The sequence below is a fragment of the Dromiciops gliroides genome, chromosome 6, assembly GCF_019393635.1.
Source record: "Dromiciops gliroides isolate mDroGli1 chromosome 6, mDroGli1.pri, whole genome shotgun sequence".
Taxonomy (NCBI): Eukaryota; Metazoa; Chordata; class Mammalia; order Microbiotheria; family Microbiotheriidae; genus Dromiciops; species Dromiciops gliroides.
In genome coordinates, this window is record NC_057866.1 from 139,877,385 (window position 1) to 140,021,563 (window position 144,179).

At 38.2% G+C, this 144,179-nt stretch overlaps 1 protein-coding gene across 1 annotated transcript; it reads right to left on the reverse strand.

The window, feature by feature from the left end:
- Nucleotides 1–9,198: 9,198 nt before the first annotated feature.
- Nucleotides 9,199–76,950, reverse strand: LOC122732573 (transmembrane protease serine 11E-like). The gene is given in 11 exon segments (XM_043972805.1): nt 9,199–9,360; nt 10,877–11,019; nt 16,083–16,342; nt 19,968–20,136; nt 21,726–21,764; nt 26,260–26,423; nt 28,362–28,429; nt 35,538–35,659; nt 43,098–43,222; nt 76,797–76,837; nt 76,840–76,950. Coding segments are annotated over 11 exon segments (1,404 nt in total).
- Between the last annotated feature and the right edge of the window lie 67,229 nt (nt 76,951–144,179).

Sequence of the window (144,179 nt, forward strand, 5' to 3'; positions counted from 1 at the left end):
TTTATCCTTCCCTCCCTACCTCCCTCACCCCTCTCACAGGTGGCAAGCAATCAGGTATGGGTTATACATGTATGATTATACAAATTATTACCATATTTGTCATTTTGTACAAGAAAACTTAATTAAAGAAAAAAATGAAAGTGAAAAATTGCATGCTTCAATCTGTTTCATCAATATCAGTTAATTCTTTAGAGGTACACAGTATGTTTCATCAATAGTCCTTTGTGATTATCTTGGATCAGTGTATTGTTGAGAATAGTTAAGTCTTTCCCAGTTCTTCATCAAACAATATTGTCGTCTCTGTGCACAATGTTCTCTTTGTTCTGCTTACTTCACAATACATCATTTCATACATGTCTTTCCAGGCTTTTCTGAAATCATCCTGCTTGTCATTTCTTATAGCACAATAATATTCCATCACCATCATATATCACAGTTTGTTTAGCCATTCCCCAACTGATGAGCATTCCTTCAATTTCCAATTCTTAGCCACCATAAAAAGAGCTTCTATAAATATTTTTATACAAATAGGCCTTTTCTCTTTTTGTGGATGTCTTTGGGATATAAGCCCAGCAGTGGTATTGTTAGATCAAAGGGTGTGCACAGTTCTATAGCCCTTTGGGCATAGTTTCAAATCACTCTCCAGAATGGCTGGATCTTTTCACAATTCCACCAACAGTAGATTAATGTCCCAGCTTTCCCACATCCCCATCAACATCCAATATTTTCCATTGTTATATTTGCCACTCTGATATGTGTGAGATGATATATACCATAGAAATGTTTTAATTTGCATTTCTGTGATCAATAGTGATCTAGAGCATTTTTTCATATGATTATAGATAGCTTTGATTTCTTTGTCTGAAAATGGCCTATTCATATTCTTTGACCATTTATCAATTGGGGAATGACTTGTATTTTTATAAATTTGACTTGGTTCTCTATATATTTGAGAAATCAGGCCTTTATCAGAGATATTAATTTCAAAAATTCTTTTCCAGTTTTCTGCTTCCCTTGTAAACTTGGCTACATTGACTTTGTTTGTGGAAAAGCTTTTTTTGTGAGTAAATTGGGGTTAAGTGACTTGCCCAGGGTCACACAGCTATTAAGTTTCAAGTGTCTGAGGCTGGATTTGAACTCAGGTCCTCCTGAATCCAGGGTTGGTGCTTTATCCACAGCACTACCTAGCTACCCTTGTGCAAAAGCTTTTTAATTTTATATAATCAAAATGATCTATTTTGCATTTTATTTTACTTTCTATATCTTCTTTGGTCCTAAATTCTTCCTCTGTCCATAAATCTGACAGATAAATGATTCCATACTCTCTTAATTTGCTTATGGTATCATCCTTTACATGTAAATCACATACCCATTTTGACCTTATTTTAGTATATGGTGTGAGATGTTGGTCTATACCTAGCTTCTGCCATACCGTTTTCCAGTTTTTCCAGCAGTTTTTGTCAAATAATGAGTTTTTTCCAAAAGCTTGGATCTTTGGGTTTATCATATACTAGATTACTATAGTCATTAACTATAGTGTAATTTCTATTTATTCTATTCCACTGACCTACCTCTCTGTTTCTTACCTAGTACCAGATTGTTTTGATAATTACCACTTTATAATACAGTTTGAGATCTGGCACTGCTAGATCACCTTCTTTTGTATTTTTTCTTCACTGATTCCCATGATATCCTTGAACTTTTGTTTTTCCAGATAAATTTTGTTATTATTTTTTCTAGCTCTATAAAATATTTTTGATAGTTTGATTGGTATAGCACTAAATAAATAAATTAATTTAGGATTGTAATTTTTATTATATTGACTCTGCCTACTCATGAGCAATTAATATTTTTCCAATTGTTTAGATCTGATTTTATTTCTATGAAAAGTGTTTTGTAGTTCTAGTCATATGGTTGCTGTGTTTGTCTTGGCAGGTAGAAGCCCAAACATTTCATATTGGCCACAGTTATTTTAAATAGAATTTCTCTTTCTATCTGCTGTTGCTGGACTTTATTGGTAATATATAGAAATGCTGATGCTTTATGTGTGTTTATTTTTGTATCCTGCAACACTGATAAAGTTGTTAATAATTTCAAGTAACTTTTCAGTTGCTTCTCTAGGATTTTCTAAGTGTAACATCATATCATCTGTAAAGAGTGATAATTTTGTTTCCTCATTAACTATTCTAATTCCTTTAATTTTTTTCTTCTCTTATTGCTATAGCTAACATTTCTAGTATAATATTAAATAATAGAGGTGATAATGGGCATCTTTGCTTCACCCCTGATTGTATTTGGAAGGCTTTTAGCTTATCACCATTACAGATAATGCTTGCTGATGATAAATAGTACCACTTTATCATTTCAAAGCAAATTTTTAAAAATTAAAATCGTTTTTAAATAGAAAAATAAAGTGATTCTATCATTCATCTGCAAATCACTTTCACCAGCTTCCTCCTGATTCAATTCAATTCAACGAACACATATTACGTGTCAACTATGTGCATGCACTAATTTTCAGGGGCAAGTAAAACCAGACTTGGTACCTACTTGTGGAGTCAGTTTTATTGTAGCCCTATTATTCATCAGGCTCTCTACTATTTCTTATAAAGCATGAGCTGCCCTTGTCATCTTGCCCTGACTAGGAACTATGATTCCCTAAATGGGCAGAGCCTCCCTCTTAACCACTTGTCACCCTTCTTCAACCTCCTCTTGCCACAACTCCTGTCAGAGAAGGAATTAAAAAACTCCACCCAGGTTTTTCTGAATCAAGCTTATGGGGTGCTCCAGGAGTGCTGTCTAATCAAATTAAATGGCATCACCAAAGTTACTTCTTGAGTCACTTTATGATCCATTCAACTGATCCTTCCATGTGACCTGCCCTGACTTATTTGCATACCTTTGCACTGGCTGTTCTCTAAGCCTGGAATTCTTTCCCAGAGCAAATGCTTATTTTGCTTTTCTTGGATTCTGATTCCACCTCGATTGGCTTTCCTTCTCCTCCAGCTACTTGTGCCTTCCCCTCTGAGATTACCTTCCATCTACTCTGTTGATATGTAAGGTACACTGCCTTTAAGGTTCTTTTCATAATGAATAATCTAATGATAAAAAACAGCAAAAAAAAGTAATTTGTATAAATGAAAATATTTATACTAATACTCAAATAATGAAAGATAGTACTGAAATTTCTCCTTGATAGTAATTTTTCTTTTAATTCACTACACAAAGAATTCTCCAATTGACATATGTCAGAAATATTCTTTCAATCTGGGAACCTAACCTTCCTGAGCAATATGCTACCAGATTTGATATTAGCAGTAGTAATGGTGGCATTGATTGTGATGATGGGTTCATTGTTAAAGGAACATGTTTATTAAGAGAAATTGCTTTCTTTTGACTTATCATGATCCTAATATAATTATTGTGCTCCAACAATAACAGAAACATCACCAGAACATCTTAGATGTTCCCTTTGGATTGGGGCCTAGAAGATTAAAAATACCATCTAGAGTCTTACTCTAATGTTTAGCATAGTTCCTGGAACATAGCAGGTATTTAATCAATGTTTATTGACTGATTATACTTACTGACTTATTAATGAAATGTACACCATAGTACTTACTATAATATGTTTAATGATATCATGGGAATGATTCATTTAATATGGTGCTTATGTTTGAGGTATTTTTTTCCAGATACTTTTATAAGCAAAGTAGAAATTTATATAAGAGATTTATACTAATTATTGAAAGAATCTGGAGAGATACCTTTCCAATATTCTGGTTTTCTCCCTGTGGTCACCCACAGTATTCCAATAAAACTTAGGAAACTGAGTCACTGAGTCTTGTAATTCTTTTGGGAAGACTCACAATCAATTTGACCCAAAATTCCAGAACACATCATTTGGTGCCCCGTGTGACTTCTAGTCCCAGACTCAGAGGGGTGAGATCTTGGTAAGGGTTACAGGAATTGGAAGAGTGCTTTAACTCTCTGGCAAATGTGGTCCTGGACTGAGGTAGAGTCAATATGATTCAGAATACCTCCTGGAGTTTGAGCTGCCGTGCAGAGATTACCTGGATGGCTGAAACTGTTCACAACTGCTTGCTTTGTCCAGTTTTTCATGGAACTCTTAGATTTATTCTGTATTAGGTCCCTGTTGCCCCTTGGTCTGTTTGTAAATCATTTGTGTTTTGTGTTGTGGTTCTTGCATTTCTAACACTAGTTCCTACATCTCCCTCAATTCATAAACCCCCTGTGGGCCCCTACTTTGCCCCCACTCATTAGGAAGCAGTAACAGAAGAGATGACCTTCATCCTTTTTCCTGGGGTATATGAAAAGGGGGGAATGATGTAGGAGGCAAAAAGGGGTTAATAGAAAAACCTAAGACCCAAGCTCTAGTACAGATATTAGCTCTAAAAGGGAGTCAGATCCCAGTTAATGGATAACTTATGTTAGGTTCTCATCCCCATAGTGATCAACATCCATAACGGACCAGAACAGGTCAGGTCAAAATAACAATAAAGGAAAAAGACAACCTATAGAAATTCTAATGAAAAATGATTCTATTTTGAAACTAGCCATGGGAATCAGAAAGAGACATGCACAGAAAAGGCCACATTTGTCCCCAGATTCACCTTATGATGTGTAAACCCCCAAAACACACCTCCATTGAAAAAGGTACCCGCCTTGGGGGTTGGCTTAAGACCCCCAGGAACGCCAAGTTAGGATAAGCCCTCCCCTGTAACACCCCTAGGTGGAGAATATTATAATGAGTAGGGCAGGCCCTCCCCTGTACGTCCCCAAGGTAGAGATTATTATAATGAGACTGATAATCAATTTATCCATACTATAAATAAAACTGTCTTTCCTTTCCATATTTGAGAGATACCTTTCCAATATTCTGGTTCTCTTCCTGTGGTCACCCACAGTATTGCAATAAAACTTAGGAAACTGAAAAAAAAAAATAAAGAATCTAATATCTGTCATCTTGCTTTTTGAAGATAGTGAATCCATCATAATTCCTAAATTTATCAAGGAATGCAGATATATCTAATTGGTATGGGTCAAATAATAAAAATAGCTAAGATTTACATAGTGGCTTAAGGTTTTCAAAGGACTTTAGATATATTATCTCATTTGATTCACCCAACCTATTATTATTCCCATTTGAGAGTTGAGGAAATTGAGACAAACAGAGGTTAAGTGATTTGTCCAGGGTCAGACAGCTAGCAAATATCTGAGGCATGATTTAAATTCAGGTGTTCCTGACTTAGCCCCTCTAATGAAGGACTGATCCAATGAAGGACTTAGATGCCAAAAGAGGGGCAAATTTAGGTTCCTTCACTGAAATATCCCCCATATTATCATCTTCCATTCTAAAATCCAGGCCCTGTTTAAATTGACAATTTCAAAAATGAAAGAGCAAAAGATATTTTGGTGTCTGTTAAAGATATAAATTAGTGATTATACCCACATGCCATGTCACTAGCACTAATAGCAGAATTATTCATCTTATGTCAATATTATAAATACTATAAAATAGAGATCACTGTAAGTGATTGCTTTTAAATACTGGACTTTAAAAAACAAGAACAACAAGAGCCACTAACGTCGTGCTTTCCTGACAACAATGAGAATAGTGAATGAACATATATTCTTTCCTCAAAGAAGCTTTAACAACCAAGCAACTCTACTCTCCTTTTTGCTCTTTCTCTTTCCCTCAGGTGTTCATACATCTTCTAATTCTAATTGCACAGCTAGAAAAAATGACAGTTGGCTGGCCAAGGAGGACCATTTCCTCATTCTCACTCTTATTAAGGACTGCCAGGTGCAACATGCAGTAAAAGTTGCTTCTTAATTAATATTTTAAAATACATTATTGGTCCAGTCAACATTATTGGGGTATATATGAGTGTGTATACCCCAATGTGTGTATATATATGTATATATATATATATGTATGTGTGTATATGTATGTATGCATATATACATACACATACACAGATATATATGTCTATAAGCATATATATATGTATATATACACATACATATATGTATCTGTTGGGTACATATTTATTTATTTTTTAATATAAAGGGGTGTGTATTTATACATATAGAGAGAGAGACAGAGACAGAGAGAGAGTATAATTGGGCAGGGACAGATCTGGTTTTATCAATTTAGAGAGTTCTCTTTATGGAAACTCCCTTCCAGGAACCGACCAGAACTTAAGGTCTTAGAGGGCTGTCTGGAGCAATGAGAAATTAAGTGACTTTCCCAGAGTATGAGTCAGATATAAAACATGAACCCAGTTATGCCTAATGTCAAGAACATTCCTCTATCCATTAGGCAAAACTTTTTCTTCACAGTTATAATATTTTCAACTGACTTTAAGAACTATTTAATTTCATAGCATACATCTAATTAAATGTGTGTATATGTATATGTGCATGGGCATGGGCATGTGTATATGTATAGTTTTAGCATATAAATAAGAATCCTATTCTTGCTATGCATGTACATATAGCTGTATGCATCCATGCACATGAAGGAAGATCTTACAATTTTTAATGAAAATTAATTTCATAAGTCTTTAAGGTTTTTTATACTCAGTGTCTATTATGCCTATGAGAAAATATTTCCCTGGAAGAATTTTAAAAATCTCTTTAAACTAAGTAAACATAATGGATCCTGACATTCAATGATTGTAATACATCTGCATAGAGGAAACAAATAGTATGTGTACCTGACCCAAAAGTCTTACTGTAGTTTTTAGTTTTAATAATTTCAGAATCATAAAGTCTATAAACTTGTAAAAAACATGATTTGAAAACTTAATATTTTAAATCTATTTCATACATTTCATTATGTGAATTTTTAATAATCAAAAGTTGATGTCATTTTTCTTCAGTTCATCTGACTGAAGATGACAAACATTGGAGAAAAAGTCTACTGTTTTCTCTGGTAAACTGAACTCAAGGCTACATTAGACTTTTCCTTATGGAATTACATCAAAATTGTCAAGTATTCATCAAACCTCATTCTCTGGATGTTCGTAAGGTAAGGATTACAAATGCTATTCTTTCAGTGACTGAGCAGCAGCTGATGAAAGATTTACAAAGCTTAAAAAACAACCAGAGTAACATATAGCATAAAATGTGGTTATATTGAAATTTAATAAGAAATATATGAATAGGGGGCAGCTAAGTAGTGCAGTGGATAAAGCATTGGACCTGGATTCAGGAGGACCTGAGTTCAAATCTGACCTCAGACACTTGACACTTACTAGCCATGTGACCCTGGGCAAGTCATTTAACCCTCATTGCCCTGCAAAGAAGAAGAAGAAGAAGAAGAAGAAGAAGAAGAAGAAGAAGAAGAAGAAGAAGAAGAAGAAGAAGAAGAAGAAGAAATATATGAATATTTTCAAAATTCAAATAATCTTCCAAATGTTTTTTATAAGCTTGTAGCTTTTAAATTTTTGAAGTTATTAAAGCTTAAAACTATACTAACGGGGGCAGCTATGTGGCGCAGTGGATAGAGCACTGGCCCTGGAGTCAAGAGGACCTGAGTTCAAATCCGGCCTCAGGCATTTGACACTTACTAGCTGTGTGACCCTGGGCAAGTCACTTAACCCCAATTGCCTCACCAAAAAAAAATAAAATAAAATAAAAAATAAAAAATAAAAAAAAGGAGCTTGCTAAAAAAAACTATACTAACACTTTTGGGACATTGTATCCATTTCTATTTAAACATCTATCTCCATACACAAGGTTTATGGCATGTATTCTTGTACATATACAATGTTGCATTATAAATACACACGTGTATATATGTGTATAAATATATATGTGTGTGTGTGTGTGCGTGTTTATTTTTATACGCGTTCACACATATAGGACTAGGCCTGTGATTTCACTATTTTGAAAAATCCTGGTCATTCCTCTATCAATGGAGATTGGTACCTTCTCTGCAATTTATAGTTTTAGAAAGCTGCCTGGGACACTGAGAGGTCAAATGAATTTCCCAGGGTATCACAATTAATATGTGCCAGAGGGAGGACATGCACCCTCATCTTCCTGACTCAGAAGCCAATTATGAATCCATCATCATGCTCCTCTTGCAAAAGAAGTTATCATCCAACATATGTGCAATTGTAGGAGAAACTTGGCCAGTTACATAGAAAGAGAATGAAATTACATATCCAGAGTCTGAGTGCTTTCTTGAGCCCCACAGAATGTTAAAAGACTAAGAGAGGATTCAGGGTGGGGTTAGGAGGACAGATTCTCTTAGAATGGGTTGCAATCTCTACACACTGGAAGGATTGTCTACATTGATGAGACAGCAGACCTACTGAAGTATAAATACTTAAGCTTACTTACATATTGCTTTTATTATCTCCTATGTTTTCTCCCCTACCAATAAATCCATGATTTTATGCTATTTTTAAAAATTAATTTTATTTGCAATTAACAAACATTTTTTTTCTTTCCCTCCCACCTCCCTTTCCCCACTGGAAAGAAAAAAGGAAAAAGACAATCATAACAAATATGGCTAGTCAAGCAAAACAAATTCCTCCATTGGCCTTGTCCAAAAATGTATTTCTTTCTGTATATTCAATTCATCACATCTCTGTCATGAGATAGATGTACTCTTCCTCATCAGTCCTCTAGAATTGTAGTTGGTCATTGTGTTTATCAGAGTTCTTAAGTCTTTCAAAACTATTGTTTTTACAATGTTGTTGTTATATTATAAATTGTTCTGATTCTTCTCACTTCTCTCTGTATCAATTCATATAAGTCTTCCTGGGCTTCTCTACAATTGTCCCTTTCATCATTTATTATGACACAATAATATTCCTCATGGTACCTTTTGCAACAACCTCAATCAGATAGGAAAAAGAAAATTCTATAGCACATACTACTGTGTTTATATAAATTTATTTTTAAAGCAAAAAAAAATTTTGGTTTATTTTGCATTTTCTAATTGTTCACTACCTTTACAAAGGAAGTAAATGCAATAATCTGTGAGAATGGGTAGAAATAATTTCTTCACACTGTTGAAATTCACCTGAGATTCCTGGCCTTAAGTCAAAATCTCAAAGACAGAAACTTTATAGTGAAAGCATAATTAATACATATGGGTTGGTTGGGGTGAGTATGGTCCATAGGTAACTGCATTTCACTTTACAAATTACTTCTCTTTTAGATACCAGTTTGGGTTTCAATCCAATCACGAAAAAAAGTCACTCGAGTATAGACACCTGGCTTATTTGGTTGTGCACATTCATCACCCCAGCTGACTATGCCATAAAGATACCAGATTTCTCTAGAATTTGAACTGACCATAGGTCCACCAGAGTCACCCTAGGGAAAAAATGGAAGAACTGTAATTAGTAATTCTGTTTACAGAAAGGAATTTTGTCAGAAATTTTTTATCATGTATCCATTTCAAAGCATTTAGTATGGCTCATCTCATGAGATGCTCTCTCTGACAATTACTGATGGAGGTTGGGAGAAGAGGGATTTGTTCTTTTTTCTTTTTAAAAGTTGATCTTTATAAAAGGTGGGTCTCTGGAAGGCATGGTAAAAAGGTATGAAGTGGGAAATGTTGATGATTTTTTTTCAAAAGATATATCAATAAAATTTTTAAAAGAATGTCATGGCATAAGAAAATGGGGATGAGGGGAAGGAGGCACCTGTATTTTTCTGAGATATTTGCCAAGGATTTGCACTAATGTAGAAAGATGGCAAATGAAGATGAGCATAGATGAAGGGGCTTAGAGAAGTCAGCCTAAATATAAGTTCATAGGAGAGTTGATCTATTGAAAATTAACATGAGGAGAAGAGAATTGAAAGGAGAAAAAAATTTTAGAAATAGCTTGCATGATGAAAGTCTTGCAGTGCTCAAGAGATTAATCAAAGCATTGCCAAGTAGACATGAAAGTTAAGTGAAAAATCAGTATAAATTTGTTTAAGTTAGCACAGCATTTCCCCCCACTAAGAGCACTCAAAAACCCAAGGAGCAGGAGCAGAGAAAGCAGCGAGATGGTGACAGTAGTCTACTAGTCAGGGTCTGTACAGTGAGCTCGACAGAGTCGATATATACAGAGCCACAAAGAGGCTAACCCCTGGGGCCAAGGGTCTGAATGGAATCTATTGAAGCTAGAAGAGAGCTAATAGCTCCAGCAAAGTGGGAAAGTTTGAGAGAGAGTAGGTAAAGAAAGTTGTGATCAGAGGAGGGAGGTATTGACTTTTAAATCTCCAAAAGGTATCATATTCTAGTGTAACAGTGGAGGGCACAGGGGCAGCTAGGAGGCACAGTGGATAGAGCACTGGCCTTGGAGTCAGAAAAACCTGAGTTCAAATCTGGTCTCAGATACTTGACACGCACTAGCTGTGTGACCTTGGGCAAGTCACTTAACCCCAATTGCCTCACCAAAAAATAAAAATAATAAAAGAATGTATAAGATTCCTTTATATATACCACCAGAGAGATAATTATGATTCTATCCAATGATCCTTAAAAAACAAAACAAAACAAAACAAAACAAAACAGTGGAGGACACAGACCTTAGAGAATGTTTATATCTTTCTTTTCATGTGTGTTTTAAGAGGAGTTTGTAATATATCTTTACTCATTCCAATTCAATTCATGGAGACTTGGTGAACTTGTTTCCATCTATGTATGACAGAGGGTTCCTTACTCCCCACTATACTTGTTTTCTATACTACATTTTGTATGATATTGAAATACAAGAGATTAATGAGGTGTTTTCAAATAATTATGCATATTCAAGCATGCACTAGTTATTTAACCCCTATCAATTACAAAATATCTATGGTCCCTAAAGATAGCATGCAAAAAAACACTTTGGTTTACCTGACAAGCATCTTTTCCTCCTTCTAAATAGCCAGCACATATCATTCCAGGGCTAATAGCATTGTTGTAAACTTGTGGCTGGTTGCAAGTTTGAGTATCTATGATATTCACTTGTACTTGCTGAAGATGGTTTACACTAGTACCTAAAGTCAAGGGAAGGGTAGAATGGTGTTAGTCTTTAAATATACATACATACATATATACACACTATAAGGGGCTAAAATTCTAGCTAGTCTGTCTAAAATATCTAATGAGTGGTTGCCAATAAATTATAAGCTTTAGCAAGAGTTAGACTTTTAAGCATTTATTAAGGAGAATAAGAATTTGGTGGAGAGAAAGAGGCCTAGATTCAGCTATCTATCTCAGGAAGCCCACATTTCTGCTCCACTCTCCACAAGAGTCCTGATGAAAGAGCCCGAGAGAGCCAGCCTCACCCCTTCTTCCTCCCACAAGCTTCCTGTGAAACTGGGAACATACCGTCCACAAACACACACACACACACACACACACACACACACACACACACACACACAGCTCCAAGCTAATTGGCTGGTAGCTTTGATAGACAGTACCCACAAGCAAACGTCACTTCCCGATGCCAAGGAAAAGCCACATGGCTTGCCCGCAGATGCCTTCTCCTCATGGGGGAGCTTTTCTACAGTAACTCTCCAGCAGGTAGCATCACTCCAATCATTACAATACACACACACACACACATATATATGTATGTATATATAAATGTATAACTTAAATACATGCCCTGTATGACCATAGATCAAAAAGGTGATAGCACCATCAAATTTCAATATATTCTAAACAAAATAGCTAGATGCCTAGGAAAGAACTCTCATATTAATTAAGCCCAGCTGGATAATGCAATTGCAGTAGGATATGTGTTGATCATGTTATGTTGTCATCTAGATATCCTAATGGAATATCTATTTCACCCCCTCCTTCTAAACTTAATCACTTGTAAAAAGTTAATGGTTTGGTGCTGTGAGAAAATAATGAGATTTGGCAGATACTCAAAGGCTCACCTGGAGATTAATCTAAAGTGATTGAATTAAGTGAGAGTAATTGACTTTGCTAATTAGCCTACTTCAAGTTAATTAGATTGTAATCACATCTGGCTGGCCCTTAAGGAGGCATTGTTCTCAGAAGCTAAGGACTTTGAACTCAAATCGACCACCTTCAAGTCCAGTGAACCAATGGATTTGGATGACACCTACCAATCAGCTTGAAGCAGTGTGTAAGGACCACCTCTGCTCCAGACCTATAAAAAGCTTCCTCACTCAATTTGGTAGTTCATGGTTGAAGCAGGCTCATGGCAGAGGACTTGAGAAAGAACCAGATCAAGCTGGAACTCTAGGCTAGATAGGCCTTTTCTTAACTCTACATGTTCTTTTTTTTCTAATACCTAGTATGCTTTAATAAATGCTTAATGCCCAAAGACTGGTGCTAAAGCTCCTAATTTAAGGCTCATTAGATTTTAGACACCATAGATAGAATTTTAGGCCCTTACAGTGCCCTCTGACCAGAAATTATTTTGTATGTATTTCATATATAATTTTCTATGTATATGTTGTCCCTTTCCTCTTCCCAAAGAATGTAAGTTTTCTGTATCTTCCTCTTCCTACTTTCTTTCTGTATCTTCCTGTCCTACTTTTGTCCTGTCTATCATTGAAGTTGCCCTCCTTTTGGCCAAATTTATAGTCTAGTAGGGTCAATGACATGGATGAAAATAAGTGTGCTATAGGTAAAATGGGTTATGAACAAAGGAAATATCTAGACAAAGAAATATGAAATATGAAGGAGGTGGAAAGTATCATTTTCATTGAGTAGCATAAGAGAAGGTTTTGAGGAAGAGATAGTGCCTCAGCCACAGAATTGCAGTGAGGTCTTCCAGTTCAAACTTTATCTTAGAAAGAATCCCCTTGAGGCCATACCTGACATGTTTATTCAGCCTTTGCTTGAAGACTTTTAGTGAGGGGAACATGACCTCCAGAGAGAGCCCCTGTTCACCCTCTGGACAGCTCTAATTGTTAGGAAGTTTCTAAAACTCACTCACTCTCTGTAGCATCTACCCATTGCTCCTAGTTCTGCCCTTTGGGTCCAAGAGGAATATCTAAACCTCAGCCCTGTGAGTACATAAGGTTTCCTGCCAAGTGCCTCCTAAGTCTTTTCCAAGATAAAATCCTCAGTTCTTCAACCAAGAAAGAGAATTTCAACAGGTAGCATTATGAAAGACAGTCCATAAGACACTTTTTCTGCAATGTAGAGTACATGAAGGCAGAATAAAATAAGGCTAGAAAGGTTGGTTAGAGTCAGAATATGCAAGGCCTTAAAGGCCAGACAGAGGAGCCTACATTTTATCCTACAGATAATGGAGAGCCCTGAACCTTTTTGAGCAAGGAAATGACATAGTGAGAACTATATATTAGAAACTTTTAAATCAATATTGTGGGCAACTAGATGGTACAGTAGATAGAGCTCTGACCCCAAAACCAGGAAAACCTGAGTTCAAATTTGCCTTACTATCTGTGTGACCCTATGCAAGTCACTTGACCTTGTTTGTCTCAGTTCCTCATCTGTAAATGAACTGGAAGAGGAAATGGCAAACCACTCCAGTATCTTTGCTAAGAAAATACCAAATGGGGTCATGAAGAGTCAGACAAAACTGAAAAGACTGAACAGTAATAAAAACCAACATTCTATCATTTGACATTCCAGCTTGATGTCACATACAATTTTGATCATTGATATCATCTGTGCCTTCATCTCAAGTTATTGACAAAAATATTAAATAAAATAGGGTAAAGAACAGAGGAATGTGGCATTCTACTAGAGAGTTTCCTCCAGATTAAGAGTCATCCATTAGTCAAAATTCTTAAGGTCTAATTGGGAAATGTGTTGATTTCTTGATGCAATTATACTTCTTTGTTATAGGGGTGGGGTATGTGAGAAAGGATCCCTGGGAAGTAACAGCAATATTTTGTTAAGCATCAATAATATTTTAATTTATTTGGGCCCAGTCATTCTATCATCATCCAATTCTGTCTACCTCTCCATTTTTTCTTGCTGTAATCTAGGCTATGTTGCTCACATTCTGCTGATCTACCAGTCTGGTAACCCTGTCAAAAAAGACAAGGTATTTCTTGTGTGATTTCTTATGAACAAGCAAGAGTATCCAGTGTTTCTCTCTCTAAATGCTCACAAATCACACCTAGAATAATCTGTTCTAATATTTTTCCAGGAATTCATGTCAAAGTCACCAGCCTTGAGTATACAGTTGGCTTCTGTGACACCATAATTTCCTCATTTTCTTCCTACTTCTCATGATTTTCACTACCTCGATTATAGTTTTGACCCTCCTTACCTTTTGCTTAATTGTCACAAGCATTTCCTAATAGCCATACCTCCCTTAAACTCTTCTTTCACTTCAGTTTATACCACATGGCCAGATTGGACTTCTTGATGCATAGGTATAATCAATTCAATCCATTGCTCAAAAATCTATAGAAAAACTTACTGAACCCCTTCCTGATATTTAAGTATCTCCAAAATCTACCTACCAATCACCTCTCTCTCCAGTTTAGTCTTTGCTCCAAATAATCAAGATCATTCAGTTTTACCTAAACACATCCCATTATTTACCACCTCTGTGTTTTTCCTGACATGACTTCTTTCAAATGGAATGCCCTCTATCCTGTTCTGCCTGGTGATGTACCCTGAAATGTTACTTCTTAAATGAAGTATTCTCTACCTTCCACAAATATTATTTATTTCTCCCTTATCTGATTTCATAAGACTTGAAACTCCTCTTGCCTATTTGTACTCTTCTTGTTGTTCAGTCATTTTCAGTGGTGTCCAACTTTTCGTGACCCCATCTGGAGTTTTCTTGGCAAAGAAACTAGAGTGGTTTGCCATTTCCTTCTCCAGCTCATTTTGCAGATGAGTAAACTGAGGTAAACAAGGTTAAGTGACTTGCCCAGGGTTTTAGTGCTGGTAAGTTTTCTGAAGCCAGATTGGAACTCAAGAAAAAAAATCTTCCTGACTCAGCCCAGGCACTCTATCCACTGTACCACCAGCTGCCATACTTGTGTTCTACTTGTGTTTTATTTCTGTACATCATTTTCCCTTTAGAGTTTGCAAGTCTTATTTGTCTGTATACTTTCCAGCATTCAGCATAGTTAACAACAGGTACTCAAATACACAATAGGTGAGTTATGTCAATATCATGGGTAATTCCCAGTGTAGGAATTCCCTCTTCCAGTACAAATTGCAGCCTATCTCTAACTTAGTAGATCTAAGTCCCAGGAAACTGTTTGAAATACATAGAGGTAAAGTTTCTTGATCAGGATTATACAGCTAGCAAGTGTCTTCCTGACATGAAGTCCAGCACTCAATTCATGACTCTAATGTTATTGCTAACAGGAATCATACATAGTAGACTGGTGGTTAATAAATGTTCACTGAATAGATGTCTACCACCACAGCAACATGGTATCATAGTGATGGAAAAGTTTATGGATATTCATCCCTAATTACCCAACTTACTGCCAAGCCTGATTTTAGCCTTATCTACTGGCTGACCAGCAAAGTGTGGCATCACATGGAGTCAACAGACACTTATTAAGTGCTTACTATGGAATAATACCTATGTTCTATACTATGGTACTTAAGCGCTTACTTATTAAGTGCTGAAGATACAAATAAAGGTTAAAAAATAGCCCCTGCCCTTAAGAAGCTTGCATTCTAATGGGGAAGACAACATGAAAACAATTATATGAATATAAGATATATATATATATATAATAAATGGGAGGTCATCTCAGAGGAAAGGCACTAGCATGAGGCATTGGGAAAAATCTTCAGAAGAAGATGGGATTTTAGTTGAGTCTTGGAAGGAAGCTAAGGAAACAGGAAGATAGAAAGCATATCAGGCATAGGCTAAAAGGCAATGTGAAAACAGAGTTAGGAGATGGAGTGTTGTGTAGAAAGAGCAGCAAGAAGGGTAATGTCACTAGATCATCAAGGACATGGAAAAGAATAAAAGAAAAAAACTGGAATGGAAGAAAGGTGCCAGCTTGAAAAGGGCTCTAAAAGCCAAACAGATTTTATATTTGTTCCATTATATTCTAGCCTATCAGTGACTTAAAGTATTAGGGTCTACTACTGCACATTTAGTTTCTGTTCAAGTGCTCACCATCATTTCTCTGTGCTCCGAATCCTGTGACATATGCCAGAGAACCTGGGTTGATTTTATGAGATGCATCTGGGAGGCACACTCGATGCACAGCGTTTGTGTAAGGAACAGGTTTAGAAAGCTCCAGGACAGCAATGTCATTGTCATGGGATGGATACTTGTAGTTTTCATGAACAATAATCCTCTTGATGCCTTGCCTCTCTTTGGGGGGATTTATTGTCAAACCAAAAGAAGCAGTCCATCTGGATGGGTCCTTATAACTGAAAAGGGGAATGAAAAGCACTTTCCATGAGCTGCCACTACATTATCATAACCAATTTCACTTCATAGGTATTCAAATAACTTGTTCTTTTATTGAAGGTCTAAATTTCAACACACAAAAACAAACACTTCCCTCAGACTACATTGGTTAGGGAGAAATTAGGGGAAGGACGTATGATTATAGAGTCAAGGTAGGGTGTAATTCCAACAATATGCTTCCCAGAACTTGATTCTCTGCTAATCTGAACCATCAGGCTTCCTTCATCTTCATACAACACTATGTGGCTTCAAAAACATCTGGTCAGAGCATATGTTGTATATTCAAAAAGGGAGAAATTGATCCTTTCTGTCTTTAACCCTACTGTCCTGATCTTCTGCTTTCTAATGTAACCCCTTGCAGACAAGGATAATCTTGCTACTTGTATTTGTACCTCCATCATTTATCATAGTTCCTAGCACATAATGAACACTTAATAAATTGCTTTTTGTTCATTGATTCATAAGTGTAGGTAGTCTGATTATGCTGGGAACCATGGGATCCTTGGCATTACATTGAGGAATCTTTAGGAATTATGTATTTCAGGGAAAAAATGAGTTAGAACAACCCATTTTATTCACTTCAACACAACCACCAAATTTCACTTACTTAATCTGGGGTTTCTAAAATATTGCATTGAATTATCTTTCCTTCACCATACTTACTGCAGGGATTCATTACAGCATCAATATAGACATTTTCTCTAACAATATAGATGAAAATCCTTCCATACCTTAGGAGATGGTTTTTCTGTATTGTGGCTACTTTGATGAGCCTTCCCTGCTTAACTAGTTAGGGTCATTCTTAAACAATATACACACAGTCTATTCCTGGTCCCATACTCCATAAAATTATAAGAATTGTCATAATAATGGCCAAGTAGAACATAAACCAGCTGAAACTGTGCCTGATTCAAATTCAGTCAGGGGGTTGGATGTAGTACAAAATTGGGAAGGAAGGAAGGAGGGAAGGAAGGAAGGAAGGAAGGAAGGAAGGAAGGAAGGAAGGAAGGAAGGAAGGAAGGAAGGAAGGAAGGAAGAAAGAAAGAAAGAAAGAAAGAAAGAAAGAAAGAAAGAAAGAAAGAAAGAAAGAAAGAAAGAAAGAAAGTGGGGAGGAAGAAAGGGAGGGAGGAAGGAAGGAAGGAAGGAAGGAAGAAAGAAAGAAAGAAAGAAAGAAAGAAAGAAAGAAAGAAAGAAAGAAAGAAAGAAAGAAAGAAAGAAAGAAAGAAAGAAAGAAAAAGAAAGTAGGGAGGAAGAAAGGGAGGGAGGAAGGAGGAAGGAAGGAAGGAAGGAAGGAAGGAAGGAAGGAAGGAAGGAAGGAAGGAAGGAAGGAAGGAAGAAAGGAAGGAAGGAATGAAGAAAAAGAAAGAAAGAAAGAAAGAAAGAAAGAAAGAAAGAAAGAAAGAAAGAAAGTGGGGAGGAAGAAAGGGAGGGAGGAAGGAAGGAAGGAAGAAAGAAAGAAAGAAAGAAAGAAAGAAAGAAAGAAAGAAAGAAAGAAAGAAAGAAAGAAAGAAAAAGAAAGTAGGGAGGAAGAAAGGGAGGGAGGAAGGAGGAAGGAAGGAAGGAAGGAAGGAAGGAAGAAAGAAAGAAAGAAAGAAAGAAAGAAAGAAAGAAAGAAAGAAAGAAAGAAAGAAAGAAAGAAAGAAAGAAAGAAAGAAAGAAAGAAAGAAAGAAAGAAAGAAAGAAAGAAAAAGAAAGTAGGGAGGAAGAAAGGGAGGGAGGAAGGAGGAAGGAAGGAAGGAAGGAAGGAAGGAAGGAAGGAAGGAAGGAAGGAAGGAAGGAAGGAAGGAAGGAAGGAAGGAAGAAAAAGAAAGAAAGAAAGAAAGAAAGAAAGAAAGAAAGAAAGAAAGAAAGAAAGAAAGAAAGAAAGAGGGGAGGAAGAAAAGGAGGGAGGAAGGAAGGAAGGAAGGAAGGAAGGAAGGAAGAAAGAAAGAAAGAAAGAAAGAAAGAAAGAAAGAAAGAAAGAAAGAAAGAAAGAAAGAAAGTGGGGAGGAAGAAAGGGAGGGAGGAAGGAAGGAAGGAAGGAAGAAAAAGAAAGAAAGAAAGAAAGAAAGAAAGAAAGAAAGAAAGAAAGAAAGAAAGAAAGAAAGAAAGAAAGAAAGAAAGAAAGAAAGAAAGAAAGTGGGGAGGAAGAAAGGGAGGGAGGAAGGAAGGAAGGAAGAAAGAAAGAAAGAAAGAAAGAAAGAAAGAAAGAAAGAAAGAAAGAAAGAAAGAAAGAAAGAAAGAAAGAAAGAAAGAAAGAAAGAAAGAAAGAAAAAGAAAGTAGGGAGGAAGAAAGGGAGGGAGGAAGGAGGAAGGAAGGAAGGAAGGAAGGAAGGAAGGAAGGAAGGAAGGAAGGAAGGAAGGAAGGAAGAAAGAAAGAAAGAAAGAAAGAAAGAAAGAAAGAAAGAAAGAAAGAAAGAAAGAAAGAAAGAAAGAAAGAAAGAAAGAAAGAAAGAAAGAAAGAAAGAAAGAAAGAGGGGAGGAAGAAAGGGAGGGAGGAAGGAAGGAAGAAAGAAAGAAAGAAAGAAAGAAAGAAAGAAAGAAAGAAAGAAAGAAAGAAAGAAAGAAAGAAAGAAAGAAAGAAAGAAAGAAAGAAAGAAAGAAAGAAAGAAAGAAAAAGAAAGTAGGGAGGAAGAAAGGGAGGGAGGAAGGAGGAAGGAAGGAAGGAAGGAAGGAAGGAAGGAAGGAAGGAAGGAAGGAAGGAAGGAAGGAAGGAAGGAAGGAAGGAAGGAAGGAAGGAAGGAAGGAAGGAAGGAAGGAAGGAAGGAAGGAAGGAAGGAAGGAAGGAAGGAAGGAAAGAAGGAAGCATTTATCAATCATCTACTATGCACCAGACATGGTGCTAACCACTTTACAAATATCTTATTTGATCCTCACAATAATACTAGAAGAGAGGTAATACTGTTATCACCATTTTATAGCTAAGAAACTGAAACAGACAAAAGTTAAGTGACTTGTCCAGGGTCACACAGCTAGTATCTTAAGGCTAAATCTGAACTCAGGTCTTGATTCCTTACCCAGCATTCTACCTACTGTACCACCTGGTTGTCAGAGAAAAATATGACAGAAAGTAGTGAGCCCAGCAACACAGTGTGAGTACAGTCATACTGGGAAAAGGTAAACCATCCACCAGAGAGTGTTTCTAGGGTTGTTGAACCCTAAAACTCCAGAGTACTAGAAAGTAAGGCACGGAGTTGAAGGAAGCATGCCTTCCCCCCACCCCATGCAAGATTCTAAAGCAAAGCCCTTTTTGCTTTATACCAGTTACCAGCTTTGAATCCATACTCCATTCAACCATCTGTTTCTTCTTATGGTACCAAGAGACCTAGAGAAGCATAGGTATGCCTCTTCCATTAACATCAGTGTTTAAGAACGTCCCCAAATATCCTAGTTTCAATTAATAAGCCATTGGCAGTTTATCATCCCTGAATTTGGATCAAATCTATTTTTATTTCCATCCTACACTCCCTCATCAGATAAAGAAGTGCTTTTAAAAAATGCATCTAACTTTAATTCATCCAGATTCAAATGCCCTCCCCTCTTCTCAGGGGCCAAACCCCAGTCCTTTCTCACTCACCCAACTCCAAGGGGAGTCTCTGGACTTACTTTCTGAAGCAGTGAGCAGCACTGACAAGCCACGTGGCATTGATCAAGGTTGCCCCACAACGATGAGATCCATCCCACTGCAAACTGGCCTGCCAGGGCCATTCACCTTCTTGTTCTACTGCATTTCCCCCAACTATCCTGTCACTTGTGCTAGTCCGTGTCCCACAGCCTGTCACAAAGAGAAGGGGCTGTTAGTTTTCCTTCATTTCCTTAGTAGCATTCGTGTGCTACTGTCTAGGAATTTATTTTGGTTTTGGTTCTTTGTTGTTTTGTTTGGAGGGGGCAGAATAGGTTGTTGGAATTTGTTTGCTTCCCATACACACACACACCCTTAGATATAGCATGATAGTATTACCAAGCAGCCAATATGCCCCCCTGCTAATCCAACACAAAAAGATCTTGCCCACACGCCCTATCTCCCTGACTCTAGCACTTAGGATGACAAATGGAGGAATGACAGCTTTCAGGCCAGGATGTGTTAATGAGCTATAGTTCCTCACCTATGAAACACAGTTTCTGAATAACTGAACTAAAGTCATAGGGACACTGAAGTGGGAAAGATGTGTAGATCTTGAATTTTATGACAAATACAAGGATTTCTGCAAGGCCTTTAGTAACTCAATTACAAGCATTTTAACTAGTACCAGCTATGGGAGTATGGGATTAAGTCCCAGCATGGGAACTATGTATTTGTGGGGGCAAAAGCAGCCCAGAAATAGAACAAGTATATCAGTTTATAGTCCCACTGTTAAATCATTTTTAGAGAACATTTGCCACAACATACAATAGAGTTTCTTGTTCCATAGTTTACCTACCTCACCCACCCTCCCAGGAATAGTAAGGCATGGTGCTTGCCACTGATATAGGGGCTAAACTCTCAATTGGGGATGTGGCATAGTGAATAGAGAACTAGCCTCAAAACTAGGAAAAACTGGCTCTAAGTCCCATCTCAGGCAAATGCTACCCATATGATTTGGGTCAAGTTGTTTAACCTTTCAGTGCTCTAAGCAACTCTCTGAAACTATAAATCGCAGAGAAGGTGTCAACTTGCATCTCCCACAGAGAGGAAAAATGAATTTCCCTCCTCTGTGCCAATGAAATTATAGAACTTATCCCTGTCCCTATTAATGATAAGACCTGATGCTATGTTCTCTCCAAAGATACTCCTAAAAATAACTCTTTAGGAGCAAGGAAACATACAATCCACACAGTTGAGCAAAGATGTTGAATCCAGCATTCATTTCAAATTCCATAGACTCACAATAATTGTGGAGAGGATAATTAGCTGAAATGGAAGTCATATCAGCCAACTCAATCATAGTCTAGATCTTTACAGCATTTCCTAGTAGGTGAAGTCACTCCATGATGTCAATATGTGCTCTGATGACCTCCCACATGCACATAGCTCTTTCTAGTGACACTATATTCCTAAACCAGATTGTTTCTGGTTACTCACTAGAAGTGCAACAAACCAGAGCAACTACCTATTCTCTATCCAAGATGACATCCCAAAGCTAGGCCTAATTCAAAAAGAGAAATGCATGTCTTAAATTTTTTTTTGGTGGGGCAATGAGGATTAAGTGACTTGCCCAGGGTCACACAGCTAGTAAGTGTCCAGTGTCTGAGGCTGGATTTGAACTCAGGTCCTCCTGAATTCAGGCCAGTGTTTCTTCCATTGTGCCATCTAGCTGCCCCTTAAATTTTGTTTTATGTTAAGACAATTCTATTGCCTTATTTTAATAAATAAGTTGAACTTACAGTTATTCAGATAGTTATCCGTTTCTGTCTTGTTGATATCTGAAACACACAGAAATAGAGGTCAAGATGATCTCAACACACATCAGACTTATATTGTGTCACATTTGGTCACTCTGGGTTTCCTCGAAAATGTTCGATACCTAATGGGTCTCTCATTGCAAGTCAAATGCCAAGTGATTAAAAAAAACTGTCTGGAATCTGTTATGTGGAAGGCAACTGTGTATTTCCTTTATTTTTTTCTGGTCAACGAACATAAACTTCATAACTTACTAAATTAAATTAACTGCCTTTAAAAATACTTATGTAAAAATTGAAGAAATAAAATTGTAAATCAACAAATCAACAAGAATTTATTCACCCACTACAAGCAAAACATTATGATAGGTGCTGTGTGAGGATATAATCATGTACAAAGAATGAAACAATTACTACCTGCAAGGAGCTTGCATCCAAATGAAGGAGACAGCAAGCACATATATAAATAAATACAGAATAAATACAAATATATTAAAAGTATTTAAATGACCAATGTGAAGGCACGGAGCTGGGAGATGGAGGGTACTTTTTTGTGGGAGGCAGAGAAGGCCAGTCTGGCTAGATGCCCAAATGTGAAAGTGGGAGAAATGGCAAAAGAATCTAAAAAGATAGGTTGGATCCAGGTGGCACAGAGCTTTAAAAGCTAAACACAGGAGTTTATATTTTATCCTAGAGGCAATGGGAAGCCAATGGAATTTGTTGTGTAAGAGAGTCACCCCCTGAGATCTCCACTTAAGGAAGATTACTTAGGCAACAGAGTATATAGGGTAGGCTGGAGTGGCAAGAGCCTTGAGGCAGAGAGAACCATTAGAAGGCTGTTGCAGTAATTTAGGTGAGAGATGATAAGAGCCTGTACTAAGGTGGCAGCTGTGTGAAAAGAAGGGTTTGGATGTAAGAACTGTTGTGTAGGTAGCATATTATAGCATAGTCTTACAATATTATTCCCTATAGGGATCCTGAAAAAAAAACGGGCTCCTCAAAATGCCTTTAAATGTTATTTCATAGCTGCTGATTACTTGACAGAGAAGCTACAGATCAGAAAAACTTAAAGCTAAATTGATAACAAGCCACTAGCGAATGAAGTTCACACAGAAATTAAAAAGGCAACATATACCCGGAACTATCATGTAAGTTATGAATAAAATTGATAATAGACAGTTGCTGAAGGCATAACACTGACTGATGGATTAATTTACATTTCTAAGTGACATTAGCTGTTCATAGCAGTATTCACATGTACTAGTGAAAGGCTATAATTTAATTTAATTCAGGAACACAGCGGTTTTTTTGTGTGGTTTTTTTTTTTTTTGGTGACTTGTCCAGGGTCACACAGCTAGTAAGTGTTAAGTGTCTGAGGTCACATTTGAACTCAGGTCCTCCTGAATCCAGGGCCAGTGCTCTATCCACTGCGCCATCTAGCTGCCCCCCAGGGCTTCTTTCTAAAGTTATTATGCCTATCCTGTACCTGGGAAGACCTAGCCACAGTGTTTCAAATATCATTTCAGCAAAAGGAATGGCAAGTAGGCATTTTATTTCTGGTCCCAGTATATTTTCAACATCCCTGTGATATGCTGGCTCAGGGTCCCCATGGGTGGAAGAACTAACCACTGCTTTAGATAAAGAGGGAGGGAAAACATCTGTGGGAAATCTTACAAACCCTTTGAAATCAATTACCTCTTGGTTTCTGTGACTATAAATCAGGGTCCCCTGATCTACTTTAGGACTTAGGGAGATGTAAAATGAAAGAGCTAAGCCCAGGTTTCTCTAGATACCTGGAATTTGGGTTTAGGGAATCTGCTTTTATGGATCTCCCGTCATCAGTAAGATCACAAATATGCTGACCTGCAAACTCAAGTCCCCTTTCATGATCATAAGGGTATGTGTGGAGAGTAATGTTTTCTGAACAGGGACTCAGACTCTGGTGAAGAAAACTCCTTTTTACAAAACTTGATTAAAAGCACACTTTATTTTCTTGAGATTGGTCCTTTCCCACAGAACTACAACCTTCAGTCAATATAACTGCATAATAAGTTATAAGAAATCTTTAGAAAAGTACCCATGGGTGCAGGTTGCTTTTAATCAGAGGCAAAAATGTTTACTCCGTCCTTACCAGAATTGCTTATTTAAATGACCTCCTTGTGAAGACTGACTCACTATGTAGTTCATAGGGTTCCAATGAAGGTCAAATGAAATAATATAGATGAATATTTTGTAAACTGGAAGGTAATCTCTCAATGTAAGCTGTTAGTGCAAGAAGCAGCATGACATAGCATGGTACTAAGGGAAAAGCACTTCATTTAGAGTCAGAGAATCTATATTTGAATCCCACACTAAATATTTAGCATCTGTTTGACACTGGGCAAGTAAATAAATGTCCCTCTCAGTTTCCTAAGATGTACAAAAGGGGGTGGTGGGTGGGAATGAAACGATTTATAAGACTGTATGGTTCCATCCAGGTTTAAATCCCATGACATTATATAATATAAGAAGCCTACATTTGTTTAGTGAATTTAACTTCTGTATTATAGAAAGGGTTTTCCATCAGAACTTTTTAATGGTACTAGCCTGGCAAGCCATGTGATTATTCAATATTTCACACAAAGGAATAAATCATTTCCCCAAACTGCACACTAATTGCAACAAAAATTATAGAACTAAAAGCAGTTTTACAATACTCAGTCCAAACTTATCCATCTTATAGATAAAAAAGAAATCTGAGGTCCAGATGAGTTCAAGTGACTTTCCCAAGCCACACAGCTAATTAATGTCAGAGTTAGGACTAGAACCTATATTCCCTGTCTCCCTGGAAGTTCTGTTTCTACAACAATATGACTAATGAAGTAGTGACTTCCTCAATTTGGTCTTTCCTTAATCCAAAATAATTGAAGATCCATCATATTTAAAAGAATTTCAAACATTCCATATGAACATTGTAAGCTCCTTCAGGGAAGAAACATTCTTTCTGCTTGAATTTGCATTCCCAGTGCTTACCATGGTACCTGGCACATAGCCATAGGTGCTTGTTGACTGACAGGCAGACTATGATCAAGGGAACTTGGCATATCAATACTGCATTTCAAATATACACATGCATACAAATGAAAAGGGAAAGGAAGGAAGGAAGGAGAAAGGAGGGGCGGAGAGAGACAGAGACAGAGAGACAGAGAAGGAGGAAGAGAAAGGAGGAGGGCAGTATGGTATAGTGAATGGCTAGAGAGCTAGCTTGGAAGCCAGGAAGACATGGATTTAAGTTTTGTTTTTGACATGAAAGTCCCTGGGTAAGTCACTTAACTTGTCAGTGATCTAGGTAACTTTTTTGTAAAGAATTTTAGAGAGGTTAAAACTTTCTTACCTGGAAGTTCTCTATACCAATGAAATCACAAGTCCAGTCCCTACTCCCTATCCATATATGTGTATGTATATATACATATGTAATACCTTGTATATTAATACTACATTTATTTGAGAAGGGAGGTGGATAGGATGAAGTACTTTTCACATACTATAACCTCAGAAGAACTCATAGTAGCCTGAAAGAAGACAGAATCATGGTAAAGAGAAATGATTTCCCTCTCCTATTTCTTTTTTTTCTGTTGAATTGGCTTTATTTATGGAGGAAAAAATGCAGCAACAAGTTGAATCACAGAGAAACTTGAAAGTTTTCTTTTAACTTTACACTCAATGTCTAGGTGACTCTCATCCTGAGGATGGCTGAGGCAACCTAAATTTCAAAAGATCCAGGTTAAAATCTAAGAAGGTGTAAGTGTTGTAGTTATGGTGTTGAAGGTTCTTGTATGTAGTATTATCAAATGGCTCAGCATTTTCAGTCTTTTGTGGTGGCTGTTGCATTTTAGACTTCTTTTGTTTTTCCTTTTCATTGCCTCCTGATTTTGTAAAGAAAAATACTGTTGAAGCAAATTCTCGAAGCCCCCATGGTTTTAGTTGTATGGACTTCAGTACTGCTCCTTGGCCTAGTCCCAGGATACAGGAAAAGGCCATGGCTTTAAAGTTGGGGGAACTAGCCGAGGTTAACCCATCCAGAGGATGTTAGAGGGGTGCCCCCACCTCCCTCTCCTATTTCTAATCATATTCTATGGGTCATGGACAAGATAATCCTTTCCAGGGTCATGGAAAGGATATGCTGCCATATGCTTTTGTCTTTGGAAGCTGAAGGGCAGCATGGACCCTATCCTATTTTAGAAGTATGGGGGCACTGTGTAGTATCATTTTAGGAGCTGGTTAGATTGTACAGAGAGCAGAGGAGAAGAGAAGAGAGGAGAGGAGAGGAGAGGAGAGGAGAGGAGAGGAGAGGAGAGGAGAGGAGAGGAGAGGAGAGGAGAGGAGAGGAGAGGAGAGGAGAGGAGAGGAGAGGAGAGGAGAGGAGAGGAGAGGAGAGGAGAGGAGAGGAGAGGAGAGGAGAGGAGAGGAGAATGCCCTAAATCCACATGAATACTGTTCTGTGCAAGAAAGGCAAATTATAGAAAATCGGAAAACTTGCCTGTGAGCACAACTGATGAAGGGTCTACTTTGGGGGGCCCAGTTGCATGTTGGAGTTTCTCATGCAGCACACGTTGAATTATTTTTTTTATGGATTCAGGATTCTGTGTAGAGGGGAATTTAAAAATCATCAGCATGTGGGCCACCACTCCAGGCTCCTGGGGGCTATGCAATACATAAAACAAAGCAAAACAAACACAAGACCAAAAAGAAATTCAGAAAGCAAATAAAGGATGGAATAATACTAGCAGCTAGCATTTATATTGTGCTTTACAGTTATATTATAGCATATATTATTTATTTAGCCCTCACCGCAATCCTATGACAAACATAGTCCAAATATAATTTTTAGGCAAGGAAATTGCAGCATACGGAGGAACAAACAAGATCTACCCAAAGTCATACAGTTCTTAAATTTGGAATTGAGGGTTGAAACGCAAGTCTTTTTTCAAGTCCAGTGCTCTTTTTGCCTACACAACGCTGCTATTTTTTTGGTCCCTACTTCTTTTGTTTCCTTATTCATTTGACTAATAAAATGAGTGTTAGATTATTTTTCTGGATCCATATTAGCCAGTTTATAGGATCATAGATTTAGAGCTGGAAGGAACCTTAGAGGTCAACTTATAGGTCAACCCAACACCTTCATTTTATAGAGGAGATACTAAGGCCCAGGGTATTGAAATGACTTGTACTAAAGTCACAAAGTAGTAAGCATCAGAAGCAGGATTTTAATCTAGATCCTCTGACTCCAGAGCCAGTGCTCTTTCTACTGTGTTGTTCAGTTGTTTCAGTCATGTCCAATTCTGCATGACCCCATTTGGGGTTTTCTTGACAAACAAATGGTTTGCCATTTACTTCTCCAGCTCATTTTACAGATGAGGAAACTGAGGCAAACAGGGTTGATGAGTTTCCCAGAGTCACACTGCTAGTAAGTGCCTAAGACAGATTTGAACTCAGAAAGATGAGTCTTCATGACTCTGCAACTGGAGCTCTATCTATTATATCATCTAGCTGCCCCTTTCCATTGTACCAACTCATAGAACTGAGATTAGAAGCCAGGTTCTCTGATTCCAATTCAAGTTGTCTTTCAGTCAGTCAGTCAGTTAGTTAATAAATATTTATTAAGAGTCTACTATGGGGGCAGCTAGGTGGCACAATGGATAAAGCACCAGCCCTGAATTCAGCAGGACCTGAGTTCAAATTCAGCCTCAGACACTTGACACTTAACTAGCTGTGTGACCCTGGGCAAGTCACTTAACCCTCATTGCCCTGCAAAAAAAGAGTAGTACATACCAGGTACGTACTAAATATTGGGGATAAAAAGAATGGTAAAAGTCCCTGCTCTCAAGGAATACAACATGCAAACAACTCTATACAAGCAATCAACAAATCAATAGACAGGAAAAAAAATTGGAAAAAATCAATAGAAAAAATGCAATAGAAATAAGGGGGCACCTTGGTGGTTTGCCTCAGTTTCCTCATCTGTAAAATGAGCTGGAAAAGGAAATGACAAACCACTCCAGTATTTTTGCAAAGAAAGCCCCAAATAGGGTCACAAAGAGTTGGACATGACTGAAAATGACTAAACAACAACACATAGAAATTAGGAGGAACAGGAAAGGCTTCCTGCAGGAGATAGGATTTAGCTAGGAATTGAAGGAAGCCAGTGAAACCATAAGGTAGAAGTGAAGAGGTAGAGCTTTCTGTCACACTACAATGATTCTCACATTTAGCTTCACCCATAATAATTATTTTTTAAAAAATACTTTGGGCAGCTAGGTGGCGCAGTGGATAGAGCACCGGCCCTGGAGTCAGGAGGACCTGAGTTCAAATCTGACCTCAGACACTTAACACTTACTAGCTGTGTGACCCTGGGCAAGTCACTTAACCCCAATTGCCTCACTAAAAAAAAAAAAAATACTTTGACCACAAAGTGTTCCTCTAACAACAGTCATCTATAAAATGCATGTATGACATTGGAGTTAGAGGGTATGAACCACATCCAAGAACACAACATCATGATTATAAAAATATTTCAATGCAAACAGATGCCAATCAGCATCTATCTTCATGTACAAAGGAAAATACTTTACATCCACATACCTGAACTTAATAACCTGGGACTTGATGAATTCTCTCCTTAAACTGGATTGATAAAATGCATTTTTAACCTGTTTGAGAAACATTCGGAATGTTAATAAGAGAATGCTGACATACATACTAAACATCACAGAGAACTCACTGGGTCATTCTGAACAAGGTTTGCACATTTCACTCTGCTCTGAACCTGCCTTGGGAATAACTGGATGTGGGATAATGCTAGAGCAAGGGGTGGTCATCTATATGTTCGATATACCTCTTTGGCAATCTGGTGAAATCAACAGATGCCTTCTTAGAATAATGTTTCAAAATGTTTGCAATTACAAAGGAAACGAAGTACATTGAAAAATATTTTGATTAGAAAGCTCACAGACCCCAAGTGGGGATCCCCTACTCTAAAACAAGGAAGAAAGAGAAAGGAAGGGATCCATACCACCATAGCTAGATAGAGAGAGAAAAAAAACAAATTCAGAGATGATGGAAGCTTTGGCAGTTTCAGATAATAGAAACAGTGGTAGCCACAATTCCAGGTGCTTCCTGATAAGCAATTATAGCCTCGGGAATTAATTACCTCAGGGCAGCTTTATACAGCCTCATAATTTTCTTTTGTCATTTTAAAAACTTTATTTTTAATTTATGGAATAAAACAAACATTTCCATAACATAGTATAATGAAAAAGATATTTGCATATGAAACTGTAAATCTGTTATGTACAATTTACTATTCCTTTTAAATATATGACAAAGTTATTATGTACATTTCTTTTTTTCCTTTTTTTTTCTTCCCTCCACCTTGCTCTTTTTAAAATTGACTCAAAGCCAGGAAATATCCCAGCCCTTCAGTAACTTTAGATTCCCAGATGTACACACCTCATTATCCTTCCTGGACCCTCAGTGTACGACTATTGAGAGAAGATAGCCTTCAAAGCTAATGGGAACTTTGGAAAATGGAGAGACAGAGAATATAGTGGTCCAAAACTGGAGATGTCTTCTGTCTTCTCACCCACTGTCTTCTGCCATGGTGAGACCATACATTGAGCACCAAGTTCAGTTCTGAGTGCCACACTTTAGGGAGAGTACTGATAAGCCAAGAGCATTTAGAGGAAGGCAACTAGGATGGTGAAAGGCCTTGAGTTCATGTCACATGAATATCAGTTGAGGGAATTGGAGACAATTAGCCTGGAGAAGAGAAGACTTGAAGGAAACGTGGAGACTTGAGGAGAGCATTGTTGTTGTCCTTCATGTATTCGAGACACTGTCATGTGGATTAGATTTGTTCTACTCAGCCCAAGACAATAAAAGTAGATAAATAAAAACTTCCTAACAGAGCTGTCCAAAAGTAGAATGGTCATCCTTGAGAAGTAGTGGGTTTTCCCTCACCAGAAGTCTCTTAAGCAAAGCCTGAATGACCACTTATGAGGTAAATTATAAAGGCATTTCTCATTTAGCCAAGCATCCAAATTAATGGCTTCTGTGATTCCTTCCAACTCTAAGATTCCTAAGACTTTGTGGTTACCTACAGGACAAAGTACAACGTCCTTGCCCTGACATTTAACATGTTACATAATCGACTTCTAATTTGTCTCTCAAGGATTATCTTCCTTCATGCATATTCTATTCTGATCCAACTGGAACACTCTTATTGTTCTGACTTTATTCTGTGTCCTAGGCCATCCTGCATGTCTAGAAACCACATTTCTGCCTATTAAAATCTCTTTTTTTTCTTCAAGGCTTAGCTTGGGTGTCACTATGAAGCCTTTCCTGTTTCCCAATTGAACATGAAATCTCTCAACTCTTAGAAACCAAGCACTCTTATCTTCCAAATAACACTACCACATCTAAGGTCTCACCTCCACCTCTTTCTCTAAGAAATGTAATCAAATCAACTCTGGGAAGGGTGTATTAATAGAATGTTCCATTGTTCTACTCACCACATTTGTGATTTCCTGGCCATAACGCTCTTCTCCAGTCTATCATTCCCTTTTGTTTTATCTCTCTCACTAGAATGCAAGCTTCTTGAAACCTAGGACTGTTTTGCTTTTGTATTTCATCCCTAGGATTAGCCCAGTTCTTGACACATACTAACTGCTTTACAATTATTTTTATTCATTCATTTATTCATTCTCTCCAAATTTTCATAAATCTATTTGCCTGTATCTCTTCTTTGCCCCATCACATTCTACCTTTTGTCTACTTAATTGTGTACATTTTATCTCCCTATTAAACCATAATAAAATAATTAATTCATTATATCTCCCTATTAAATTGAGGACAGAAACCATGTCATTTTTAAAATTTTGGATCCCCAGCACTTCACTGAGTCCTTTTCAGAAAATGAGTAATTTTTTAAAAATAAATCAAATGGATGAATTTATATTTTCCTTGTTCTTAGATTATAATTAATTCATGCTACTGATTTATAATGGAAAGTATTTGATTTTTGCTACTTTCCCATTGCAAATTAGTTTCAAGACTCCACACTTCTTAAAATTAATTGAACTTGAAAGTTGGTCTCTAAAATTATAAGAAAAATAACACATAATACATCCTCCAAGAAGAGCCTTTGACCTTTTTGCTGTTTTTCTCCTCCCAATTATTTTAATGGATACTAAGATGTTCCTATATCTGTTTAAAGGAATTTGGATCTAATAGCATAGCAAGAATTCCAACTTTTTCATGATTGACACAGAAAGTAAAAAGACTAGGGATTCATTTTTTTACCACTTAAGTTTTAACTACCATTAGACTGAGCTCCAGGAGTGCAAAGGACTGCTTTTGCCTTTCTTTGTAAACCCAATGCTGAGTCCTTTAGGCTTACAATCTAGGTCCCACTCTTGACTCCTCATTATCTCGCTCCCCTATATCCAATATATTACTGAGGCTTGTCACTTTCATCTTTGCAAAGCTCTCAAACATGCCCCCTTCTCTCCTCTAATGCTGCCACCACTCTGGTGTAGGCTGTCACCACTCCATCACCATACCTTGATGAATACAATAGCCTGCTAGGGAGTCTGCATGCCTCTTTTCTCCCCACTCCAATCCATCCTCTATTCAGTTACTAAAGTCATTTTCCTAAAGCACAGGTCTGACCACATCACCCTCCTACTCAATAAATGACGGTGGCTCCCTATTGCCTCTAGGATCAAATATAAAATCTTCTATTAGGCATCACAGCCCTTCATAACAGCCCCGTCCTATTTTCCAGTCTTTTTACACCTTACTACTCTTACTCACTATGTATTTATCCATCCAGTAACACTGGACTCCTGGTTATTCCAGGAGTGATATACTCAATCTGTCAGGTGTTGGTATTTTCTCTGTTTTTCCCCAAGCCTAGTATGCTTTCCCTCCTCATCTCTGCCTACTGGACTTCTTCTTTTTTTTTTTTTTTAGCTTTTAGGAAAGCTAAATAGCTATACTGAGAAAGTATAGTAAAAACAGTAGATACAAAGATCCTCCTCCCCCAACCTCCCTTTTCCCCAAGTCTGGAGTAGACTATTCCAGAAGTTCCAACAAACTCTAGGGAAAGAGTGGGCTTAAACTTAGAGCACAATTATAATAAGGCACACATGTGAAGAAGATGTATGGCCAAGGGGTAAACCCATAACTCTCAGTTATTGGAAGTCCTTTCTTGGGTACATAGCCAAACTTAACTGACTTGCTTTAAATAAAAACTAAAGTCTCATCTTCTAAAGGAAGCCTTTCCCAACCCCTTATTTCTAATGCCTTCCCATTTCATCTATTTATTTGTTTATTTATGTATATATGTATATATGTATAGTTTGTACATATTTGATTGCTTGTTGTCTCTCCCTCCAATTAGATTGTGAACTTCTTGAGGGCAGAGACTATCTTTTGCCTCCTTTTTGTATTCCCAGAGTTTAACATAGTGTCTGGCATATAGTAGGCATTTACTAAATATTTATTGCCTGAGTAAGTGGCAGCTAATAAGAACCTAAAATATACAGATAACTAGGAAGAGATATATGATTGACTAATATTCTCTCCTTGCATCAGAGCAGAGATTTGAGACAGCACTCAAACTAAATGACTGGGCTTGAACTCCTATGGGGCTTGACTATGGACTAAAAAGATTGGGGCTGCTTCTGTCTCACAGAAGCCACAGATGTTTAACATATGTAGTAGTTCTTTTAATGTATTCTTTTTTTCTATGTGGTTTAAGTAAAGAACTTTATATACTCATCATGCAACAACAAAGGCAAAAGCACAGTTTTCTCTTAGTGGGTGAGGGATAATTTTAAAATATCTAAACATAACACACACACACACACACACACACACATACCACTTTTAAACTAAAAGGGAAGTTACAACCTTAAAACCAATCACCAAGCATTTATTAAGCACCTTCTGTGTGCTGTCAAAAGAAGCAGCTTAGTAGATAGTGACTGCAGGCTCCCTGAGTACTTGACATTTCCCCAGAGTTCCCTCTGGTGTTGCATGGAGTTCATAAAAGCCATCGTAAGCACCTTATTGCCAGTACCAAATCCTGCTAACACTTGGTTATAAGGCATCTTCCTATCCTAGTAGTTAAATAAAGTGAGGTCTTATCCTTTTCTCTCCCAGGAAAAATTCTAGTTATCCCCCAGACCATCATCAATGAAGGGAAATCCTCTCCCCCACCCCAGTCTATTCCTATGATGAGAAGTCATCAGACTCTAATGTTCAACTCTGTAATGTAACAATTTTCACTTGTTTTAAAGAATGCTGTGTCCTTCTTCCCTATGAACATGCTTCCTGTTGTTTAAGGATGAGCATCTGTGTCATCTTCCAGACCAGCCACTAGAAGGAGCCAGATAACAATCATCTCTATCAGGAACTATTCCAGAACCTAGGAACTTTTGTTGTTGTTGTTGCTTTATCTTTCCTGCATTTTTTGTTTTTGTTTTTGAGTCATTTAAGTTATGTCCGACTCTTGTGGATCCCATTTTGGAGATTTCTTGTCAAAGATACTGGATTAGTCTATTTATTTCCTTCTCATTTTACAGATGAGGAACTTAGGGCAAACCAGGTTAAGTGATTTACCCAGGGTAAAAACAACACAACTACTAAGTGTCTGAGGCTGGATTTGAACTCATGAAGATGACTCCTCCTGATTTTGAGGCCAATGCTCTAGCCACTGAGCCACTAATCTGCCCTATCCCACAACATACTGAATAATTAACCATGCCCTAATAAACAATTAGTCATGATATACTTGTATCCATACCTGTATACAGTCCTTGGAAGCACTCCCATAAAATTAAAACTAGTCAAATCATTGTTATTTTAGAATATCCTGAGGCTAATGCTATTACCAAGAAGCAGACACATTAGTAGCTTTGCATTCATGCTATCTGTCTTCCTGACAAGTTTACCTAATAATAGTTCTATTTCTTCAGCAGTTGACAAAGTATATTCCTCCCCAAAACCCTGGGAGATTGGCAATGCAAGCATTCTCTTCCTCATGTTTCAGCTTAAGAAGGTGAAGCTCATAGAGTCTGAGTGACTTGCTCTGGATCCCATAGGCAATGAGTGCCAGCACCACATTTCAAACACAGGACTTCTTATACCATGCTCCCATGAAAACCTCTGCCCCTCTCCATTTTACTAGAAAGAGGAAGATGGCAGAGCTTCATGGAAAGATGACATGGTTTGAATCTTAGCTCTGCCACTTACTGTGTGTCCTTGGGCAAGTCATGTAAGCTCTTACAACCCCCAATTCTCATCCAGTAAAATGAGAAGGTTAAATTACCTTGTTGAAAAGGCTCCTTTCAACTCTAAATCTATGATTCTATGAAAGTCACCTTGAAAACAAAATGGAAATATGGAAACATCAGAGGATTAGGACTAATGCTTTAAGGTTTGCAAAGTGTTTTACAAATATTATCTTATTTATCCTCACAACTCTGGAAAGTAGGTGTTGTTATGATACTTTTTTTACAGATGAAGGAATGGAAAAAGATAGTTAAGTGACTTACCCAGGGTCATACAGCTGGAAAGCACCTGATTTTATTTCAGGTCTTCCTCATTCCAGGTCTAGCATTTTACTCACTGTACCACTTAGCTGCCCTACAGGAATAATTTTTCTAGGTCCTTCATTCTAAGATCCCTTTCTCTGATACTGCTTCTTGGAATCCTTTATTCCCTTCAATATTCTGCTCAAGTGTTGATGCTTTCTACATGAAGCATTTCCTGATTTCCTACCTCCACCTTATTCTGCTAATGGTCTCAAAACCAAAACAAAAAAATAATAATAATTTACCTTGTGTGCTTTGTACAACATATATTCATTCATTCATTCGTTTGTTTATTCATTTATCCATCTATTCATTTATTTATTTAACTATTTATCTATTTATTTATTTGTTTATCTGTCTGCCTATTTATTTATTTGTTGGTTTGGTTGGTTGGTTGGTTGTTTATTTGTATGCTGTATCCTCCTCCACAATAGAACGTAAACTCCTTGTGGAAGAGACTTTTATTCTGTCCCTGTATCACCATTACCTACCATAGTACCTTGCACATAGGAGTTTAGTAAATGCTTGTTGATTGGTTGATTCTGGTTTTTTTTTTTTTAAGTGAGGCAATTGGGGTTAAGCGACTTGTCCAGGGTCACACAGCTAGTAAGTGTTAAGTGGCTGAGGCCGGATTTGAACTCAGGTCCTCCTGACTCCAGGGCTGGTGCTCTATCCACTGCGCTGATTGTTTTTTTCTGAAAGATCACAGAATCATTTACTTAGAACTGGAAGAGACCAGAGTAATCCTCTAGTCCAATACCTTCATTTTACAGATAAAGAAACTGAGGCCCAGAGATTTTAAGTGACTTGCCCAGAGTCACATAAGTAGTAAACATTAGAGCCAGGATTTTTATTTTTAATCAGCTATCTACCTGGACATTCTGAAATTTGAGGGTTCTGTTCCAATATGGGAAAGACATTCAGAATGTTTAGAATAAAGAAGTAAATTTCACTCTCATAATCACATTTTAAAATCCCTTAACTTTGCAGTCCAACTGGGCATCATCCCCTATCAGTGAGAAGGAAAGATGAGGAAGAGGCAAGTGGCATGGCCAGTTTTTTCAGCCTTGCCAGGAAGAACTCAGTTCAGGTGGCTTATCAGTGTTAATTTTATTGTTGTACATCAATGTGACACCGAGGGCAGAAGATTCTGACTTACCATCGATTCTATCCTCTGACTCATTTCTGTGAAGCTTGTGGTAGCTTCTTTATCGAACTCATAGTAGTATTTGTCACTGGTGAATGTCAAGGTACTGTAATAATTGTAGGGCTTCCGGGTATCTGCAAGGGGGAAGCAGATCTTTGTGAGATTCAGTAATATAAAGACAGAGGAAATTCCCTGGTTTCCTAAGGTTAGTCTATAAACATCCTGATGTAACTGCTGACAAGTTACTCAATCCAGGCCTGAAGAGGCCACATCAAAGTCAGGCTGAGACTGCACACAACAATGGCTTCCCAGTGGGGATTACACCTTTATGTGCCATGGGTCGATTGCCTCAATATACCAGTGAAGAACTATTTTTGTCCATTCCTCAAAGTATTTGCATACACCCAAGTTGATCATTTCTAACTCTCCCTCTCCCTGCTTTCCTGTCAATCTCTTTAGATCATCAATTTAGAGCTAGAAGGGACATTAGATGTTATTGAGTCCATGTCCCTCATTTTACAGATGAGAAAATTGATACTCAAGGAGATGTAATGACTTCTCCAGAAGCACAAAGCTAGTCAATAGTGATTGCAATTCAAGCATTCTCTTATGCCATTTGGCTTCTTTCCTTCCTTCCAGGCAAAACATGTAATAGGTCAGAGGCAATACTTCCTAGATCTAGGCTAGATGCTGCTTTTTGTTGTTGTTATGAGACAATGTGTGTTCTAAGCCTTTCTCTCTATTCCCTTGTAAAAAGGTGAAAAGCAAGAGAAGTAGGAAGAGTCTGAGGAGGTCAGAGTCTTATTCTTCAACATCAATCATATCAGCAACATTTTTTCAACAGCCATCTCAGCAGTATCTTTGGCATACAAGGTTTAAATAGAAAGTCATATAATTGATCTTTTGATAACAATGCCAGAATTATCCTTTGACTTGATCCAGCAAGAGCAGAATAAAGAAAACAGAGTTTTTTAAAAGGCCTCTGAGAACTCAAAATAGGCATCACAAAATCTATCCACTATAAATTATGCGCTTTCCAGCGATTCCTTTGAGCTCTCACTTAGAGTGTTTTCTCCCACAAAATTCTAACAAACTGGCTGGTAAAGGGAGATCCTGATGAGAGAATTCCCTCTATCATAGTATATCAGTACCCACTCTGCAAATTACAGTCTTAAAGAATTACCTGGGCACTGAGAAGTTGTTACTTGCCTAGGATCATTTAGTCAGTATGTACCCAAGAGGAGACTTAACTGAAGTCATTCTGATTCAGATGGCAGCTTTCTCCATTTTACAACATTGCCTGTTCTAATGTCATAGCTGCTTAAAGCAGAAAATTTTGTTTCTATTCGGCATCTAATTTAAAGTGATGGGACTCATTTATTTCAATCCATTGATAAATAAATAATCATTTATTAAGTGCTTACTATGTTCAGGGTACTGTGATAAGTGCTAGAGATGGGGGCAGCTAGGTGGCGCAGTGGATAGAGCACTGGCCCTGGAATCAGGAGGACCTGAGTTCAAATCTGACCTCAGACACTTGACACTTACTAGCTGTGTGACCCTGGGCAGGTCACTTAACCCCAACTGCCTCACTAATAATAATAATAATAACAACAACAACAACAACAATAATAATAAAAGTGCTAGGGATACAAAGAGGCAAAAGATAGTCTCTGCCTTCAAGGAGCTTTCAATCTAATGGGGGAAACAAGATGAAAAGAAATATATGAGAAGAAAGCTATATACAGGTTTAATAGGGAATGATTAACAGAGGGAAGGCACTGGAATTAAGAGGAGTTAGAAAATGCTTCCTGGGATTCTTGGGGACTTCTTGTTTATACTTCATTCCCAAAGAGGACCATGACATTAGAAGGTGATGTCATGAATTGCAGTGAATTGGATTTAAGTGAGGGAGGATTGGGCAAGGTCACCAGGCTCACTCTCTCCTCCAGAGCCTTCTGGGTCCAGTGGAAAGATATACATCAGGACAATTGGAGATGACCCTAGATGTTTAAGGCAAATCCTCCAACTTCAGGGCCAGTGCTCTATCCACTGAGTCACCTACCTGCCCCATTTAGGACTTAAAATAAGTCAGGGAAGGTAAGTAGAGAAGAGGAACCATGGCATTCTAGGCTTGGGGGATCCCCTTCCCTGTTTATCAAACTAGAAACAATTTAGAATGGAAAATAGTGTCTCTTTCTTTAGTCTATCTCAGTACCAAGCCAACTGGGGTTCCTGACTCTGTATTTCACAATAAATGATATTTTGATTAAAAAAAGCAACAGCAAACAAACCAATATTTTAGATGAGGACACAGCTTTCTGAATCTTCATTTAAGAAAAACTGTGGGTCATAACTATATGTATTTTAAGGTCTCAAGTTTTCTTCCTGAAACCTATTTGAATTTACATTATGTAAAAATGGTAATTGTTCCAGCCCAATGGAAATATGTAGTGCATATATGAATAATTTAACCATTTTATGGGATTTATTTGTACTGATCAGAACCTAGCTGTAAACATTGTTAATTTATTAATCTTTAAAATAACAAATAAGCCTAGAGAGAAATCCAAATTTTTCTTCTAAATCATAATTTTCATTCATATGCATGACATTACAGTTTTAAAACTTTAACTTTTATTCTTTGATAAGCATATCTTCTAAGAAGTTTTGGGATTTCCCCCCCAGGGTTGATTAAAAATTTTACCCTTTTCTCTCAATTTATTAAAGAATATAGGGCAGCTAGGTGGTACAGTGGATAAAGCACTGGTCCTGGATTCAGGAGGACTCTGAGTTCAAATGCAGCCTCAGATACTTGACACTTACTAGCTGTGTGATCCTGGGCAAGATCCTCATTGCCCTTCCCCCCCCCCAAAAAAAAGAATATATATTTGCTCTCTAGATTATCTTATTTAAGTTGCATTTTCCATTCTCACTGCTGAAAGAAAAGTGAATCCATTGGCATTCCAGATTTCTAAGGCTCAGAAAGAAAATTACAAACTAGATCCAGTTATCTTTGCCTTACCTTGGAAAGGGATTAGGGAAATTAGTGAGCAGGAAAATGGGCCCAGTAAGGGTTACCTACACCTGAATTGCAGCACTTCCAATTAAAGAACTGAAAGTCTTAACAAAAGTGGATTGCTAATTGTTACGTCATCAGCTGGGTAGGTAGTATTTCTTCACAAGGGCTAGGAAGCATATAATTTGTAAAAATCGTTTACTTAGTCATTTTTATAAATAATGCATTTCATTACCCTATGAATAATCATCCATTGTTTTCCAGCACAATATACTTCCTTAAACAACTCCCAAGAGAACAGATGTCACTTACATGAAACATACACATATGCCTTCTTTCCCCATTTCCCTTGGCTCAGCTACTCAAATGAAAGAGCTAGAGTATTGTCACTGACAACCATTCCACTCTTAAGTGTATTGACTACTGGTTTGATGATGTTCATGTTGCTACAGGACATTTTGACTCACAGGGGTGGCAGAAACAGCCACACCAAGAAACCAGGCATATACACATTATGACGGAATTTCACAGGGTCATAGAGCCAGAGTATGAAAGACAAAAATGTCACATTACATGCCTGAATGCCTCTCCTCTACCTCTAGTACTAGATACCTCTCCAAACATGCACCGTTTATCAGAAGTAGACAGATTAGCCCCTGCCATAACTGAGAACAGAAGGTTGCCATGTCTCTTATTCTTCACAGAGGAAAGGAGATTCTCCTCAGTTAAACAAGGGGGGGCTTAGTTATGTCTTTTCTCACACTTACTAGCTGTGTGACCCTGGGCAAGTCACTTAACCCCCATTGCCCCCCCCAAAAAAAAAGAAAAAGAAAAAGATATATCTCTGTTCCTACAGAGTATCTTGTTTCTCTGTTTGTCTTCATTTACTAAATGTCACCTGCTAAAGGGCTGAACCTGAGTCGGTCCTGTGTTTAACTCCTGTAACGTAGAAGACAGGTAACAAGTATGACACAATAATCCAAATCATAACAGCCATTGTTTATTCATTGTTTATTCAGGTGCACAGTAGGATGTTGTTCACCTTTGTTGAGGGAAATACTTCACGGGAAGTTCCCTGCTGTACCTAAATAAGCTGAGAAGTAAAATACTACTTACATGAGAGACCAAAAATAATGGATTCCTTATTTCTTGGCTTTGGGTCAGAGTTAGAATTTTTACTTTATTTGGGAGGCAAAATGTTTTGTGGCTTGGATTTGAAAGAGATAAATGATAGTTATATCTCAACTACTGAATGCACAGGCTCCAAAGCCAATTCTCAGTTTGAATCTCACAGGGGCCACGCATAGATCTAGGGCTGGAAGAGATCTCAAATACTACCATCTAGTCTGACATATTGACAAGTGTGGGTCTTCTGAAAACGAAACATATCAGTAAAAACTTATTATAAGAATAAAGAGAATCTGAGCATTCTTCAGCCCAGGTCTTAGCTGTCAAAAGGCCAAAGCAGAAAATGTTGAGGCCATTATCTGGGCAGATCCAATAATGACAACAACAACATCAACGGCTAACATTTATATATATATGTTGTGCTTACTATGTGTCAGATGTATTAAGTTACAAGTATTATCTCATTGGATCCTCACACCAACCTCATTAGGTAGGTGCTATGATTATCCCCATTTTACAAATGAGAAACTTGGGCAAACAGAGTTTTCAGTGGACACAACTAGCAACCTTCCGAAATTGGATTTGAACTTAGGTCTTCCTGATTCCAGGTCTGTCACTCTGCACCACCTGGTTGCCACCAAAAAATATTAAACAATAATAATGAAATAATAAAACCCTTGGGTTCACTTAGGATTTTGCTCAAATTACCCAGAAAATAGTAAAAATATTTGACCTCCCTTTAGAAAATAGGGATGGAAACCTGTCTGATGAAGAAGTTGTATGACCTGAAGCAAATCACTATTTGAGAAATGTTTCAGACCCTGCTTTTGGTTTTTTGTTTGTTTGCTTTGTTTTGTTTTGTTTGTGGGGAGACCCTGCTTTTGTTGTTCAGTCATGTTGAACTCTTCATGACCCCATTTGGGTTTTCTTGGCAAAGATACTGGAGTGATTTGCTATTTCCTCCTCCAGGTCATTTTATAGATGGATAAACTGAAGCAAACAGGGTTAAGTGATTTGCCCAAGGTCACACAGCTAGTAAGTATAAGAGGCTGGATTTAAACTCAGGTCTTCCTGACTTCAAGCCCCATGATCCATCCACTGAGTCACCTAGCTGCTCTAGCCTCTGCTTTAGCTGAGAATAATAGGTTGTAAGGACCATTTTTTTTTTACAAGAAATCAGCTTCTGCACATAACCAACTGTAATAAGACTAAAATCTATTAGTGTTCCCTCACAACATAGTGACTCATGCCTGCTCTTTACCTCTTGAAGCAAGGATTCATTTTCCCTAAAAAGAGACAAAGCTATGCCTTAGAAGTATTTGGCCTCTGTAGCCCTGACTGCAACTTCATGGTCAGCCATTCTAAGGGCATAAAAAGTCTCACCTAGGTAGGGTTGGGACCCTTTCAAATTGCTCCATTTCTGAAGCCCACAAAAGTCTGTTTGACCAGATTAATTACCATATGGAGACAAAGTGGACTATAGACAGAGAAGTTAAGGGCCACTTAGCCATATCTTTGTTCCACTGTTCAATGACTCGTGAGAGCCTTATTCTGTTCCAATATCAAATCTAAACTAAGAGAATGCTAGCACTAGGATTGCCTCTAACACCAACAAAGGGAACCCATTAAAATCTAACCAATTTAATTGTATACTAAGGGGTGAAAAAAGAAAAATATAGCCCCAGATAATGCTACCAAACCACTTGCTTCAGGAGAAAAATTCTCATTAGTTAAAATAAAGCAGAGCCTTCTTTTCCTCATCTATGAAATGAAAGGGGGGAAGGGACTTATTAGATAAGATGTAAGGTCCTCTCCAGTCCTAACATTCTATATAGCTATTAATTTCCCAAGTTATTCCACCTTGAACTTGTCTAAAGAACCATCCAGGACCACCCTAACATGGGAACATCTGGTTCTTTCTTCTGGGAAGTACCTGGCCATAATATAGTCAATCTCTTCAGAAATACACTTCATAATACGTTTCATCCTCTTTAATCTCCTGTAGTGACGTATAGGACATTACAGTTTATAATGAATAGTGATGGAAAAATCATTTAGAAATAGACCAATATTAATACTTCATTACAGAAACAGAAGAGCCTACCTTGAAACTTTCCTCAGCTTCTGGGGGCTTCTCATCCTAGAATTTTGCTCTGCCATTCTGCTCACCTTTTCACATTGATAAGTTCCTCCAAGAGTCTCCATTGGGAAGAATGTTCTAGGCCGTGTCCATCCTTCATTTCCCTCTTGGCTCTGCTGCTTCTGACTCACCAGATGCTAACCCTAACCCTCAACCTCTCCCTTTTCTAACCCATTAGAATATAAATTCCCTTACATTCCAGGGACAAACTTTTTGCTTATTTTTGTATCCCCACTGTATAGGACTGTGTGTGACACATAGTAGGGGCTTAAAAAATGCTTATTGCCTACCTGCCTACTCCTCTGTAATGCCTGGTGTGTCATTAAGTTTTTAATGCCAGAATTTTAAATTTATTTGGGGGTTTAAGTGGCAGGTTTTTCCTACATCCTTAGAGGCTTCAGGGTATTAGAACTCAGATTCTGTTATGTTTCACTCTTCCAGTTTAAGTGACTCATGTCACTTAAAAGTTATGTGGCCATGCATAACTTTATAAGACTAAAAGGTACTGAACAATTGATGATCTGTCTTGATAAAAGGTTTGCAATACCAATTATATCAAAGAGCTATATACCCCTGTCCCCTATACCCCCTGAAAGTAAGGTACAAATTGGAAGAGTGAAACAAGTGACTCATGTGGGCAGCTAGGTGGTACAGTGGATAGAGCACTGGCCCTGAAGTCAGGAGGATCTAAGTTCAAATCCAAATTCAGACACTTGAAACTTACTAGCTGTGTGACCCTTGCCAAGTCACTTAACCCTCATTGCCTCAAACATCCAGGGCCATCTCCAATCATCCGGATATATATCTTGCCACTGGACCCAGATGACTCTGGAAGAGAGAGTGAGTCTGGTGACTTTGCACAGCTCTCTCTCACTTAAATCCAATTTACTAAAAGTCATGACATCACCTCCCAATGCCATGGTTCTCTTTAAGAACATAGGACAAACAACAAGTGACTTATAGTATCACACAACCAGCAGGTGTCAGAGGAAGGCCTTGAACGCAGATCTCCTTGAGTCTAAGGCCAGGTCCACTATGCCACATTGTCTTTCAAGTCTTAATTGATGTCTATTAATGACAAAAACTGAAAGACATGAGCTACTGTGGTCTATAGTAGCTTTCTCTATAGAAAGTACCGACCTATTAACAATGCAAGAAGTGATGAAAATTCTAGGAAGGCTTATTCATAAACAGCTTGAATTATGGAGCTAAAAGAGCAAATCTAAAACAAATAAAAATGTGAAATTTATCTAGACAACTTGGAAAAACCCCAGTTGATACTTACTATATCTCACATAATGAACAATGAGTCCAATGCATACTGCCAGAACAATCAGGGATATAAAGGTGATTAAGCCAATAACCCATGGCTGTAAACAGTTTCTTTTTCTAACAGGTACACGAACAGGTCTGAAAAAGAAGGAAATGTATCACATTACAATATGTGACAAATCTACAGCCTACATGAATCATGATATTTCAATGGCATAAAATGCTGCCCTGTGGGAGATTTATTCATTTAACAAATGTGTTTTCATGGAATAACTAGATCTCAGAAGGAACTTTAGAGGACATACTGTCTAACCCATCCTTAAATATGAATTTCTTCTTCAGCATACCTAATAAAAAGTCAACCAGGCTTTTCTTACAGATTTCTACTTCCCAAGGTATCCTATACTACTTCTGGAGAGCTCTAGTTGTTAGGGAGTATTTCCTGACTTCAAGCTTAAATTTTCTTCTTTGCAACTTCCACAAATTGCTCTTACTCTGTGGTCTGGGGCCAAACTGAAGTATGATAATTATAATTTTGAACATAAATGGGATGAACTCACCCATAAAACAGAAAATGGATAGCAGAATGGATTAAAAATCAGAATCCAATAATACGTTGTTCACAAGAAACACATTTAAGAATGAGAGATACACAGAGTTAAATTGGAGGGTTGGAGTACAATTTCTTATGCTTCGACTGATGCAAAAAAGGCAGGGGTAGCAATTATGATCTCAGACAGAATAATGGCTGAAATAGATTTTTTTTGGTGGGGTAATGAGGGTTAAGTTACTTGCCCAAGGTCACACAGCTAGTAAGTGTCAAATGTCTAAAGCCCTATTTGAACTCAGGTCCTCCTGAATCCAGGGCTGGTGGTTTATCCGCTGTGCTACCTACCTGCCCCCTAAAATAGATTGTTAAAAGAGATAAACAGGATAACTACAAAACTAATGAACAAGTCTAATCTTCCAGATGAAAGTCCTGCAAATACTTGAATCATGTCCCCCTAAATCTTCTCTTCTACAAGCAAACCATCCCCAGTTGCTAATCCTCATCTCCATGGCCTCAAGACCCTTCACCATCCTCACTGCTCTCCTATGGATGCTCTTTAATTTAATCAATGTCCTCACTAACATGTGACATTCCTAACTGAGAATCACATCCCTTTTGCAGCTTAACAAAGGCAAAGAGCACCACCTCTCTTGTCCCAGACACAACACTTAGCACCTAGGATTTCATTTTCTTTCTTGGCTGCCATAACCCTTCCATAGTATACTAAAACCCTTATATCTTTTTCAGATGACTTGTTGCCTAGCCATGTCTCTACCATCCAGTATATGTACAATTGATATTTTAAACCCTAGTGTGACTAGTGCCTTCCCTCTGCTGATTATCTCTGATTTATTCTGTATAGATCTTGTTTGTATATAAATGTATATAAATTGTTTCCACCATTACACCATGAACTCAATAGCAGGAACTGTCTTTACCTCTTCTTTATATCCCCAACATTTAATCTCAGTGCTTGGCATATAGTAGGTAGGTGCTAAATAAATGCTGGTTGACTGACTGACTAACTGAGTTGTCCCTATTAAATTTCATCTTTTAAATATAGTTCAGTGTTCTAGTTTATTTTTTAATTCTAACTCCATCACCCAGTGTGTTAGTCATCCCTACCAGCTTTAAGTTGCCTATGAATATAAAGCATGTGGTCTGTTCCTTTATCCAAGTCTTTGATAAAATAGCACAGAATCGAGCCCAGATCCCTAGAGAACTTCATTAGAAATCTCCTCCCAAGTTAACATCAAATGATAAATATCTCCCAGATCCAAATCAATCTAATTGAATTCTCATCTAGCCCTTATTTCTCTAGCTTTACAAGATTAGTGTGTAGGTTTGCCAAATGTCTTGCTAACAGCTACATAAACATTACAGCATTCTCCTCATCTACCAGTCTAATAACCCCATTTTAAAAAAAAGAAAGAAAGAATGCTAGTCTGGCATGATTTGTTCTTGATGAAGCCATCCTGGCTCTTTGAGATCATCACTTTTTTTAGATTCGCTATGGTTTACTCCATATGCTTTTAAATATACATTTGAGAATTTTGCCAAGAATCAAATCGTTTTTTGGATTATGATATTTTCCCTTCTCTATCCTTTCTATTTGCTATTGTTGTTGCTCAATTGTTTCAGTCATATCAAACTCTTTGTGATCCCATTTGGAGTTTTCTTGGCAAAGATACTAGAATGGTTTGCCATTTCTTCTCCAGCTCAATTTACAGATGAGGAATTGAGGCAAACAGGGTTAAGTGACTTGTCCAGGGTCACACAGCTAGCAAGTGTCTGAGGCCAGATTTGAATTCACAAAGATGAGTCTTACTGACTCTAGCCCAGCACTTGATCCACTGTGCCACCTAGCTGCCCAGTCTTTCAGTATCTCTCCCATTTTCCATGGTCTTTTTTCCCATTTAATTTTGATTTTATATTTTCTCAATTACATATAAACAATTTTTCATTTTTTAAAATTTTGAATTACAATCTCTCCCCTTCTCTTCCTCTTCCTTCCTTGAGAAGGAAAGCAACTTGGTATAGATTATACATGTGTAGTCATGTAAAACATTTCCATGATCTTTCAAAGATCACTGTCAGTGGCTCCATAACCACACCCTTCAGTTGTTTCAGTCCTAGAGCATGGAGTTAGCCTAGACCTGGTGACTTGAACTTCTCAAGGGTAGCTAACTATACCACTACTCATCCTGGGTATCTACAAGCTATTAACTGTTGTTGTTCAGTCCTTTTTAGTCCAAAAATTATTCTCAGTAGCTAAGAAAAGTGAAGCAAAATAAGAAATGAACAACTCTGCCTTGTACCCATTGTTGATGCTTTCTTTGATCCTACTCTTTCCCCTAAAATAGTCCGGAAGCAGAGAGACTCTTCTTCATCATTGTGCTTGGTTTGATCACTAGCCTCAGCCCACTGTGAGCTTTAGCGTTCTTTGAGCTATTCCTACAGAATCAAACCTTTCTGTCAGTGCCTACTAAGTACAGGGCACTACATTGGGGAGTGAAGAGAGTCCAAAACTAAAGACATGGTCTCTGCACTCAAGGAACTCCTTTGTTCAAAAACTGTCAGGGATTTCTCTTTGCCTACCATATTAAGTTCAAATTATTCTTGGTCAAACACTCTAGGCTTTCCTAAATCTTGGTGCCAACCCAATTCTCTAGACTTATCTCCCATATTCCCCTACACAAACCTATACTCCAGCCAAACTAAGGGAAATTACTGCTCCCCAAGCATGGTTTCTTTTTTCTTTGTTTATTTGGATGTGTTTTTTTTTTTCCATCTTTGTTCATTTCTTCACACTTTCCAAATTCTGGAATCCTTCTCCCTATTCAATAAATTATAAGCTCTCTGAGGACAGAGAACATGTATTATTCTCCTTTGTAACCCTCATGGTACCCTGTATATTCAGTCCACAAAGTAAGCACTGAAATATTTGAGCAAATGCCAAAAAGCCTACTCACCCTCTAAGGCTTTGCTCAAATGCCACCTTTTCCATGAAGCTTTCCCTAAGTCTCAGCAGTGGCTCTTTGCTTCCTACCTTCCGTGATTCCTCCCTCTTCTGAAGTTCATAACTCAAGTTTATATCTCCTATGTACCTGTGTCATTGTATTAGTTATTATTTGTTTCCATGATTCATCTATGTCCCTTATTAATCAATCAGCAGCATTTATTAAACACTTACTAATACTATCAGGCATCTTGGTACATATGGGATATACAAAGAAATAAAGTGAATCAAGCTTGTGTTTGTGGGAATTTTTTATTTACTTTTATTATTTGGGACTCATGGCCATTCCTCCTGCAAATTTTGGTTAATATTAACCTTATCTGACCAAAACTTGTCTCAAGGAATGTGAAAATTGACATGAGCCTTAAACATTCCTTAGTTTAGGAAAAATTTCTACTATCCCTAACTTTTTGGTGACATATAAATCCTGCTCTTTAATCAGACTATTTATGAATCATCTAACTATAGTTTAATCTATAACCCAACTTAATTTACCTCTAGAGTTTATTTGACACAAAATTTGTTTTCTTAAGGTATGTATGAGACTATGACTTTGTTTAACTAACCTTGTTCAACTTTTATGACATTGAAGGAAGCATGGGATTATGGGTCTATCTTCTCCTATGAGGAATGTACAAGATTGTAATGTGTAAATGAACTATTTATCTGTCACTTTTATGTAATTTTGCCTATAAGAAACCTTGTTAGAATTGTCATGATTGTTCAGGTTTTCTCTGAGGCCTGGATCTATGTTTGAGCATAATAATGAAACTTAAGTTTTACCTCCATAATTTCTGCAGCGTGGTAAATATATATTTATTGGCAGTTACCCACTACATAAACTTAGGAGATAGTTCTCCCATAACGCCTGCCCTCAAAGAGTTTACAATCTAATGCATGATTCTTGTTAGTCTGTAAGATTCTTAAGGGCAGAAAACCTGATCCTAATCACCCTTGTACCTATGCTTGGCCATTAAATATTTGTTCAACAGCAAGAACAACAAAGCAACAATTTGAACCAAACCAGACAGCAAACACAGGTTTCGGGGCTGTTTGTTATTGTTGTTACTACTGTTTCCATATCAGCACTCCCCTACCAATTGCTTCTAAAATCAAAGCAGCAAACATGAGAATCAGCAATCAGGCCAGGATGCATAGCTATTGTTTTCCTTCTATCAGTGTAATGTATCCGTTTCAGTCCCTGGAGCCAGGAAGACCTGAGTTCAAATCTTGCTGCTGATATTTGCCAGCATGTTTAAATGTCCCTCTGCGTCTTTCTTCTATGGTCCAATGAAGCATCCAGGAATCTTGCATAAAACTTGTTTGCATCTCTCCTAATGCTCTCAACAGTATATAAGTGGGGAAAACCTAGATTTGGAATCAGAAGTCCTGGGCAAATCTCATTCCTGCCACTCACTACCTATATGACCTTATGAAATCATTCTATCTCCCTGGACCTGTTTCCTAATCTTAAAATGAGGATTGGACTAGATGTCTCTAGCTCTACAATCTTTAGTCTACCATTTTCCCCCCTCAAAGCTCAGCCTGCTGCAACAAAGGAAAAGGTGATTCAGAGTATGGCTTGTTTGGAACCTTTTGTTTTTGAGGAAGTCCAATGATATCAGGAGTGAGGTCTTGCCTTGCACGTGAATTAGATTCAAGTAAGGAGGAGTTGCATATATCTGTCAGCCTTACTCTCTTTTCCAGAGCCTTCACAGTCCAGTGGCAAGCAAAAGTCAGAATGACTGGCCATGGGTAGGTATGCAGTGGATCACCTTGGTGTCTTCCATGTCTTACTAAGCTCTAATCATTCCACAGTACTTGCTTCAGACACCTTCATGGCCGTTGTAACAAATTGTTCTCCTCCACCCATTCCGCAGGGAGAAGTCTTCATATGCTTGGGGGCTAGGCATTCCCCTAACTCACCAACGGGGTTTAGAGCCTGTCGCTACCCTTAACCTGGTTTAACCCGTCTGCCTAGAAAGTTTACTGGGTGTGGCCACTGTGCATGCCACAGCCTCTTGGAGCCACAGGTGAGAGCTGGGGGGAGGTGGACACCAAAGGCAGATAAGCAGCCCTAAAAAGGGCTGGACCAGCCCTCACATCAGAAGTGCTAGTCCTCCATGAACACCCCATACACCCAGTTTGAATGTATGCACTGGTGCTGAATAAGTTCTATTGTTATTATGCTTCTGAATTGCAAAAGGTGCTTTTCTCTTGGCTCTCTTCCTGCTCAGAGAGCTCCAACTGAGGTCGATTCAGGCACTGACAGAGCAGGTAGGACTGATTGCTGACTCCAATTAGGAAAAGTGGAGCCAGGAAATGATGACATCAAATTGGGTACGTGAGAGATGGACTTCCCCATTTCCCCATTTAGCCTCTTCTGTGATCAGTGGAATGGGGTGGGAGGCTCCAGGCTCTGTTTGTTTTCCCAGCCTCAGCCTGGTGCCTCTCCCTTTGAACCATAGCCAAAGAAATGCTTACTCTCCCCTCTATTGAAGTCTCTCTCTCTCCCTCCCTCTTCCTCTGTCCCTCTGTCTCTCTGTCTCTGTCTCTCTTTCTCTCTCTGTCTCTCTTTCTCTGTCTCTTTCCCTCTGTTTCTCTTTCTCTCTGTCTCTGTCTCTTTCTGTCTCTCTATCTCTGTCTCGGATCCCTCTCCTCTCTCTGTCTTTATTGCTGTCTTTTTCAGTCTCTCTGTCTCTCTCTTCTCTCTCTCTCCCTCCCTCCCTCTCTCTCTCTCTCTCTCTCTCTCTCTCTCTTCCCTGGCCCCAACAAAAACAATTGAGGGAGACACTAGGCCCCTGAGTAGATCAGTAAAATACGTAAAAGACAGTCTACACTTTAGAGGGTAATCCAGCTTTGTAGTGAATCATTTTCTTTCATCCTTATTTCTCTAAAAGAGATAGAATCACATTGTGCACTAGAGATAAGATTCCCAGTCATTGATCATATCCTGATTCCACTATTCATCAGCATTGTAAATATAGACCAGTCAATCTAACCTCTCTGAGAATAAGTAGGGGGGCATGAAGGTCCCTCTTCAGTTCTTCCCTGAGATCATTAAATAGCTGTTCCAAGATAGAAAGCTATTGGGGGAAGCTAGATGGCATGGTGGATAAAGCACTGGCCCTGGATTCAGGGGGAGCTGAGTTCAAATCTCAGCCTCAGACACTTGAAGCTTACTAGCTGCATGATCCTAGGTAAGTCACTTAACCCTCATTGCCCAGCAAAACAAAAAAAGATAGAAAGCTACTGCATACGCGTTCTTTTAAAGTTTCCAGGTGAACCTGATTGAAAGTTAATATTAGATGTACATGTGTGTACCAAAGGCTGATCAGGGTTCAGCCCCAGCTGCTCGCTGCTTTTGCTGCTGTTGGTCTGTGCCTGATGAAGGGGAGTGGGGTGTGTTAGCAGGTGAGGAGAGCCAATAGGGAGGGGCTGAAATATAACAGAATCAAGGGAGCAAGGGATTGGTGACTCTTCTAATCTTTTATTCTTATTCATTTCTCCTGTCATTTAACCATTGTCTTCTTATTTTCCCAATTGTACATTGAAAGTTCCTCTAATGCCATGTGGCCTCCTTAACCAGCAAAGTGATAGAGTAAATAAAGTGCTAGACTTGGAAGCAAAAAGACCTGAGTTCAAATCTTCCTTCAGCCACTTACTTCACTGAGTAAACTTGGGCAAGAGGTAACTTCTATCTGCAAAATAAGAATAATAATAGCATCTAACTTATAGAATCAGTGACATAGCCTGTGTAATACACTTTGCAGTACTAGAAAAATGCTAATGGTTATTATTGAGGACAGAGACTGTTTTTGCCTTTTTTTTAATCCCTAGTACTAGGCATTTAATAATTAAAAGCTTGTTGACTGACTGGCTGACTGCACAAAATAGAGATGAGTCCAAAATCCTCACAACCAGACAGGATATGAGAAAGATAAATGCAAAAACACATGATGAGCATTTTGAGATCCTGGGGGAGGGGTGAGGCACTGTGTAAATAGTAAGTGTTATGATTATCATCATCATTATTATTAATTATGATGGTGATAAATGTTCCCTCAGCTCTTTGTTGTTTTTAACCTTATTTCTTTGCTTCGCAGTCTACTTAGCATTGCTTTGCAGACTGATCCACCCAAGCCTTTAATTGCTTCCAAATATTGCTATTTTCCTTAAGTTTTTACTTTAACTTCAAATGGTTTCAAATTGGGCATCTCTAGTTTACTTCAAGACCTCCTAGGTCTGCCACAGTTCACCTTGAAAAAGCAGCCCTTGGTAAGGACAGGGAAAGGAAAACCAAAAAAATAAGAAAACAGTGTACACTTTACAGGGTAATCAAACTTTATTGTTATTGTTGTTCAGTAATTTTCATGTCTGAGTCTTCGTGACTCATTTGGGTTTCTCTTGACAAAGATAATGGAGTGGGTTGCCATTTACTTCTCCACCTCATTTTATCAATGAAGAAACTGAGGCAACCAAAGTTAAGTGACATGCCCAGCCAGGGTCACACAGCTAGGAAGTGTCTGAGTCTAGTTTTGAACTCGGGAAGAGGAGATTTCCTGACTCCAGGCCAGGTTCTCTATCCACTACATAACCAGAGGCCTCTCAAGCTTTGCTAGAAATAATTTTATTTCATTTTTCTTTTTAAAATATTTCTCAGGGCAGCTAGGTGGTGCAGTAGATAGAGCACTGGCCCTGGATTCAGGAGTACCTGAGTTCAAATCCGGCCTCAGACACTTAACACTTACTAGCTGTGTGACCCTGGGCAAGTCACTTAATCCCAATTGCCTCACCAAAAAAAAAAAAAATTCTCTAAGAGAGGCTGAATAATATTGTGCACTGGTGATATCTTAGTTTCACTGTTTATCAGCATTGTAATTATAGGCAAGCCAACTTACTGTGTCTGAGCCTCAGTTTCTTCATTTGTAAGAGGGGAAAAATACTTGAACTAATGTTATAAGGTGATTTCTAAGAAAACATTTTATAAATTTCAAAGCATTATATAAATGTGTTGTTTTTATTCGAATATAATAATTATTATGTCGCTGAGCTAGATGATTTCCAAGGTTCTATATCTGATATAATCTTAACATGATTCTTTTCTATATTATTTGCATCTTTGTTATGTCAGTAAAGACCCTGTCAGAGATAGAATACAAGAAATGGAATATTTCAGGACTGTTTCAGAAATCTTGTAATTACTCACATTTGGTAGGAGAGAAAGAGACAGGAGACAGACAGAGAAACAGGAAGGGAGACAGAGCGAGACAGTGAGAGACAGAGAGACAGAAACAGAGACAGAGACATAAAGACAAAGACAGAGGGGGAGAGAGGGAGAGAGGGGAGAGAGAGAGAGAGAGAGAGAGAGAGAGGAGAGAGAGAGAGAGAGAGAGGATAGCTGTATAAAATTAGATAGATATATTTTAGAGATATATAAATATAAAGTCCTGAGAAGTCATGTGACTCATCCTGAGCTACTCAATGAGTCAAATGGTTGAATACACACCATACTTCTAATTCCTTTGCCAAGTCTGTTCCTAGGGTTTGGTTATTTTGTTTCATTTTGTTTTGACCACTAAATAAATATTTATCTGTGTTCAGCACATTATTACCTGGGATTCTTCCTGATTCCCTTTGCTAGTCAAAAGTAGTTTATGATCTAACCATTTCTCAAAAGAAATTTGGAACTATGCCCAAAGGGCTATAAAGCTGTGCATACCCTTTGACCCAGCAATACTACTATTAGGTCTTTTTTCCAAAGAGATCATAAAAAGGGAAAAGAACCCACATGTACAGGAATATTTATAGCTGCTCTTTTTGTGGTGGCAAGGAATTCGAAATTGAGGGGAATGTGGGCAATGGCTGAACAAGTTGTGGTGTATGAATGTAATGGAATACTATTGTGCTGTAAGAAATGATGAGCAGATGGATTTCAGAAAAACCTGGAAGGACTTATATGAACTGATGCTGAGTGAGATGAACATAACCAGGAGAACATTGTACATAGTATCAACAACATTGTGTGTTGATCAACTGTAATAGACTTGATTCTTCTCAGCAATACAATGGTCCAAGATTGTTCCAAAGGACTCATGATGGAAAATGTTCTCCAAATACAGAAAAAAAGACTATGAAATCTAGATGCTGATTGAACCATACTATTTCTACGTTTTGTTTTCTTTTTGAAAGGTTTCCCTTTGCTCTGATTCGTCTTTCAAGCATGAATAATTCAGAAATAGTTTAATGTGATTGGTACATATATAACCGATATTGGATTGCTTGCTGTCTTTGGAGGGGGGGAAGGAGGGAGGGAGGGAGAAAAATTTGAAATTAGAAATCTTAGGAAAACATACGTTGAAAACTATCTTTACAGTACCAGAAAATAATAAAATATTTTATGATAAAAAAGAGAAGTAGTTTACAGCAGAAGAATGTATAACCAAAGATGAGATAGAGAACATTATGAGATGCAAAATAGATAATTTTGATTACATTAAATTAAAAAGTTTGCACAAACAAAACCAATGCAACCAAAATTAGAAGGAAAGCAGAAAGCTGGGAAATAATTTTTACAGCCAGTCTTTCTAATAAAGGCCTCATTTCTTAAATATGTAGAGAACTGAATTAAATTTATAAGGATACAAGTCATTCCCCAATTGAGAAATAGTTAAAGAATATGAATAGTTTTCAGATGAAGAAATTAAAGCTATCTATAGCCATATGAAAAAAAATTCTCAATCTATTGATTAAAGAAATGCAAATTAAAACAACTCTGAGATACCACCTCATACCTATCAGATTGGCTAATATGACAAAAAAGGAAGATGATAAATTTTGGAGATGTGGGAAAATTGAAACACTAATGCATTGTTGGTGGAGTTGTAAACTGATTGAACCATTCTGGAGAGCAATTTGGAACTATGGCCAAAAAGCTATAAAACTGTGCATACAAGAGAACATTGTATACAGTAACAGCAGTATTGTGTGATGATCAACTGTGATAGACTGAGCTCTTCCCAGCAATACAATGATCTAAGAAAATTCCAAATGATGGAAAATGATGTCCATATCCAAAAAAAAAAAGAATTATGGAGTCTCAATGCAGAGTGAAGCATACTATGTTTCACTTCATTTGCTTGTTCGGGTATTTTTGTTTCTTTCGTTCTTGTGATTTTTTTCCTTTTGTTCTGATTTTTCTTTCACAACAGGAACTAATGTGGAAATATGTTTAATTGTCATATATAACCTATATTAGATGACTTGCTGGCTTTGAGGGGGAGGGAAGGGAGGAAAGAGGAGAAAAATTGGGAACTCAAAATCTTACAAAAATGAATGTGTGAAAACTATCTTATTTGTAATTGGAAAAAAAATAAAATAAAACACAATTTAAAAAAAAGAAACGATGTTACCATTAAAAGAGAGAGAGGGTAATTAACTATGCAAAACTTTATCGTTTGTCTCCAGAGTAAGATAATCCCAGTAGGTATTATACATGCACCTCTCTGTTTATGACAAGACAGTGTCAATGTCTGAGCTAGAATACATAGTCATTTATATAGTATATGGATATGGAGAATTAGAAGTTCTCACTGGCTCCAGATAATACTCCCTTGCAAAAAAATTAGATAGCGTTATTTTAATAGAGTTTAATAATAGCCTTTCCTGCTCAGCTGACCTTCAAAATGCATGGTATAGAATGAGGGGTTCTAACCCCTTCTGTGTCACAGCCCCATTTGGCACTCAGTCTGGGTGGAGACTTTCTCAGAATCAGGTGGTTTTTTTTTAAGTGAGGCAATTGGGGGTTAAGTGACTTGCCCAGGGTCACACAGCTAGTATGTGTTAAGTGTCTGAGGCCGGATTCGAACTCAGTGTACTCCTGACTCCAGGCCGGTGGCTCTTCCACTGCGCCACCTAGCTGCCCCAGAATCATGTTTTTAAATGCATAAAATAAAATACATAGAATGACATTAGAAATCCATATTATTAGATTTCACACTGTCAGGGACCTTCCAAGTAATCTAGTTCAATGAGAAACTGAAGCCCAGAGAGGGATAGCACTAGGTGGTCAACTACAAAGCTAGGATTTGAACTGATGTCTTCTGACTCCAAAACAAGCACTTTTTGTATTGTGCCACAAGATTACTAAATACATTATTCAAATCCTTATGCAGAATTAAAACATGAAATTAAAAAAAGACATGAAAAAATTAAAATGTGAAAAGATAATATTAAATATTTGCTTTTATTCTTGATGATGGAACTAGTAATAATGCATTTATCTATACTTTTGATTTTTCAGATATATTATATGCTTCAGGGCCATTCTTCTTGCCTAACAAACAACTAAATGGTAGGAGCTATGTCAAAATGCTAAAGGATAAGATTTCTGTCTGAATAGTCTTTCTTATGCCTAAATCTGGTCAGATCACTCTTCTATTCAAGGATCTTCAGTGGCCTTCCACTGCCTACAAACTAGAGATCCAGTTTTCTTGTTTGGTTTTCAGGGGCCACCACAGCCTTACATTCATTGCCTTGACTTTCACTCCCCTCAATGAACTCTACACTACAACTAAACTCCGATGTTCTGAGCATTGTTAATGCCTTGACTCAGCCAGTTCCCTGAATCTGGAATTTCCTACCCCATCTTCTTCACCTATTGATTGAATGCTTACTCATCCTTTAAAACTTAGAATTAATTAATCGATTAATCAACACCATCCTCTCAATTGATCTCAACTAATAAACATTTTCCTATAGACCTCACATATCCTTTTGGTTTGCACTTCTTCTATTCATTTTTTAACAATCCTATATAACAAACATCTAGTAAACAACTCTTATAGGCCAAAAGATATTAGCTGAGAATACAAAGAAACAAAACACAAAAAATTCCTGCCTTTAAGAAGCTTTCATTTTATTAAGGGATACACTACATATAAATGTAGAGCCTTCATCAACAATGGTGCTGATAGGAAGTGTAGTTTTTCATAACTGGAGAAAGAAAATAAAGGATCATGGGAGAAAGAAACTGTGCAGGATGGGGAAATTTGGGAACTTTGGAGCCCAGCAGGTAGACACAAACTATGATCAGTCAGCAAAATGCAAATGTAAGGATGCTGCTGCTGCTGCTGCCCAAATTGAGTAAAACCATGAATAGTTGGAGCCTTGTCTGTTTGACCAACCCACTTAAGGAGTGATCTACCTGGACAGAATTTCCTGCCACTATAGGATCTGGTGAGTTAATCTCTTTTCTGCTCCCTCCTCTTCCTCTACTTCACTGCTGCCTGGTGAATTGGTATTTCAAGAGTTTCATGCTCTCTCTAAATCATGTTTATTTGCTGCCTGTATGTTTGGAATGTATTTTGCTACAGTTAAAATGTGCTACTTCATTGCATTTTGAGCAAATGTTTGTTATAAATGAGTGTATTTCACTCTAGGGAAGACCAACAGACCTAGATTTCATTGTGAGCCTATATTGAAGTTTCTCTCTCTCTCTCTCTCTCTCTCTCTCTCTCTCTCTCTCTCTCTCTCTCTCTCTCTCTCTCTCTCTTTATGTGTGTGTCTTTCTGTCTCTCTCTGTCTCTTTGTCTTTCTGTCTCTGACTATGTCTCTGTCTCTGTCTCTCTGGTTCTCTCTCTGTCCCTACCACTCTGTCTCCATTTCTTTCTACCTCTCTGTCTTTGTGTGTGTGTGTCTCTGTGTCTTTCTCATATGAAGAAGAGTTTCATATATAACATCAAAAAGAAGACACATACAAAGTAATGGGGGATAGGGGGCACTATCACCAGGGTAGATCAGGATAAGCTTCTAATAGGAGGTGGCACTTGAGTTTTGCTTTCAAGGAATCTAGGGATTCTAACAGTCAAAGGGAAAGAAAAAGTGCATGCTAGGCATTTTTGAGGCAGTGTATGCAAAGGCTCTGAGACATAAGATGGAAATGCCCTTTGGCCCTGGGGAAGAGCTGCTAAATATACAGTGCATCAAGAAGAACAACATAAGGCTGGAAAAGAAGGTTTGGGTCAAATTGGGAAGGACTTTAAAAAACAAACAGAAGAGTTTAAATTTGGGCATTGAAAGAACTATACAGAGCCCCTGGAGTTCCTTAAATTGGGAAGTGACATGGTCAGAACTGGGCTTTAGAAATTTCAAATTGGTAGCATTATAGATAACCAACTAATATTGTGTTTAATTATCACTAGAGAATAATCTACCAGAGAGCAACCTGTGTTATCTAAATCTCTTACTTTTCTCACCACATACCACAGAACTCTGCATATTAGGGATTTGATATTTGTTGAATGAATATTGATTTAACAGGCTTCCCACAGCCATTCCCCAAACACTTTTATTAATAGTGCTCAATTGGGATCTTTTTATATTTGACTTTGATGATATCCTAGAGTAGAGGGATTAGAAGTCATTTAGTCCAATGACTTTACGGAACCGATGAGAAAAAAAAAAGGCCCAGGCAGCTTGTGATTTGCTTAAGGTTACCCGGGTAACAAATAGCGGAACCAGGATTCAAACCCAGTTCTGATCACCAATCCCGGGTTGTGTCCCCTATACTGTGCCACCTCCTATCTGATGGCACTATATTTCCATAGGTACAGAACTCTTCATAAAGGGAGTTCTCAATCAGTATTACATAGTACTAGACCATTCTCCCACTGGGTGGCTATTATCCTCTGTAATCCCTCCATGCCTTTATTTGCTGTTGTCATTCTTCAGTCATCTCCAGCTCTAAGGGTCTCCATTTGGGGTTTTCTCAGAAATGCTGCTGGAGTAGTTTGTCATTTCCTTCTTGAGCTCATTTTTACAGATGGGGAACTGAGGCAAAGAGAGTTAAATGGCTTTCCCAGGGTCACATAGCTAGTAAGTGTCTGAGGCCAGATTGGAATTCACAAAGATGAGTCATACTGACTCCAGGTGCAGCACTTTATCCACTACACCACCTAGCTGCCCCCGTGCTTTTATTTAGCCATCTAAAATATGTAGACAGTAGTTTTTTATTCCACTTACTTTTTTTTGGGGGGGGGGGGGAGACAATGAGGGTTAAGTGACTTGCCCAGCCAGGGTCATACAGCTAGCAAGTGTCAAGTGTCTGAGGCCAGATTTGAACTCAGGTTCTCCTGAATCCAGGGCCAGAGCTTTGGCCACTGTGCCACCTAGCTGCCCCTCCACTTACTTTTAAAAGGAAATTTTGAATATGGCATATCACTACCTCTTTGGGTTCAAAGAGAAAGATTGTAAAAATATTAGTGGTACCATAATAGTAAAGAAATATCTGATCTGTTGTACATGTTATCGGCAAAGCTCTTTATTAAGCTCCACTTGCTCAAAAAAGTTCATTGAATTCACATAGCCTCTGCCTTCTAGGACCTTAAAATTTAAGAAAGAAGATTGTGGAGGAGAAGAGTGGAGGAGTTTATGAAGCAACATAGTAAGTGCTTATGCTCTAAGAATTAAACTTTCCTTCACTTAAGTTCTTGTTTGCAAATGACATTCTGCTGATTGCATCAAAGCATAGAACACTGCAGAGCCTCCTAAGTAAAGGTCAGTAACTTATAACTTATTGATATGGAGATTTCCCAAATGAGAAAACTCTCTCTAACAATGTAGGGTGGTGCCTTCTTTGCAACATTTAGTCTTTGAGAGTTGCCAAAAACAAGGAGAGGTTAGATGATTTCGCCATGATCATACAACTAATGTCAGAGGGGAAAAATAAATCCAGGTCTTGCTGGTTCAAAGGTCAGTTTATCATCCACTATGGGGTACTACTGTTTAAATGAGATGCATAATCACTCAAAGATATTTGGCCTCTCCACAGAGAAAAAAATATCAAATGGATCATAGAATCATAGATTTAGACCTATCAGGAACTTTAGAGGTCATCTAGTTTAGCTGTCATATCATATAGATAAGGACACTGAAGCTGAGAAGTGAAGTGACTTGCCCAGGGTCACACAATTAGGAAATGTATGAGTTTGATTTGAACCTAGGTCTTCCTTATTTCAAGTCTACTGTCCATAACAGAGATCGACAAACCATAGTCCATTAGCTAAATTAAGCCCACTATCTGTTTTTGTAAGTACCAAGAGCTAAGAATGACACTTGGTTCAGATCATGGTAGGCAGTAATTGAACAATCCATATAGCTTTTACATCACTACACATAAACAGACATAGCACATGGACAATGAACTGGGTCCAAAATTGAATAGGAAAAAGAGGGCAGGCTAGATTGTATTTATGGAATTGTGCAATACTCTTAATGATCCTAAACTCCTCCCTAAAATAAAGGCCTGTCCACATTCTTCTGGTGATGCTGTATTGCAGTGAATAATAATAATTCACAAACTCCAAAGAATTAAAATTGCAGGTCACCCAAAGGGCAATAGGGAATGTAAAGGCATAAATAGCCTGCAAAACATTGTCATTGAAGAACTGCAAAAGGATAAATGGCAAAAAGGATAGTGTAATTTAATGTTGTTCTCCCTTTCATAGCCAAACTCCTAGAAGAAGCCATCTGTGTTCATTACCTCCATCCTCACTTCCCAATAAATGTAATCTGACTTCTGACCTCACTACTCAACAAGTCCAAAAATTGACCTCATTCTTTTGCTTCCATAACCATCTTTCCTCCAAACTTCATTTTTTTCTATTAAGGACACCCCTATCCTTCTAGTCACCCAAGTTTAAAATGTCAGAACCATCCCCAATTTTCCCTCTCCCTCACATCCTATGACCAATCAATTTCCAAAGTTTGCTCACTACACCTCAAAAAATATATTTCAGCACTTTCTTTTTCTCAACCTATAAGCTGCCATCTAGTTCAGACCTCATTACCTCCCACCTGTACTATTATAATTGTCCTAATTGGTCACTGTTGCCAGAATAATCTTCCTAAAATATGCCACTCTCCTTAAGACCCTACAATGGCTACCTATTGAGTATAGCATTTTTTACAAACAACCTTTTAACCTTGTCTTTTAAAGCCCATCACATCCTAGCCCTAGCCTGTCCTTCCTAGGCTTATTTCACACTATCATCCTTCAAGCCTTAGATATTTCATCCAAACTTGTCTACCCAGCTTTCCATACATGCATTTCCGACATTTGTGTCATGCCACAGGCTATCTTCTAAGCCTGAATTTCAGTTCTTTCTCACCTCCAGCTCTTTAGAATCTCTAATTTCATTAAAGATTATGATTACGTGCCAGATCCTAAAAAAAATCTTTCCTTGTTCTCCTAGTTTTTTGTTCTTTCTTTGTTCTCAAATAATCATGTATATACTTGTTCTTTTACATATTATATCTGCTGAACTCCTGGGGAGAAGAGATTTTTTGTTTTGTTTTGTCTTTGTTTCTTCAGAGACTAGTATAATTCCTTTCACATAATAGGTACTAAATACAGCTTGATGTATGAATCTAGAAATATAGAATGAGAAAAAGATATGGGTAGGTCATGTAGCAAGGGTGAAGAATAACAAATGCATAGCCTGTGTGCTTCATTGATAGACATCTTTTAGACTGTGAGGTTTTTTTTTGTTGTTTTTTGTTTGTTTGTTTGTTTTTAGTGAAGCAATTGGGGTTAAGTGACTTGCCCAGGGTCACACAGCTAGTAAGTGTTAAGTGTCTGAGGCCGGATTTGAACTCAGGTACTCCTGACTCCAGGGCCAGTGCTCTATCCACTGCGCCACCTAGCCGCCCCAAATTAGAATTTTATTTTATTTTATTTTTTTAGTGAGGCAATTGGGGTTAAGTGACTTGCCCAGGGTCACACAGCTAGTAAGTGTTAAGTGTCTGAGGTCGGATTTGAACTCAGTTACTCCTGAATCCAGGGCTGGTGCTCTATCCACTACACCACCTAGCTGCCCTAGACTGTGAGTTTAAAAAAAAAAACAACTGTTTTTGGTTTTCTTTGTGTCTTCCATATTTAGCACTGTGCCTGACATAGAGGAGATACTTAACAAATGCTTGCTGACTTGACATGCAGTCCCAAGGGTTCTAGAAACCTAGTCTTAGCCTTGGAAAGGGGGAAAAGGGAACCTAGAAGAGAGAACTGAGCAGGAATATCCTGAAAAATGCTTAACTACTGTTCTCTGAGGGGAGAAAAAGCAGGCCAACACACTTTTCAGTTTAATTTGCATTATTAATATTTTTCCAACACTTTCATAAATCTCAACAATCAACAAAACAATAAATCAAGTCTGATTTGAAATATTTGCCAATTTCCAAGGCACTGATAATTTAATAGTTGTTTCTGGGAGCTGGCTCTAGTTCATTCCTAGAGCTAAGTATGGACAGAGGCCAGAGCTGAGCATAGAGAATGGAATTTAAGACTGGATTCATTTACACATCTCTTCTTTATGGAAGGAAAAAAAGCTTGGAAGAGTGACTAAACAAATTAATATTATAAAGGGGAAGGGACAAATGGCATACAATTCACGTAAAAGATTGATAAATCGTTTCTACCAATTTGTTAAACTCATCTATTCTAAGAACCATTGCTAGAAAACATATTAACTAAAAATACAAACAAACAAAACACATTAACTATTTTTTAAATCAGTCATGTGATTTCATCGACACAGGGAACTTCTAGAAATGACCTTGACCAATACAAATAGATACTCTTTTTTCTGAGGCTTAGAGCTACCTATACACAAAAAGTTTGACACACAAGACTTGAACCTGTCTTCCTGACTTGAAGGCTAGCACTCTAGCCACAATAGCAAGCTGCTTCTTTTATTAGCATTGTAGAGTAATTAAGTATATACGAGGGAGTGTCCCATGATGAAAAAAAAAACCAACAACACTGGCCTCAGAGTCCAAAGATCTGGGTTTGAGTCCTGTCTCTGGCACTGGATAGCCTTGTGACTTTCAGCAAGTCACTGTACTTTTTAGGCCAAAATTTCTCACCTGTGAAAATGGGGATAATAATATTTGTGACATTTATTTCACAGGATTATTATAAGAAAGTACTTTGTAAATTATAAATTGATATGCTACACATGGATCTGTCTTACTTCCTTCATTATTATCTTAAGCTACCAAAGAATACCTAAACATTTTAAATCACCATTCTAAGTCTATATACTGTTTATTATAATAATTAAATCATTTAAATCTAAAGGGTGGGGGGAAAATCTCACTCACAGTATAAGGGCAAACATTGTATTAGATAGGGGCTGTTAACCTTTTTTTTTGTTGTTTCATGGACCCCTTTGTCAGGTGAAACCTATAGACCTCTTCTGTGAGAATCAGGGTGCCACCCCCTGTAACATCACACTTCTCAGAATGTTTCTTGTGAATAAAATAAAAAATATAGGATTACAGAGGAAACCAATTATGTGGAAATACACTTATTAAAATATTTTTAAAACAAATTCATGAACATCAGGCTAAGAACACTCAAATAACAGAATTCAGCTAGATACTGACTTTCATGAGAAAAGAGGAAGAATAGCTGACATATCACAAGAAATAAGGAAACAGAAGCACCCTATGCTGAGAAGGTGGCCAGGGATGCAGTGTCCTCTGGAGAGGCCCAAGTTTCCAAGAGTAAAAGAAGATGTAAAGAATGTGAAAAGAAAAATTTTAGGTGAATCAACTGTCATGAAGGCAGAAGGCTTTTCTTAAATTAAATCATTTCCTCTAAGAAAGGAAGGCTTGACAAAGGAGGCATTACATTTGCTGGAATTCTTGTGGTTTCTGCCTATGGAGAGGATCTCACCAAGTATTATCCAACCCACTCTACACCATTACTTCTGCTGAAACCGCTACAGAAAATTAATTGTCAGCCATGAAGTACACCGTTTGGAGCAACAAGCTAGAATGCTGATAACTGAGACCTCAAACCCCAGCTTTCCCACTTTGCCCTGTGGAATGTGGACCAAATTACTCATAATAATAGCTTTAGTATACTTTACAATTTTTATGACATGCTGTTAATGCTTTACCTATATTTATCCATTAATCTTGGCTATGTCTGTGAGTTATATAGTAGACAAGGTTAATTATCCCCATTTTACAAGTAGAAAAACTGAGAGACTGGGAGGTTGTGACTTGCCTTAAGTCAAAGGGCATTGCTACACAACCAGGACATATCTCTTGGTCCTTGCACTTTTCCCACTATACTTGACCTTTCTCTCTCTTTTAATAGTTATACTTCTCTACCTCATGGAACTTTGGTATGCAATAACAACTAATAAAAATGACTGTGTGCTTTTATACAAGTTTGTAATTGTTATTATTATTACAGTAACCATAATTAGTTAGTGTCCTAGATAATTGAAATCTACTGCTTGATAAGTACTAGCTCAGTGGACAAAGTCATTTCAACAAATATTTATAAAAGGTCTTCCAGGTGCAAGTTTCTGTATTTAAAAAATGAGAAATGATAACAAAAAAATCAAAATATTCAAGGAGCTTTCAATCGTATGCCTGTGTAGAAGAGAAAGAAGAGAAGGGGAAAAGAAAAACAAGTCTACAATAACTCCAGCCCAAGTTCCAAAACAGAGGTAGGAGACATGGTCCTGTGAGAGATTCAGAGGCAGGAGAAAATATATCCAGTTAGGGATATCCAGAAAGGCTTTTTTGAAGGAAGTAATATTTGAATTGGACTTAGAAGGATAAAAACAGTTTTTGACAGGTGGAGATGGACAGAGAAGATTATTACAAAAAAGAAGAAAAAGTGAGCTCTTGAACTCATGACATAATCTCTCCAAAAAACATCCAAATCCTGCCATAGGACAATGCCCAGAGCAGCAAAACCCCCAGAAGAATGGGCTGAAATAATCTTCCAACTAAGAATAGCTTGGAAGGTCAGAAGGAGGGAGCTGCGGTGTTGAGACAGGAGTGGATCCCAACCCCACAGTCACCCTGACACAGATCCAGTCCCAGAAGGCCTCACCAGAGAAGGAGACCGCCCCCCTCCCCATCCCCAGCCTCTGAATCAACTGAAGCACAAGTGTCATCTAGAACTACTAAGCTCACAGTCTGGTGAGAGGGCTGAGCCCTTGGCAGGGGGGAGACTACAGGGGTCTATGTTGGCGCTGAGACAGAACTTGGGTTTTTCAGCCCTGCTGGGAACTAGGAGGTAGGCTTGAATAGCAGTTGCCCAGGTTGGGGAGGGGCACAGGCTCATCAGAGCTAAAAACCACAACACACAAAGCTGGTTGATTAGCAAGAGAACAGGCCAGGCGAGTGAAGAAACTGATCCTCTTTAAATCATACCACCTGGGACTTCTGAAGCTTGGGATACTACAGCCTGGAAACAGTGCCCCACTTTAAGGAGCTAAAAGTCAAGTAAAAGAAAGGCAAGATGAGCAGACAAAGAAAAGTGAGGACCATAGAAAGTTTCTTTAGTGACAAGGAAGATCAAGGTGAACACTCAGAGGAAGATATCAACATCAGGACCCCTTTATCTAAAGCTTCCAAGAAAAATATGAATTGGTCTCAGGCCATAAAGGTACTAAAAAAGGACTTTGAAGATAAAGTTAGAGAGGTAGAGGAAAAAATGGAAAGACAAAAGACAAAAGTGACTCCAAGATTCCAAGACTGTCTTTGGTACAATTAATTAAATGGTACAATTAATTAAAAGAATCAAGATGAACTATGGGAAGAAGCTGATGAGTTTGGGGATATGTTGAATTTGTGGTACATGTGGGATGTTCAGATGGCATTGTCCAACAAGTTGTTGGAAATGTAGAGTCTGAGAAGACAGTTAGGGATATATTGGAGAAATAAGGGTAGAAGCATGATAGTGGAAAATTGTGGTACTGGATAAGATTACTTAATGTAGAGAGAAAAGAAAAGGTCATAGATAGAGACTTGGAAAATAAGTATATTCAGAATTGAAAAGTGTATGGAGACAAAGAAGAAAGACTAACTCATATTTTGATAGCATATTACAAGATGTCTCCCTCACAACAACCCTGTGAGATAGGTGGTGCTAGTATTATTACCTGTATTTTACATATAGACAGTTGATCAGGGATATTTGATAGTCAGATTGAGAATCTTAGAAGCAACTCTTCCAATTCTAACTATCTGTGATACTGCAAGATGTTCTATATACTGATGTCTACCACATGACTTAGTCACTCCATCATATCATGGATTGCAAATGAACTGACCCAGTCTCTTAGTCTATAAAATGAAGACAATAATCTCTCCTATTTACCTTCTTCAGTTGTCTATTGTCCAAATTATCTACTAACCATAATAAGACCCTTTGGGAGTCTAAATGCCATAGAATTACTTACTGATGAAATCAAGAAAAAATAGTTATCAGTGAGATGAGACATCTTAATCAGTCAAATAGAAGAGCCATGTCAGACAACTTGACTAGGAGTCAAAAACATAGATACCAGCTTTAGTTCTGCTACTAAATGTTTATCTTTAGATAAGATAAGAAATAACACTATCTGCCTGCTTGAGAAGAATGCTATTATATATAATGAAGCCTTATGGTTCCTTGAACTCCTGGAAGAGTAATATTGTATAAGCTAATTATTATTTATGATTCTAAAAACCTCAGGGGCTGTACAACACAAAGAATATATACTGTACAGAAATGTAACTAGCTTTCTGAAGCCTGAACACATTGAGTTGTTGGAGGGTTCTGGAGGTGGGTATATACTAATAGGTATTCTGGAACCAGCTCATACCAACTCACTAGAGCTAGTTATTAGTTTTTCAGTTGAATATTTACTCATCACAAAATGGCAAATGCTATGAATCAGAGCTGTCTAGGCTTAAGAAAGTGATGGGAAAATGTTAACAACACAGATTCAACTTAAAAATGTTTTGTTTGACAGGTTCCCCCCCTCCCCACATAAGATCTATTATCAAATATTTACCAACATATTCCTGGTCCAGTTACCCTATGAAGACATCCATCACAAGCCAATGCCACATGACAGATGACTCTTGACTCCCCAGTACCTGGGAGATGACAGAAGAGAAAGGCAGTCAATCAGGCAAACCATAGTTTCATTGCTGCTGTATTGCCAGGGAGTTTTTTTTAAATAAAAAGTCTGGAAAGGCTTCTGGGAAGATGGCAGAGTCGGTCAGACAACTTTTTGCTCTCCAAATTTCCTCCACACAAAAAAAGAAAAAACAAACCATAGCTCAGAGCAGCAGAAATAGACTTGGGTTGAAGCAGGTATCTTCCTAAGACAATTTAAGAAGATCCCAGTAAAGACCCAACTTCAGGGGTGGACGCTTCTGCCTAAGTGACCTGCAAACCCTTCCAGGCTAACCCTGCAGAATCAACAAAACAACAAGCCCTGGAGGCAGATGGGTTGAGAGGCAGCCTCAGCCTTAGAAATGTTCATCTCACAGACAGCATGAGCATCGGAAGGTTGAGTAGGGGAAGACTGAAAGGCCTTCTAGTGTTGAGGGACACTAAAAACAGCTATTGTTGATGAGATGCATCCTGGACTGTGACTATAGGTAGAAGGAGCTAGCACACACCTGGTGAGTGCAGAAGCAATGGATGGGGACTCTGTGGGCTGTGAGCACCTGCAGGAGAGCAGAGTCCCTGGTTTCAGTTTCAGGGCAGAGAGAACAGCTGTAGTTTGCAGTCACCAGAGGGACCACAGGGAGCAAGATTATTTGCAGGATAGTGTGGCTGGGAGCCTAGCTGTGGCTTAGGAGTGAAGAGGAGAGCCTAAGGTCGGGCCCTGAGACAGACCTCAGAATACAATTGCTTACGAGTCATTCCCCAATTGAACATGGTCAAAGGAGGGGCAGATAGGTGGTGCAGTGGATAGAGCATCGGCCCTGGAGTCAGGAGGACCTGAGTTCAAATCTGGCCTCAGACACTTGACACTTACTAACTGTGTGACCCTGCGCAAGTCACTTAGCCCCAATTGCCTCACCCCCCCCCAAAAAAAATAGTTGAAGGAAATAAATGTGAGTCATTAAAAAAAATAATAAAATGGTCAAAGGATATGAACAGGCAGTTTTGAGACAAAGAAAGCAAAGTTATCTATAATGATATGAAAAAATGCTCTAGATCACTATTGATCAGAGAAATAGACATTAAAACAACTCTGAGGTATCACTTCACCCCTATCAGAATGGTAACTAACAAAAAAGTAAAATATTTACTGTTGGAGGGGATGTGGGAAAACTGGGATGCTAATCCACTGTTAGTGGAGTCATGAAAAGATTCAACCATTCTGGAGAGCAATTTGGAACTATGCCCAAAGGGCTATAGAACTGTACATACCCTTTGATCTAGCAATACCACTGCTAGGGCTATATCCCAAAGACATACCCAAAAAGAGGAAAAGATCTTTTTGTACAAAAATATTTATAGTAGCTCTTTTTGTGGTGTCTAAGAATTGGAAATCAAAGGAATGTCCATCAATTGGGGAATGGCTAAACAAACTGTGGTATATGAGGGTGATGGAATATTATTGTGTTGTAAGGAAGGACAAGCAGGATGATTTCAGAAAGGCCTGGAAAGACTTGTATGAACTGATGTATAGTGAAGAGAACAGAAGCAAGAGAACATTGTTTACAGAGACATCAATATTGTTTGATGAAGAACTGTGAATGACAATTATTCTCAGCAATATAATGATCCAAGGCAATACCAAAGAACTAATGATGAAGCATACTATCCACCTCCAAAGAAAAAATTGATATTGATGGAACACAGACCAAAGCATGCTATTTTTCACTTTCTTTCATTTTTTTCCTTTTATTCAAGTTTTCTTGTACAAAATGACTAATACGGTAATATTTTACGTAATCACACATGTTTACCACCTCAAGGAGGAGAGAGGAGAGGGAGAAAATAAGGGATAAAATTTGAAACTCAAAACTATAAGTAAAAATGTTTATTATTAGGAAAAAAAAAAGGGAAAATGAAAACAAAACAAATATAAATAAATCAATAAAAATGAGCAAGCAAAGGAGAAAGAACCTAACCATAAAAAGTTACTATGCAGATAGAGAAGATCTGGGTTTATATTCAGAGGAAGATAATGGAGCTAAAAAAAGCCACTCCTTTTTCAATGAGAAATGTCAAATAGTCCCAAGCACAGAAAGAGTTCTTGAAAGAACTCAAAAAAAGAAAAATTGAGGAAAAAGTAGAAAAAAATAAGAGCAAGCCAAGAAAATCAAGAAAATTATGAAAAGAAAGTCAACCAGGCTGGATTTGAACTCAAATTTTCTTGATTCCATGGTCAAGGAGACACAGAACCATTGAATTCTTATTTCATTTCAATCTTCTGAAGCATAGAAAAATGCTTATAAAAAAGTGAAACAGAAAACCCAGGCAAGGATTTAAGACAGATGAGGACCAAGATCAGAGCTAGGGAGGCGGAGAGAAGCCAGCAAGTTGCCTGAGCTCTCCTGCAGTCCCCTCAAAAAGAACATTAAATCAAGCCTCTAAACAGATTCTACTGTGAGGCTTCTATGGCTTGTAGATTCCTTATGACCCTGGGCTTGCTCCCTGTGCTTGCTCCAGGAGCTGGGATGGCCCAGCCCAGTCGTGCCTGTCCTGTGGGTGGCCCTTCACCAGGCAGTCTGCCCTCTCAGCTGGTGCTGGCAGATCTCTCAACTGGCCTGCTGTGATACCAGCTTGCTGAGCCAGGATCAAGGAGCCTCTGTTGCTCTGCTGTGGCCAAGAGCTTCCTGCTGACTTGCTCAGACCCCCTCTATGCTGCGCTGCACTATGCTGAGCTGCATTGTGCTACTCTTTTGCCCAAGTGAGACCAACCTTTCCTGAAGTCTTCTAAATTATCTCAAGTTGGAAGATTGTGTCTCTGTCTTTTTGTAGGTTCTGTAGTTTCAGAATCTGTTTAGATGCTTGATTTAATGTTCTTTTTGAGGGAACTACAGGAGAACTCAGGCAACTTGCTGGCTTCTCTCTGCCATCCTGGTTCTGCCCTTGGTCCTCATCTATCTTAAGTCTTTGCCTGGGTTTTTTGTTCCCTATCCCCCAGTACAAGAAACTTGAAACAATGACCCTTGTCAGTGATCTTGTGCCCCAGGAGCAGACCTCAACTTTAAAAAAAAAAAAGCTACAATATGAGTAAGAAACAGAAAAGAGCTTTTACCATTGAGAGCTTCTGTGTAGACAGGGAAGAGCTAAACACAAACTCAAATGAGGACAATACTCTCAAATTGCCTACATGTGAAGACACAAGAGGGAAGATGAATTGGTCTCAAGACCAAAAAGCCTTCTTGGAGGAGCTCAAAAAGGATTTTAAAAATCATTTGAAAGAGGTAGAAGAAAAAATGGAAAGAGAAATGAAAGCAACACAAGAAAATTATGAATCAACAGCTTGGAAAAGGAAGCACAAAGATTGACTGAAGAAAGCAATTCCTTAAAAAATTCATTTGGCCAAATAGAAAAGAAGGTGCAAAAAATGTCTGAAGAAAACAATGCCTTAAAATTTTGAATTGGACAGATGGAAGCTAATGACTCCATGAGACACCAGGAACCAGTCAAATATAATCAAAAGAATGAAAAATAGAAGAAAATATGAAGTACCTCATTGGAAAGACAACTGACCTGGAAAATAGATCCAGGAGAGACAATTTAAGAATTATTGGACTACATGAAAGCCATGATCAGAAAAAGAGTCTAGCTACCATATTCCAGGAAATTATCAAGGAGAACTGCCCTGATATTATAGAATCAGAGGATAAAATTGTCATTGAAAGAATCTCCTCCTGAAAAAGAAAGTCAACCAACTTGAAATAGATAATCAAAAGTTTAGGGAGGAATATCATTCCTTGAAAACTAGAATTCAGCAAGAGGAAGGTAATGCCATTCTAAGACAACAAGAAATCATAAAATAAAAACAAAAGAATCAAGAAAATAGAAGAGAAAGTGAAACATCTCATCAGAAAAACAACTGATCCAGGGAACAGATCAAGGAGAAAGAATATAAGAACTACCTGAAAATTACAATTAAAAAAAGGATCATGATACAATCATTACAATTATCCAAGAATGTATCGAGGAAAATTGCCCTGAAGTTCTAGAACAAGAAGACGAAGCAGAAATAGAAAATACCAACCACTTACCACCTGAAAGAGATCACAGGAGAAAAATCTGCAGTAATATCATAGCTGAGTTATGTTAAGGAGAAAACATTGGAATCAACAAGAAAAAAATTAAATATCATGGAGCTACAATAAGAATTAAACAAGACCTACCAACTATTACATTGAATGACTATAGGTCTTGGAATATTATATTCCATAGAGCAAAAGAGCTGGGGTAACAACCAAGGGTAACTTACCCAGCAAAGTTAAGTATAATCCTGAATGGGGAAAAAAAGGACATTTAAAGAATTGAAAGACTTTCAGGTTTTTGTGACAAAAAACCCAGAACTTAAGGGAAAATTTGGCATATAACATCCAGGAGAAAATAAGGGAAACATAAGTGACTCAATAAGGACAAAATGTTTACTTCTTATATGTGAAAACATTAGCAGTATCTTTATGACTGTCATTATTATTTGGGTAGTTTAATAGAAATGCTTTGGCTGACCTGAGTATGACAGGGTGATTCTTAAATATTAATAAATAAATAAATGTAGGAAGTGATGAAAAGGAGTAATTACCTCATCCAAACGAGGAATAAGGGAAAAAATTATTCAAAAGAAGCTAATAGAGGAGAGAGCAGGTAATGATGGAAACTACTCTCATCATGAATGGGTTAAAAGGGGGCGGCTAGTTGGTGCAGTGGATAAAGCACTGGCCCTGGATTCAGGAGTTCCTGAGTTCAAATCCGGCCTCAGACACTTGACACTTACTAGCCGTGTGACCCTGGGCAAGTCACTTAACCCCATTCCCCCTTTAAAAAAAATTTTTTTTAATTAAAATGAATGGGTTAAAAGGTAGTGGGGAGAGGATAAGAAAGGGACTCTTAGAGCAGGGTCCAGAATAGGGTAGGGTAAAGAATGGGAGGGCAAGGTAGTGGGTAGAAATAAAGCAGAGGAGTGAGGAGGGATAGGGTAAATAAATTTTTCTTGTATAACTAAAGCCCCTGTTGCCAGAAATAGAAGGAATACAGAAAATTGCGGGAAAACTTTCATGGGCTATATCTCAAATAGGATGTGATTGAGTTGACATATTGCTCTGCTGTAGGAGATCATGAGCTGGTTAACTTGGAAAGGCATGACAAGAATTGGACTTGTGAAGGAAGATGCTATTCACCTTCAGAGAAATAGATGATGAGTAGGAATAATCATAGTGTGAGAAAATAATTATTAATAATTATTTTCTCACAATATTATAGTCACATATGTATGTATGAGGATATATTGTATGTGTATAGATATTTATGTCTATGTATACATATATGGATATGTATACCCACTTAATCGCAGCCTTCTTTAGAGGGAAGGGGGGGGGGAAGATAACAAAGTAAAAAGCACACAGCAGAAAACAAAAGAAAACTACCAAGGAAGCAAAAAAAAGTGGGGGAGATTTGAAAACTATATGTAGTATTTATTTTATAGGTTTTCTTGAAATGGAAATTTATTGTTTTATATTGAATCCTCTTGTGTTCTACTGTGTACTTGGCAATGAGGTTTTTTTTTTTCCTTTTCTCTTTTTGTATTTGTTTAAAAATTTAAAAATAAAATACAGGGTCTGACATGCTGCAGCATTACAACAGCTTTATTCCTTATTCTCAGTATCTATAGTATCATTACTTTCTAACCAACCTGCCTCAAAAATGAAAAACTCACACCTGAACTAGCAAGAATATTTTTACACTTCTAAACAATTATCTTGGGGAGGATAAAGGAAGTACTGTGGTACAGTGGAAAGAGATAGAGAGTCAGAGGGCCTAACTTCAAATCCTGGATCTGACACTTCCTACCTCTGTGACTTTGAGCAAATCTTTTCACCTCAAAACCTCAGTTTCCATATTTGCAAAAAAGATTAAGTGGCTTCTGAGGTCCCTGACAGATCTAATTCTATGATGCTATGAGTGTATATAGCCTAAGTATGGAATAGTCTAAGAAACTATATGGGGATTATAATCTGAGAAACTTCCCAAACTTTTATCTTTAACTAAATCAAAGATAAATAACACAATTAGAATTTTAATTCAAACAAATTCCTTGCTTCCTTTGGGCTAAGCAACAGATACTCCAGGGGGAAGGAGAGAAGAAAAAAAAAAGTATTTATTAAGTGCCTATGCTATTGCCCTCCAAGCTCTGGAGGAAGAAAAACGAATGAGACGCAGGAACCAACAGGCAACAGAGAGCGCAGTTTTCCAACTGCACAGCCACACTGTGGCCTGTGGCTCTTCAAGGCACTGATCCATGGTCTTCCGCGAATGGCGGAAGCCTACTATACTGTTGCCAGGTAACACAGCTCTTTACAAATATTATCTCATGTGATCCAGGGGGTTAGAATCATATTTAATTAGTGTTACTGTTGAAGCATAAAACATGATTACAGGGAGTGAGGAGTCCTTTAAAAAAAAAAAAAGTGCCTCTGCTTGGCATAGATATTTGCAAGAGTTAAGTAACAGTAATTGTATTATGTTAGAATTCCAACTTCTCCTCTCCAAACACAGATGCTTTCATCAAGAGGTTGATTTAGTCTTTTTGCTATTCCTCAATATTTAGGACAAAAGTGTTTCTTTAAATATTGTAGATTTTACACCTGGCCCATTGAAATGGGATAGCAATCAATGACACATCATTAAAATACATTAATATGAGATAAGCATTTCTGCTTACACTAAATTATATCCGTATTTCTTCCAACTCCCTAAGGATTCTCTCTGCCAGCTGGCAATGGAGTGACATTACTTCCATGAGTTCACCAACATCTTCTTTAAGGAATAATTTTAAATGATTAAAAAATCCTTTCAAAAGACAATGTTGGGGCAACTAGGTGGCACAGTGGATAGAGCACTGGCCCTGGAGTCATGAGGACCTGAATTCAAATCCAGGCTCAGACACTTGACACTTACTAGATGTGTGACCCTAGGCAAGTCACTTAACCCCAATTGCCTCACCAAAAAAAAAAAAAAAGACAATGTTAAAATCTAAGTTTGGAATCTAAAATCATTCTAAAAGCAGAAAAAATTATAAAATAAGAAATGAGAAATACGAATTATGTTAGTTGAACTTTATAGGTACCCATGAATATTCTTTAAATAATTTGTTGCATCTCCTTTTTTAAGTATTTAAGAAAATAAAATATAAAGTAAAATGAAGACAAATAAAAGAATTCTTTTCTAGATTAAAAAGTGGTCAAGAAAATTTAGTCAATAGAGCTTAAATGATGATGTATTATATATTTCTTTAGGTTTGGCTGTTTTGCCTTCCTCTGCATATTTGACTATTATTTCTTTCCTTAATTTCTATTGCTTCTTTTTTTTCTATTGGAATAATAACAGCTTAAATTCATGTGGTGCTTTAAAGTTTATAAAGTACTTTACATATGTTCTTTCTTTTGATCATCACAACAACCTGGTGAAGTAATATTATCATCCTCATTTGATAGATGAGGAGACCAAGACCAACACAGACCCAGAATCACACTTAAGAAGTAGCTGAAGATTTAACCTCAAATCTTGCTGATTCAAAGTCTAACGTGCTCAGGCCACTGTCTCCTAGCTCCTTAGAATTATGCAATTGTAACAAATGTCAGAGAAATGCTGAGATAAGAAAATGATAGTCGGTGTGATGTAAAATAGTAGCTAAAACGACTATACTAAAATGAAGTTGATATATATGTATGTGTGTATATATGTGTGTGTGTGTGTGTGTGTGTGTATGTATACATATAAAATATTGTTATGGGAATACAGTGGGACCCTAAGAAACCTAAAGATCTCAACCCCCAAGACCGAGGGAAAAGCAGTTCTCTCTCCCACCTCAGGTATGAGGTGTGGCAGGATATGATCCCAGTATGATAATAAGTAATAATAAAGTCTGCTAGAGAATATGCTGGATATGGTTGGATGCTGTATATCCTACTGATACCCAGTTATCAAAGATCCCCTCTTAGTTATCCAGCCCCAGTCTTTGCATTTACCCTTACCTTGTAATTCCCTTCCCTTTCTTTGGTTTGTAAAGATACAAAAGATCAGTCAACTCTTACTCCAGTGGGACAGTCACTGAGGTGATCTGTTCCCCAGACATATATTCATCTCCTAATAAGTCTCTTTTTATTTCACAAGATTCATGATGAACCTCCAATTCTTTGGGTAAGCTACCCCCCTGATCCAGGTTGCAAGTCCCCCCGAAACATTTCCATATATTGAAACAAATTTTTAGAAAACGTTATGAGGCCACTAAAATATATACTTCCAAAGTCATCATGACTTTACCTAGAAAGTTCATCTAGCTACTGACTAGTTATCTTAATTTACATACAAAATTAGTTATAAGAAAATTGAAGGGGAGCAGCTAGGTGGCACAGTGGATAGAGCACTGGTCCTGGATTCAGGAGGACCTAAGTTCAAATCCAGCCTCAGACACTTGACACTTACTAGCTGTGTGACCCTGGGCAAGTCACTTGACCCCAATTGCCTTTAAAAAAAATGAAGAATAAGTGATAAGGAAACAAAATGAATGCATATTTACTACAAAGGTTTTGTTTTTTCTTTAAATTTGAGATGGGGTGATAAGGAGAAAAAAACTTATTATTTGAAAATAAAAGAACAAAAGGAATTAAGTAGCATAAAATTTGCTGCCAAAGCTGTAGCTAATATGGGGCTGTTGGAGCTTTGTACAGAACATCATGCTCCTCCCTATGGTTTTTTAATATTTTATTTTCCCCAGTTACATGTAAAACCAAATTTTAACATTCTTTTTCTTAATTTTGAGTTTCAAATTCTCTCCTCCTTCCCTTCCCTCCCCCTCATTTAGAAGGCAAGACATTTAATCTAGGTTATACATGTGCAGTCATGCAAAACATATTCCATGTTATACATGTTGTGAAAGAAAACTGACAAAAAACCCTAAGAAATATAAAGAAAGCAAAGAAAAAGTACCTAAGTCATTCACAATTGATTGTTGTATAATACAGTTGTTCCTATGTACAATGTTCTCCTGGTCCTGCTCATTTTATTTTGCATCAGTTCATGTAATTCTTTCCAGGTTTTTCTGTGAGCATCCTGCTTCTTATTTCTTATAGTACAATAGTATTCCATCACAATCACATACCACAACTTGTTCAGCCATTCCCCAATTGATGGGCAACTCCTCAGTTTCCAATTCTTTGCCACCATTAAAAAGAACTGCAATAAATATTTGTGTACTCTGGTCCCATATTCTTTTGACAGATTTTCACACTTCCTCCTTAAGGTCAGTGGCCCTAGATAGCTAGCTATAGGAGAACCTTGAGGTGGAAAGGATCACCATAGAAAGAAAGCATTGGGGGCAGCTAGGTGCTGCGGTGGATAAAGCACTGGCCCTGGATTCATGAGGACCTGAGTTCAAATCCAGCCTCAGATACTTGACACTTACTACCTGTGTGACCCCGGCCAAGTCACTTAACCCTCATTGCCCTGCAAAAAAAAAAAAAAATCACCATGCCAGCTCACTGGATCCAGTGGGGATTGACTACTTTTATGTTGCCTCACCTAAGGATTTGCTTTTGGTAGGATAGGGGTTGGGGGTGGGGGGAGAGAGACTAAAATAATGGTGAGTTGCACTAACCATAGACATCCTAAGTCTTTAACTCCCATCCCCATCCTTCATCTGCTATGACTGCTTCTGACCTGTGCTACCTGTGCTGGGGTCCCCTACTATAGGGGATGCCTGAGAATAATAGTAATGGAGGTGCCCTAAAAATCCCACAGTCTCTTGAACCTTTACATCAATTAATTTTCCCCAAGTATTGCAATACCACTTTTCTGATCTATTGAAATCAAAACAAAATTATAGCAGTCCACTCATCTGATAATTTCTCATCCCCTCTCCAATTATACATCATTCCATTTCACTAATTTGCACTTATCCATAAACTTCTTTGTCAATACATTTACACCTGTTCTATGTATGTATGTTTTCCCTCTCTCCTCAATTATACTCTAAATTTCTCCAATCTGACCTCCTATTCTTTTTTTTTTTTCTTAGCCCACTACAATTCTAAAATTTGTTGGTTCCAGGACTAGGACTCTGATTGTCGGTATCCTTTGGAGAAGGAGTCAATCCTGGGAATGTAATCTTTAGCTTTGTTTCTTTCATCCAGATTATGAAATCCAAGTTTTCCAGGCAAACGAATGACCTTCTGGAAGATACATCAAGTTACTCCTCCCAGTTTCGTTCAAACTCCCTAAATTGTTTTTGTACCCTCCCTTTAGCTTCTCATCCCCTTTAAAACTATCCTTTTCTTTATAATTAGCATTACTATAAATGTTGTTGCCTCCATGAGTATTGTACTCTCACTCAAAGGGGAAGGTCATTTAGAAGAGAAGGATGGGAACAGAGGCAGTGTCTCCTATTAGAATTTGATTATGTTGACTTAAATAAGGCAAAGGGTGGCCTTTTTAAAAGCTGACCTATTTTAATTTAATAGGTTGTAAAGTCACCACCCTCCATCCACCTTGATTTCCTTTTTTTACTAAGGCCTACCCACTTTGGAATGCTTCAAGCCCTTAATTGTGTATTCAAAACTGTTGGTGCCTTTTCTTTCATTCTTCTCTAGTGGGTGAATTATGAATTAACTAGGTCTTCTCAGAATAGCCTTCTACCTTTTCCAAACTTATCCTGGCTACTGTTCATAAGATCATGAACTTAGAACTGAAAGAGACTTTAGAAGCTATTCCCTCACTTTATAGATGAAGGAACCCAGAGAGGTAAAGGGATATGCCCAAGATTACTCAGGAAGCAAATAACAGAGCTAGGATTTGAACCCAGATCCTCTGACTAAATCCAACACTTTCTACCCCTTTATGCTATCTCCCTGTAAATAATTCCTTTACCTCCTGCTCTCCCATCTATGTGCAAACTTTCTTTACTTCTGTGGTTTAGGAATGCATTTATTTACCTCCCTATATTGGGGGGGGGGGGGTGACAACAAAATTAAAGTTTAAGGAAAGGAAAGAATTTGTAATATTCACTTTGTCTCAATACCTACTTTAACTCCACCCTCACGACCCCCACCGCCATCCCCAGCATTTTATCTACCTATTGTTTCCTATCTTGTCATTGAAACCAAGAAGATTTTTTTTCTTGCATAATTTCCTGTTGGCAGTATTACTTCATGAATCTTGAAAACTGTGTTTAATTCCTTCTCACTTTTTCCCTCCCTAATATCTATTGCACTGACTTGTGAATTCATGCATACTGCTATGCTTCAAGGCATTCCAAATCCGTATTTATTGTTTTGTTTCTTTAAAGGTACATTTATTTTATTCTAAAATACTGTACTCTGCATGTGAATGATCCTCTGAGAACAGGCAAATTAAAGTCTCTGTTCATTCCAATCCTTACCTTCCTTCACCTACCCCACCTCCTCCTCACCACCCATTGATTTGGAGTCAAACACTTTATTCTTCACATCTGGTGTGGGTAAGATGTGGCATTTGTTTTGAAACTGAGAGAGGGAGGCTTCCTCAACCTCTTAAATACAACAGTAAGATCTTCAAAGATAGGGAATACAAAAAGGGAGGAACACAAGAGATTCATTGGTTGAAAAGGAATAACCCAGATCTCTAGGACAATAGTTAGGGAGTCTTGAAAAATCTGATTAAATTTGAAGTCAACTTAGAGACACCAAGGTGAGTATGCCTTTTGTATTGGAAGAAGAAAACACCAAATACGATGAGAATTTTCCCAACAGTTAAGTAGATTTCTAAAATATATGTCTGTGTGTGCATGTACATGTGTATGTGTGTATATGCATATATATATATATACATATATACACATACACATATAGGACACACATAGACATACATATACACGTGCATTTTTATTATTGATATTAAGAAATGGAAGGTGAAGGAGTGCTGGGAGGAATGAAGGTATATGCTTATTTTTCTTATTTTAATTTTCCATTTTTTCCCTTTCAGTAAATGAACTTAGTACAATGGGAAGAGCATTTGTTCAAGAATCTTTGTACTGGGTTCAAATCCTATCTCTGACACTACCTCTGTGACCTTTGGGATGTCACTTCACTTCCCCAGATTTTCTCACCTGTAAAATAAAGTCAGACTAGATGGCCTCTGACATCCCTTTCAGTGCTAGATCTATTGTATGATTCCTTCAGAGTAGTGCACTTATCTTCCTAGAAAAAAAGCAATTGACCAAACTCTCAACAAATATAACTCAGGGGAAACAAATGTTTAACCTGAAGATACTAGTTATTTTCAGAATGTAAAACACCACACTCAAACTTTATTATGATTTTTAACCTGCAGAGATGGGGTAGAAGGAGGGAAAGAAATCACTCTCATCAGTCTTCTAGGATTTTAAAGTCAGAAGGGACCTAAGCCATAACAGTTCATTAGACTGAGCCTATGAGTCATTTCTAGTAAATTCATTTGGATTCAGTAGAGGATCTTTGATAATCCCAGTCATCAAGATGAATTTAATCTAATCTCCAATCAATCAACATGCATTTATTAAGTACCTACTATGTGCCAGGCTCCGTCTTAAGAACTAGGAGGACAAATATAAAAATGAGACTGCCTCTGGCACTAAGAATTTTATATTCTGATATTTTCTTTTAAAATTTCTAAAATGGCACCAGAGTACAAACATTATGAATAAAAATAACCTCACTAATAAGTCTTATTTCATCTAATTTCTTAAGTATACACTTGAAAATAAAAAACACCAATTTTTTTAAAGCAACAAGATAAAATAATTTTTTTTACAGTGAAATAAACAATAGCCATCCTTCCCACTACACAACTATCATTTGTAATCATTCAAATGCCTTTCCAAAGCTTACATGTTAATGATCTCTGGAAAAAAAATAATCTGACCATCTGAAAAGAAAGATTTTGATCACAGAAATCACTTTCTTGACATGATTTCAAGGAAGATTTCAAAAAACATTTTCTCTAATACACAAGTTAGTGTGCTAGGCATCTCTGTGGCATCATTTGTCCTGTTTTAAACTAGAAATCACCTCAAGTCCAAGAAGCTAATAGTCATCTTACTTACCTATACATCTTAGATCAGTAATACAGAGTCCCTGAGGAGTGCCTGAGAACTACAGCCAAGCCTTTGCATCCCAGGCTTTACCAGCAGCTTTGTGAGCAAAATGAAGTTAAGGAAAGAAGTCACTAGCAATTTAAATGGAACTAGTCTGACTGGTCTTGGCTAAGATGGTTGTGATTGGCTGTGTGACTGACTAGTGAGGCAGATTGAGGAATGAGAGAATATATCATTTTGTAAGAACTCCCTAGAAGTGAGCAATTAAAGTAAAAAAACTCCCCAAATAAAAAAAACTAACAAGAAAACCCATAAATTTTGGGGAAATTATGGAAACTTCACAAAACCCAATAATCATTTTGATAAAATAGAAACTGAGACCCAGAGAGGTGACTTGTTCAAGGTCACATATCTCATGCTGCTGCCTCTTCAACTGGGATTGTGGATTCAACAGTGATCCCTTTGCATGGATATTTCCTGTTCCTTGTTATCTTTTAAAAAATATATTGGGGGGCAGCTAGATGGCTCAGTGGATAGAGCACCGGCCCTGGAGTCAGGAGTACCTGAATTCAAATCTGGCCTCAGACACTTAACACTTACTAACTGTGTGACCCTGGGCAAGTCACTTAACCCCAATTGCCTCACCAAAATATATATATGGGAGAGGGCAGCTAGGTGGTGCAGTGGATAGAGCACTGGCCCTGGATTCAGGAGGACCTGAGTTCAAATCCAGTCTTAGACACTTGACACTTACTAGCTGTGTGACCCTAGGCAAATCACTTAACCCCAATTGCCTCACACATACACACACACACACACACATGAATATACACACACACACATATACATATACACATATATATACACATACACACATATACGTATATATACACATATATACATGCATACATGCATACATACATACACATACATACATACATACGTATGGGACCCTGGGCAAGTCACTTAACCCTCATTGCCCTGCAAAAAACAAAAACAAAAGAAAGCAAAAAAAAGCAAAACTAGGGGCAGCTAGGTGGCGCAGTGGATAGAGCACCGGCCCTGGAGTCAGGAGGACCTGAGTTCAAATCTGGCCTCAGACATTTAACACTTACTAGCTGTGTGACCCTGGGCAAGTCACTTAACCCCAATTGCCTCACTAAAAAAAAAAAAAAGTAAAACTATATTGGGGGGTAAGAAAAACAAGAATACCTATTTCCTCCTCAAAAAGTTTCAAAGATTCTAAGCCCAAACAGGGGAGGATATCTATCCCTTTCATATAACTTTGTGACCTATTTTAGGTGATGGGGAGTGTATAAATATGGTATGATGTGTTCATGCATGTGTATAAGGAATGTGGTATAACACATTCCTGAAAATCACTTTTAAAATAGTATGTTTGGAGAATGCAGATTGAACCATATTATTTCTACTTTTGGGTTTTTTTTTCTTTTTTTAGGTGTTTCCCTTTTATTCTGATTCTTCCACAACATGACTAATATGGAAACATGCTTAATGTGATTGTACATCTATAACCTATATCAGATTGGTTGCTGTCTTGGGGGGAAGGGAGGGAGGGAGGAAGAAAAATTAGAAACTCAAAATTTTATAAAAACAAATGTTGAAAACTATCTTTACATGTAACTGGAAAAAAAATAAAATACTATTAAGACTGAAATTATATTCAAGGGGCAGCTAGGTGGTGCAGTGGATAGAGCACCAGCCCTGGATTCAGGAGGACCTGAGTTCAAATCCAGCCTCAGACACTTGACATTTACTAGTTGTGTGACCTTGGCCAAGTCACTTAACCCCCATTGCCCTGCCAAAAAAAGGAAAAGAAAAACAAAATTATATTCAATACTTCTACTTAATTAACAGACTAATTGCAAGCCTAACTGGAAGAAATTAAGAGGTATACAGACATAAGGCTATTGACATGTTTGACTGGGATGGGGGGCCACTTGTAACTAGAATCACTCTCCAACAGCAATCTATAAGACTTGCAACCTGGCAACAGATTTGTAGATGCCCAAAAAGAATAACACTACCTACCTAGCAGTACTGACTCTTGGAATGTAATGCCTGCTATTTATACAGGTATGTATGCATATAGCATCTTCGATATACAAAAATAGGTATAAGTCTCAGGTTTAGGGACTTTTACTCTTCTTATATTTATTTATGCTTCTTAAAAGTTCAGCAACCCTGATACACTGAATGAAAGAAATAAATTATGTCAAATCTTCAACACTGTTTTCTTCTTGGTTTTCCTCCAGATCACTCAAGCCCCAAATATGTATTGACTGTGGTTTTCTTGTCAACAACTGGCTGTACCAAGAAGGGCTTTGCTCAAAAAAAAACAAAACACTTTTTAAAAAAATGTGTGGTTTATGATTCTGCCACTCTGATGACAGATAATCTCTTTGTTGAGACTTGTTATATGGGTTTCTATTTTATTGCCTGTAACTTCTTTCTTTACCAATATTCAACCTACAAATTTGGACATATTCTTAGTGCTGTGACAAAGTATTTATGTTTCTATAGACACATAGAGCTCTAAAGATGTAGATGCCATGGAAGATATAGTATTTTACAATTTTCCTGAATGAAAGAAAGCCTAGAGAGATCAGGTGGAATGTAGGAAAAACTATAAAGCAAGGACAGATGAATAGGGGCTGAGGGAGTATGTGAGCTTGATGAAAAAATTATAATTATTCAGATGTTCACATAGTTAATAGTGACAGTGCAATTGTATTCTCTTTTTTTCTTTTTTAACAGACTGTGAGCCTTTTGCAGCCTATATTTCATACTTCAAGATGTCTCTTGTGGAAGGAGAGACTCAGGTAATGAGAAAAGAAAAAAGGGAGAAATGGGAGGGGAAAAAAACTTGGTGGCTTTTCAGGGTATTCCTTTTATCTGTGATTTGTGTGTGTGCATGTGCACACGTACATCCACTGTTCTGTTGGGTTGTGCTATGAAAAAAACTTTGAAACTTTTTTGAAGGACTTTGAAACTTGTTGCTATCTGGAAGAAACACCATAGAGTGCTGTTGTCCCACTTGCTATTTAGGAAATGACAATTCTGATCCTCTAATCTCTAGGTCATAAACTCAATTGGATCAGGGTGGCTGTACACTGTAGACTTCGAGCTTTGAGAGATGCTGGGTGGCTGTGTCAATCTTCCAAATAACTAGAAAAAAAGTCAATAAATATTTTTATTAGCCTGAACATATTCCCAAAGTCCTTCCCACACAAGGTCATAGCAATGATACATCCAGTTGCTATGACCATGAGTGACCTTAATAAATACATTCATTACCAGTGCACCTGGTCATGGGAAGAGAAGTTGTTTGCTTGCTTATTGTGTTGTGGGGAAATTAGGGTAGGGGGTTTGGGATGGGGTAGCGGTTTGGGGTTCTTAGGAATTCCTCTTTAAAGAATTACACCTTCTTGCACACAAAACCAATAGAATAAGATAGTAGTTTATTTAGGGGCTGGGGAAAGGAAAGCAAGAGAGAAATCCTTGGACTTCTTCTCATGGGGAGAAGGCATGGCACAGAGTGTGGCTCTGAGATATCTATCTCCTCAAGCAGGAGACAGGCAGATACTTTTATAGAGGACTGATGGGGGTGATCATCTGACTGTGGAAAGTTCCCTTATTGAGGGAGGACCATCTCCCACTGGTGGTGGCTGGAGGAGTTGGGTGAGGGGTGGCTTCGGATCTCTCAAGCCATCTCTGTCCTCCTCATGCTACAAAGGCAGCAGCCACACCTAATCTTAACTCCCTGAGGGGTGGGGGAGACTGGAATGAAGGGTGATGGTCCAGAGTTAGCTCAGACCTGATCAGGTTCCACTTATCTCTTTTTAGGTGTGTCTGTCCTTTGGTTTAGTTTCTAAAGGAGAATGTTCTTTGATGTACCCCAGAGAACTTCTGGGGTGCTCTGGGATCATAACATTTGTTTGGATTATTCAAATTTTTCCTTAACCAAGCCTGAGATCTTGGGTTGAAAGAGAGGAAAGGAAAGCTGCATGTTTAACTTAATTCAGTCCAAGTCAAAAACAATCCCTACCTTCAATGATTTTTACATTCTACTTGGGGAATCCAACATGGACAGAGTGAAGTTACCACAAGACAATTTGAGGGTGAAAAGATCACTAACAACTGGAGGAGGTGGCACATGAACTGAACCCTGATGAAAACTATAGATTTCTTTTGAGAGGTGAAAGTTACTGGAAGCCTATCCAATCTTTAAGACTAAACTACACACAGATTAATCACTTAGTCTCCCATCAGATACTTTGATTAAGCAAGCAAAATAGTTATTAACCTGCTAAGGATTTATCCATTCAAATAAATGACCAATAAATCCGTCAACATTTTTGAACACCTACTATGTGCCTGACATTATGCAAGACATTATGCTAGGGATAAGTATGTGACTAAGGATACAAAATGAGATAGTCCCCTGCACTAAAGGAGCTTAAGTCCCATTAGGGGAGTATATACATAAATAAGTATATACATAAAACATAAAAATGCATTGTAATTTTAGCGGGGAGGGCTCTAGCATCGGGTGGAATCCAAAAAAGGCAAACAATTTGGTTCTCTGGAGCATTTTTCATCGTGAGGTTTTGTTGTGGGTTTTTTGGGGGTTTTTTTGCAGAGCAATGAGGGTTAAGTGACTTGCCCAGGGTCACACAGCTAGTAAGTGTCAAGTGTCTGAGGTCAGATTTGAACTTAGGTCCTCCTGAATTCAGGGCCAGTGCTTTATCCACTGTACCATCTAGCTGCCCCTTCATCATGAATCACTTAGAATTGTGGTTGGTGATTGTCTTGATCAGAGTAACTAAGTCTTTCAAAGTTGATTTTATTTACAATATTGCTATTACTATAACAATTGTTCTCCTGAACAATTCATTTTGTATCAGTGGTTTTCCTGAAATCATCCCAGTCATTATTTCTTAAAGTACAATAGTATTCCGTAGCATCCATGTACTATAACTAGTTCATCCATTCCCCAAGTGATGGACATTATATGTGTGTGTGTGTGTGTGTGTGTATACACACACACATATATAAAATATATGTGTATATATATGTATCTATATATCTCTATCTATCTATCTTTCTGTCTGTCTATCTATCTATCTATCTATCTATCTATCTATCTATCTATCTATTTATCTATATTTTTCCCTCAAAGTAAATCCACTGGAGCCGACAAGATCACCAAGTAAGTGTAGAGAAGATGGCCCAATACAAAGCTTCAGGGCACATCTAAAGTTAGGAGGTTGACTATAGAAAATGAACATTCAAGAGACTAACAAGGAGTATTTAAACATAGAGGAGGAGAAATAAGAGAGCACAGAGGGGGGAAAAAATCCCAGAGATTAGAGTATCCAGAGGGAGAGGATGGTCAACAGTGTTAAATGTTTCAGTTAAATGAAGAGGAATGATGGTGAGGTCATCAGATTCAGCAAATAAAAAATCCACTTATGTCTATAGTCTCAGTCATATAGGCACAGCCAGGTGTTGGCTTTTCTTTCTTGACTTTTATTGCTATGCAAATCCCTAGTCAGCTTGATTTTGTTTAAGGTTAAAAAACCGAAAGCACCAGCCATTTAACTATCAGTTGCCACTCCTCTTGGTAAGAAGAGATTGCTATACAAAAAAGCTATTGAAGAAGTCACTGCCATTGCTCGGTCTCCAGGTCTCTTTTACTTTTATTATTAGGCTGTCCTGGCTCCAATGTGGCTTCTTCATCACAAGCCTCTACTTGAAATCCTGGAGCACTATTGTCATAATACTGAGAATTATATGGCTTTGTGTCACTGCCCTAAACTCTGGCTCAATCTCATAATCTTTGGTGTGTTACATGACAAAAACTTTTTTTAACGTATTTAGCATAAATATAAGCCAATATGACAATCTAACAACATTTTAAGAAAGCCACAAGAGCTTTTCCAACAATGAGCACTTTTACCTTCTTTGGAGTGTTTCACGGTTTTAAGCAAAACTTTCCCAAAATACAGTCCTCATTACATTTTTGAAACACTGGCATATTGATCACTTAAATGCTTTGGTAAAGGATTTAGTACTTTACCTTTGATAAAGTTTTAGATGAACATGTTTTTAATCTTTTTGTCATTTGTGTTGAGATATTATGGCTAGATGGGGGGTGGGGGTGGGGTGTCAGAGAACATGGGTATTTCCTGTTACCAGAGAGGCTGAGGCTAGTGGATAGCTCAGAGGTGGGAGTTCTGGGCTACACTAAAACTTATCTATCTTATATCTGCACTATGTCCAGCACCAATATGGTAACCCCCCAGGAGTTGGGAGGCAGGAGTATCAAACCTAGGGAGCAACAAACCTTCCCCAGTAGAAAACAAAGTAGGTCAAAATTTCAATGTTGATCATCAGTGGAATAAGGCCTGAGAGTAGCCACTGTACTTTCAGATTTGGGGGGCTGGGGGCGGGGTAGAGATTTTTGTATACTTCATCTTCTATTAGAATATCAGTTTGTAGAGGACATGGTCTTGTTGTTGAGTGATTCAGTTGTGTCCAACTCTTTGTGACTGCATTCTATGGTTGTTTTGTGTTGTTGTTTTTAAGCAAGGATACTAGAGTGCTTTGCCATTTAATTCTCCAGTGTATGACCTTTTGTCATTACTCTCCACTATGACCTGTCTATCCTAGGTAACCCTGCTCATATAGCTCATGGTTTCATTGAGTTACGCAAGCCCCTCCACCACAACAAAGCTGTCATCTAGGAGGGGAAATGTTAGTCTCCATCATTTCTTATGACTCATTAAATAAATCATTTAACTAATCTAGGAGCATTTTTTTTATAGCTACTATGTGCCCTGCCTGTGACTAGTCACTCTGGGGGGGTACATGAGAAATACTAAATACCATCTCCACCTTCAAGATATTTAGAAATTAGTTTTGTTGTAGGATCCAACATAACAAAAGCTAAAAGTTCATCACCTTCATATTCACTGTGTTCAAGGTAGGAGGAATGACAAACAGAGACCTGCCTGAATATGAAAACACTGCCCAGGATCTAAGTCAAGAAACAAAATGTGAATGTCATCCTTCAAAATATTTATTTTAACTGAATATTTATTTAACTGGTTGGAAGTCCCCCCACTTCAATCCCCCAGTGTCAGAGGTATGTACTTTCAAAAATATTGAAGCAGGGGGGCAGCTAGGTGGTGCAGTGGATAAAGCACTGGCCCTGGATTCAGGAGGACCTCAGCTCAAATCCAGCCTCAGACCCTTGACACTTACTAGCTGTGTGACCCTGGACAAGTCACTTAACCCCCATTGCCCCACAAAAACAAACAAGCAAAAAGAATATTGGAGCAGAAAATTTAGAAATATATGTTCAAGTAAATGGGAATGGGGAGGGAGGAGAGAACAAGTATGTATGAAGTGACTACAATATGTCAAGCACTGTGTTAAGCACTTGACAGATATTATCTCATCTGATCCTCACAACAATCTTATGAGCTATTATGACCCCCACTTTACAGATGAAGAATCTGAATATGGCCGAGGTTCAATGACTTGTCCACGGTCTTATCCATGGTCACCCTGCTAGGAAGTATCTGAGGTCAGACATGAAGTTGAATCTTTAAGATTCCAGGCCAAGTTGGAACAAGATTTTCCAAGAAGATTTGTCTTCTTTACCATGGCCACATAGAACTATAAACCTTTTGTTATGAAATTATACAGTGATTTATGCTCCATATGAGAGGAAACTCAGATTGCAAATTACTTGTCAATTCAATAATCACTTATTAAGCACCTACATATGCCAAGCATGGTGCTAATCACTGGGGATGCCAAGATAGGCGAAAGTAGTCCCTGCCTTCAAAGCTCAGAATATAATGGGAGCTACAACATGCAAACAACTGTGCACAGAAAGTTGAAATGGGGGCAGCTATGTGGCACAATGATAAAACACCAGCCCTGGATTCAGGACCTGAGTTCAAATCTGGACTCAGACACTTGACACTTACTAGCTGTGTGACCTTGGGCAAGTCACTTAACCCTCATTGCCCCGCCCCCCCCAAAAGAAAGAAAGTTGAAATAAAAGATAAAACGAAGATAATTACAGGGGTGTACACTAGCATTAAGGGGTCCTAGGAAAGGCTTCTTGTAGAAAGTAACAAGGATCCTGGTTATAAGAGTTTGGAAGGCAAACAGAAAATTTTGTATTTGATCCTGGAGGGGATAGTAATTAGTGGAGTTTACTGAATAAGGAAGTGACATGGTCAGACCCATGCTTTAGTACTGAGTGGAGAATGGACTAGAGTGGGGAGAGACTTGAGCCAGAGAGGCCTACTGGAGTAAGGTTGTGTCTTACTAACATCTGAATCTTTCACTGTGTCCAGGACTGTGATTTGTGTACTGTAAGCCCTCAATAAATATTTATGTAATGAATGTTTAGCCCAGAGAAAATCTTAAGTTTGGAAAAGTCTTGGAAGGGACATGATAACTTGTCTTCAAACATGTGAAGAGCTATCCTATGAAGGAGGCATATTCTTCTTGGCCCCACAGGGCTGAGCTAGGAGGTGAGTGAGAGAGAGTGAGATAGTGGGGGTGGGGTGGGGGGAGAAGAGACAGAGACAGAAACAGAAACAGAGACCAACAGAGAAAGACAAAGACAGACAGAGAACCCAAGAGAGCAATTTATACAACAACAACATTGCAAAAACAAAGAAAGATTTAAGATTTCTGATCATGGCAATGACCCACCATGGTTATAGAGGACCCATCATGGTCTATGCAACCCACTTTCTGACAAGAGAGGTGATGAATTCAATGTGCAGAAGGAAATATACATTTGAGGGCATAAAAAATGTGGGAATTTGTTTTGTTTAAGCGTATTTGTTAGAAGGCCTTTTTTTCTCCCTTTTATATGAGAGGAATGGAAAAGAGAGAAAATAAATGCTTATAAAATGGAAACAGAATGACATAGGTTCAATAGAAGGAAAAACTTCCTAAAAATTAAAGCAGATGAAAATTTCAATGGAAATTTCCTGAAGCTGTCTAATTGCTGGAGGTCTTCTGATAGAGGCTAGATAACCCACTTGTCAATGATTCATTCATTCAACAAACATTTATTAAATGCCTACTATGTGTTAGGTACTCTATAAGTACAGGGATACAACAGCAAAAACAAAAGCCCATCTCCAAAATGTTTATGTTACTGGGGGAAAACAACATAGTCACAGATAAGACAACACTATGTGTGTATATGTATAGATATATACGAAGTAAAAAACCAAGCAAATCTCTTTGGGGGGAGAGGGTGGCAGGAGGGTGTTTACTAAAAATGACTGAACTGGGGGAGAGATAAGAAAAGGACTCCAGACTCTAGAAGGGAGCCAGAAATCCTGGTAGGCAGAAGTGAGCAAGGAATGTATTCCTTATTTAGGGGATAGTGACAGCCTTTACAAAGGCAAAGAGGCAATCTTTGGAATGTTGTGTGTGGATATGACACCAAATAAGCAAGTCTGACTAGAAGGTCATTGTTGTGAGACAGAGTAATGGGAAGTCAGCTAGGAAAAACATTAGAGCATTGTAGAGGGAATTTCAATTCAAATAGCATTTGATGCAGATAATTATTGGTGTCCTTTTCTAACTCTGATTCTTTAAGTGAATAAGTGAATAGTTTTATAGAAATATTCCTGCAAAAATTATGTGGTTCTGGTTTTCCTGTAACTGAACCTATACCCATATCTTTTATGGGATAACAGATAGGTTGCTTGGAAGCTGCTATAATTTCTGCTAGTTGCTATTTCATTACAACTTTCTTCATGTCCCTGGTTCTTGCTTAATTAAGCTATGGCAGAACCAAAATCCTTGTGTGAGGATTACTTCTGAATCATATGGAGAATAACATTGGATCATGTCATGAAATATAGAAACAGAAACCTGAATCAGTTGAAGCAATGTAAAGAGGTGCATGCCTATTATTTTTTCATACAAAAAGCCACACATGCAAAGATCACATTGGTCCAGAGCCACATCCTCTTGTGTATGAAAGAGAAAAGGTAGCTGACTAAAGGTGGAGTAAGAAACAAAAAGCTAAGACATGATATAGTCCTGCATTTATTAAGAGGAGGATCTGGAATTACTACCCTACCTTAGGTGGGCATGGCACAACCCCAGTAGAACCCTCCCCTTAACTGCTTCTCTCATTCAACTCCACTTACTCAGAACTGATGAACTATGTATACAAGGAACAATCCTTAATTTTCCTACCATGGAAGAGGCCTCTAACTATTGGGTGTGTCCATTTCCAAAGTTAAATTATGGGAGATGTTTTATTTTAAGTACTCATATCATACTCACTCATATGGTACTGCCCCATATTAAGATCACCATCTTTCAGTCTTCCAGTAAAAAAAAAAAAAAAACAGAAAATGAATCATTAGTTTCTTGTTAAAGAGACATTGGGGAGCCTCTGGAAGATAGAGTAAAAGCTGAATTTGAAGATTCTAGAAATCATATATTTAAATTTGTTTTTATCCTAACTTTAACAAACACCAAAAAGGATTATTCTCTTAAAGTAAGATTATTGATAAAAAATTTTTTAATTAAAATAAATAAATAAAAAGATTATTAAAAAGATTATACATGAGACCATGACTATTCATATAGTTTGAAGTCTAAAATATACATAACAAAGCAATATGATATTTCAAAGCTTCCCTGTTTGTCTATGCTTCTTTTTAACAATTTATTTGTATGTTTTGTTTTTATATTACATACATTTACAGATTACTCCCAATTCATGAGAGGTCTCTTCTAACAAAATAAAATAATTAAGTAAAACTGAGAGATCTTATCTGAAACTGCATTTCAACAGTTCATATTATAGTACCGCTTCCACTGCTCTATTTTTAAAAATTAACAGAAGTCTATTTTTTCTCAATCTCAATTCCCACCCAATAAAAAAGAAAAAAAAATCTTTTAACAGATATACATAGTCAAGCAAAACAAATTCCCCCAATAACTATATACAAAAATATATACTCCCTCCTGCACCTAAATCTGTCACATCCTTTCTGAACTTCATTCTGCCTTCTTTACAACATTTTTCAAAGCTTTAGAAGGGCCTTATTTTAAACTTTCTTCTTTTTTTGATTTTGGAGTTATTGGGGGGGCGGGGTTAAGCTAATCTCTTCTCTTCTCTAAATACTACCCCAGCCCCCATTAAAGAAAGAGAATGGGAAGAAAAAAAAAAAAACCCTGTAACAAATAAGCATAGGCACACAACAACAACACATGGTGACTACATCTGAAAATCTCTATCTCTTTCTGCACCTTGAGACCATGACCTTTCTGTCAGGAGGTAAGTAGCATGCTTCATTACTGGTCTTTTGGAGTCAGAGTTGGTCAGTGCTATGATCAAGATTCTTAAGTCTTTTAACACTGTCTTTCTATATGTTGTTGATATTATATAAATTGTTCTCCTGGTTCTACTCACTTTACTCTGCATTGGTTCATACAATCTTCCCAGGATTCTTTGAAAACATCTTTCATAATTTCTTTTTTTTTTTTTTTAGTGAGGCAATTGGGGTTAAGTGACTTGCCGAGGGTCACACAGCTAGTAAGTGTTAAGTGTCTGAGGTCAAATTTGAACTCAGGTCCTCCTGACTCCAGGGCCAGTTCTCTATCCACTGTGCCACCTAGCTGCCCCTAATTTCTTAACACCCAATGATATTCCATTCTTTCACCATAATTTGTTCCTCTATTCCCCAATTAATAAGCACCCCCTTCATTTCTTGTTCTTTGGGGTTTTTTCCCTTTTAAACCCTACTTAGTTCTTCCTTCTGAAGTTGAAATTGATTTTTGCAGGCGGCTAGGTGGCGCAGTGGATAAAGCACCGGCCCTGAAGTCAGGAGTACCTGAGTTCAAATCCGGCTTCAGACACTTAACACTAGCTATGTGACCTTGGGCAAGTCACTTAACCCCAATTGCCTCACTAAAAAAAAAAAAAAAAGAAGAAATTGATTTTGCTTGCAACTATTCCTTTCTTCTCTTCTATCTTAACCCCTCTTTTGCCTATTCCTGACTCTCTGTTGAGTTTGATTTATTTCTACACCACACTCTGCATGTGTGTGTGTGTGTGTGTGTGTGTGTGTGTGTGTGTGTGTGTTTCAGATTTGGGTACGTGAGGTTCATCTCCCCCCCACTTCCCCACCCCTTCCTCCATCTTTGTATATTCTTCTTCTCTCATTCCCCAGTTATGAGAAGTAGTAAGTTATTCACTCTCCTTTCTTCTCAGTGACTTTGAAGATATCAAAATTCTGAAGAGGAACTTGTTTCTTTTCTCCCTTATGATAATGTTAATACTTCATTATAGCCCCTTCCAATTGCCAAAATAAATTTACCTTTCAAAGATTCTTTTTTTTTTTTTTTGGCAGGGCAATGAGGGTTAAGTGACTTGCCCAGGGTCACACAGCTAGTAAGTGTCAAGTGTCTGAGGCTGGCTTTGAACTCAGGTCCTCCTGAATCCAGGGCCAGTGCTTTATCCACTGCGCCACCTAGCTGCCCCCTCAAAGATTCTTTTAAATCATGTGTTTACATTTTAAAGTTTCTGCTAAACTATAGTCTTGTCATAAGGAATGTTTGAAAATCCTCGATTCCATTAAAGATCCATTTTTCCCCTTTAGGATTTTAATCAGTTTTGCAAGTTGTTATTCTTGGTTTTGCCTTATATAATCTGACATTTGTTAATAATAATAGTAGCAATAATAATAATTGGTGTTTTAAGGTTTACAAAGTAATTTTCAAAGATTATTTAATTTGATCCTCACAACTTTATGAAATAGGTGCTATTATTTTCTTCATTTTTCAGAAGAGGAAATTGAGAGATAGAGGTTAAATTATTTGTCTAGGGCCACATAGCTATAAGCATCTAAAGCTAGATTTGAATTTAGGTTTTCCTGACTCTAAGTCAGGAACTCTATGCAATATGCCACCTATGAATGGGGCAAGGTCTTCTTTAATCCTTATTGTGCTTTAGTATTTGAATTCTTTCTGACTACTAATGGTAGTTTTTCTTTGACTTAGAAGCTCCGGACATTGAATATAACATTCCTGGGTCTTTTCCTTTGGAGGGTTTCTTTCAGGAAGTGATCAATGGGTTCTTTTTATTTTTACTTTGTCTTCTAGCTCCATTAGATCTGGGTAGTTATTATTTATGATTTCTTAAACTATGGTGTCCAGGATTTTTTTATAATGGTTTCAGGGATTCTAATGATCCTTAAATTTTATCTCAATGATCTGTTTTCTAGACCAATTATTTTTCATATATCAAATATTTACTATTTTCTTCTATTCTTTCCATCTTTTGATTTTGATCTAATATTTCTTGTTGCCTCAAAGAGTTTTGATTTCTATTTGGTCTTTTGTAGTTTTCAGGGAATACATTACCTCAATAAAGGTTACCAACTTCTGCTCCAAGGTATTTATTCTCTTTCCAATTCTTTCTCCAAAGCTTTTAGTTTAGTTTAGTTTTTATGTCTTGATTCATTTCTTTCTTTGAGTCCCTATACTTGTTTTGGAGTTACTCTTTGATTCTAAGTTGAATTCTGGGGTCACTCTGGATCAATACTAATTCTTCACAGTTGCCAGTATGTTCTTTTGTTTATTCATTTATTCAATCTTAGTTCCTGAAGGAGAGCTTTGTACAGAACTATGGTCTTCTCCCTCCTGTATTGTTGTGTGGGGTAGGCAGTTCTACTCAGTCACCCTCAACCTCCCTATGCTGACCTCTATATCCTGGGGTGTGTTTATGTGAAGTACAATGGTAGAGTTAGGTTCCTCTGTATCTTTGAGGTTCAGAATGCTGGATCTTCAGGATTTTCTATTGCATCTCAGGGAAAAGTACTACAGACTGGTGCCCTATGTCTAGATTTTCTGGATCTGAGACAGTTGCCAGCACTGATTACTTCCAAGGTCCATAGTATGAGCTCCTGATCATACTGTGGCTTTCTCAAATGGAATCCACCACTTTTGCTACCTCCAGATACAGAGCCCTAAAGGTCACAGGTGTCTCTGACTAGTCTCTGGTTCATTTCCATTTTTTTATTTTTTTGCTCATATTGAACTCACTTTTCTGACAGGCTCCATTTCCTACAGCCCATGGGATTTGGACTGAATGATGAAATCACTTACTGTAGATTTTCTTTGAATTTCTTTATCCTTATTCAGCCTGATGCTATTCTTAGAGGATTTTTGTTTGGGTTTTTTAAAATAGGTACTAGAGAGCTAGGTTCACTGCCTTCATTCAGGAAACCATCTTAACTGGGTATATGCCTACACCTCATTTTACAGATGAGGAAACTGAGACCCTTCTTTGGGGTCTCAAGTTGAATGACTTGCCCAATGTCATCCAAGTATAATAACTAGATTACTTACTTTATACACATTAATCTTGTTTCCTCAATTAGATCACAAGAGTAAGAGTAAGAATTGAAAAGTAAAAAAGCAGGGCAGCTAGGTGGCACAGTGGATAGAGCACTGGCCCTGGAGTCAGGAGTACCTGAGTTCAAATCCAGCCTCAGACACTTATTACACATACTAGCTGTGTGACTCTGGGCAAGTCACTTAACCCCAATTGCCTCACTAAAAAAAAAATTTTTTTAAAAAGAAAAGTAAAAAATCAATATAATTGAAAATTTAGTGTGATACTATAAAGTGTGTTTTACAAAACAGGTCCAAGCTGAACACAGGACATTTTCCTTAAATCTGTCACCCAAATTATCAAACTTTTCACACTGATTACCCATAACTATGCCAGTGCAGCAAGTAGAACTAGGAAATGCAACCTTTACCATTGCTTGCATTATTCATCCTTTACTTCATATAACACCATAATGGGAAGACAAACAAGAGTCAGTGTTCACCCAAGGGCCCTCACTGCCTGGAAACACTCCTTTATCTCCTCCAATCCTTATATCAACATAATTGGATCACCCACATAACCCTGTGCACCTGCCCACTCTTTCTTGTCATTCCTCTGGGATTATGCATCCTGAATAAGAGGATATATTAACTAGGTAAATACTCCCTGAGCCTCTAACCAGCTTGATAAAGGGTTTGGCATTGTACCTCACAGGTGAAGGCTGTTGTTCTCACAAATGAGCTTCATGTATGAAAGTAGAGTTGGTGCTCAATTCAAATCATCGGGCATTCAGTAAGTCCCTGCTAAGTGCCAGGCTCTGTATTAGGTGGCAAGAATACAAAGACAAAAAGTACAAAGTCCCTGCCCTTGAGGGGTTTACACTCTACTCCTGTGAATAATCACTGCAGACAAAATGATCATTTTACATTGAGCTGTACTTTCTCAGTTAAAGATAAAGTGCCTGAAGGCACATAGGTTTCCAGCTAGAAGGGCACTTAGAGGTCATCTCTTTAACCCTTTCATTTTACAGATGAGGAAATAGAGGCCCAGAAAGATCACTGGCTCAGGGACACACGGGGATTAATAACTGACACTTAGAGAGTGTTTTTAAGTGGTGAAAGAATTATACCTGCATCATCTCATTGGAGAATCATAGCAGTCCTCTCAGGGAATTCCTACCGATATTGTTAACCCAATTTTGCAAACGAGGAAACTGAGACTCAGGAAGGTTATGCCAGTTAGGAAATGTCAGAGAAAGGGTTTAAACCGAGTTCATCCTTCTCCAAATACCACATTTACCCCTGACATACTCCTACGGGCCCACCCCAGGCTGCCTTTCTGCTTTGCAGATTCATCCTGGTGGGCCTGTTCACATTTCCCACTTCTTTTTTTGTTTGTTTGTTTTGTTTTGTTTTGCAGGGCAATGGGGGTTAAGTGACTTGCCCAGGGTCACACAGCTAGTAAGTGTTAAGTGTCTGAGGCCGCATTTGAACTCAGGTCCTCCTGAATCTAGGGCCGGTGCTTTATCCACTATGCCACCTAGCTGCTCCCTCCCACTTCTAATTAGTGAAATCTTATCCATCTATCATGAACTTTGCCACCTCATGAAAGATGCTAAGTGCAGTACCTCCTCACCAAGCTCTAGGCAAAGGCAGGGGTTCCCTGGCACTGAGTCTAACATTGTTTTGTCCTGCTGATTCATTCTTTTCTGTGTCATTCAAATGTGCCCTTGTGAAAACAGGCTTCAGCAGGATCTACTCTGGTAGTCATTCAGTGGCATTCTCCTCATTAACCATTTGCACACCCTTATCTAAGTGTAACCTTCTCAAATAATTTTCTGCTTTTTCTGAGTCAGCAGAATTTCCTAATAAGAAAATAAAATTTTTCTACTTTAGTCACAACCTCCTCCTGAAAGGAATAAAAGAGACTACAAAACACCTAACTTGAGGGGGAGGGGGGAATATGTGAAAAAGTCCACAGAGATCTAAAGGAAGGTATCTGGCTATTTTGGGGTATGGTTCTCACTTTTTTTTTTTTAAACATTTTTTTTTGGGTGAGGCAATTGGGGCTAAGTGACTTGCCCAGGGTCACACAACCAGTAAGTGTTAAGTGTCTGAGGCCGGATTTGAACTCAGGTCCTCCTGACTCGAGGGTTGGTTCTCGATCCACTGCGCCACCTAGCTGCCCTGAGGTTCTCACTTTTAAAATACATTGTACTAAAAATCCAGCAGGTGCTCATATTCTACTATATTGAGCTGTATCCAAATTTTTCTTTCTGTATGTTTTAATCACATGGAGTTCTTAAAGTGAATTCATCAGGGTGGCACAGTAGATAGAGCACCATCCCTGGATTCAGGAGGACCTGAGTTCAAATCCAGCCTCAGACACTTGACACTTACTAGCTGTGTGACCCTGGGCAAGTCACTTAACCCCAACTGCCTCGCCAAAAAAAAAAGAATTCATCAGAAGCAATCAGAACTTTTGGGGTTAAATGGATGGGCAAATGGATTTCCATCTGGTTCAATTGTACTGACTTGATAGCATATTTCAGTTTCCTAGTCTAAATGAATACTGGATTAAGGAACTGAAGTATGAGATTTTGTGTGTTCATTAATTTGTTCAACAAACATTGATTGTGTGCCTACTAGTTCAAGGCATGCTGATGGACCCTATTGAGAAGGAAGAAGATAATGAATGGGCTCTACCCTAAAGGAACTTACAGACTAGTATAGTATATAGGTGTGACATTGATAATTTAATAAAGATGGTGCTTTCTTGTTATACCTTGCAGTAGGACCTGCAAACCAGCCTCGGAGATGTTCAAATTCATCAGTTGCAACATGGTACAACCTGAGTCCAGCTTCTTGCCCTCACCACAAACATACCTCCAAACACTGAATTTAAGAAGTCCTCCATATCTCCCCAGACCTACACCAAGTTACCTAGGCACCACCATATGCAGATGGATACAGGGGCCCAAGAGTTTACATTCTAATAGAGGACACAAGTCCATATGTCCTTATAAACAGAATAAATATAAAGAAAATACAAACAATGGCAGCCAGGTGGTACAGTGGAAAGAATGTTGGATGGTAAAAACCCAAGTTCAAATCCTGCCCCAAACATTGATTATGTAATCCTTGGCAAGCCCTTTAACCTTTTTCAGCCTTGGTTTCCTTATCTGTAAAATGAAAATAATACCACTCACCTAATAGGTTTTTGTGAGGATCAAATGACATAATACATGCAAAGCACTTTGCAAACCTTAAAGCCCTATATAAATGCTAGCTGTTATTATAAATAGCAAGTAGCTAAGTGTAAGGTAACTATGGAAGGAAGGCATTAGCAGCTGTGGGCATCAAGAAAGGTTTCATGCAGAAGATTATGTTCAAATTGTATCTTGAAGGAAGAAAAGGCATATAAAATGCAGAGGGAATACATTCCAGACATAGAGAAGAGCTGATGCAAAGGTGTGAAGATGGAAGATGGACTTTCATGTATTTGTCTTTGTATGCCCAGCATGTATTGTAGCACAGGGCCTTACACATGTTAGGCACCTACTAAAATGCTTTATTGGATTGGATAATAATGACCACATCATTATTCCTGTGTTCCAGTATAGAAACTTCCAAGCCTTACCAATTATTCTCCTTTTCTCCCTGTGCTTACTTAATCATCACCGAGTCCTGTCAACTCTTTCTCCAAACTTTCTATCACTTGCCCCTTCCTCTCCATACCCTCTACCACCACATTGGCACAAACCTTCATTCACTCAGTGGGGACCACACTGAGAGAGGGGGAAGAGGTAAATTGTTTGACATCCTTTACTATGTTGTAATCTCTTTTTGAATAGGTTTTTCTATTTAAATGGTGTGTATTCTTGTGTGTTCTCATGCTGAAGATGCCAACAAGATAGAAACCACGAAGTTAAAATATACCAAGCTAAGAAATTTCACACCCTCTTTGCCTTTGACACCTTTTAGGTGGTTCAAAGAGATGCAAAGGAAAAAAACACAGAGCCAAGCAGGGATCATATATTTAAGCTAATTTATTATCCTTATTGTTATTATTATTGTGAAACCTATGAGTATAGAAAGCCACTCCCCTCATGAAGGAGGACATAAGCCAAGAGGAAAGAATATTAACAGAGTGATGTGTCAATGGAGTAGGTGGAGAGACTAGGTGGGTCAAGAAAAGATGCCCACAGTTGAGTAGCCTCACAGTGTGTCTGTCACAGTTAACTCTTCCAATGAACTGGGATTTAAGGATTTGGTGGGAATACCACTAATAGTTTAAGTTTGAAGATGAAGAAAAAGGTGAGGCTAGGAGATCCAATGCTAGGAATAGGATGCCAGTCTAAGGCAGTAGAGTGAAGAAGTCAACTCCATCTACAAAATCAAAACAAATCATTCCAGTCTGGTTACTAAATTGCTTCAAGCAAACAACCACATCAGGGAGAATGGGTAAAGGATGAGAGACAAAGAACTTAGAGAGCTAAATTCATTGAAATCTTTAGAAATATGAAAGTATAAAGCCAGTGCAGGAAAAATGAAGCCCAGGGTCAGAAATCTTTAGAAATCAATGAAGGAGGGGCAGCTAGGTGGTTCAGTGGATAAAGCACTGGCCCTGGATTCAGGAAGACCTGAATTCAAATCTGACCTCAGACACTTGACACGTACTAGCTGTGTGACCCTGGGCAAGTCACTTAACCCTCATTGCCCTGACAAAAAACAAAAGAAAAGAAAAAAGAGATCAATGAAGGAAGGGTTTTTCTCAACCAGAGACCACAGAGACCAATGATCAATTTCCTTCAAGCCTCTGCCCAGAAAGCCTAGAGAAAGAGAAATCACTAAGTTCCTAATAGTCTGAAAGCCTGGTAGGAATCATCTATAGCTGAAGTTATTAACCTGGTTCTTAACACACACACACACACACACACACACACACACACACACACACACACACACACATGCACAAGTCTATGGATAGATTTCAGGGCAGTATACAAACTTCAATTGGGAAAAAATACATTTTCATTTTTCACTAACTTTTCATTCAGGAGTTCATAACCTTTTTCACATTATAGCTCCCTTTGACAGTTTCACTGGTAGTGAAGCCAATAGACCCCTACTTAGAACAATGTTTTAAATGCATAAAATAAAAAGAACAAGATTATTAAGGAAATCAAGTATATTTTTTAAATTATCAAAAGAATATTTTTTTTGGTGAGGCAATTGGGGTTAAGTGACTTGCCCAGGGTCACACAGCTAGTTAAGTGTTAAGTGTCTGAGGCCAGATTTTAACTCAGGTCCTCCTGACTCCAGGGCCGGTGCTCCATCCACTGTGCCACCTAGCTGCCCCTCAATTTTTAAATGTCACTTTATAGACCAAAGGTTAGAGCATTTCCTTTGATTATTAATTTTTTTAGAACCACATTATTCCAAGAAGGGGTCCATAGGCTTCAGCAGATTTTCAAATAGGACCATGACATGGAAAAGATTAAGATTTCAGATGGGGAAGGGAGTGCAAAATGCAGGCTTGAGATATCCCCACACAAAGCCTAGGGTTGGGGAAGCAAATTCCAGAAGAGCTGAGTTTCCTGAGAGCTTTGCCAAATGAAATTTATCATTTAGACACCTAGAACTTGATCTGACATCCTCCCTGGAAAGAACTTGTCCTGAAGATCTGGATATGAGATGGAGAAGTAGAGAAGAATCAATCAGGCAAAAGAACAGGTATTAAGAATAAATCCGGGGGCGGCTAGGTGGCGCAGTGGATAAAGCACCGGCCCTGGATTCAGGAGTACCTGAGTTCAAATCCGGTCTCAGACACTTGACACTTACTAGCTGTGTGACCCTGGGCAAGTCACTTAACCCCCATTGCCCCGCAAAAAAAAAAAAAAAAAAAAAAAAAAAAAAAAAAAGAATAAATCCAAGCCTCCTTTAAGTATGTATGTAGAACCAAGACAACAAATAAGAAATGTAAATGTTTCATGGTATATTAAGAATAGAATGGGACTTGAAATACCTACCAGTTTGCTCAAACTCCCTAAGCTTTGATTTTCTGTTTATAAAATAAGGAGTAACTAACTCACAAAGTTCTTATGCAGACCAAACGGAGTAATGTAAAAATGCTGAAAAACCAGCAAGCAAGTTTGCCTGAAATGTAGACTTCATGAAAAGGAATAATGTGAAATAAACCTGGAAAGGGAGACTGCAGCTAGACTGTGAAGGGTTTAAAACACCAGTCTGAGAATTTTGTATGCCATTGAAGTTTCTTTCACAGGATAGCAAATTGCTCAGCCTTCAGGAAGATTTTGGTAACTATGTGAAGGATGGAATAGAAAGGATAGAGACAGAAAGCCAGGACTCCCATGAGAAGGCTATTACAATAGTCTAGAAGAGCAATGGTACAGGGTTGGGTCATATGAGTGGAAAGAAGGGGAGGGCTACAAAATGCATCAGAAAAGTAAAATAAACGAGAACTGGTAAATTATTAGATTGCTGTGTGGGGAGGGGAGGGTACTGAAGGAGATGGAAAAGTTGAGGATTATTCTTGAGGTTATGAATTAAGGCCACCAGAAGGATAGTGGTACTCTTTTGGGGGTGAGAGGGGGGGAATAGTGGTACTCTTAACAGAAGACATGGAAAGGGGTGGGTTTAGCACATAAAAGGAGTTGAATTTCCAACAAGTTGAATTTGCCAGGACATCTAGTTGGAGATATTCAACAGGCTGTTGATGCATAAGTGAAATAATGTTGCATAAAATTAGGCAACACAAATATAGGTTAATCAAACAACAAAGAGGTAAGGAGTGGGAGAGAAGGAGTAAGTCCTAAATCACACTCGAGAGAGAATAAGCTCATTATCATATTAGATCAGTAAAAGTAGAATCCAAAGACCTGTTCTTGATATGGGAAGAGAGGGAAGAAGCAGGGTCAAGGTATAGGAGAAAAGGGGAGAGAAGTAATTACATTTGTAATGTTATGAAATAAGATATTTCATCTAATTTTGGTTTGTAAATTGGATCTACCTATGTAGTAGTGCTGAGAATGATACTAACCTGTTTAAAAAATAAAACGGGCATCATAAGTGAGGCAATTGGGGTTAAGTGACTTGCCCAGGGTCACACAGCTAGTAAGTGTTAAGTGTCTGAGGCCGGATTTGAACTCAGGTACTCCTGACTCCAGGGCCAGTGCTCGATCCACTGCACCACCTAGCTGCACTGGTGCTGATCATTTTTAAAGTAATATAGGATGTAAGAGAGAGAAAAAAATAATATTGTAATATCTAGCACTTGCACTGTGCTTTACAATTATTATCTCATTTGATCCTCACAATAACTCTTGAAGTAGCTATTATCTTCCTCTCCATTTTGTAGATTAAGAAATTAAGGCAGGGGGCAGCTAGGTGGCACAGTGGATAAAGCACTGGCCTTGGATTCAGGAGGACCTGAGTTCAAATCCAGCCTCAGACACTTGGCACTAGCTGTGTGACCCTGGGCAACTCACTTAACCCTCACTGCCCTGAAAAAAAAAAAGAAAAAGAAATTAAGGCAAACAAAAGTTAAATGACTTAACCAGGGTCACACAGTTAGAAATATCAAAGGCTTGATTTGATAGTCAAGTGTTCTTGACTCTAGGTGGTATTCTATCCTTTCTGCCACCTAGCTGCCAAGTTAATAATTACTACCTTCAGTGTACTTGCACTGGATTTAACAATAAAAAGGAAGCAAGTTCCAGAATGGATTAGAAAGCAATAACCACAAATTGCTGCTTATAATAAATTCATTAAATACATAGTAATTCCTATAGAGCTAAAGTGAAGAGCTAGAATTAAATTTGTTATGGATCAGAAGAATAAAAAAAGGAGTTGTAAATATTTCTGATAGAATAATAACAAACATGGCTTTCTTTAAGAGAGAAAAATGGAAACCACATTATGATTGAAAGCACCATAAATAATAAAATAATATCAATATTAAATATATATGCCAAATGATATAGCAGCAAATTCTTAAAAGCAATGTTTACTGTTGTTCAGTCACTTTCAGTTGTGTCCAGCCCTTCATGACCCCTTTTGGGGTTTTCTTGGCAGAAATACTAACATACTTTGCTATTTCCTTCTGCAGCTCATTTTACAGCTGAGGAAACTGAAGCAAACAGAGTTAAGTTACTTGCCTAGTATCACGGAACTAGTAATAAGCATCTGAGGCCAGATTTGAACTCATGAAGAGAAGTCTTCCTGACTCCAAGACTGGCCCTCTATCCACTGAGCCACCTAGCTGCCCCAAGAAAGCAATGCTATTTAAAAGAAATAACTAAATAATAATATGCTAATTTCAGTTGTTTTTAATGTTCCTCTTTCACAGATGGATATCTCTAACAGAAAAATAAACAAGGAAGAAGCTAGGAACTTAAAATATTAAAGAAGAATTGGATTTGATAGGCCAATGGAGATTTTGAAGAGGAGTTTTTAGAAACTACTTTATTTCTCAGGCATTTGTAATATACAAAAATTGATTGAGGCCTATGGCACACACACAAAAAAACCACCTCAAACTAAGGAAATTATTTTAGACATCCTTCAGTGAAAATAGTCTATCAAGTTTTTTGATAGTATTTTGAAACAAATATAGATCTTATTCCTAAACCAGGAAGGGATAAAGCAGAGAAATACAACTATAAACCAAAATCACTAATGAACCTTGGTGCAAAAATACTAAATAAAATACAGGCAAGGTGACTTCAGCAAAATATCCCCCCCCCCCAAGAAAAAAATATTCTTTACATGAGTTGTGTTTACACTAGAATTTTAAAAATAATTTAATATTAGAAAAATAGAATAATAAATCATATTAGTAACAAAAGCTATATAATTATTTTAATAGCTGCAAAAATGTATTCAATATAACATCACTTATTTATATTAAAAAAATACTTTTAAGAGCAAAGGAATGGGGGCTGCAAAGTGGTGCAGTGGATAAAGCACTGGCCCTGGATTCAGGAGGACCTGAATTCAAATCCAGCCTCAAACAATTGACACTTACTGTCTGTGTGGTCCTGGGCAAGTCACTTAACACTCATTGCCCCACAAAAACAAATAAAATAAAATAAAAGCAAAGCAAAAGCAAAAAAATGAAAGGACTTTGCCTTGATATGATCAAAAAGTGTTTGTCTAAAACAAATAGTAAACATTATTTGCAAATTACAAAAACAAACACTAGATACTTTCCCAGTGAGAGCAAATATACATATTGTCACAAATATTATTAAATATGGTCCAAGAAATGCTAGCTATAGGAATGAGATAAAACAGAAATTAAAGAAAAAATTTCTTGAAAGGGAGAATAAACTTTACCCATCGAATAGTTTATATAATCAGACAAATATTTATAGAATTTATATAGAGGGAAGGGAAATTCAGATCTGTCAAAGAAATAATTTTAAAGTAGTAATGAAGGGAATATGATGTTTCAAATTGTATTTTAAAATCATAATTATGAAAACTATCTGGTAATGAATTTCGAAATATTGCTTGATCAGAAGGCAATGTCTAGTTGTAACTTCAGAAGACTGATGGTGAAACATAAATTCCACTTCTAGGTAGAGAGATGGTGGACTATAGGTACAAAATGAGTCATACATTTTAATATATGCGTTAGTTCATTTTTCATGACTGTACTTATTTATTATAAGGGAGAGTTTTATTGGTGGGAAGAGATGTAATGTAATTGGGAAGTGGCAGTGCTATTAAATAGAGTACATCAATACAACATTTAAAAGGGAAAAATGATCATTGGAAGAGATTTGATTAAAAAAATAGAAATACAAACATAATCTTTTTTATAAACCCAAAAAACCAAAATATTAGAGAAAGAAACTTTTATTCAATATAATTGGTAGGAAAACTAGGTAGCCATCTGATAGAAAATAGGTTTAGGACAATATCTTACACCATATATACAATAAATTCCAAACAGACAAAAGAGCTAAATAGTAAAAGTCACACATTAACAAGGTAGAAGAGATAGAAATTGACATAAAAAGTATTATAAAATTAAGACAGACTACAGTAGATAATTCACCAAATATCCTCAGAGAAAAGTGTCAGATTCGACATCCCCAAATGTCTTATTGTCAAATTATAAAGCTTTAGTAAGGGATTTAAAAATAACCAAGAAGAAAAACATTTTTCAAGGACCCTCAATTTTAACAGGTCAAGATGATTCATTGGCCATGAAAATGCCAAGCAAAGCCCAGGCATGTTTCATAGAAAGTCATGGGAAATAAAATATTTCTACTCAAATTTTCTTCCTTACTAAACTGGGAATAATAATTGAAGATTTCAAAGTATTTATTTATAATACCCCAAAATAATTTTCAATCATTTCTAGAAGAAATAAGAAAATTGGCTAAAAGTTTTGATATGTGTCTACCCAGAAACAAATTCCAACATGATTCCGTGCTAGTTATCTTCCCTTCTAAAGCTTTTCCCACAAGTAGAAAAATATTAGGGTCCAACATCCATGATCCAGAGTATTGAAATTCCTCTCTCAAACTAAAACATCTTCTTCATGCTGACCACGTTTGCCACCAACATCTTTGTGGATAAAAAGGGAGACAAGGAAAGCAATTGTCACTTGACTAAACCATAAATGAACCAAAACCCAAACCAAAATTACCAACACATACTCTTAACCTATTTTTGACACATATCCTCATAAGCTAACTAAACTTATACCCTTATAGGAAAATATAGCCTTGCTTGTGTTAGATATGTCATTTATACCATCCTGATACCTGAGTTTAGGATGTCTGCCAACAGCCCTCCTATGATACCTTTCTGGAAAGCAATTTGGAATTATGCAAGAAAAATCATTAACTATTCATACTTTCTTACCTACTAATACTGCTGCTAGAGCTATATTTCAAACAGGTCAGTGACAGAAAGAAAGCTTCCACATATAGCAAACTATCATGGCATACTTTGGTTTACCAAAATTCTAAAAATAAAAAAGTAGAACTGAGAGAACAACATATATGTTAATGATGATAATGTGAATGAAAACAACACTAAAAAGGTAGTTGACCTAGGATTAGTTGCAAGGTATGCTTATCCCAAATTTACAGTAGAAGAAACAGGTGCCCAGAAAGTTTAGTTGTTTTTGCCAATGTCACACAGCTCAAAGAAATCAGAGGTAGGATGCACATACCTGTAGGGGTCCTCTTGATAGACGCCAGGTACCTCTTTTGTTATTTTTGTATTGGTACTGGTGAGGTGGTGTTTCATCCAAACTTATTCATTTTCCAAGGTCACACAGCTGGTAAGTGTCAGGGACTGAATTTGACCTCAGGTCTTCCTGACTCCAGGCCCAGCAGTCTAGCCACTGTACCACTGGGAAATACAAGCTTATATTTTCGCAGGTCAAGCTACAGCAACAAAGGTAAGCCAAGCTCTGACTTATCTGGAAATAAATAGAGGCTTCTCCCTCAGAGCACTTCCTACATGCAAAGCCTTGTGTCAAGGGTTAGTTTTTGTTTTTGTTTTGTTTTGTTTGGGGCAGGGGTAGGGCTTGGGTTTATTTTGGTTTTTTGAAAGGGGAGGATATGAAGAGTGTAGCAAAGTGAAGTGGGGGAGGGTTATAAAGATGAGTGGGCACCTATTAGAGTATCCCAGGTGTGTATACAATGGATAGAGGTCAGGACTTAGAGTCAGGAAGACCTGGATTCAAATCCTGCTGCTCTTTTCTTACTATGTTACCATGGGCAAGTCCCTTAAATTCTCTATTCCTCAGTTTTCTCATGTATAAAATGAGGATAATAATAACTGTAGTATTTACCTCTTAGGCTTGCAGTGAGGCTCTCATGAGATAAGGTATGTTGTTGCTCATCCTTCATTTTTTCAGAAAAGACCAAAATCATCCTCAAGTCAAGACATCACCCTTGAGATAATGTATGTCAAGCTTATATAATGTATGTAAAGCTTATATAAAAGCTAGTTATTATTCTGTATGACACATAGTCCCTGCCCTTAAGAAGTTTAGCTACCAATCCAAAACAAGGTGGGGGGACTGGGTTAATAAAATCTCAGCCAAATGCTCTTGCTGGAAGACAAAATAGTGGCAGTTATTTAATTTCATCTCTTTCATCCAGGTCCAGCAATGCTGAGGAAATAGGCCTCGGACTCCCAGGTCCAACTATGCATCCCAAAAGCCCAGCTGCAGCCCAAAATTAGAATGTGGGCATATTTGGAAGCAAGATCTGGCCTTTTATTTGTTTTCTTGGTGCTTAGCACAATGCTTGGCAAATAGTAAATTAGGTGGTGCAGTGGATAGAGTGTCAGTCCTGAAGTCAGGAGGACCTGAGTTCAAATTTGGCCTCAGATATTTAGTAACTCTGTGACCCTGAGAAAGTCACTTAACCCTGTTTCCCTCAATTCCTCATCTGTAAAATGGGCTGGAGAAGGAAATGGGAAACTGCTCCAGTATCTTTGCCCAGAAAACCCTAAATGGGGTTACAAAAAACTGCACTCAACAACAACAAAGCCCTTTAAAAATGCCTTCCATTCCCCCTTTCCATAAAGAGGTTATATGCACATGGTAGGACGAAATCATCTTTTCCACTCCTCTTTCTTCTGGGTTTACTCCCCTGACCACTGATGAGGATAGGGTAAAAAAAAAGACGTACTTTTCAATTATTGTTAAATTGAATCATTTTGAATGTGTTTATCTGATCATGAATGAATTAAAGGCTCCAAAGCTGACTTTAACCACTATTATCACAATTTCTCCTTTAGGCCAGATGATCACAACTCTTTATCACTGAAGTATTGTCTTCAACAATAAGTTAATACGTTGTATTATTGCATTATATCCCTGGAGACAACTTCCCCTGACATAAAGGGATGCTTAATATGAAATCTAAGCCCTGGTCAGACCATTTCTGGAGTACTATTTTCCATTGTTAATGTTCTGTTTTTGACAGGACATTATAAATGGAAGTATATCCAGTGAAAGCTATCATGAAATTACTATTATTATTCCATACAATGATCAGTTGCAGGAACTAAAAATGTTTAAACTGGAGAAGAAAAGATCAGAGGGGGGCAGGGAGAGAGGTATGAAAGTTGTCTTCAAGTTACATATAGAGTACACTTGAGGGAAGAAGAGCTTGTTCTGCTAGGTACAGAGGAAGAACTAGGAGCAATGTAGAGATACTAAGCAAAGGGACTGAGGTTAAATATGAGGGGAAACTTCCTAACCATTAGAATTGTCCAAAAGGAAAGAAAAGGGAAACAGTCCAAGCTTAGGAAGTAGTAGATTCCCTATCACTAAAAGCATTCAACCACAAGCTAGATCACCCTTGTCATGGTGGTCAAAGGGAATCTTATACAAATACAAGTGAAACTTCACAGCCTCTGGCATCCCTTTATACTTGGAGATTCTGTGAGCAAAAATAGGCAAATCAGACAAAAGGGTTCAGAAAGGCCCTCTTTTTGTTTAGGGCCAGAATTAGGTGAGAGACAACAGTAATCTGGTAGTAATCAACAGTAATCTGATTGTTTTATTCTCTTGCTATATATAGGTTTCTTAAAGTAACCTCTTTTTTAAAAGCCTAAGAAATGATGTTTGATCAATTTTGTTTGGTTTTGCTTGTTTTGTTTTTCCCAGTAAGGGTTTCAGTGAAAAAACATCTATTTGCCCATTGATTGGAGAATAGCTAACCAATTGTGTTGCATGAATGTAATGGACTATTACTGTGCTAAGAAATTATTTGTATGTTGAAAACAGAAAAGAATGGAAGGATCTACATGAACTGATGCAGAGTAAAGTAAACAGAAACAAGAAAACAATATTCAAAGTAACTACAATGGGGCAGCTAGGTGGCACAGTGGATAAAGCACCAGCCCTGGATTCAGAAGGACCTGAGTTCAAAATCTGGCCTCAGATACTTGACACTTATTAGCTATGTGACCCTGAGCAAGTCACTTAACTCTCATTGTCCCACAAAAAATAAATAAATAACTACAACAATGTAAATAGGGGGAAGAACCTGCACACCAAAAAATCAGTGAATATAACAAAATTATAAAGATCAAGTGAGATTTCAATGAAGAAATATGAGTAAATACTTGCAACCCATCCCTTCATGAAGGTGTGAGGTCCACAGATGTTATACATTGCATGTGTTCTCCAACTTTTTCAATGAACAGATCCATTGAATTGATTTTTTTCTCTTTAAAAAATACTACTTTTTTATATAAGATGGCTCTCTGGGAGGGAGAAGGGGATGGTGTAAGAAATGATAGACATCAATAAAAATTATTTTAGGACTTCTGGGGCGGAGCCAAGATGGTGGAGGAAAGGCAGTGAGCTTCCAAACTCATGACACGATCACTCCAAAAAACATCCAAATAACACCATAGGAAAATGCTGGGAGCAGCAAAACTCACAGAAGAATGTGCTGAAATCATCTTCTAACCAAGAATGGCTTGGAAGGTCAGAAGGAGGGAGCTGCTGTGCTGATACAGGAGTTGAGCCCAACCCCACAGTCACCCTGACACAGATCCAGTCCCAGGAAGGCCTCACCAGAGAAGCAGACCCCCAGAGCTTCTGAATCAGCTGAAGTGCCAGTGTCGTCTGGAACTAAGCTCACAGTCTGGTGAGTGGGCTGAGCCCTGGGCAGGGGGAAGACTACAGGGGTCTATACTGGTGCTAAGGCAGAACTTGGATTTTTCACCCCTGCTGAGAACCAGGAGGTAGGTTCGAGTAGCAGTGACCCAGGTGGGGGACAGGCACAGGATCCTCAGAGCTAACAACCACAACACACAAAGCTGGTTGATTAGCAGGTTGCTCTGGGGTCATCTAAGAACCAGGGAACAGGCCAGGCAAGTGAAGAACCTGATTCTCCTTAAATCATACCACCTGGGATTTCTTAAGCTTGCGATACTGCAGCCTGGAAACAGTGCCCCACTTTAAGGAGCTAAAAGTCTAGTAAAAGAAAGGCAAGAAGAACCAACAGAGAAAGGTGAGGATCATAGAAAGTTTCTTCAGTAACAAGGAAGACCAAGGGGCACCCTCAGAGGAAGATGTCAACATCAGGACCCCTTTATCTAAAGCTTCCAAGAAAAATATGAATTGGTCTCAGGCCATAGAGGTGCTCAAAAAGGACTTTGAAGATAAAGTTAGAGAGGTAGAGGAAAAAATGGAAGGAGTAATGAGGGTTATGCAGGAAAGACATGAGAAAAAAGTCAACAGCTTGAAAAGTCAAATGGAAAAGGAGGTACAAAAGCTCTCTGATGAAAATAATTGCCTAAGAATTAGGATTGAACAAATGGAAGCCAGTGACTTTATGAGAAACCAAGACACAATAAAGCACATCCAAATGAATAAAAAAATAGAGGGCAATGTGAAATATCTTCTGGGGAAAACTGCCGACCTGGAAAATAGGTCCAGGAGAGATCATTTGAAAATTATTGGTCTATCTGAAAACTATGATCAAGGAAAGAGCTTAGACACCATCTTCCAAGATATTCTCAGGGAAAATTGCCCTGAAATTCTAGAAGCAGAAGCTAAAATAGAAATTGAAAGAATCCACTGATCAAGTCCAGAAAGAGATCCCCAAAAGAAAACTCCTAGGAATATTATAGCCAAATTCCAGAGCTCTCAGGTCAAGGAGAAAATATTGCAAGCTGCCAAAAAGAAAGAATTGAAGTACTGTGGAGCCCCAGTCAGGATAGCACAAGATCTAGCAGTTTCTACATTAAAGGACCGGAGGGCATGGAATATGATATTCCAAAGGGCAAAGGAAATGGGATTACAACCAAGAATCACCTACCCAGCAAAACTCAGCATTATCTTTCAGTGGAAAAAATGGGACTTTAATGAAAAAGAAGACTTTCAGATATTTGTGATGAAGAGACCTGAACTGAATGGCAAATTTGACTTTCAGATACAAGACCCTAGAGAACCATAAAAAAATTGGAGCTGGGGGACATACCTGGGGTCTTACAGTGGGCAACTGTCTTGTGTCTGAGGCCAGGTTTTGACTGGGATCCCCCTGGGTCCAGGGGTAATGATTTGTCCACTGTGTCACTTAGCTAGATGATAACATCTTTAGGGTTAAATTGAGGGGTGAAGGGAATTCACTGGGGGAGGGGGAAGGGCAGAAGTGAAATCCTACATGAAAGTAACAGGAAAAGGCTTATGGAGTGGGGGAAGAGATGGGAGAGGAGCAGGGCAGTAAATGAATTTTACACTCATCAGAAAAGGCTCAAAGATCTTAAACTCATCAGAGCTGCCTCAAGGAAAGACTAACAGACACACCCAACTGGGTGAAGTAACCTACTTAATCTGGGCAGTAAATGAGCCTAACACTCATCAAAATTGGCTCAAAGACCTCAGTCTCATTAGAACTGAACCGAGGAGGGAATAGTGTACAAACTCAATTGGGTGGAGTAATCTCTCTAACCCTGCCGGAAAATAGGAGGTGAAGGGGATAAAGAGAGAGGAGCAAAAGAAGGAAGGGCAGAGTGGGGGAGGGGACAGACAGAAGCAAATCCCTTTTGAAGAGTGATAGGATGAAAGAAGATGGATAATAGAATAAATATCATGGGGAAGGGAATAGGATGGAAGGGAAACAGTTAACAATAGTAATCATGAAAAAAAGAAAAGGGGGAAAATTTGTACAAAAAATATTTATAGCAACTCTTGGTGGAGGCTAAGAATTGAGAATCAAGGGAACATCCATCAATTGAGGAATGATGGAAAAAGCTGTGTTATATGATTGTAGTGGAATGGTCTTGTGCTACAGGAAATGACAAACAGGATGATCCCAGAAAAACCTTGAAAGACTAATGAACATCAATGTATAGTGAAGTGAGCAGAGCTGGGAGGACATTGTGCATAGTGACAGCAGTGTTGTTCAATGAGTAATTGTGAATGACTTAACTACTCTCAGCAGTGCAATGATCCAAGATAATCCCAAGGAACTAATGAGGAAGCTTACTATGCACCCCTATAGAAAGAACTGATAAAAAGAACACTTGTGGATTGTACATATATAACCTGATTGCGATCTTGTGGAGGGGGAAGGAAAGGGAGGGAGGGAGGGAGAAAAGTTTGGAACTCTAAATCTTATGAAAATGAATGTTGAAAACTACCCTTACATGTATATGGAAAATAAAATAAATGTTTGTTGCTAAAAAAAATTATTTTAAAAAAGGAAAAGCATTTATTAAGATTTACTATGTTCCAGGTGATGTGGGATGGATTTAACTGATCAGATTGATCGTGAGGTATCCCAAAGAATTACAAGACTCAGTGACTCAGTTTCCCAAGTTTTATTGCAATACTGTGAGTGACCACAGAGCGAGCACCATGAAGGTGTCTTTCGAATAGGGAAAGAGAAGACAGTTATATTTATAGTATGGATAAAATGATTATCAATCTCATTATAATAATCTCCACCTTAGGGAGGTACAGGGAAGGGTTTATCCTAATTTGGAGTTCTTGGGGCCTTAAGCCAACCCCTGAGGCAGGTACCTTTTTCCGTGGAGGTGTGTTTTTGGGGTTTACAGGTCATAAGGTGAATCTGAGGACAAATTTGGACTTTTCTGTGCATTTACCTCAACTTGCCAAGGTCAGAGTGTCCCTGTGTTTTTCATTCTCAGGCCTAGTTTCTGGGTATTAACATTTATCAATTAGGGTTTCTATAACCTGTCTCTTTATGTTTTTGTTGTGGGTAATGATTAATGGGGGGGTAATTAATAGGAACCAGACCTCCAGGTACTAGTTAACAAGAACCTAGGCCCTGACTTTGATGAAGGCCCAAGTCTTAAATTATCCATTAATCTCTTTCAGAACTCAGATCTAAATTTAGAGCTCAGGTCTTAGGTTTGTCTGTTAACCCCTTCTTTACCTCCTCCATCACAAGCACTGTGCTAAACTCTGGTGTTATAAATACAAAAGTGAAGACTATGCCTGCTTCCAAGGAGTATACATTCTAAAAGGAGTAAATAACACTTTTAGGGAAATGGTGACCAGGAACAGGTATTTTAGTTTTTAAAGTTGTTATCTTCATGAGTTCAAATTTGACCTCAGACATTTAATAGCTGTGTCACCCTGGGCAAGTCACCTTATCTGTAAAATGAGCCAGAGAAGGAAATGTCAAACCACTTCAGTATCTTTGCCAAGAAAACTCCAAATGGGGTCATGAAGAGTCAAACATGAGTGGAAAATGGCTGAAAAAACATATATGCATATATGGTATACATATGCATGTATGGTATACATATGTGTATATGGTGTATATATATACATATATGTATGTGTGTGTGCATATATATGTACATATATAATTTATTTTTCTCATTTGATCCTGACAGAGTTTGATTATGATTTCAGAACTGAAAAGGGGAGGGAAATGTTGAATTATATATGATCATGGAAATGTTATGGGCCTGGGGTACTTCAGAAGTTTTCTGGGGGAAATCAAGGAACCTTCTCCTTAAGAAGACAAACCAAAGGACAGACACACCTCAAGAGATAAGGGGACTGAGTTAACTCCAGGACCACCACCTTTCATTCCAGTTTTTCCCACCCCTCAGAGAGATAAGCCTAGGCATGGCTGCTGCCTGAGTGGTAGTAGTAGGGCAGAGATAGCTCTAGTTCAGAGCTGCCTCTCACCCAACTTCTCCCTGCCCACCACCAGTGAGGGTGTCCCACCTTCAGGTGGTCACCCCCAATAAGGGAACATTCCAAAGTCAGATGATCACCCCATCAGTCCCTCCACCATTCATCCTCTATAAAAATATTTGCCTTTCTCCTGCTAGAGGAGATAGATATCTCAGAGAACCACCTCTCTGGAACTATCTCTCCTTGAGACTTATCTCAAGGTTTTCCTTTCTCTAGCACCCAAATAAAATATTATTTAATTATATTTGGATTTTTATGTGAGAGGGTGTAATTCTTTAAAGAGGAATTCCTTAGGATACCAACCCCCACCAATTTCCCCATAACAAAAAGAAACCTAATAAAGAAGTCATATTCTTCCTAGTGAGACTGGATAAGCCAAGAAATAGAAGGAATGCAATCAGATGGAAACCAAAAGAAGCCAGAAATGATCAGAAGTATGATAGAAAAGGAGTGAGATTATGGCTACAGATCAGTTGGACTTTCTGTTATTATAGTTCCTTTTACCATTTTGACTCTGGAAAGGAAAGGAAATAATCTTGTTTTATTTTGTTGGGGGGGGGCGGTACTGATTTCATCTGTATTGTAAGCTTCTGATCTCTCTACCAATGTTTCATTATCACTTCCTTTTTCCAGAATGAAGTTTTGATCTCATGACAAAGCTCAATGAATTTTCCCCAATATAGGCATGTACACAAGCAAGATGGCACAGTGTATAGGCCTGGAGTCAGGAAGACCTGAATTCAAATATCCCCTCAGATATTTACTAGCTGTGTGACCTTGGGTAAGTCATATAACATCTGTTTGCCTCAGTTTCCTCAACTATAAAATGGGATAATAATGCAGTTATCCCTTTCATGTTGCAGGGATTAGGGGTATGGCATATCCCCCTCTCTCCCCACCTGCCAATCTGGAAAATCTGTGTAAAATTTTTTTGGTCCTCCCATTGTAACAGAAAAGAAGTATGAATTTTTTTCTTTTTCTTTTATAGGGTATTTACAGTACCTTATTGTAAAAATTGGTTTAAGTGTTTTGTCATAGGCTCTGTATCATCTACTAGCCTTTTCCTGTTGTCTGCGGCTTCCACAAAATTCCAAAAAAAATCCCATTTAATTTCTTATGCCAATCTGAGATATCTTAAAATCCAGATGGGGAAAGTTGTGATGTAGAAGGGAAAATTGTAATACCTATTTCCCAGGGTTGTTGTGAGTATAAAATAAGATAATATTTGTAAAGTGCTTAGCATAGTGCCTGGCATATATTAGATGCTATATAAATCCTAACTATTGTTTTCATATATCGTTTGCATGTTCTGCTTCTTAAACCAGACTCAGCAGGTTTTGTTGCTGCCTAATTCCCAACTACTGTGAGAAAAGCCAACAAAGGAAAGGAGGATAGGCAAAGCTCACCAATTTCTCGGCTATGGCACTTCCCCATTTTCCATACAGGCTGGGGCCTGGGAGGTTAGAACAGCCACACCCCCTGGCACAGTTTGGCTCTCCTACTTAGACCAAAGAAGATGGATGCTAAAGGAGGTAAGGTGATCTGTAATTAACTGTTGTTGTTTTTTAAAATAGCCAGATGTCCCTTCCCTCTCAGATAAAATATTGTCAGCCACCAAATGAGGATGTGATAAATATTATTTGAATTTTTCTTCCCAAACTTTTCTTCCTGTGTTCAAAGAAAAGGAGTATAGGATCCTGTGAGAACCAGGGGTACCACCCCCTGCCGAGAAAGCATGAGGTGACCTTTCTGAGGTTTCTAAGGTCAAATTGGCAACCCGGAAGTCACATCACAATTCATGGACCACCTTTAAGTCATGTTAATCAATGGACTCAAATGCCTCCAGCCAATTAGCTTGGAGCTGTGTGTGGGGACAAAATTAGATTTCAAATGTCAGATTCCCAGCTCTGTCTTTCTTTCCTGGCCTCCCTTTCTTTGAGTTGCTGTTTCAAAATAGGATCACTTAGTACTCATAGTGTTATTGTTCATGGAAGAGTATACCTTGGTATCATCCAACCACATAACTGCCGTGCTAATTTTCTGAAAGCATTATAGAACCCTTTTTAATGGTGCAATTGCCAAATGCTCCTGACATAATCACTTGCATATATATAAGCTCTCATTATGCATGACAAATGCCTAATGACATGTGGAAACTAACTTGGGCATACTCCCCAAAACAGAAAAGGTTTTCCTTTATCATGTATTGGACTAGAGGCTTTGCCTCAGGAAAATGAATGGAAACATATTCATTATGTGACTCCACCCATAAAAAGTAGTTTGAAAAGTACTTCTCAAAGTATAATTAAGTTTGTAAGATGCTTCTTTCATGTGCAAGAAATTTTGCATTTTGGGAGCCAGTAAAACATAATAAAATAAATCACATCATAATTTCCTTCTAGGTCAACACATTCTCTTAAAGCTTTACTATTGGGGGAGGGGTGGTAAACATGAGCTATTAGAGAAAGGTGCCTCAGATTTTAACCTATCTATACACTTCCTCCCCAGAAAAAAAAAAAGAGTCAGTCTTGGGTCAATGAGTATTTATTAAGCACATATTATGTGCCAGAAGTATGCTGGAGATACAAAGGAAGGAAAGGCCTTCTAAGTACTAGTCTTCAAATGTGGGAGACAATGCAAATGACTGTGTTCAAACAAAATATGTGAGATATAAATTGGAGGTGATCTCAGAGGAGAAGGCACTAGTATTGTGTGTGGGGGGTGTGTTTACATGTATATGAGACAGGCAAACCAGCAGATAGATGGAAAGTGAGAAAGTCTGGAAAATGTTTCACTGAACATTAACCTCTAAGGTTTTACATGTATGTATTAGAACACAAATGTTATGGGCCTAACGTACCCCAGAAGTTCTCTGGGGTAAATCAAAGAACCTTCTCCTTGAGAAACCAAACCAGATAAGTGGCACTAGATGGAGACTGAGCTAGCTCCAGGACCACCAGTGGGAGATGGTCCTCCCTCAATAAGGGAACTTTCCACAGTCAGATGATCACCCCCATCAGTGCTCTATAAAAGGATTTCCCTGTCTCCTGCTTGAGAAGATAGGTATCTCAGAGAGTCACACCTCTGTGCCATGCCTTCTCCCCATGAGAAGAAGTCCAAGGATTCCTCTCTTGGTTTCCTTTCCCTAGCACCGTAAATAAACTATTATGTTATTCTAATTGGGTTTGTGTGCAAGAGGGTGTAATTCTTTAAAGAGGAATTCCTAAGAACCCCTATCTCAAACCCCGACTCTATTTCCCCAAAACATAATTGGTGACCAACATTGCAGGGTATGGGAAATTCCTCTTTCCTCTTACCACACAAAACCTGGAGGTAGGAACCTCCCTTTTGGGTTTCTTTTCTCCTTCTCCCACCTGACTCAATGGAAAGGTAGAGGTGGTCAGCTTTTGCACACGACAGCAATGGACAGCCTGGGTCTCCCACCCTCACCAAAAGCTTGGCCAAACTCCAAACCATACTCAGACCCCCAAACTCCATGTTTCTGGGTAAGAACTTTTGTATTTGTGTGTCTTGCTTTGTTTTGTTGTTTTTGCAGGGAAATGAGGGTTAAGTGACTAGCCCAGGGTCACACACCTAGTAAGTGTCAAGTGTCTGAGACCAGATTGGTGTTTCTGTGTCTATCCCTTGCCAGCACTCAGCTTTTCCATGAGAAGGGCAACCAGTGTCTCCTTTCCTTGAGAAAGCTCAACCTAATGTCTGAACCACGTTCAGACCATTCTCCTTAGACAGGACGATATCTGGGTGTAGCCATGGACAGAAAGGAAGTGTTCTGAAAGGTTCACCTCTGGGGTGTATCCTAAGAGATTGAACTAAATTAGAAGTTACAAATTAGAAAAAGAAATGCATTATCTATGTGAGGAAATGGGGATTGGTCTCCTCTCAAGAATATAATAGTCACCACTCAAATTACACTTCTCTGGACTTATTTGAGGAAAAAGATCTCCTTCTCCCCCCCCCTCCCCACACCACAAAAAATCACATGATTCAGGGAAACCCTGGGCTGGTCACAATTAGGTCTCCTCCTGAGCTGTGTCCATATAAGGGAAGAATGGAAGAATTGTCTCTGTATCACCTCCCCCATTGGCTAAGAAATACTGTGTTCTGGGGCAGCTAGGTGGTGCAGTGGATAAAGCACTGGCCCTGGATTCAGGAGGACCTGAGTTCAAATCCGGCCTCAGACACTTGACACTTAATAGCTGTGTGACCTTGTGCAAGTCACTTAACCCTCATTGCCCCACCAAAAAAAACAAAAACAAAAACAAAAAGAAATACTGCATTCTGATTAGCTAGTTTGGGGCATGTAGATTGTAACCCTTGAATAATCAAAATAATGGTGAAAAAGAGAAGGGGCCATTTCACATTAGGGATAAGAGGAGATAAAAACTGGCCTGTCAGCTTCCATTTTTGTCACCCACCAGATGGACAAGGGGTGGCCCATTCTCATGAGAATGACAATAAATAAGCCTTTGACACATCACCAATGCTGAGTTCCAGAAGTTATTGGAGTGATGTTTCTCACATCTATTATTGTAACACTGTTTGGCCAAAATATCAGTTGGAATACCAAGAAAATTGGCCTTTACATGGAACTTTTAACTATAACACCATGTTGCAATTGGACAAGTTTTGCAGGTGTGAAGGGAAATGGACAGAGATTCTATACATCCTGGCCTTTATGGCTTTAAGCCAGAACTCAAAAGGAAAGGAACAGAACAGAATAAGCCCAGCAAAACCAACTGAACCTAAGAAGGCTATGAATAACCCTAAAAGGCCTCCTTCCTCACAGGAATTCAATGATTTCTTAGATGACTGCCTCCTGCTGCTAGGAAATCACCACAAGTCCAAGCGATTAGCTGACCTTTTGGCACACCCTTCTCCTCTGGGACCCCATCCCCTCTTGCTCCTCAGTCTCATTCCCTGTCTGTTCCTCGATTCACCCCTTCTTCCCTGCCTGCTTCCGTCCCTATGGGTCACCCACTGTCATACCACTCTATGACTAGGGCTCCTCTTTGCCCACCAGCTGATCTCAGAACCAATCTCCTGTGCCCTCCACAGCCAAGCTCCTGCCACACCTGGAGTGGACATCAGTACTCTTCTATTTGCCCTACCCAACAACTGTCTCCACAATCCATCCAGCTCTACCCCTCACAGCTATACTGCTGTCACAATCCAGGGTGGGGGGGAGACCTCCAATACGTTCCCTATTCTCCTATTTTCCATTCAGCAGCTGCTCCCATCTGCCTTCCCTAATCTGCAGTTGCCTATGCCCATTCCCCCAGTCCCCTTTACCCTTCCCCTAGCCACTCTAAAGATTACTACCCCTCCTCCACCCACTCCACAGCCAAAGACTGCTAACCCTCCCTTACCCGCTCAATAACTACCCTGGCTCCTCCACCCAATCCTCTGACTCTACTTCCACCTGACCCTCTGCATGTGACTATACCTATTCCATCAGCCCCTTCATCCCCTCCCCAAACCATTTCACCCAGGTCCCTACCAGCATCTTCCCCTGATCCCCTGCTTCCATTAAGGGAATTTCCCATTGGGAAGGGTACAACCCTAATACATGTTCTTTTTTCCATGAGTGATTTATCTCAAATTAAAGAGAAATTGGGGTGTTATTCAGAGAACCCCACAAAGTTCATAGATGGCTTTAAGTTTGTAACAGTGCAGTTTGACCTTTCCTGGACCAACTTGAAAATTATTCTTGCCAGATGTTGTACCCCCAATGAGAAAAAAAATGATTTGGGACCTGGCTGTACAAGTGGGTGATGAATACTCACAGGTTGGGAATTGGGCTGGGGTTCCTGGAACTGCAGCTGTTCCAACTGTAGACCCAAGATGGGACTATCATGATAGAGAAGACAGGGCCCATAGAAACCACATGATCACTTTGCCTTGTTGAGGGAATGAGAAGGGGGATTAAGAAATAAGTCAATTACGAGAAGGTGAAGGAGATCACACAGGGGCTGGATAAAAACCCAGCTCTTTTCATGAATCACTTTGTGGACTCTCTGAAAAAATATACTAATCTAGATCCAGAAAGAAATGTAGGAATAATAGTCCTCAATATACATTTTATTAGCCAATCTGGTCCTGACATTAGGAGAAAACTCCAGAAATTAGACTGAGGTCCCCAAACCCTACCCTACCAATTCCTTGATATTGCTTTTAAGATTTTTTTATAACAGGGGTCTTGCAATATTAAAAGAGAGAGAGGGGCAGCTAGATGGCGCAGTGGATAGAGCACCGGCCCTGGAGTCAGGAGTACCTGAGTTCAAATCCGGCCTCAGACACTTAACACTTACTAGCTGTGTGACCCTGGGCAAGTCACTTAACCCCAATTGCCTCACTAAATAAAAAAAGAGAGAGAGAGAGAGAGAAGATGGCTCCTGCCTGATCCATAGAACAAGCCTTGCTAATAGCAGCAGCCATCACATCTGCTATCAGCAGATCTCTGGGTGGCAGAGATTCTGGCAGCTGCAGTAAACTGGAACACTGGAGTGGGGGATGCTCCTCAAAGGTGAGGCCACCTCCCCTAATTCCTTGTCCCTGGTGCAGCCCCCAAGAGGTTGGCCAAGCAAAAACCTGTAACAATTGGAATAACGCCACTTGCTGGAGACTTACTGTAGAAGAGTTCTGCCCATGAAGCAAAGGTCTTTGAGGGCAAGACCAGGAGTCTTTTCTTTGGCATCAGGAAGTGACGCGGACTAGTGGGAGGAGGAAGGAAGAGACTGGCGCTCGGTCTTGCGCTCTTTCCTTTGGACTCTGGTGGAGAGCGGAGCTAGAAATGTGCTCTCCCTTTAATAGATAGGAATCTAGGCCTTTCTCTCTCTCTTTACCAAATTCTTATTCTCCTTAATAAATGCTTAAAAGTCTAACTCTTGCTAAAGCTTATAATTTATTGGCGACCACTCATTAGATATTTTAGACAGACTAGCTAGAATTTTAACCCTTAACAAACCCATCTCCCTGCAGTCTGGTCTCCTGTGGACTCGGAATTTGGGGGGCTGGGAACTGCCCAGACCTCTGTTACTGACATCTCTATGGCCAAGCCCAGGGTCACACTGGACATAGGAGGTAAGTCTATGGATTCCTTAATAGACACTGGGGTGACCTCTGTCTTACTCTCTCATTCAAGTCCTACTATTCCATCAAAGCAGCAGATTGTGAGGAGTGGGGGAAGACCCCTTACATGTAGGCTGACACTGCCTTTAATTTGTATGCATAAGGATCACAAATTCTATCATCCTTTCCTGGTTTTACCATCTTTACCTTGGCCCTTATTAGGGCTTGATGTCAAGAAAAAATTGAGCTCAGTGAGAAATTCCTAGCATATGGGCTCTTAGTTCACTACATAGACCAGAAGAAATAACCTGTAGCTATCACAATGTTGTTGATCTGTTTACTGCTACTCTTAAAATCTTTCATAGTAGAAGAGTTTAAAGTTGGGAATTATTGGTAATGTGTAAAAGTTGCAAAGAAAAATATTTTTTTAGTCTAACCATTGAACTGCACAGAATTAAGCTTTGATCTAATTAATTAACCTGGTAAAGCAGGCCATGCTATGTCTTGCATTAAGGCTTGTTTGCCTCCACTTAAGAAAAGAAAAAAAGCAGCTACTCTACTCCTTATCTGATAAGTTTCTGAGGTATGGATGGAAAATTTTACGTATGGAGTATAGCACATTCAATTGAATTGGGAACACCTGATTTTGTTGTTGTTGTTGTTGTTGTTGTTGTTGTTGTTGTTGTTTTTGTGGTGCGATGAGGGTTAAGTGGCTTGCCCAGGGTTATACAGCTAATGTCAAGTGTCTGAGGCTGGATTTGAACTCAGGTCCTCCTGAATCCAGAGCTGGTGCTTTATCCACTGTACCACCTAGCTGCCCTGGGAACACCTGATTGATAATTGATTGGTTTTGTTTCAAGTTAAAAAAAAATTCTAATATTGTTTTAAGGTATTATATTTCTAAATTTTCTTACAATGTATGAATTGGTGAACAATAGTATCAACTATAGTGGAAAAGCAATTTCTCTTACATCTGGATGATAGTGAGATGCAGACATAGAAATTCTAGTATAAGAATCTGGCTTTGTCATCTGTCTGCTATTAGTTATGCATTTCATTTATTTGTTTTGTTTTTGCAGGGCAATGGGGGTTAAGTGACTTGCCTAGGGACACATAGCTAAGTAAGTGTCAAGTGTCTGAGTTCAGATTTGGACTCAGGTCCTCCTCCTGAATCCAGGGCTGGTGTTTTATCCACTGCACCACCTAGCACCCTATTAGTTATGCATTTAAAACTTAATCAGAAATACCTTAAGAACAACTTATTTGATATGCACTTCTTGTTTACCCTTAAATCTGTTTGATTTTTTTTTTTTTTGCCCAGGACTCTTTTAAACGTTTATTTAAGTCTGTTCCATCTAGGCTCAAGGCTTCAACCTTATGGCAGCTATAGCCGGTGCCCTATACATCTCCTACCCTCTGGACCTCACATCTCCTTGCACTTTCCGAACCAGGCCTTCCCCCCTTCCCCACTATGCCCCCCCCCCATGATTTCTTTGACCCCTGTTCAGTATGAAGCAGTTACAGAAGAAGAATCTTTGCCCCCTTTGCCTCTGGGGTAAATCAAACAACCTTCTCCTTGAGAAACCAAAACCAAAGCACAGACCTAAAGAGATAAGTGGCACCAGATGGGAACTGAGTTAGCTCCAGGACCACCACCTGTCATTCCAGTCTCCCCCAACCCTCAGGGAAATAAGATTAGGTGTGGCTGCTGCCTTTGTGGCATGGGGAGGACAGAGATGGCTTGAGAGATCTGAAGCCACCCCTCACCCAACTTCCCCCAGCCACCACCAGTGGGAGATAGTCCTCCTCAATAAGGGAACTTTCCACAGTCAGATGATCACCCCCATCAGTCCTCTATAAAAGGATTTCCCTGTCCCCTGCTTGAGGAGATAGGTATCTCAGAGAGTCACGCCTCTGTGCCATGCCTTCTCCCCATGAGAAGAAGTCCATGGATTTCTCTCTTGGTTTCCCTTCCCTAGCACCCTAAATAAACTATTATTTTATTCTAATTGGGTTTGTGTGCAAGAGGGTATAATTCTTTAAAGAGGAATTCCTAAGAATCCCTGTCTCAAACCCCCACTCCATTTCCCCAAAACAATAATTAACCTCAGAGGTAAAGAAGGAACAATGATCAGTCTTATAACATGCTTCTGATTTAAAGGCCTCTGTGTTGATTTATTCCATAGTACCTGAAAAGTATATGTAGATTTTTGACAAATTTCACACCCAGCAAGAATGGACATAGGAACACAATTTCCCACAGTAAAATCCCTAATCTGGGACACATTGTAGGAATGATGTGATCTACAGAAGCCAAGGATTCCCTTCTAAGAGTACAGCCAGTACTTAGAATCACATAGCAGCTAGGTGGCCTCAGTAATTAGAGCACTGCCCTAAAGTTGGGAGGACCTGAGTTCAAAATCTCATTTCGGACATTTACTAGCTATGTGACCCTAGGTAAGTCACTTAACCCAATTGCCTTAAAACATCTAGGGTCATCTCAAGTTGTCCTGAGGCATATTTTACCACTGGACCCATATGGCTCTGGAGGAAAGAATGAAGTTGGTGACCTTGCACAGCTCTCCCTCACTTAAAATTCAATTCTCATCAAGTCATGACATCACCCCAATGACATTGTCCTCTTTGAGAACAATGGAAAAACAACAATTCCATGAACTGAATGAACTGACCAAAAAAAATTCTTAACTGTTCCATTTCCAGTGCTGGCCAGGAGAGGGCATCCTAAATCATGATGTCATCTACAAAACCAGTGGGAGAACTTTGAGAGACTTTGAAGGGGAGAAGAAAGCAGGATGTCTAATAGACTCAGATATGCATAAACACATCTCAGAACTGGAAGAGAATTCAAAAAGAACATCACAAATGTAAACAAATGGAATGTGTTCATTTCCAATTTCAATCCTTTTACATCCAAAAGGTATTTGTTTTTATTTCCCCTTATGAATCAGGCACTATGTTAGAGATGAGAGATAGAAAGACAAGAATAAAACAAGGGACAGTTTTTATAGCTGGGGAAATTGCACAGTGTCAAGCAAACCTTTGCCTGTCACTGTTTGTTAAGATTCACTTGATGGGAAAAGGGAGACTTGTTTATTAGTTTTGAAGTGATTGTATTTATCTGTAAAATTAGTGGATCAGCCTAGATGAATCCTGAGGTGTCTTTGTACTCTAAATCCTATAATCCTATGCTTGTGTTATCAAGCCCTGAAAAACATGCAAACAAATTAGACCTAGCCCTGGCAAACTAGTCTCTCATTTTAGTTCTTGTTTTAAAAAAAAAAAACTACATGGATTTGATAGGACTAGGGATAATATCTATTCCAAATTATCACAAAGCAATATTGAAGGCTATAAAGGATAATGAAACTTAATTTCTTTTTCAACCATGTACCAAAATACACTGCTAAATTAGGTCACCACTAAAGAGTGCATGCCAGTCTTCATTTCAGAAAGAGAATAGGCTTTCTTTAATGAGTATCTCATTCAGCAGTAAATTCAATCTAAATCTATTTTTTCAAAGTCTAGTATATTAATAATTTTTCATTGAATATTGTTAATTATTCGACTATCTTACCCATGATTTTTAAAACACTTAAATTGATTATTTCTTTATTTTTAACATTTTTTGATTTTCTAAATTTTGAATTCCAAATTTTCTCCTTCCCTCCCACACCTACTGAGAATATTGGCAAGCAATATTATGTCAATTATACATGGGAAACCATGCAAAACAAATGTTTATATTACCCTTATTTTTTAAAAAAAGAAAAATAAAGGGAGAAAATTATACTTCACTTTACACTCAGAGTTCATCAGTTCTCTCTCTGGAGGTGGATAGCTCTTTTACATTATGAGTCCTTTGGAATTGTCTTGTATCATTGTATTTATTAGAGTAGCCTGAGTCATTCACAGTTAATCTTCATTTCAATATTGCTCTAACTGTTCACAATGATCTCCAAGTTCTTCTCACTTCACTTTGCATCAATTCATATATTTCTTGTCATATTTTTTCTGAAACCACCCCCTTGTCATTTCTTAGAGCACAATAATATTCCATCACAATTATATGTCACAACTTGTTCAGCCATTCCCCAGCTGATGAGCATCCCCTCAATTTCTAATTCTTTGCCACCACAAAAAGAACTACTATAAATATCTTGGTACAAATAGGTCCTTTTCCTTTTTATTTGATCTCTTTGGGATAAAGACCAAGTAGTAGTATTGCTGGGTCAAAGGGGATGCACAGTTTTATAACTCTTTGGGCATAGTTCCAAACTATTATCCAGAAAGGTTCAGTTCATTACAGTTCATTAGTGTACCTATTTTCCCCTCACTCCCTTCAAAACTTACCTCTGATTTTTTTCTAGCTTCAGAGGAAATAAATTTAAATATCTTAACAAATAAAAAAGTGGTGCTAATAAGCCTATTCTATTCCATTTGCACTCATACATTGAAATTCATATACCGTCCTTCTGTATTTTTGTGAGCAAAATATTTTTTAAAGCAATAAATAAAGGGAAGTGTTTTCCTCTACTTAAGGCATGGATTTTCTATGGAAAATGGTTATGTAAGTGTTCACTCCTGTGATCTGAGTCCTGCACACCACACTGTGAGAGAGACTAAAGAAAGAGAAAATAGGGTCCTTGAACATGAGGAGTGTATAATCTAGTAGAAGAGAAAGAAAATATAGAAACATGGAAATTACTTCAGAATGCTTAATACACAACCTATTAACCAGTGCAAACTACATATATGAAAAAGTATTTAAATCCTTCAGGAGGTAAACAACAGGACTGAAGTCACTATACTCACATGCTACCAATTGTTTTTTGCCTAATTAGGAAGTTAGATAAAAAGATTTTCCATTGATGGTGCAAGCAAGATTGTAATTGTAATAATACAAATCCATTTATTTATAGTAATAAGTACAAGGATTTGGGGGCATTCAACATAGTGTTGAATTTTGGTTAGGGGAAAGTTATACTGGATGATAATAAACACAGAGAAAATCTGGGTCTTGTCACTAATTAAATCTATGATCTTCTCTGGGCTTCAGTTTCTCCATCCATAAAATTTGGAGTTTGGATGAAATGAACTCTTAAGATCTCATCCAATTCTTTTTTATTATTTTTTTTTTTTTGCGGGACAATGGGGGTAAAGTGACTTGCCCAGGGTCACACAGCTAGTAAGTGGCAAGTGTCTGAGGTCAGATTTGAACTCAGGTACTCCTGAATCCAGGGCCAGTGCTTTATCCACTGTGCCACCTAGCTGCCCCTCATCCAATTCTAATATTCTGTGATTCCATGTTGTATTAAAACAAGTGGCATTTAGTTCATGAATTTAGTTCCAGTTTCACTCAGGCAAAGGTGATGTGATTCTTACATGGAAAGGAAACTGGAGGTGGTAAAACAGGTCAGGGTTACATGTTGGGAGGTTTTTTCACTTGCCTTGAGCCCCCATCCTGAAATTTGGGGGGGAAAATTCTCTAACTGGGCAACCTAGAAAAGTCAGTGCCAAGTCCCCACTTGCAAGCACAGTGACTAAAACTCAATTCAATTCAATAAACATTTATTGGTGCCTGTTATGTCTCAGTCATAGTGCTAAATGCTGCCGATAGAAATAAGAAAAAGGCAATCCCCGCATTCCAGGAGCTTAGAAATCTGAAAACACACAAAAGGAAGGTGAAAAGCTAGGTTGAGGGAGATAAGGAAGGAATGCCTAATACAGAGGCATCAAGTTTCATGGAGTTGAAACCAAGAAGAGCAACAGATGGAAAGTGGAGAGGAAAGTCCAACTTCTGCCCTCTATAAGGGAAGGCTTTGGGAGGAGTTTAATACTCTTTATAACTTATAGAGGGGATCAGCTAGCTAGCACAGTGGATATAGAGTCCCAGAACTGGGAGTCAGGAATACCTGAGTTCAAATTTGGCCTTACATACTTAGTAGCTGTGTGACCCTGGGCAAATTCACTTAATCCTATTTGCCTCTGTTTCCTAATCTATAAAATGAGCTGGAGAAAGAAATGGTAAACCTCTCCAGTTATCTTTGCCAAGAAAATCCCAAATGGAGTCAGGAAGAGGGGGACATAACTGAAAACAACTGAACAACAAAACAATCGAATTTATAAAGGATAGGTTTTAGCAAGAAAAAAGGAAACTCAAGCAACTTAAAGGAACTACGATCCCAAAAGATAATGGGATATCGTTTTTTGTCCTAACCCCCACCTAAGGTCATTGACAACCCCAGTACCAAGAGTGTTCACCTAACCAGTCATTCCTTGGGATGCTTCCATGATGCGCCTTCTCTAAAATAATGTTTTCCGCTGATACCACTCTGAAAGTGAGCTCTGTATTGTATAAATCGATGATTTCTCTCTTCCATCCTGCAGTATTCCCTGCTTCATGGCCTCTCTTACCTCAGGCCATTACCATTGTCACCCTCTCTAGTTTTCCTTTCCAGTTACCACACTCAGGACACTAAGAGACACAAAGAGCCAGTCGTTCCCCTCAAAGAGGTCTTTCTGCATTCACAGAAGAATTCATCCAGAGACAAGGTCCTTTTATCATTCCCACAGAATGACATAGATACACTACACCCACCTTCCTTTGGATTTCCCTCTTTAGAGCTTGTGGATTGAATGTATTCCTCTCCTCCCCAATTGACATACTTCAACATTATTCCCCCTCCTCTCCTTCTTTGTTCCAGCCCCAGAAAATGAGCTGGCCCTTCTCCCTGATAACATCAAGGTGCTGTTGGTACCATCTCCTCCCACCTCTTCCAGGACCTTCACACTTTGATCAGCCTCTGTCTTTCATTTTCAATTTATATTTATCCATTGGCCTTTTCCCTGCCATCTTCAACCATACCTATATTTGTCCATCCTTTGAAAAAAAAAAAAACTCACTTGACCCTACCATCCTGTCAAGCTATTGTCCTCTATTTCTTCTCTTTCACAGCCAAACTCCTAGGGGAAAAAAAAGCTATCTACACCCATTGCTTACATTTTTTCACCTGCCAATCACTTCTTAAAGCTTTTTTAAAGTATGACTTCCATTCCCACCAGCAAGGTTTTTCCAATGTTGTCAATATTCTCTTACTTGTTAAAATCCCAATCCCCACTCTTCTTGACCTCTCTATAGTATCTAGCTCCTCCTTCCTTATGCCATCTCCTCCCAGGCTTTTCTTCTTAACACCACAGTTATCCAGGGGCAGCTAGGTGGTGTAGTGGATAGAGCACCAGTCCTGGAGTCAGGAGGACCTGAGTTCAAATCTGCCCTCAGACACATGACACTTATTAGCTGTGTGACTCTGGGCAAGTCACTTAACTCTAATTGTCTCACCAAAACAACAACAAGAACAAAACTACAGTCATCTCTTCCATATCACATCATGGATTTGATATAGCGTAAATCAGAATAAGAAATTAAATGGGAATTTTTTGGAAGTTTTGCAGAAGCCACTGACAACATGTAAAGGCCAGCAGATGACACAGAAAAAGTTTAAAAACTCAGAAATGCATAAAATACATGTATAGTAGATTTACTTAACATTGACCTGTACATAGCCTATGATCAAATACTTAACCTAAATTTTCCAATAAGGTACTATGAACACAGTATAAAAGAAAAAGAAAAAATTCAGACTTCTCTGATATAAAGGGAGGACTAAAACATTTTATGTGAATTTTCCAGATCACTGAGGGTGGAGAGGGGGGCAGTTGGGAGGGAATCCCCTAACGTCCACAATATGGAAGTGATAATGGTACTTTTGTATGGCTCTCCTTACCTATTTGGCCACTTTTTCACTATCATGTCCTGCCCCCTATGTATGTGTATTCTATCCTTGGCCCTCTCCTCTTCTAAGCTCCAGTGGATTCAACTCTTACCTCTATGCAGGACTCTCAGAACTACATATCCAGCCCCTATCTCAGGCCAGAGCTTCCATCCTAGATTCCCAACTCCCTGTTGGATATTTCCACCTATATATCACATAAGCATTTCAAACCACATTCCTAAAATGGATCTCATTTTCTTTTCTCCTAAATGAACCCTTTCTCTTAACTTCCCTTCCCCATTTCTGTAAAGGACACTACCATCCTTGTAGTCACCCAAATTCTCAATATGGAAGTAATCCTCAGACCCTTCACTCCCATTAACCCTCTCCAGTTTTATTTTGTTTTGTTTTTGGTGGGGCAATGAGGGTTAAGTGACTTGCCCAGGGTCACACAGCTAATGTCAAGTGTCTGAGGTCTGATTTGAACTCAGGTACTCCTGAATCCAGAGCCGGTGCTTTATCTACTGCACCACCTAGCTGCCCAAACCTCTCCAGTTGGGGTTTTTTTTTTTTTTTTGGTGAGGCAATTGGGGTTAAGTTACTTGCCTAGGGTCACACAGCTAGTAAGTGTTAAGTGTCTGAGGCCGGATTTGAACTCAAGTCCTCCTGACACCAGGGCCAGTGCTCTATCCACTGTGCTACCTAGTTGCACCCCCCCCCTCCAGTTTTAATGTTGCCAAGTTTTGTTGGTTCCATATCATCAGTATCTTCTATATCCATCCTTTCCCTCTACTTATATGACAACCAACCTAATCCAGTCCTCATTACTTCCCACCTAGGCCCTTATAATAGTTTCCTGATTGGTTCTCCTGCATCCCCTTTCAAATATATCCTCCACATAACTGTCAAATTATTAACACCAGTTTTACTAATTCAGTGCCCTGCTGGTGAAACTCCAGTGAGTCCACATCACCTCTAGGATAAAATACAGTCTCTCTTTGAAATATAAAGCTTTTCAGTCTGGCTCCAGCCTCTCTTTCCTGGATGACTGTGCATCATGGGAGCATGGAAAGAGGATCGCACCTGGGTATGAAGACTTGGGTTAAAAACCCATCTCTGTTGCTTATTCTCCCTGGACCTTTTTCCTCATCTGTAAAACAAGAGGGTTTGACTAGACAGCCTCTGAAGTTCCTTCTAGCTCAAGATCCATGACATGACATTACTCATCTCATGAACTCTATAGTTCCATAGTTTGCAGGCTCCCAAAGTTCCCAAACTTCCATAATTCACACATACCATCCTCCCCATTCCAGCATCCTCTCTCTTCAACTCCTCCTCTTGGAACCCCTACTTCCATACTTAAGGGTTAGTTCAAGTAGTACCTCCTTTCAGAATCCTTTCCTGATTCACCCAGTTATTAATGTTCCTCTCTGGTCACTGCATATTTATGGTGTATACAATCTGTATTTACTTATCTGTGGACATGTATCCATGTATCCTTGTATACAAGCACCTTGAAGATAGGGACTATCTTACTTTTGTATTTGTACCTCAGTTACTAGTACAGTAACATTCTCATGCAGAATAGGTTTTTGATAAATGTTTGCTTATTAATTGATTCTAACTCTATGATATTTTCATTTTCCTTCTAATCCTGAGAAAGAGGTAAGATGTGAGAACCATACTTCCCCAGAGAATATTCTTAGAATTATCAAGACACGTCAGTTGTTTCTTAGTTCATTCCAGTGAAGTATTGGGACACACTATGCAAATCAAGTCCATGGAAACAAAGAGTCTCAACAATCACCAAGAACTATACTTCATAATGGAAGACTACTGTGCTGGAAGAAATGATGAGCTACAAAGATAAGGTCAAAATAAGTACATGATTTACACTTTAAGGGTGACACCTTAAGCAAATTAAGGGAACATGGAATAGTTTATCTGTCAGATTTATGGACAGGGGAAAAATTTAGTACCAAAAAAGATATAGAGAGCATTACAAAATGTAAGAGGTCATATTGATGATATAAAGTTTAAAAACTTTGCACAAACAAAACCAAGGCAACCAAAATTATAAGGAAAGCAGAATACTGGAAAGAATTTTTGCAACAAGTATCTCTGATAGGGCAGCTAGGTGTCACAGTGGATAAAGCACTGGCCCTGGATTCAGGAGTACGTGAGTTCAAATCTGACCTCAAACACTTCACACCAGCTGTGTGACCCTGAGCAAGTTACTTAACCCTCATTACCCTACCCAAAAAATAAAAAGAAGTATCTCTGATAAAGGCCTTATTTCAAAGCTATCTATAGTCATATAAAAATGCTCTAAATCACTATTGCTCAGAGAAAGGCAAATTAAAACAACTCTGAGGTTCTACCTCATACCTATCAGAGTGGCTAATATGATAAAAAAAAAAAAGGAAAATGTTGAATGTTGGAGGGGATGTGTGAAAGCTGGGACACTAACCCACTGTTAGTGGAATTATGAAATGATCCAATCATTCTAGAGGGAAATTTGGAACTATGTTCAAAAGGTTATAAAACTGTGTATATCCTTTGATGTAGCAATACCACTGCTAGGTTTATATCCCAAAGACATCCAAAAAAAGAGAGAAAAGGACCTATTTGGAAAATATATATATACTCTTTTTGTGGTGGCTAAGAATTGGAAATCAAAGGAATGCCTATCAATTGGGGAATGGCTAAACAAGCTGTGGTATATGGTTGTAATGGAATATTATTATGCTATAAGAAATGACAAGCAGGATGATTTTAGAAAAACCTGGAAAGACTTACATGAACTGATGTATAGTGAAGTGAACAAAACCAGAAGAATGTTGTACACAGTAACAGCAATTATTATTCTATGAAGAAATGTGAATGACTTAGCTATTCTCAGCAATACAATGATCCAAGACAATCCTAAAGGATTAGTGATGAAACACACTATCTACCTCCAAAGAAAGAATTGATACTGATTGAATACAGAATGGCTATTTTTCACTTTCTTTCTCTCATTTTTGTTTTATTCAAGTCTTCTTATACAAAATGACTGGTATGGAAATGTTTTGCATAAATTCACATGTATAAACTATATCTGATTGCTTAGTTTTAGGGAGGGAGGGAGGGACAGAATCTGGAACCCTGAAGCCAATCAAAAATGTATCTGACTACAGGATATGTGATTATGGTTATGGACCTTACCTTCAACTATCCCCTAACTTTGGAATAATCCTTTTTTGAACAATCTCCTGTGAGATTCAGAATTGGATATATGGAGCATTAATCTCCCCCTTTAAACTTTCCCTTTATATATATATATATATATATATATATATATATATATATATATATCTCCCAGGCCAATGAGAAAGGAGCCTCTGAGCTTTAATCTGTGAGGGATTAGTTTTTTATTGTTTGGGAATTAATTAGACGCCAAAAGTGAAATCAATTAGGGAAATAAGGAAGTAGAAATATAGATGAATGGTCTTAGATCTAAACTTAGTCTATTCGATCCCAGAGATTAAGCTGGTTTAAAGGAATTTAGGATTTTCCTTTATAAAATTCACCAAATCCCAAACTGCCCACCAGGCCGCGAACCAGCACACCCAAAGACCAAACACCAACCTCCCCTCACCTGAGCACCACCACAGCTAAGAGCAATGCCAGAGAGAGCGAACTTCCATTCCCGCCCTCACTTTATAGTTGGTGTCAGGGCAGTTCCTAGGCGTAATCCTCCCCAAAAGGGGAGGTCCTTCAAAAGCCACTTCAGTAGCATGCACAATCTTTCAAATGATTCAGTTAAAACTTCCGATATTAATCTTTACCACAAACAATTTTTACCACACTCCTTATCAAGACATTTCCTGATCAAGCCTTGAATTGAACTGCCTATCACCAAGAATGCCTCCTGATTTGTGGATCAAAGTCTACATCCTTCACCCATGGAGTTTTACACACACACACACACACACACACACACACACACACACACACACATTTGAGAGAAAGTCTTTCTAAGCCCACCTTTTCTTCCATATTCCTTACCTGCCTTTGCTTAAACTGTATATAAACCCTTACAATCTATTGCATGGATTCTTATTTCACAATAGGCTGGATAACACCCATTATCATTTTAAACTTTCTTCCCTCTTTAATAAAACTTTTCTTTTAATTTTTACAGACATTGTCTTTCTCTGATTTCTTTCTCTTTTAGGAAGAAGGGGGATTTTAATCTGAAGAATTGGCCTTTGTGTTCTCCACTCTTCCCCTCTGGGGAGAGATCTAAATTCCATTAAGAGAGTGTTTGCCTCAATTTACAGGCCCGTGAATCCTAGAGAACTTGAAGTCTTTTTTTCCTCCCCCACGAGAACTAAATAATAATTTTAATTATAGATGACAAGAAAACATATAACATGAAAACTACTTATTTCATATCCCTCAAATTCTTGTGTTTTAGGCAAGAAAGAGCCAAAAGAAGGCATTGGTGACCTGAGAGGATACAACTCCAATTCAGCATTTTTGTTTCTAAAGCCCTTAGCAAACAGCATAAAAGTGATAGAGTGTTTCAAACTTGTCTCCTTGGCCTGATCATGACATCATCTAAATGTTCTAACAATGTATGCCTTAATAAATTGTCACTTGTATTCCTCATCTGGGAATTTGCCTGTAAGTTTTGCCATTCCCAAAAAGGTTGTGTAAGTGCTGATGTGTATGTGACTATAAAAAAAATGAAATGGTAATTTAAGTGCAAATGTCAGGATATATATATATATAATTTGGAGTAAAATTCATAGATCCCTATCTAAAATCTTCCTGACAATGAAACTTTGGCACAAGTAAGAAGGCTTATCTACAGAGAAGGTTACTAAGGGGAGGCCCAAATGCCTGGAGCAAATAGGGTGGAGTTATGTCACAAAAACTTGTAGCTCCTGCTCCAAAACTTGGAGCCAATAGAGACAATTACTATGCTTCTCATTAGTTCTAATGCTGCAAAAGGCAGTGATATAGCACTGAATTTGCATTAAGGATACCTAAGTTCAAGTCCTGCCTCTGCTCTCTAAGTCATGTAACCTCCTTCAGTCTCAGTCTATTCATCTGTAAAATGAAGATAACAATACCTGCTGTAACTTAATTCTTGGAGTTGTGAGAATCAAATAAAATAATGTACATAAAACATTTTCAACCTTAAAGTGTTACATAAATGTGTGCTCTTACTGCTGTCTTCCAAATATCACACAGACTCATTCATGGTAAAATTGTGAAATTAAACATCAAGACATGAATATTTTAATATTCAAGGAACAGAAATAAAAGACTATTTTGAATGGGGAACTTCTATTTCATACAGATTTTAAGTCAAGAAACCATACACATTTATTTAAGTGCCTACTGTGACCAAGCACTGTCCTAAGCACTAGGCATACAAAAATGAAAAAAATGAAAAACAATCCTTGCTTTCAAGGTGCTTACACTCTAATAGAGGAAGACAAAAAAAACAAAACAAAACTGTGAAAGGGTGGTTGGGGGAGAGGAAGGGTATCCATTGCTGGTGGCATGGTGGAGAAGCCAATGATAAAGACAATTTACTGAGAACTGACTGATCCCCACCTATTCCCCCTTCTGAGACTAGTGAATTACCTGATCCTAACCAATCTTTGCCAAATCCAGACTCTTGATTGTCTTATGGGTTTCCCCCAAACAAACTATCCCCTCCCAAAGATTCCCCACCTAGCTCCCAGACCTTTAGGTTATTATGTAAAAGATCCATTTGCATTAAGTAGTTAAGTAGTTTCTATTTGTGAGAAACTTACCTAGCCCAAGGGAAGTCTCATAAGTCCCTTTGTTCTGTTACCGGGTGTAAACCCTGTCCCCAGGCCCCATCTTTGGGTATTCCTAGCATCTTGCTTTGTGATACTCCAAGTTATAGCTCCTCTGCCCTGATTAAAGACCTTATTTCTCCTATATTGATTGTTTCACTAATTTTCAGGTTAACACCAAAGAGGCCCCAAATGGGTGCAAGTCAGGTGGGAAGTAAGATGTCAGAAGAATGAAAACCATTCTTTTCTTCTCACTTTCTATAGAGTTGCTTTTCTTTTTATTGGGACATTCTGGATAAAGATGATGCTTGAAAAGCTGTAGCCTCTTTTTAAAGAAGGGATAAAATGTTCAGCAGGGATAAAATGTTGCAATATGGCCTTGTTTGCCTTCCTTTACTCTTCCAAACAAATATACATATGCAGGAGTCTCCATCAGAACTTAGATGAGGAAAGCAGTCATTCTTTCTTGCACTATTGGGTGCCAGTGTCACCTATTTTCTCCCTACATTCTCTCCACCTGGTGTTCACCTTTTTTTTTTTTTTTTTTTGGTGAGGCAATTGGGGTTAAGTGACTTGCCCAGGGTCACACAGCTAGTAAGTGTCAAGTGTCTGAGGCCAGATTTGAACTCAGGTCCTCCTGACTCCAGGGCTGGTGCTCTATCCACTGTGCCACCTAGCTGCCCTGGTGTTCACCTTCTTAAGATCCGTCCAGGGGCATAGTAAAGAATGTTTTGTGAAGATGGGTCATCAGTGCTGTCTGAAGAAAGGTGAAGACTGAAATGGATGTTAAATTTAACATAAGAGTAATGAAATTGCACTCCTTGTCTGTCTCCTTCTGAGTTTCTGCTCTTCTCCTTGCATTTGTTGTTGTTGTTGTTATTGTTTAATTGACACACTTTTCTTTTCTTTTTTCATGAACCATTCAATAAATCAGAATATAGCTTTTAGGTGAGGGGTCATTGCTAATTATTACTAAATTAAATAATACTCAAAAAGGCAACAGAAACAGAAAAGGTTGCAGAGCAAGTTGGGAATTTTTCTTGTGTCCTGGGCCCCTTAGGCATCACTCTGGTGAAACCCAGAAACCTCTTCTCCAAATGAGATTTATAAATGTATGAGATAAAATCATAGGATTAACAAAGGAAGCCAAATATATTTAAATGTAAGTATAAATATGATTTATTTTTAAAGTTTCTGGTTAAGAAACACTATTCAAGAATGAATCATAGGGGCAGCTAGGTGGCACAGTGGATAAAGCACTGGTTCTGGATTCAGGAGGACCTGAGTTCAAATGTGGCCTCAGACACTTGACACAATGCTAGCTGTGTGACCCTGGGCAAATCACTTAACCTTCATTGCCCCACCAAAAAAAAAAAAAAGAAGAGTGAATCATAAGACTCAAAACTGGAAGAAATCTTAGGTATTATTTCCTACAACTCCAAGTCCCATGCGGTTAAGTATAGAAAATGTTGAAAATCCTTTGAGGTGACAGAGAATAGATCTGTCACAATGTGCAAATAGTAAAAATCCTTAAGCCAATTAAGCATATACCAGTTTATCTGCAGACACTTCTCCCCCTGAGCCATTTTGGGATTTATGGTCCTTCCAGAGATATCCTTATCTGCTAAAGTGCTAGAGATTCTCTGTCTCATATCCCCAACATTCCTGAGCCAATCTTTTTTTTTAAAAGCAATTAACCTTTAAGTCAAAACTAGATGCCTTAGTGTCTCTGCAAGAGTGGCAAAGCCCAGCTGCACAAACATCTTGTGCCTGAAGTCATAAATCCTTACTATCCAAGGAACCACTGACTCCAAAAACATACTGTTACTCTATTGCTTAAATACTCCTCTTTCCCAATTTAAGGCAAGCTACTCTCCTGAGAAGTTCCCACAAATGCATGCTTTGCTTTGCTGAGCAGAATAATAAATTAGTGCTTGTCTTACTGAGCTGTCCTTCACTCTGGTTTGTGGGTTGCACTATCTGTTTTTTTTACATCCCTCACTCTGTATTGTGAAGGACATGATCTGTTTGACTTCCCTTCACCATGGTTCTATTTGGAAGGGTATATAAACTATGAGCCCACCACCATGATTGTCTTTGATCTGAAACAGACAAACGACCATTCTTTTATTAATAACAGCTTATTAATATAATTATTAAATTATCTAGAAACTATGTCTTTCAACTTTTTAATTGTCACGCTATTTGTCCTTGGAGCTTTGTAAGATCAAGACCCATCCTGACCCTTGAAGCTCTAGACTAATACTATGGTTTAGGATTGTAATGATTATCTAAGGGCCTGATGCTATACTGTCAATAATCACAGTGAAAAAGTGGTAAGTAGTTATAGTACTCCAGAATCTTAAGCCTTTCATCTTAATTACTAGAGTATAGGTTAGACTGCACATAGATGCTTCTTGATAAAATTACAATAGTTTATAAAATACTTAAACTGCCTAGCCCACACAAATATAAACTTTAACATAAATAATTTGTAACCATTTGATGCTAGATGGCACCCATCTGCTCTGATCACTAATATTCTTTAATGTAAAGAGATTCCTCTTCTCCTAAGACCCCTTGTTCTCAATAAGGGGAACAATGCCCTGGTAGGACCATTTTAGGGGCTTCTATATCAGAGGTCCCCAGGATTCCCTGAGACTTTGTATTCCTGTGTAAGAGTCCATTTTTATGGGAGAAAAATCTCTTCTCTGAGTTCATATGATATGTAACTGATGCCAAATTCTCTGAGTCTGTGTGTAACTGATGCCAAATATATATTTACCACAACTCAGAAATTATGGAGGTAAAAACTTTGCTGTTGTTGTTCAGTTGTTTTTGTCATGTCTGACTCATTATGACCCCATTTTGGGTTTTCTTGGAAAAGATACTGGAGTAGTTTGCCATTTCCTCCTCCAGCTCATTTCACAAATTAGAAAACAAAGGCTAATAGTATTAAGTGATTTGCCCAGGATCACACAGCTAGTAAGTGTCTGAGGCTGGATTTGAACTTAAGTCTTCCAGACTCTAGGCCTGACTCTCTATTCACTGAGTACTTGGGTATTATTATTATGTTCAAGTACACATTCAAATCTCAGAGAAAACATGAATGATCATTAGAATGCTAAGAAGGTTTCCTATGGAAAAAATTATGTCAGTGGCAGAGAAAAATTCATTTACATATGGCTATCTTGTAGAATCCTCTTAGGCTATAAAGTTAAAGAGAGATAGATCCATAATCCTATATTTCTTTCAGTGTCCTAAAAGTTGAACAAACTTAAACAGTCAAAATCTGGAACATCCTCTAAGGAAATAAGTCTTGTCAATCAATAGATAAACTAAATAAGGTTACAGATTAAACTACATTTAAAGGATTCACAATTAGCCTGATTGAGGAGGATAATTTACATGCTGCCCAGGAGTCAGGAACAGTTAAGGTTCTTTCTCTAGTTTTTTATCTAAGGAAAACTTAAGGGGTGAAGCCAAGATGGTGGAGGAAAGACAGGAATACTTAAGGCTCTTAAATAATTTTTATATCCCATGGGACAGGTTTTGGTCAGGTAAAGTTAATGTTAACCAAAAGTTGAAGGAGGGATAAAAGAAAATAAAACATTTCCCTAACAAAGTGAAGTGGTTTGGAAGTTGCCTTTTTGATGAATTAAATGTCCTAAATCTGAGTTATGCTCTCATCCAAATATACATGTGAATAACATACATGTGGGATGTTAAAGATGAGACAGTCCAGGTAATATTGACTGGTACAGTTATATTGTGACCTAGTTGGGTCATTGTGAAAGTAATTCATGGGGAAAAAAAAAAGAAGCACATGGGAAGTATTGACTATCCATCCTGAAAGAAGGGAAGCCAAATCGCTGCCTACCTAGTTTGTCAGACATTCAAAGAACAAGTCTCCCACTAGGCATTCCGATAGTTTTCTGTTGTTTGGTAAAAGGCAGATTTCTCTGAACTATCTTTTGACCAAATTCTTCCAAGTTGAGTAGGGTTGGAAGTTGTTCATCTAGTTTTTAGAGGATATACACTCTTCAGTAACAGAGATAGGTAAAAATTTATCTTGAACAGGGGTTATTAGCTGTGGTTCATGGATCAAAAATACTCCATAAATATGTTGTGAAATGAGCTTGCAACCTGGCTTGGGGGGATAACTCACCCAAAGAATTGGAGGCTCAGGGGGCAGCTAGGTGGTGCAGTGGATAAAGCACAGGCCCTGGATTCAGGAGTGCCTGAGTTCAAATCCTGTCTCAGACACTTGACACTTACTAGCTGTGTGACCCCAGGCAAGTCACTTTTAACCCCCATTGCCCAGCAAAAACAAACAAACAAAAAAAAAAGAATTGGAGGCTTACAACAAATCTTATTTAAAAAGAGAGAGAGAGATTTATTGGGAGAGAAGAATACATTTCCAGGAGACAGAGTCATGATGGTGACTGTCTCTAAATATCCCAGGATTTGTGTACCCCTGGTCTATGGACCCTGACAACATCACATTCCTAAGGTGGGAGACAGGTTGATTTTCACTTCTGAAATCTTTGGTTTTAGCATATAAATTTTAAGGATTTCTTAGGGGTTAGGGTCTTTGGGTTTCTTAAGGTTTCATATCTCACTACATTCCCCCCTCTCTTATTTCTGGGGAGAAAGGGGAAGTGGTCCCTCTTCTGTAGCTTCTTCAAGGCTGAAAAATGGGCATAAAGATGTCCCTATAAATTAAGGAGAGAGGGAGCTTAAGGTATTGTGGGTGCAGTTCAAGTGTTGCAGGGGCATCACTGTGGCTTCAATGAAAGCTTTAATACTGGAAGACACAAACTTAACGAGTATGTTGAAGAGAAAGGGGCCCAAAGTCAAAAGGACAAGAACCAATATTAGAAAGAGAGAAGAGTGGCCAGCCAAAAGAGAATCTAGGAATCTCAGGATCCTGTGTTAGTAAAAGAAAAAAATTAATTTTTAAAAAAATCTCATCTTTTCTTGATATAACTATTAGTTATGCTAAGTGGATGCTTTTCATATAGTTATAATTTCCACATTGCACATACTCTCAAATAAAGTTGACTTTTCCATTGGTGCAACAAAAAAAATTCTATAAGTTACTCTCCTCTAAGAAAACTGATTATGTTAATATCATTTTCTTCAAAACAAACTTAAGATGTTTCTGATTCAGTTTTAATAATTAATAGAATAATGCTTTGGGCCCCAACACTATTGCATCCTTATCCTATTATTCTTACATCAGGTTTTTTTTTTTTTTAAGCAAAACATTTGAGGACCTTATTTTATGGACAGGTGATGCATAACTAATAAGAAACAGTAGACAAAAGCAGACACTTGTGCACTTTAGTTGTTTAAAATATAGAAAGAACTAGAATTTCTCAGGCTAAATAGCTTAAATCTTATACCTGCATCTCACTGTATTAACCCACAATTCGCTTGATACTTCAGAGAATTTAATGTCTCATTAGAATAATTTACATTTGACATGCAAGATTGTCTGATGCTGTTGCTTCCTTAAAAATCTCTGATTCCAGCTGCTTCAGGAGGATCAGATGCTATTAAGGATTCTATCCTATATATAAAAACATAAATAACAATACTCTTTCAGGTAGAGGCTTTCCACACCCAGGTTCAATAGTTACCCAAAATGAATTTACTTACAAGATGCTGAATTTACTCCAATGATAATTGTAAATTGTAACAGGCAGATGACAAGCTCAAGTACTAATTTGATTAGTTATTTGGTTTTTTAAAAAAAATTTATTTATTTATTCATTCATTCATTCATTCATTTTTTCGGGGCAATGAGGGTTAAGTGACTTGCCCAGGGTCACACAGCTAGTGTCAAGTGTCTGAGGCTGGATTTGAACTCTGGTCCTCTTGAATTCAGGGCTGGTGCTTTATCCATTGTACCACCCAGCTGCCCTTTGATTAGTTATTTGTGATATGGAACATTTAGATTGAAAACAGTAAGATTTTACATTGTGCTCATATCTTCTACTGACCACTTGTTCTGATTATAGAAATTTGCTATAAAAGAAAAAGCAGGGACACGATTATAACAGCATCAAGTACACACACACACACACACACACACACACACACACACACACACACCAATTCAAAAGTTACTTTAAAATTGACCAGCACTTTAGTTTGCAAGACTCCATAAATGCTATCTAGATGTTCCAATCAAGCTCAATTACTTTTTTGGTTGTTCCCCAACTCACACAGACCTTTTCTCACTTTGTGAGACAAGAAAGGATTAGGTGCCATTTTATTCTGAAGTGGAAGCTTTTTTCCCTTCCCCTTGAAAACTTGCACTGGCATAGCTCCCAAACCTGCCTCTAGATAACCATTCAATTATAGACAGTAAGCTTTTTTTTTTATTCCTTTCTTCAAAATTTCCAAACTGTTTACTCTCAAATTCTCTGTGCACATTGTCATTGAAAATAGGTTACAACTTTCTTTCTACTTTGCTATAGTCAGCATCAGGAAAGGAAGGAGGGAGAGAGAGAAAACATGCTTTCTATTTCCCTTTAAAACTGCAGCAGGGTACAGCAGGAAATGGGAGGAAGAGAAGGGGGAGTGAGGAGAGACAAGGGAGAATTGTGTAGTGGCCATTAGGTGTTACAATAGAAAATCATTCATTTCCTTTTTAAATCACCTAAGCCTAATTTGTTCCAATTTTTAAGTACATATCAGAGTGGAGAGTCACACAAAATGCTTTCTCTTTGTCCCTTATTATGGTGGATTGGGCTAGATTGCACTGAGAGATGACCACACCTGAGTCCAAAAAGAAACCCAAGCATTTCTCAAGTCAGGATAACCATAGAGAAATGAAAATCTGAATGTAGCCTGGCTAGTCCAACCTCAGACTGTGGACATCCACCTGATGCAACTGAGGCTCATGACAGAGAAGAAAGCATGGTGTACACCCCACGTGGGGAATCCAAAAGTCAAATGAGTAGCTCACCTTTTACCTGCCAGACGTCTTCTCCCATGTTTTGGCACCATTATGTTATGGGAGGAGCTTGTAACCTGGCTTGGGGGGCTAACTCACCCAAAGAACTGGAGGCTCACAACAAATCTTGTAAAATAGAGATTTATTGGGAGAGAGGAATACATTGCTGGAAGACAGTCATGAAAGATACTGTCTCCAACCATCCCAGGGTCTGTGTGTCACTTGTCTATGTTCCCTGGAAAATCACATTCTGAGGTAGAAGACAGAGGTGGTTTTCACTTCTAAAATCTTTGGTTTTAGTGTCTAAAGTTTAAGGATTCCTTAGGGATTACAGTCTTTGGGTTTCTTAAGGTCTCATATCCCACTACAAATAGGTTTCAGATTTCCCTGAACTTTGATGGAGAATGAATTACATCTTTATTGACACATAATTAGCTTCCTTTTTATTTCTATGTATTTGATTTTATGTAATTAAAGAAATGATTATGGGTTCATATCCCTCACCAGATTGTTAAAAGGGTCAGTGACATGTAAAAAAGGTTAGGAATCTGAGTTGTGAGAAAATAATTATTAATAATGAATTTCTTGGGGATCTAGAAACCCAGTTTTAGTTGCTTTCTCCCCCTCACACCAGAGAGTTAAGCCCCTGCCTGGGATGAGCCCAGGTGAACAAAAGAAAATGAGACAGACTCTTTTATCTAGCTCAATTTAACAAATGGGATTAAACCATACCTAGATTTCTCCTGACTTGCCCTTCAGTGATGGTCTTTTTCATACTTTTCTTATTAGATCATTATGTCATGGAGTAGAGCTCATTTTAATTTGGGCCACCCTCAAGTCATGTCAACCAATGGAATTGAATGATGCTAACCAATTAGCTTTGATCAATGTGTAGGGACCCACCTCTATCAAAAGAGGATAAAAGCCTTGACAGTAAGAGGGTCATGATTCTTGGCTTCCTGGACCCATTCCCTTGGCTCAGAATGCTGTCACTTGGTGTGTGCTCTCTCTCTAAGGGCAGTGTAGTTATTGTAGGTAGGGCTTCTGAACTCTCCTTGAGACCACATGCTGGCTTTCCGAAAGACAGCATGGGTCTTCTGGGGCCTTTCTCCTACTTGTCTTGAAGTGCCATTCAGTCAGTTCTTTACAGGTATATGAATTAATTAATAAATGCTTAATGCCAAAATAGGTGCAATAGCCATTAATATACAAGTAGCAAATAATTTTAGAAAGTACAGCCTAGCACCCTAATTTAGAAAGCACAGTCTTTGACATCTTCATTTATTCACCAGACTGTGATGTTCAGGATGGTTTATTTGTTGCATCTCTTCTTACTTCTTTAGACTTTTTTTGTGTGTGTCTATTCAGTTTACTGGAGCTTCAAAGATTGCAGGGTCTGCTCTCTTATTTCTCAATTGTATCCTGGAACACAGCTCAAGCTGAGCAGCAGCAGAGACAACAAACTTGCCCCCAGGGCATAGATGATCTATGTACCTTTTCCCCACAGACTCATTTGCATGGGCTGACAGAAAAAACTTATAATATTTTTTTAAATGGCAGTCTTGAAACACAAAGCTGCTTAGTGATTATTAAACAAATGGCTATTGCCTAATCCGAAGAAATAAAGATTTAAATATTTGGCAAACAGTGGATGATCACCACAAATTAGGGTAACATCTCTAACTCTTAAATTTGATCACTATTCCTACCATGGGGCTGTATTCCCAGGAGGAGAGAGCTCACCAAAATTTGTAATAAGTGGAAAAGGTATATAGAGGCAATCTATGCCCTTGGGACAAGTACATTTGTCTTTGCTACCTTTCCTGGCCTTTTGACATGCAAATGAGATATTTAAGACTTAGAGAAATGATTCTGTTCAAAATTCTAGATCTTTTATGAGGTAGAAAATGGTCCATTCAAATCTGAAAGCTCACCCTAAAGTGTAAACTCAGGGTGAATGAGACACACCTTTACATCTATTTAATTGCATCCTGAACATTTTCTAGAGTCTGAAGTGGACACACCTTTATATATCCATTCACACCTACTTAATCAGGTCACAATTTTTCCCTTCTATCAGCTTCAGTAGTTCCACAAAATAAAAACTCATCCGCATTCAATGTGCACAAATTATAAATCATTATTAATCTTTTTTCTATCATTTCATCATCATCGTACATGTTGTACAGTTGCATATCTTAATATATATTGTGGGGCATGGTCCTTAAGGTAAAAGGCTCCTTGATGATTGAGTTCATATGCACAACAGAACAACTCTTTTTAAAAGTTATTTTTGGGACTGCTAGGTGTTGCAGTGGATAAAGCACTGGCCCTGCATTCAGGAGGACCTGAATTCAAATCTAGCTTCAGACACTTGACACTCACTAGCTGTGTGACCCTGGGCAAGTCACTTAACCCCCATTGCCCTGCCAAAAAAAAAAACTTTTTTTTTTTAATAGCAAGGCTATCCCCCCACATGTTGCCTGAGCAGATGGGAAGGTATTGCTGTGTGGCTTGAAGAGAGGCAGAATAGATATCTCTAGCCTCTCTCCATCCTTCTCAAAGAGGGACTACATTTCTTGCCAGAAGGGGGAAGCAGATAGTTGGGGCCAGAAGCTTGACCACTCTTCTCTTCATAAAGAAAGGGTTCAGGGCTAGAATTATATCTGTCTTCTTCCTTAAATATTATTAGTCCAGGGCAGCTAGGTGGAGGAGTGGATAAAGCACCTGCCCTGGAATCAAGAGGACCTGAGTTCAAATCCAACCTCGGACACTTGACACTTACTAGCTGTGTGACCCTGGGCAAGTCACTTATCCCTCATTGCCCTACCCTCCCCAAAAAAATGTTAGTCCAGAATTTTTTTTCTTTTATTACATTTATTATTTATTTATTTTTAGAATTATTTTTTGAGTTCTAAATTCTCTCCCACCCTCTGGAAGAAAAATATACTTCAATTTGCACTCAGAGTTCATCAATTCTCTCTGAAAGTGGATAGCATTCTTCATCAAGTGTCCTTAGGAATTGTCTTTCATCACTGTATTGATCAGAGTAGCTAAGTCTTTCTTAGCTGATCATCATTTGTTGTTATTCAGTTGTTTCAGTCCTGTTCAACTCTTCAGGACCCTCTTTGGTTTTTTGTTTGTTTGTTTGTTTGTGTTTGTGTTTTTTGTTTTGGCAAAGATACTGGAGTGATTTGCCATTTCCTTCCCCATATCATTTTACAAATGAAGAAATTGAGACAAAGAGTATAAAGTGTGTGAAAATGGATAACTTGATTTGCTTGAGTCCCCCAATTATCCAGGTAATCAAAACAACTTATGAGGACTGGCTGCACTGGGTAACACACCAACAATCCTTTTCAGTGACCAGAGTAAACCTAGCTGGAAAATTAGTAATTCTGAAGCCAATTAAACTCACACCATCTTTGAAGCAGATCCTGAACTATTTGGTGATGGGGGTTTATGGACCTTCAAAAAACATCCCTATCTCCAAAGACTTACCTAACAGCAAATTTTGAGACTATGAACATATCCCATTTATGGTCTTATTGTCTTTAGCTATCCCTCAACTCTGGTTATGGGACTCTCAGAATTATCCTATTTTTGAGACATCTCCTTATCAAGACATCTCCTAAATCAAACCTTAAACTGTGAATTGCTTATCACCAAGGATGCTTTCTGATTTGTGTACCAAAAGCCACATCCTTGATCCTTCCAATTCCTCACTCCCCCTACCCTTGGGAATGGAACTCATTAACTCATTCCTTTCTAAGCCTACCTTGCCCTCCAAAATTCCTTAACTGCTGTTGTTTAAAATGTATATAAACCCACACAATCAATTACCTGGTGTCCTATCCAGTATAGGCTAGATAGTACCATGCAGCATGTTAAATTTTTCTTTTCTTTTCTGCTTATTAAAAACCTTTCTTTAATTGTCTTCCTCTGGTTTCCTTTTCTTTTAGAAAGAAGGGTATTTAAATTTTGAGAATTGGTCTTAGTGTTCTCAGGTTCTCTAGTGTTCAAAGGAAAAGCCCTTTGGGGAAAGAGAGATCTAAATTCCAACAAGAGAGTTTTTACATCTAGCCTCTGTTTACAAGTGACTTGCTCAGGTTCACACAGCTAGTAAATGGCTGAGGCTAGATTTGAACTCAGGAAGATGAGTCTTCCTAACTTTAGGCCTGGCACTATAACCACTGTGCCACCTAGCTGCCCTGATCATCATTACAATATTGTCGTTAAGGTGTATAATCTCCTGCTTTTGTTCACCTCATTTTGCATCAATTCATTTGTTTTCCCAGATATTTCTGAAAATATCTCCCTTGTCATTTCTTATTGTACAATAGTACTCCATCACAACCACATAGAACTTGTTCAGCCATTCCCTACTTGATAAGCATCCTCTCAATTTCTAATTTTTTCCCACCACAAAAAAGGCCTGCTATAAATATGTTTATATATATATAGGGGTCCCCCCCCCACCTTTGTCTTTGATTACTTTGGGATATAGTCTTAGTAGTAGTCATATTGCTAGGTCAAGGGTGTACATAATTTTATTGTCCTTTGGGTATAGTTCCAAATTGTTCTCCAGAATTGGTGGACCAGTTCACAACT